Source organism: Prionailurus viverrinus, chromosome D2 (assembly GCF_022837055.1).
Source record: "Prionailurus viverrinus isolate Anna chromosome D2, UM_Priviv_1.0, whole genome shotgun sequence".
Classification (NCBI taxonomy): Eukaryota; Metazoa; Chordata; class Mammalia; order Carnivora; family Felidae; genus Prionailurus; species Prionailurus viverrinus.
Window position 1 is genome coordinate 87,056,042 of NC_062571.1, and position 140,189 is coordinate 87,196,230.

A 140,189-nucleotide genomic window follows, 5' to 3' on the forward strand; every position below is an offset into this window, starting at 1 on the left:
ACCCCAGATGTGACTCCTTTGGCTGCGTCTGAGCGCCCAAAGCCACGACCCGATGGACAGTCTCCAGGGCCCCAGGGAGACCAAAGGACGAACGTTTCCTCAGCCCGTCAGGACATGAAAATCTAACGGAACATGGTTTTCTGCGCACTTTATACACGTGTGCGCGGACACACAGCCTAACAAAGTTGCACGTGCATTTGCACCGTGCGGACTGTGTGTCGAGCCGGGGCTGTTCCCTTCCCGCTTTTCTGTTTGCTCTTGCCTGTGACTGCTTCTTCCTCCGCCCGCCTTGCTCTGCTCTCCACCTGCTTCCGGGAACTGAGTTATAAGAGTGTATACGAACGCATTAGTATTTTTCTCTCCACTCATACAGACATAAATGTACAGCCATTCAGGCAAAGATACATTTACAGGGGCTTCTGCATTGTTTTTTCTACAGAATCAAGAAAATGACGCATACGTTGCCCTGTTGGTATCCATTGGCTCCCCCTCCGCATCCGCGGCGTCCTCGGCCCTGGACACGCAAGGTGCTCCCGGGGCTTTGCCTCCGTGAACGAGGCTCCAATCTGTGTTCTGGGACACGAGCGCTGCTGGAGTCGTGGGTTTTCCTTGCATGAGGCAGACTCCCGGTGAAATTATCGGTTCACCCGGGACACGTGGCCCAGGCCCGAATGCAACTCGATCAACACGAATTCTCCGTGCCGGGAGGAGTGACAAAGTCAACCGTACTGACAGGTAACTGTCCCCTCCGTTATACAGAACCTGAGTACGTGTGTGAGCACCAGCCGAGCTGCCGGACAGCTTCCCCTTCCGGCTCCTGCCACGTGTCATTCCCTCCGCAGGGGGAGCCAGCCGTGCGGGTTCGACACCAGACTGGCTCTCCCAGCCTTGAGGGACAAACAGCCCCTGCTGGGAAGGCTCCATCTGGCCATCGTGAACCTGACCTCACCCACGATTACCACCTGATGGCTTCCAGAGTGGTGCCTGCAGCTGGGCTGGCCACCTTCCCCCAGGGGGACCCCGCACGGCACCACCTACTCGCATGACAGACACTCTGAGCCAGACCCTGGCCTTCAGGGGGGTCAGACACAGACACATCTGTCATGGACTTGGAGCTGGGAGGGGACAATGATGACCCCTGAAGGGAGGAGGAGGAACAGGCCGCCCGGGCTGGAGGCAGGCATCCCGACAGGGACAGACCATTCCTACAAAGTCTCCAGCTGGGAAAAACCAGCACATGGGGGGACTGAACCGAGGCAGCCCGGGGTAGCTGGGGCTCAGAAAGGAGAGGCCAGTGCCGAGAAGGGCCGGGCCAGACCCCAGCAGGACATGGGTATTCATCCAGAAGTGACAGGTTCCCCAAGGATGCCGGAATATTCCCAGCATAGCCAGTTGCCATCATGGAGCGCCCTGGCAGCGGGGAAAGGCCGAGGTTCCTCCCAGTGCAGCTGGCCGCCCAGGCCGGTGACCACAGTGCCTCCTCGGTCCCACCTCCCTGCAGACTCATTCCGATCAAGACCTCACGTGCCCACATCTAAGTGCTGCACTGACTTTTAAATCTGGCCACGTCAGCAGAGAGACGGTATGTTGGGACAGCGCAGAGGCTGAGAACAAAGGTCACAGCAGACACGGTGCCGGGGGCAACGTCGCCCCACCTCTGAGTCCTGCCCCTGATTCCTTATGGCTTCAAGTCCGAGAGCGGTTTTGGGTTATTTACAGCCACACGTAATCCTCCAAAACCCCCGGAGAAGCAGCTAAGCAACAAATGATAGAGAAATCTTCATGATTTAGGCCACTAGGGGAAAGCCTGGTCTTAATGCAGACCCCAGGTAATTGGGGCAGGACACTAACCAGCAGCCAATTCACAGCACTTATTAACAGGGCAGGCTAAGCTGCTCATTAGGGGCATGAATAGGAAATGCGAAATCCCACAGTCATGCATAAATTATTTTAAACCCTGCGCAATTTTGGTGGTGTCTAAACCGCAGAAGGGCCAGGCGAAGGCAGCGTCCGGAAGCCTCCTCCCAATCTGGCCGGGGGCCCGGGGCCTCCCCACTGCCTGTGCCCTGGTAAACAGCCCAGGGTGGCCGAGGGGAGCGGCCACATCACAGCCCGCACGGCAGGCGTGTGCCCCCGCCCCGTGACCCGCCCCGGGCTCCCCTCTGCCCACCTCTGGGCAGACACGCAGCCGCTAAAACAAGTCCCGCTAATCCCTTTCCCAAGACTAAGACGCGTGTTGCCTGGTTTTTTAAGGGTTTGCCTTCCGTCGAGTGTAAGGCATTACCTAATCCTGTCCGAAGAGGAGTTTCATTCACGTCTTCCAGGAGTTCTCTAGATGTTCGGGAGCATCATGAAAATACAGTGGTTCCAAACTGAAATCGAGAGTGTGAAGGCAGGGAAGCCGGTGCGAAATATTTATTCCCTCCAGGTCACCGGTTCCCCCGACGCAGGAAAACGCCAAAGGTGGCATTTAGTTTGAATTTGGGATCATGAGACAAAATAAATGGCTCTCCCTTATTTTGTAACCCATTTTATTCCCACCGCAACAAAGCCTACGTGGGGTAACATGGTGGGACTAAATAATTCATGCCCACACGTGATGCCAAAGCCGCCGGAGAAGATGCTGCGTCTTGAGATGGTGGGTGTGAGCATCAACCCAAATACATTTCAGCAGATCCGGGGACGGCCGGGCGACGGGGCCGGGAAAGCCCAGCTTCTATCTACCCCACCTCCCAGGCTCTCCCAGGGCAGCACCAACCTCTCCCCGAGATGTGCACGGAAGCAGGCGGAGAACGCAGGACGGGGAAGCCGGGAGAGGGCGGGGGCCCCCGACCCGAGAACCAGCTCTGCCCCAGCAGGACATGATCCGGCCGCCACCCCCTCTGCCCGTCGTCCAGGGCGGGGCCCGGGGACACTCCCGCGAGGCTTCCATAGGCCCCACAGCAGAAGCAGGGAGCCGAGCCCCCAAGCCCGCCTGACCCCATTAGGCCCCTCTCTCCCCCCTAAAACATTCCTAACACCAGCACCCCAAAACTGCCCGTGGACCTATGCTGAGCCCCACCCTCGTCCAAGGCCTCTCTCTCCCCAACTACCTGCTCCCTGAGATTTTCCAGGACGGAGACCTTGAGCCTCATCACTTAGAAGCCTGTGATTCCTTAGGTACAAAAGGACGTAAGTCATTTGCTTCCAAAGCACATTCTCAGAGGCCCCAGGGGCCAGTGAATTGTTCCTGCCACCCCTCCCCCCGCTTTGAGGAGTGGGGTGCACGCTGGCAACCGGGCTGTGGAGCTGACATCCGGCATCGGGCGCTGGGTGCTAACCGTGGGCAGAGGAAGTCTGTCTTGCTTCACGGAGACAGTGGGGCCCAGGCGGCGGGAGACAGGCCACCTTCCCTCAGCACTGAGGTTGGCACGGAGTCTCTGTGGCTGTCTCCAGCCGGCCTGTCTCTGGCAGGAGCACGTGGACCCCCGTCTAGGGCAGCCGGCACCTTCCTTCCCCGTCTGGTGCCCGAGAAGTGGCAGGTTCCCAGGGACGCTTTGGAAGGCAGGCCTATTTAAAGCAGGAGACACAAGCCCCAGCCTCAGAGGCATGTGCTACCCCCAAATGCACAAACCCACAGGGGAGGACGCTTGGCAACATGTCTGGCCCTGAGAAGACGGGGAGGGGGGCAGGTGTGGCTCTCGTCCCAGGGTGAGTGATGCAGGGACCGGGAGGAGGCAGGACGCCGAGCCCAGCCGTCACCCTGCCCGGGCCTGGAGGTGCTGTGGCTCCCCGTGGGGCCAGGCTGCAGGGTGCGGGGGGGGGGGGGGGGTAGGGCCCCAGAATTGGGCCTGCAGGCGGGTCTGAGGGAGCATGCAGAGCCAGGGGCTATTCCTGCCGTTTGCCTGACTCTCCCACAGTGACAGGAGAGGCCAGCTCAGACCAGCTCAAGTGCAAGGCCAAGGTCCGCTGGTCCGCTGGTGGGGACCACAGATCCAGAGCGGGGCGGTTCTGGAGGCAGGCGGCCTCGGGGACCCCACGGCAGGGGCCCAGGCGCCCTCGCTCCTCCCGAGAGCTGCCCACGTGCCTCACGGTCCCCGCCCCGCCTGCTCCAAGCTCTCGGTCTCATTTCCATCCAGAAATGGAAATTTCCTCCCAGAGCCCCCGGCTGAGTGACTGGTACTTCTATTTGTCTCCAACGGAAGCCACGAGATCTGGACGGTCTGGGTGACCAGCTGGTCTTCGGACACTGAGCCGGAGGCCTCTGGCCAGCCTGAGACTGACCCGCATCTGTGCCCGCGGGCCCGCGTGGCGGCCGTGCCCAGCAGAAGCTGGGGGGAGACGTCTTCCTTGGAAGTGAAGCGGGCCCACGGTTCCGTGAGCTCCCCAGTGAAAATGAACAGAGAGGAAATGGGGTTTTCGGCCTCATCAGACACTCGCGGTGCCTGGCGGTGCCTCCACCCTGGTGCTGCCCCAACGCAGGGGCTCATGGGAACCATCCAGGGAGGCCTCGGGGAGCCCACTCACCAGAGAACCACCCACTGAAGCCCCACGAGCAGCCCCAGCCAGCTCCCGAGAGCCCAGCTGCTGCCCCCAGACGCCCCTGAGGCCCCACGGAGTCTGGAACAGGATTTCGGGCCCTCCAGGCAGCTGGAGAGCAGGTCCCCAGTGAGTGGTCAGAGCAGGTTGTGGGTCTGAGACGGCCCGGAAAGGCCAGGCCACAGGGGAAAATAAACGCTCGTCGACACTCCACTTCTGTGAAAGAGGGGCTACCTTCCAAGAAAGCGTGAGCTCGGTCTTACCCCACGAAACAGAAGCAAACAGACCTCAGGAAGATGCGTGCTGCAGGCCAAACGCCCCGCGACAAGACCTTTATTCCGCCCACTGAGATGCTTTTGTGACACGGAGCACGTGGCCAGGACGCACCCCGCACGCGTGTGCTTGGGAGGCAGTGGCTGGCGGTCACGGAGCGCCCCCTGTCTGCTGACACTGTCCCGAGACGCCGAGTCCCGTGAGCGAGCACAGCGCTGACCGGGCCTCCCGGCCTGGCCCACCGTGGGCCCCGCCCCCAGCCCCCAGAGCCACCTTCTCTAAGGGACGTTCCCACACAGGCAGGGGCTGGGCCTCAGGCCCTCGGGCCCCACAGACACTTAGTGAAGTCCTGGCCACTCACCCCCATGAATATGGCCCATCTGGCTTTGCTTAGCTCAACCCACCTGCCCACAGAACGAAGGGCTCCACAGGGTCCCGCCAGGGTTTCCTAACCTCCTGCCACGACCCTCAACTAGTGTGTCCCCCAGTACGCAGGAACCCTACACCCACCGCAGCGAAACAAGCTACTTCCCAGAAGCCTGTGGAGAAAACGGGCCAGCCCCTGATAACAGCCTAACCCAAAGCAGGGGGACAGGAGGCCATCCCCAGGGTAGGGGTGCAGGAGGCCATCCCCAGGGCAAGGGGCAGGGAGACAGGAGGCTGTCCCCAGGGCAGGGGGACAGGAGGCCATCCCCAGGGCAGGGGGATAGGAGGTGATCCCCAGGGCAGGGGGCAGGGGGACAGGAGGCCGTCCCCAGGGCAGGAGGACAGGAGGCCATCCCCAGAAAGCGTTCGTGCATCTACCAGGACCATCCAACTTCTGAGACTTCATCTTGAAGCACTAAGGGGGGACTGAGACGCATCCGGTAAACAAAGGCACGACGGCCACCCTGTCCCAGAGCCCACTGAAACCCAGAGAGGTTGAGGAAAGCTGGACCCCATGTAAGGACAGAGGCTCATGAGGGGCCACCATGGGGAGACCCCCAGACGTCAGAACCGGAGCCCCAGTCCCCCACAAGTGGAGGCTCAGGTGACACTAAGGTGGTTTGGGCAGCCGCAGACCCCACAGACCTGCACAGCTGGGCCCGCGGAGGACGGGGCGCCCCGGGGACGTGCACAGACCCCGCACCCCGCACCCCGCACCCCGGAGGGGCTCAGCGGGCCTCGCACCCCGGGCAGGAGACCCCCGCAAGGGGCCAGCCACCCGCCTGCACCCCATCAGGGATCCCACCCGCCGGGCACCCGCCCGCACCCCCCCGGGGAGCCCACCACCAGCCGTACCGTTTCTGCTCTCTTGTCACTTCTGCCTCAGAAAATGCGGGACACCAGGAGACGCTTTTTAAAAACTATAATTTTTAACCACCTGATTTTGACAAGAAAAGATGTGGCATCTATGGAAAAGAACCAGGGTGCTATTTTTCCCATTTAGAGACCAAGAGAAGGCTTGAACGTGTAAACATGAGAGCCAGGGTGGTGGGGAAAGAGTCACCAGCAGGACGAAGAGACGAGACTGCAGAAGACAGAACAGAAATGATACATGAACTAGATCGGTTCAGGAAATCAAGTTTCTGGTTCCAGGAATTGGAAACAGAAAAAAAAAAAAAAAAAAAAAAAAGAGCTCTGGGGTGGCGCCGTCGGTTGAGCGTCCGACTTCCGCTCAGGTCACGATCTCGCGGTCCGTGGGTTCGAGCCCCGCGTCGGGCTCCGTGCCGACCGCTCGGAGCCCGGAGCCTGCTTGGGATCCTGTGTCTCCCTCTCTCTCTGCCCCTCCCCTGCTCATGCTCTGTCTCTCTCTCTCTCTCAACAATAAACAAATGTTAAAAAAATTTTTTTTAAGAAAATCTGGAAGGACATAGGATGGAGTAGGGTAAGAGGTGATCTCTGGGCTCAAACTCCAGGTGAATTTACCTCTTCCTTGATACTTTCCTACGTTCTCAGGTTTATTACAATTAAAATATAGGAATTGTACAACCAACAGCTATTTTGGAGACTGTGTTCCATGAACCTACTGGAGAAGGGTCCCCGAGGAAGGCCCCCCATGGGCTCCCTATGGCAGCTAACCCCCCGCACGGCCGGCGGGGGAGTTGGTCTGGTCCCCGGGCAGGTGACCAACGATAACTCAGAGCCTCGAGTTGCAAGCCTCTTCCCCGCTGAGGGCAGGTCAGAACCTGTCGCTCACAAGTGTCACCTCAGTCTTCCCCGAAGGTGGCCGGCAGCACGTTGCTCCCAAAGTGGCCCAGGACCCCACGGACCTCTCCCAAGAATGTTCTAGAAAAGAGTCCCACGCTGCCCAGGAGAGTCGTCTTCCCAGGAGGGCCCTGGTATCTCAGATCCTCGGTGCTCCTGGGCACTGGCTTTTTGGGAGCGGCAGGAGGGAGCAATGAAATTCTGGGGCACCAGAAAGTCCCTCCCGACCCCTCCCCACCGTCAGCCGCTGGCCAGTGTGGTCAGAGCCGGGCAGCCCGGCTCTTCTAACCCCGCCCTTTCTGGGGCATCACGACAGCACCGGGCATTTTCAGGGGTTCTCTCCCGAGGCACGAGGCGCCTGCGAACCTGCACGGCAGGTGCCACCAGCTCACTCCTTCCTGCCGCCGGGGGGTCCCCAGCGCGGACAGGCAGGTGGCCGGCTCACCCCTCCCAGCTGAAGGCGTCTGGGCTGTTTCCTGGTCTGGACGAGGGCAAATAAAGCCTCTACCATCGCGCGTGGGCCGGTTCCTAGGTGAACTACCTTCCTGTTTCCCAGGGGTGCCTCTCTAGGATGGGGTCACCGGGCTCTGTTGTACACAAACAGCACGTAATGGCACGTTTTCTCATTACAGGCTTGGATTTGTTTATATATCCCGAAGACAGGTCTTCACGGGAATGTGATTTGCCAAGACTCCCCCCACCCCCTTTGTGGCTTGGCCTTTCCTCTCCTCAACAGCGCCTTTCACAGAGGAGTGTTTCCTTTTGGTGCAATTCACTTCTTTTATGGTTTGTGATTTTGGTATCATACCTAAGAAACCTTCACCAAACTCAGCGTCACAAAGATTTCCTCCTGCTTTTGACCAGAAATTTTTTTTAATTATATTTTTTAAGTTTTTTTAATATTTCTTTATTTTTTTAGAGAGAGAAACAGACAGCATGAGCAGGGGAGGGGCAGAGAGAGAGGGAGACACAGAATCCGAAGCAGGTTCCAGGCTCTGAGCTGTCAGCACACAGCCCCATGAGGGGCTCAAACCCACGAACCATGAGATCATGACCTGAGCCAAAATCAGACGCTCAACCGACCGAGCCACCCAGGAACCCCTTTTAATTTTTCTTATGGGTATTTAAAATTAAATTGGAGGGACGCCGGGATGGCTCAGTCGGTTGAGCGTCCAACTCTTGATTTGGGCTCAGGTCATGATCCCAGGGTTGCGGGATCAAGCCCCACGTTGAGCTCTGTGCTGACAGTGCAGAGCCTGCTTGGGATTCTCTCTCTCCCTCTCTGTGTCTGTCCCCCCCCCACACACACACTTGTGCTCTCTCTCTCTCTCTCTAAAAAATAAAAAAAATACAATACAATAAAATAATAAAGCTAAATTGGAGAGCTTGTTGGGATGGAAGAAGATATGAAGGCAATAACCAGGGGAAAACCTGTATTAATTTCAGACACGAAACCATTGTTTCCGTGGCACATCAGCCTTTCGACTTAGGTAACGGATGTTCAGGGAGAACACCAGAGGACCCCCGCCCGGCTCTGATCCCCAGCTGCTGACAACTTAAAGCCACCGCCTGATCTGCGGGAACTCCTACCATCCACGTTGGGACACTGCCCTCTGCTGCCCACGGAGCGAACGGCGCTGCCGTCCCCACAACCCGCCCGCCTGCACGGCGGGCCCTCGGGAGCCCACTCCCACCTGCGTGAGGCAGGCCCGTGACCTTGGCGCCTTTTCCCAAACGGGCCCCGCCTCCCCCTCGTCTCCTGGCTCGGCTCCCACGCTGGCCTCCCCCAAAGGCAGGGGCCCATGGATGGTTCCCCGCAGGCCGCCGTGAGCGCAGAATGCACGAGCGAGTGAGTGCGTGGGCCAGCTGAGGGTGTGAAGCAAAGCCCCCCGTGCTGACCGCTCGGAGCCCGCTTCGGATTCTGTGTCTCCCTCTCGCTCTGCCCCTCCCCTGCTCGTTCTCTCTCTCTCTCTCTCTCTCTCTCAAAGAATAAACACTTAAAAAGTAAGAAGAAAATGATGACACAAAAGATTTTTAACTTCGGGGTAAGCAGGATACCAAGCTGTATCTACAATTTAATCAAAATATATGAAAACTACATGTGAAAACGAGCTGACCTGATTATTTCAGGGAGGTGGGACAGTGGAGCTTCCCTCGGGTCTCCCAGCCACCGTAGTAAGCTGTGAGCACAGACACGTAACGGGGCGAGAAATCGATACTCAAGACATGTGGCCCCAGGAAGGTCACAGCCTGGACCGAGCCTCTCGCTACAAGCCCGAACCTCACTCATCCCAGGGAGGGCGGAGGGACAGTCCTCAGTGTCCCCGAGAGACTGAGCTGCCCTGAGTCGTTGAAGGTGGCTGTCACCCAACACAACACACAGGACAGCCACGGTGACTCTTGTGTCCCACGGCTGAAAAGGACCGGGGGGCCACGCCCCAGCCCTGTGGATGGGGGTCAGGAAGGCACACGTAGTCAGATCTGGGCCACCGGCAGGACACCGGGGGAGCTCGAAGCTCCGCACGCTGCCTGGGACCCCGGGCGGGCAGGGAGGGGGTCGTGCCCCCCCAGCCCCCGCGCCCCAGGTCACCTGCCAGGTGCAACGACCCAGAGCAGGGGGAAGCCCTGGGCGGCAGGAGCCCCAGCCACGTCTGGAGGGACCCGCCTGCAAACGGGACCCACGCGGGGGGAAATGAGAAGGACGAGAATCAGTGTCGTCATCGGTCTCCCTGCAGCCACTAAAAACGTTGATGTGTCTTCTTCCTTGCTCAAGAGTTACCAGAAGTGGCTGACGGGATCCAGTCTTCTCAGAAACTAAACGGCCTGCTGGAAGCCGCTGAGAAAAGCGTTCTGAAGTCCGGGCAGCTAGTGCACCCCTTTCGCGGGGGCCGCCCTGGGCGGCGGCTCCAACGGCCACTCGAGGGGGCTCCCTTCACCCTCACTGTCCGGGAGGAAAAGGCTCTGGTTTTAATCCAGGTGGAAATAATTCCGCAGGCTTCTGGGCAGGGAGCCCCCAGCTGTGTTGTCGTGCGTCGGGCCCTCGGTCAGAGGTGTCCGTGACATTGGGGGGACCCCCACGTGGACGGCCAGGAGCAGCGTCCTGCGTTCAGGTCAGCTGCTCAGCAACGTAACTCCCCCTCCCCCCCCAGCCGAGGAAACTAACAGTCCCAGGCCCCGGGAATCGGGGTGGGGACCCTCTTTCCACCGCGCCCGGCGCCAGTCTCCAGCCTGGTTTGGGGGGGCAGGAACGGATGTGAGGCGCCCCCTGGGCGGGGCAGGATGTGGACCCAGAGAGGAGAGTAGTCAGAGGCCCCGAGGGGTCAGCGTCGGATCTCTTCTGGGCTGTGTAAACAGGACGCCCACCCGGTGGGCACGCCTGGCCCCCGGCCGGCACCGTTAGCGTTGGAAATGGTTCAGAGCGTACTGTGCACGAGGGAGGCAGCGGGCGCGGACGATCCCGGGCCCCGGGACCGGGGCGAGGGCCAGCCTGGCGTCCTGACGAGGTCGGCTCAGTGGCAGCACCCAGGGGAGGGGCTGCAGGTGCCGGCGGCCCCGTCCGGGTCTCGGACAAGGGCAGCCACTGTGCCCTGTGACTCATGCCTCAGTTAGCCACCGCCGCTCCGGGGACACGCGCCACAATCCATGCCGCGGCGAGGAAGGGCAGCCGGCCGTGCCCACCGCCTTGGCACCCGCAAACGGGAACGAGGATGGATGTTCCAAGCCTTCGATCATCCCCGGACGACGGACAGCCCAAGCACAGGGAGGAGAAAGCCATCTCTACTGACAAGACACCGTCCGTCGTGACGTAGGTCAACGGCGTGACGGGAGAAGTTGCTGAGCCCTGCTCCCCTCCCCCGAGACCGCCTAACTCCGAAGAATCAAGCAGAGGGCAGCTACAAAGCTCAGAGGGCTTTCCTGTGGCCGTGAGAGTCCCAGGAATAAGGGCCAGTCTCTGTGCGAATTTCTTACGAGGACGCTTCCGAAGTGGGTCCACGCCGTGCAACAAGCAGCCAGTGACCAGGGGAGGCCGCGGCTCTAATGGTGCGTCTAGCGCGTGCAGAACCGCCAGCGTCTCCGCGGGACCCCCGTGCTGCTCCAGGAGGGACGGGTGAGGGAGAAATCCCAGCTGCAGACGGAAAACACCGTGTGCTGGCTGACTGCGGGGCGGGGCGGGCTGGCAGCCGGGCGGGAGAGCGGAGCGGTGGGCACTAAACCTCCAGCTTCCTTCCGGCATCGAGACCCTGGCTGTGCTCCTCAGGACTCTCCAGAGAAACAGAACCGGAAGCAGGGCCACGGGGACGTGTATGGGCGTGTGCACGGATACCTGCAGAGGGAGAGAGATTTTAAGGGATCGACTCCTCAAGTACCGGAGGCCGCCACGTCCAAACTCCACGCAGCAGACGGCCGGGAAGGGTTGCTGTTGTGGCTTGAGCTCCAAGGCCCCCGGCTGGCAGAACTCCCCCTTCCAAAGAGGAGACCAGACTTTTTCTTCAGGCCTTCAACTGATGGGATGAGGCCCACCACATGGTGGAGGGGAATCTGCTTTACCCAAAGTCTACTCACGTAGATGTTCATCTCTTCCAAGAAACACCTCCACGGCGACATCCGGAATAACATCTGACCAAATGTGTGGGTGCCGTGGCCCAGACAAATTGACACGTGACAATAACCATGGCACAGGCCTTGAGAGACAGTGCCCCAGAGCAAAGAGCCACGTGAATGCCCAGGAGAGCAAACGTTTCCCCAGAACCTGAGAGGGACTGCTGAGTACGTTAGCCCCCACCCCCCACCCCCCCGGAAGGAGGATGAGACAGGGAGACTCGTCTCTGGGTGGAAAAGAACCTTCCGCAGACAGTGCGCACACAGAGCGGGACCTGAGTTGACAGGAGGCACCGTGATCCTCAGGGAACCAGCTCACGTTGCAAAACACATCAACACTTTCCACAAGAAGGTGTGAGCCTGGAGCCACGGGGGCCGGAATCCCAAAGAGATCTTGTGTCTTCTTTTCTGAAATAAGCAAAATGGTGTTTGAATTCGTATGGAGGATTCCTAACGTCGGTAAGTAGCCAAGAAGGTTTTTTAAGTGGCGAGACGGGGATCACGCCTACCGGATGGGAGAAGCCCCACGTCGCCGGGGGATCCTGACCGCGTAGCCCAGGCCCGGGAGGAAGGTCAAGGACCCGCGAGATGCCTGAAGCTGGTCGAGTCATCACGGCGGTGTAGACAGACCGACCGACGGCGGCAGTGACTTGGTTAGCGTGAGGCGTGGGCATTTTTGGCTCCGAAGGAAGAAATCCAGAATCCTGTGTCGTGCCGTGCGTGAAAATAAACCCCGTGTGGAATGTAGAGCCTGGGAATATTAGCAGGTAAGCAGCCTTTGGGGGAGAACTTCACCCATACAGTGAGGTGTCCAGAAGCCACAAAGCAATTGGGTCTGTCTCGCGAGCCACGAGACCTTTCTTGTCTATCACTGGTTCCTGGCACTCTTGCCACACTTGAAACGAAAAGTGAATGTCCCTTAAATCGGGAGGTTCCTACGCAGTGACGAAAACACACACCCACTCGGGGGTGTGAAGAGGCGTCCCCGGGAGAGACGTGAGCAGCCAGCAAAGGGAGACGGTCCTCGGCCCCCCGCAGGCTGGCGGCACCCGGGCGTGGAGGTGACCCAGCCAGCCAGCCCAGGTGACAGGGCGTTTTGGGGGCGGGGGTGCTGAGCAGAGAGGAGACCGGCCGTCAGAGTCGGGGGCCGCCGGACCAAAGGGATCCAGAAGCCGCAGACGCAGCCTTGGCCGTCACACCCCAGCACAGCAGACAGTGACGTTACCATCCCTGGGCTTTACCCGCTTCAGGGAACAGTCTGGTGACGAAGGAAAAGTGTCCTGGCCCACGAGGTCGTCACTGAAAGGGTCCTGGGGCCAGGAAGGGGGCCGTTCCTGGAACCCATTTCCCACACCAAGAAAAAAGAGAAATTTCCTCGAAACTCTGGGAACATGCCAGAGTGTTCGACAAGGAGCCCGAGCACGGACGGGGCTCGTCTGCAGCGATTCTGGACGGCAGACCGGGTCTGCCAGAGAAGTGTCAGCACGGCCGTCCTGAAGCTCCCTCCTTATGGTCCTCTCGGCCATCGAAGGGGAAAGCAGTTCTGACAGGAAGTTCCATCCCGAGAACCTGGCATTCTCCTGGTGCAAGGGGATTTTTTTTTTAAGCTAAACCAGAGGAGGGAGCCGGTCTCTGCACGTTGGGCCCAACAGCTCCCTCAGATGATCTGAGAGTCCTCTTTCCATCAGCTGATTTCTCTTGGCTCCGAATTCTCCAGGAAACTCCGGGCAGCACACGCTGCACCTTCCTTCAAAGCGAAGCCGCCTCGGGGTAATTATCAAACGGGCGTTGTTGTCAGAACCTTGACAAATGACACTTTACGTCATGACGCACTCGCGACTGCCCTAAAGAACAAAATACCATGGGGCCGAAGACGGTAAGACAAACACCGTGTTTGCACAGAGCAGTTCCTGAAGCGGCTTCCCTGCCAGTGCGCCCCGGCCTCCGGGGCTCACCTCCCACCAGCCACTCGTGGGCAGTTCTAGGGAAACAAAATGCAGCTGTCCGCAGGTGACCCCAACTTGGATCGGGTCGGCGTGTCCGGAATTCACCCCCACAAACAACACAAGCCCTGAGCATGCTTGAGTCTCTAAGACATCTTCTTCCCTGATTTAAGTCCCTTTCTTTTCTTTTTTTTTTTTAATTTTTTTTTTCAACGTTTATTTATTTTTGGGACAGAGAGAAACAGAGCATGAACGGGCGAGGGGCAGAGAGAGAGAGGGAGACACAGAAACGGAAACAGGCTCCAGGCTCTGAGCCATCAGCCCAGAGCCTGACGTGGGGCTCGAACTCCCGGACCGCGAGATCGTGACCTGGCTGAAGTCGGGCACTTAACCGACTACGCCACCCAGGCGCCCCAAAGTCCCTTTCTTTTCTTTGGAGAGAGAATTTTTTTTCCTCTTGATGTTTATTTCTTTATTTTGAGGGAGGGAAGGGGCAGAGAGAGAGGAAGAGAGAGAATCCCAAGCAGGCTCTGAGCTGCCAGCACAAAGCCCGACTCGGGGCTTGAACCCGCCAACCGTGAGATCACGACCTGGGCTGAAATCAAGGGTCGGACATGTAACCGGCTGAGCCTCCCAGGCGCCCCTGATTTAAGTCCCTTCTGTTGCCAAATTGAAAAGCATTCATGAGACCCTATTTGTTTAATGTTCAATCAACACATTTTCAAAAAAGCAACCTGTGAAAATACGATTTCAAGTCTTTCTTGTCCCAAAGTGTCACCCTGGCTTCACTCTGAGCAGCCGTGTGAGGCACCATTTCAATCTGGTCTCATTTCCCCTGAATCTGAAATAGGGCGACCCTCCTCCACACCATGACACTCTGCAGGGAAGGAGTCACAGGGGAGGCGAGTCAGAGCCTGGGCGGGGCACTGGCCAGAAGCAAGGGCCTTCCAGAAACGCTGTCACCGGCCGGCAGTAGGCCCTTCCAGCCTGGGCACACCGGGTGGTGCCTCCCGAGCTAGGGTGGGGGGTGTTCTAGGCAAGGGGCTGGAGCCCCACGGCTGGCCCGGCATCAGAACCCCCGGACCCAGGCAGCCGGAGAGGGGGATGCTGTGTGTAGGGGTCACCTCCAGCTTCCTGAGCTCCTGGCCCTCCGCCTGCCCTTCCGGGACCTTCCCGGCTGGTGTCTGCCCCCAGCTAAGAGCATGGACCTCCCTTGTGAACAGCTCGCGTCAGCAGATGCTTCCTGGCTGAGGTGACACTAGCACCCAGCCCTGAGCTGTGGTCATAGCTGGGAGCTCACACTGGACCTCAGGCCCGCCTACTGGGCTGTCACCTGAGGCTGAGGCTCTGACGAACAGACAACGTTGCTGTCCCCAGACCCCGAGTGGGGGACCCACGGCCAGCCCTGGCCTGAAAAGGACATGAAAACACAGCCCGGTGGACCCGACTGGTCCCCGGCAGGTGGCCCAGGGACACAGGGGCGGGGGGGAGCCCTGAGAAGAACCCACGGCTCTGCCCCCTCGCTCCAGGGGTGGCCACGCCGGACCCGGCCGCCGGCACGTCACGCTGGGGAGGGGCACCAGGGAGAGAGTGAGGACGCAGCGCTGAGCCGGACCCCCACGCCAGGCCCCGGTCCTGGGCACCTGCCCTGGGCATCGGGAAGGATCCACCAGAACACGTGGACAAGGACTTTGTAACCTGCCAAGAAGTAAATAAACGTTGGGGTTATCACATCACCCTCATCACATCACCCGTGTTCGTGACTGCAAAGCGCGTCTGAGCAGAGCACGTCAGGACACCAGAGCTCGTTAAACACGCCAAGTGATTCCACACCATTTTGCTGACCTTCGCATTAATTCTTGCCTTTTCTCTCCTCATTAAATCCTATTCCTGGAGCTGTTATTAGCTCCCCAGCCTCTCCCCTGATTAAATAATGACCCAGGATCACTCCCGTCAGTGTTTCCCATTTTCATTACACCAGCGGCCCGAGGCACCCCCACCTTGGAGGCGTCTGCGTTTGGTGCCGTTGCTGCTGATGAGCCGGGCCTCGCTCAGTCACCCCCATTAGTGCGCACGGAGTGTGCCTCTCACACCAATTACTGAAAGCTTGGGCTTTTCGGGGGAGGGGGGAAATTCACTTTTACAAATAATTAGGCGGGGATCTGATCTTCCCTGCAGAGAAAGGACAGTGATGGTTCCCACTCTATCTGCCAAATTCCTGTCTTGAAGTTTGAGGGAGAAGGAGCCATTCTTTCTGACAGCAGACAGGAGCCCCCCCCCCCCCCGGTGCCTTCTTTTGATCTGGGTGGAGGCCACCTCGTCGGCCTGTGGGCGAGCATCCAAAGGAGCCTCTGACACCAGCATCGGCCCCCACACAGCCCCCCGCCCACAGCGCCCCTCAAGGACTCACTGGCTCGTGCTGGGAACGCGGGACTTGATTCCTTGCGGGGCGAGTACTGCCTTGCAGGGCTTGGAAGTGGCTTTGGAGTTCCAGGTGGGTCAAGAGCAAAAAAATAAGCAAACCACCTCAAACAAAGGACTCAGACAGACGTCTCTCCCACGTTGACAGGCAAATGACCAATCAGCACATGAAAAGATGCCCAGTGTCACTGACCCTCAGGGAACCGGCAGATCAAAGCCACGCTGAGACCCAGCACGTTCCTTAGGTGGCCTATTATCTTTTTAAGTTTTGTTTATTTAAGTCATCTCTACACCCCAAACAGGGCTGGAACTCACAACCCAGGGATGAAGCGTTACCGGTTCCTCCGACTGAGCCGGGCGGGCGCCCCTAAGTTGACGATTATTAAAACAACGACAACCAGAAAACACGTGTTGGTGAGGATGTGGAGAGATTGGAACCTTGTGCACTGACGTGGGAACGTCAAACGGTGTAGCCATGTGGACAGCGGTGTGGCGGGTCCTCAAGATTAAACACAGAATCACCGCACCATCAGGCGATCCCACTTCCGGGAGCCCCCCCCCCGAACTGAAAGCGGGGTCTCAGACAGACACCCCCGTGTCCACGGCAGCAGATTCACAGGAGCCCGCAGGTGGAAGGGACCCGAGTGTCCACCGTGGACGAGCGGGTAAACGCAGCGGTCCGTCCACACGGCACGACGTCCCCCAGCCTCGCGGGAGGGAGACGCCTGCCACGCGCGTTGGAGCCCCGAGGTCGCGATGCCCGGTGACAGAAGCCGGACGCAAAAGGACAGGCCCGGTGTGACCCCACCCTCTCGAGGTCCCCGGAGCCGTCATGTTCACAGAGGGCAGACAGACAGAGGGGGCAGGGGAGGGGACGGGGACCTGGTGTCTGATGGGGACAGACCTTCCAGGATGGGAGAGTTCTGGGGATGGAGGGTGGGGGTGGCTGCCCGCGGGGCGATAACATGCAGATTTCACATTATGTATATTTTAAATAAAAATACGTATAATAAGCAAAAAGCAAAGTAAAAATAAAATGTACCAAAACAAAAAAGGTCAAGGCAGGTCCCTTGGTCAACCCTGGACAGAGCACAGCAGGACTAGTCAGATGAGGTAAATGTATGGGCTCAGGAACCAGGGGGGGCACCCGCCCCTGCCGCCCCCACCACGGCCCACACAGTCGGGGGAGAGGCAGCCTGGGGGCACCCGTCATGGCCATCTCTGCCCGAACCCTCTAAGCCCTGAAAGTACTTTATAAGCTGACTAGAGGCAAGAATGAATATTGCTTTACGTTCGAACAATAATAAACTAAAATTTTAAGTTGATTATATTGAACCTGCCCCATGTTTATGATCCCAAGACATTTTGAGATCGCAGCCAAACGGACTGACAGATTTTGGATCCCTTCGTGCTGCAGAGCAGACCCGGAGCCCCGAACCCCAGGCTGGGCCTGCTCTGCCCCTTTACACAAGAGGGGGTGCATGTTTCGTGGTCCCCTTCCTTCCGGGGAGGAGCTTCTGCACCCAGCCTGGGAACTAAGGGGGACCCCACTTGGACTCCTGAACTGAGAACGTTTATCACAAACAATGTAACGAATAGACTGAGGGGCGCCTGGGGGACTCAGTGGGTTAGGCCTCTGACTTCGGTCCAGGTCACGATCTCACAGTTCACGAGTTCGAGCCCCACATCAGGCTCTGTGTTGATAGCTCGGAGCCCGGAGCCTGCTTCGGATTCAGCGTCTGTGTGTCTCTCTTTCTGACCCTTCCCCACTCACACTCTGTCTCTCTCAAAAATAAATAAACATTAAACTTTTTCAAAAAAAAGAATAGACCGATACCAGCAAGTAGCCTTCTGGGCGGCCTTTGGGTTCTGAGTCCTGGCAGGCGGGTTGACTTCCCGGTACTTGGCCGCAGAGCAAAGCCACTGCCACAGTGAGGCGAGGGGGAGAAATGACTCAAGGTTTCTTGGGAAGCTGAGGACAAACGGGGATATCAGTCACACACATTCATATGATAATTGCACTGAGTTTTGTCCTAAACCTACATTCGTGGACATGAAAAGACTTAAGGGGAGCAGGGGAGGACATTGGAGAAAGGATGAACTTGCCAACAGGAAGGCAGTGGTCATGCTGTGGCCATCTGACCTCTGGCTGGCCCTTCAAGGTAGCCCAGTTCTCCCAGCATGCACAGCGATGGCCTGCCCCCACATCCTGGGACTCTCCAGCATGCACAGCAGTGACCTGTCCCCCACATCCCTGGACTCCCCCACCATGCACAGCGGTGGCCTGGCCCTCTCTTGGGACTCTCCCAGCATGCACAGCAGAGGCCTGTCCTCTCCATCCTGGGATTCTCCCAGCATGCACAGTGGTGACCTGTCCCCCTATCCTGGGATTCTCCCAGCATGCACAGCAGTGACCTGTGCCCCCACATCCTGGGACTCTCCCAGCATGCACAGCGATGGCCTGCCCCCACATCCTGGGACTCTCCCAGCAGGCACAGCAGAGGCTGTACCCTCCCTGGAGGTGGCTATACAGGCCAATTGCCACAGAGGCTCCTTACTTTTCTGCAAAGACGGGGAGAGCCGTAGGCCTGCTGACAGAGCGTGCCACACAAAACTATAGCCACGTGCAGATATGACATCGAAATTCAAATTGGTTCAGGTCAGATAAAACTTCAAATTCGGTTCTTCGGCCACACCAGCCACATTTCAAAGGTTTCATAGCACCATGCGGCTAATGGCCACCATATTGGAGACTGCAAACCTAGAACATTCCATCTTGGCGGGACGTTCTGTTCGCAGAGTCCCCTTAGGGGTAAAACTCCAATTCTGACCTCAGGGCTACGCCCCCCCAGTCTGGGTGGTGAGGCCACCCAGAGGATCAACTGTTTCACACCCAGTCAGTGGCCCTGAAGCAGCGAGCAAGTCCTGAAGCAGGAGGAGGAACTCAAGAGGACTCCCCTTCCTGCCACATGCCCGGTGGGTGTTTCTGGAATATCTGCCGAGGCCTAAGCAGCCGATGGAGCCACAGCCACGCTGGTGTCCCCGGAAAATGGAGGGCAGGTGGCTCAGGAGAGTGGCGTTGTGGCCCTGCCGGGGAGCACCTCAGAGCCACAAGTCCACGTTTACTAATTAAAGGCGCAGCATCACCCATTTAGGGCGTGGGGTCGACTTTACACCTCCTAAAGCCTCCTCACAGCTTTGGTTACTGTGCCAGAATGTGATCTCCGTTGAAATTTTTCTTTTTGCATTCTATTGAAAGTGTTAATAAGCTATATTTAAGACCCAACCGTGCAATTATGTCGAGCAGACTAAATAAATCAACACTGGCTCTGACTCTGTTCAAGGGAAGAAATTGAACTGCTACCAATTTAACAAATATTTTAAAAGTCAGAGCTGATGAACATTTGCCTTCTGTCCAAAATAAGCATATTTGATTTATGATGATAAACACGTGAGGCCACTACCTGCAAAGCCCTGTGCTGGGGGGTGAGGAAGGCAAGTGGGGGGTGCCATGCTAGACCTGGGGCGGACGTGGGGGCGCAGGAGGGCGAAGCAGGGCAAAAGAAAAGCATTTGAGGGGCCCAGGTTTCTCTGACACACGCAAGAGCTCACCTGAGAGCAGCATTTAAAACACGGCCCCCTGGGCGCCTGGGTGGCTCAGTCGGTTAAGCGTCCGACTTCGGCTCAGGTCACGATCTCACGGTCTGTGGGTTCGAGCCCCGTGTCGGGCTCTGTGCTGACGGCTCAGAGCCTGGAGCCTGCTTCAGATTCTGGGTCTCCCTCTCTCTCTGCCCCTCCCCTGTTCATGCACGTGTGCTCGCTCCCTCTCTCAAAAACAAACAGTAAAAAAAAATAAATTAATAAAGTTCAGAAATTCAAAGAAAGTTTTAAAAAATGTTGAGCACGAAACGAGCCCCAAATTCAAGAGAAATGAATCTTCAGGCCTAACAGTAGAATTTTCTGGGAAACCTATTTGAAATCCATGTATTTAGCGTATCAGATAATTGGGAGATGTTAGAGAAAGGTAGTGAAAATGAACGAATCGTCACTTCGTGGTCTCCCCAGGAGCCCCACCAATGGCACGGAGTGCTCTCGAGCCTCGCATGTCCGTGGCACCAGAGGTTCAGTCCTGCAGCCACAGGCTCACCACTCCTCACCTGCCACATGCAAACTAGGGAGCCGGGTGGGCTGGCCGGAGAGCAGGGAGCAGGGAGCAGGGTGCACGCAGGGACTGTTCCCGCCCGGCACAGCGTCCCGACACCTCCTGTGCGCCCTTAACCGGGGACACTTGGGGGCCCCAGGGTTCGCAGGCAGGGGCTTACTTAGGGGGTCTCCCACACTGACCACAGTGGAAGGGGGAAGCACGGACCCAGCCCGGCCCTCAGGTTGTTCACGGTCTGGAGGAAAACAAGACCGTAGTTGTCCAAACGTCTTCCCCGAAGCCCAGCGTCTCCACCTGGGGCCCCCTGACCCCCACCCTCAAGCTGACCCCTGGGGAGCCTCAGAGGCCGTGTCCCTCATCTGTGGACGTGAGCCCCCCAGGTCTTCTCCAGCCCTTCGTGCAGACTGCCGTGGCCCTGGCCGTGAGAAGCCCGGGGCCCGGTGGGTTTGGGGGAGCCCTGGCCCTGGCTTTCCCAGCCCACCGACCGTCAGCCATTCCATCAGGACACCCGGTGCCCTGATCAGCAGGTCCCCCAGCCAGACACCAGGCTCCCCGTCCCTCCACGACCCCTGATGCCCTCAGTCCTTCCTGCCTGGCCATGTAAATGGAGACCCCCCCAGTCCATCAGAGAGGCTCCCCGGTGCTTGGCCTCACGCGGGAAGGGGTCCAGAGCCTGACCCCTGTCCTCCCAAAAGGCTCCCAACCTTCATGCTCGGGTGGCTTTGCTGCCACGGGATCCGGGGAGGTGGCCTGCCCAGCCTGGCGGGGGGGGGGGGGGGGGGGGGGCGGGGAGGGACCTCCCACCTTGCTCCATTTATGTGACTTCAAGGGCAGGTTATGGGGCCCTTCCCAGAGTGTGGCACCAAATCTCATCAACCAGGAAGGAGGTGAACAGGCCACCAGTCCCTCATGCAGCTCACCGACAGGAAGCCCACTAGCCCACACAAAGGATTACACGGGTCCAGTCCCAGGAGCTTAGGTGGTGGGCCATCCCTACGGGGGACCTTTATCCTGAGCAAAGGATGGCCCAGGCGTGGCGGGACATGGTGACAGACAGCCCTAGCAACTGGTTGGAAAGCAGGGCTTGGCCCCTAGTGGTTCCAGTGATGCCCTCGGGCCTGGGCCCCTGGCTGCTCTGAGAAGAGGTCCTGAGGGCCTGTCCCAACCATAACCCCCTGCCCCTGACCCTTCCTGCCCCCCGCCCACCTCCCATCCCCCACTTCACCCCTGACCCCCTCCCCCTCCTGCTACCTGGACCACTCCCCCCCCCATCACTGACCATCCCTTCCAACTGCTCCTGGACCCCGTCTCTGTCCAGGAAGACCTGGGCCGAGGGTAAGAACAAGGAGCCCAAGGCTGGGCCCAGTTTGGCGGCAGCGAGGCTCTGACCCCCCCTCCAGGTGAAAGCAGAGCAGCACAAGGCCCGACCCCCCAACCACGTGTCTCCCCAGAAGGACATTCCTCACCGGCTACCCCTGCCTGTTCCTTCAGGGTCTCCTCTGTCCTGGAAAGGGGTTTCGTTCCCTCCAGGGCTGCAAATCTAACTGAAACTCCAACCGAATGCAATTTTTCCTAGAAAATGGTGTTTGGACGGTCCCCAGGACCACCCCGCCCAGAGCTCCTCGTTCACAGGGATGTGGCCGGGCCCCTGCGGCAATGCTGCAAACCTGGGGGCACAGCATGTTTTCTCTCTCTGGGGGGCAGCCCCAGCCTCGATGACAGATGTGAGGCTTTGTCTCTCATCCTGGGCTGTTGGCTTGACCCCGACCCCGGTCCTCCAGACCTGCACGGCCGCCTCCCACATCCGGCGGCTGCTTCGTCCTGCAGCACTGGGCCGTCTGGCCGTCTGCAGAGGTTCTGTGGCTGGTTCCACCTGGGCCCTCGGTTCATGGCACTGTCCCCTCCCCACCCAGCCCTAGGCTCAGTGACAGGTGATCCCCCCCCGCCCGGGGTGACTTTGCAGACTCAGGAAAGGAGGTGGCAAAACCTTCAGGGAGGGGTTGCTGTCCAGGAGCAGGGGTGCGGGGCCCCCTCGTGCCGGGCTCTGGGCTGGGGTCCTGGCCCCGCCCCTGAGGGTGGCGCTGAGGGAGCTAGAAGTGGGTCCCCTGCCTGTGGCAGGGAGGCCTGGTGCTCCCTGCTCCCCTCTTTCTTCTTTGTGGTCCCCGAGGCTAGAGAAGGAGGGGCCTGCAGACCCCGCCACATCCTGCCTCCCCACTGACCCGCCCTCCCCTGGAGGGGGGCGGGGTTCAGCCTGGAGTGGGGAAGGGGGCCAGCAGGTCTCATCAGCATCCCGTTTTCCCTGTGATGATGTTGGGAAAGACACTTCCTACCCCGCCTGGTGCCATCACTTCACCTATGAGTGGATCACAGGAGTCCTCCTAAAAAAGTGTGTTTGAAAGGATACACATGTGGCCCCAGATGTAGAACTCTAGAATGATCTAGACTAGGTATGTTTAATTTTTAACATTACGCTTGGTGGTTTTAGGTCACATGTGGTTTGATATGCAACCATTTATTTTGCTGAACTTGCATGTGTGGCTGCGTCCTTACTAAACAGCCTGGCCTTGATGTTATGCTGAGACCGAATCCTGGCCAGGACCCCCAGGCCACCACACTGGCTTCACGGGCCACTGGGCCTGGAGCTTGATTTCCAAGGAAGTCAACAACATGCCCCCCCAGGGCGTCCCTGCAGCGTGTCCCTTCCCCTCCTTCCCCGCTGCTTCGGGGACTCAAGGAGGGCAGAGGACTCTTCCCAGGGGAGGGGTCTCCAGTGCAGAGCTGGGCTCCGAGCGCACAGGCACTGAGCTGGTGTTTGAGCTCCGAATCCCACCATCGCTCGTTCGCAAGGGGGTCACAGAGCCCCCAGGGACGGCCCCACGTCTGTTCTGCCCAGTGGACCCCTCTGGGGCGAGGAGAAGCCTCGGCTGGAAGGACAGCCCACGAGGACATGGATGTGAGCAGCCCTGAGGGAGACAGAGGGGTGGCCGCAAGTGGGGCTGGCACTCCGCTGGGGAAACCGTCCAGGAAGCTGGAGGCCCTCCACTCCCGGCCACCTCGGAGGGTGGCAATGCCCCTCCCCGGTCCTCCACACCCTCCCACCATCCCAAGGCCCCCCCTGCTGAGGCCAGATGGAGGGTGTGAAATGTCACAAGCGGACACCACGCAGAGGTGCCCCCCCCATCCTCCCTGGAGACCAGCTCAGCACGGGGGGGTCAGCACCCTGGGCCCAGCCAGCCCTGCTTCCGTGCTTTGGCCCCGTGAGACGGTCAGCAACTCCTTTCCCGGCCCGCTGGCAGGGAGCCTTGCGCACGGACGGCGCTGGCCAGGGCACGCCTGCAGGCCAGCCACAGGGCTGGCGCTCGCCCCGTGACACTGCCTGTACACTTCTGGCCTCCAGAACTCTGAGAGATTCCATTTCTGTTGCTTTAAGCCTCCAAGTTTGCGTAATTAATTATCAGAGTAGCCACAGGACAGCAATGCACAAACCCATCTCCTTTTTCTGCCTCTTTGTATGTTTTTGGATGCAAGTCCCTTCTCAAATGTTTCTTTTGCATGTATTTTCTAGCAGTCTGTGACTTATCTTTTTCTTCTCCCAAGGCGCTTTTCACAGAGCACTGGTTTTTTAATTGTTATGAAATCCAACGTACACATTTTTTCTTCCCAGATTGTGCCTTTGGTGCTGCATCTAAAACCTCACCTGTGGGGGTACCTGGCTGGCCCAGTCAGTGGCGCATGTGACTCTTGGTGGGGTTGTGAGTTCAAGCCCCACATTGAGTATAAAAATAAAAAACTCCCCACCAACCCAAAGTCACCCACATTTTCTATGTCATTTTCTACAAGTTTTATAGTTTTGCATTTTACATTTAGTTCTGTGACCCACTTTCATTTCACTTTCGGGGAGGTGTAAGGTCTGGGTCTAGATTCGCTATTTTGCACGTGGACGCCCAGCGGTTCCAACACCATCTGTTGAAGACGCCATCTTTGCTCCGCTGCGTTACCTTCGCTCCTTTGTCGGATATCAGTCGACTGTACTTATGTGGGTCTTCCTCTGATCCACTGACCCATCTGTCTATGTTCCACCAACCCCATACCATCTTGATTACTGTGACTTTACCGTGAGTCTTCAGGGCGGGTAGTATCAGTCCTACAACCTTGTTCTCCTTCAGTGTTGTGTGGGCGATTCTGGGCCTTTGTCTCCTCTCCATATAAGCGTTAGCAGCAGGTTGTCGATATCCACAAAATAAATTGCTGGGATTTTGATTGGGATTCTGCTGAATGTCTTCATCAACTTGGGAAGAACCGCCATCCTGACGATATTGAGCCTTCCCATCCATGAACATGGGATTCCTCTCCATCCATTTAGTTCTTGTTTGAGTTGACTCATCAGTTTTGTTGTTTTCCTCATATAGATCTTGTACATATTTTGTTAGATTTGTACCTAAGTGCTTCTTTTCTTTTTTCTTTTCTTTTCTTTTCTTTTTTCTTTTCTTTCTTTCTTTCTTTCTTCCTTTCTTTTTTTTTTTTTGTGCTAATGTAAATAGTGTATGTCTTTAATCTCAAATACTACTTGTTCACTGAATGGACAACAATGGACTTTTGTACTTAACCTTGTATCCTGCAATGTTCCCAAAATGTCTGATTAGTTCCATGAGTTTTGTGTCAATTATTTTGGATTCTCTACATAGACAATCTTGCCATCTGTGAACAAAGACAATTGTGTTTCTTCCTTCCCAAACTGTATGCCTTTGTCTCCTTTTCTTGACTTACTGCAACCTCAAAGACTCCCAGTATCATGTCAAAAGGGGGTGGTGAGGGGGGACATCCTTGCTTCTTCCTGACCTGGGGAAAGCATCAAGTTTCTCACAATTGTTGTCACGCAGATGTCCTTTATCAAGCTGGGAAGTTCCACTTATTACACATTTACTGTTATACTAAAAGTCCTTGTCTTTTAAACTGATTTAAAAGTTATTTTCCAGAGTTAGTGGTGGAACAATCTTCAGCAAGCATCGCTCCCCAGTTCGTGCCCTGAAGATGCCCCCTTTCCTATCAATCTGCTCCAGACTTGCCTCACTCCAGGCAGGCCCCACAGCTCTGGCCTTAGAGGACCCCCCTAGGCCACTCCATCCACCCAGGTCCCTCGCCAATGCCGTGATCACTGCCCCCAAACCTCGGTGCTCCTCTACCCCCCCATCCCCCCTCACCCCTGCACCCGTGCACCCCCAGTGCCCCGACTCCAGTCCCCTCTGCCACTTGAGCCTTTCCTTTCATCTGGAAAAGTCACCAGGCCATTGAGGAAACAATTTGGATTTACTCAAACCAACTTTTATTTAAAGGAAAAACTGCCTTTTAAAAGTAGATTTTTTAAATAAGTTCTGTACTATCTGCTAGGCGTTGTAATACTTCACTAGGCTTATGCTATTTTGGGGGCCCCTTCAACTACAACTAAGGACCTGTGTCCGGCCAGGACTCAGGGCCAGCTCTGCCCTAAGGGAGCCCCACATCCACCAGGGGTCTCAGGAGGCAATGGAAGGTGGGCCTCCTGGCAGCCCCTGTAGCTCTTTGGGGTCCCCGGAACACCCCCATCCCAGATTCCCCTGACCTGCTTCCTTCCGGTGTGGCTGGCATTCATGTAGATGGCAGGTTGGCACCAGCCTATGTCTCTGGCAGGGGATCTGGGGTCCTCGGACACTTGGCCTCTGTCTTCATTGTTTTATGGCCTCCCCTCATATTTTCTCCACCCCAGATTTGGAGGAGTCCTTCTCCCTTTTACTGGGGACTATTATTTAGAAACCAAAATTCAGGCACAGAGATGCCATTCAGGAGTCTTTGCTTCCGGGTCATTCTGTGGACAGAGCCAGGGAATGTGTGTGTGTATGTGTGTGTGTGTAAGACCACAGGCTTAATGATATAATTTGATTTACAGGATTCCATTTAACTTCTTTGGTTTATATTTGTATCTCTCATATCAAAAACCTTCATTGTTATCATCACCCCCAAATGGCTCATTTGCTTTGTCCCGTGGGGAGGGGCTGAGTTCCCGCTGTTCTCCCTGCAGGGGGGTCAGGAGCAGGGCTGATGTCCCAGCCACATGGGAAGGGGCCAGCCAGCACTACTGGCTTCTGGGGGGTTGGGGCAGACCATCCCCAGTGGCCCTCCAGGAAGACATTCCCTGCCCGTGGTTTGCCCTGGTGGCCTGGGCCAGACCGGGTCTCTGGGCAGACAATGCCGCCTGTCTCAGAACTGGGCCTGGTTCAGTTCCAACCTTCTCAGCCTCAGCCCCAGGCTTCAGACCAGGCAAGACAGCTCGTGCCTTCTCCTCTTGGAGTCTAGGCTTGATTTTTAAAATTCAAGTAAGAATAAAGGGTGTCTTTCCTCTTAAAAGGCCTTTCCTTTGAGAATGTGGATCACATTTATCAAAACATCAAATGACAAACACTTTACCAGACATTGGCCACGGGGCCAGCCAGAGGTCTCTGAGCAGAGGCTGTATTTCAAGAGCCACACCCTTGAAACCAGTGGCCAGAGGACGAGCTATGTCTCCCAAAAGGCCAGCCACAAGCCCTGTCCACAGAGACCCATGACGAAGGAGGAGCTGATGGTGGGGGCACAGAGCAGCTCTCAGAGATGCACAGATGACCTGTCCTCACCTCCACCAGGGCCAAGGTCCAAGGATTCTAGAACAACTCTGGTTTGCACTCATCTGCTGGTCGTCTCTCCTCCAGCTCCGAGGCGGAGACAAAGGGCTCTGCGTTGGATGGTGCCCCACCATCGCCCCAAGGTTCCCGGGGGTCCCCATAAACACACACGTCCGCCCGGTGCTGGGAGCTCGGGGCATGAACTGCAAAGGGCTTCCCATTTCCAGAGTGACAACCACCTCCCTGGAGCCCCCCTGGCGGGTTCCCCGCAGCGCCCTCCTGCTTGTCCCAGCTTTGCCAGCAGAGGGCAGCAGCTGCGAGGGAACAGCGGCCCGGCCCCGGCTCGCCGGTGACAGCTACAGCCAGGACAGCTGGCCCCCCTGACACCCTAGCCCATCCTCCTTGGTCTTCCATTCAGACTCCCACCCTGACGGGGAGGGCTGGCCCAGAACGTGATTTCCCAGCTCTCCAAAGCTCAGTGATAAAAACAGGTCACATACATGTAGACACATGTGACAACACAGAGCTTTCGTCCCTCTACTGTCCTCCTAATCCCTGGTGGCAGGCAGAGCTGGGACGGTGGCTCCTATCTCAGGGATGAAGAGACAAACTCAGGCTGGGAACTGGGTGCGGTCCTGAGGCTGGGGGAGCAGAGGGGGGATTTGGAACCTTGTGACGGGGGTCTGAGTGCACCTGCTCGCACAGAGCCCTCTGGCCACCAAGCCCCCAAAACAGGAACCGCCTGGGGCACGCGTTCACCCCAACTATGTGACCCGAGGAGCTGCCATAACACATATGCCCCCCCGCCCCCACGTGCATGACCACACACTGGGACGTGTTTTTACAGCTCGGACCTGAACCCCCTCCCGTGAACTAGCAGGGGTCAGTCTTGGGTCGGGGGGACGGGCACCTTCTTGCATTTTGCGTTTGTGTTGACTCTGGAACACTCCACGTGTTTGACTTTTTCGACGTGAGACCCACAACACGCCCCTGCCATGATCTGCTCCGTTTGGCACGGTCCGGTGGCTTGTCTGCCACCGACCCTCCGTAGGCCCAGGGTGCTCACAACAAAGGGCTCGTCAGAACAGACCTGAGCTGACGACAGGACAAAGGACAAAGGCGCACGTTCTGAGCGAGGTTCTGGGGTGGGGGGCCCTTCCTTCCTGTCGCCGCAGCATCTAAAAGTCATCGGATCAATCAAGCTGACACCTCCTCCCACGGGAGGTAAGAGACTCACGCTGTCAAGGAGGCTTTGAAGCACAAAGATCTTTTTTCAATGTACAGAATCCCTAAGTTACTAAGATAAATGGGGGAAGATTTGACATTTATTGCGCATAATTTAAATTCAAATCGGCTCCCAGTAAAGGAAAATTACAAGATATTCTGAACAATGTGCCTTCAGTTCTGATCCTTTCGCTGACGTGAGAGTGCTAAACTGCTTTGGAGCTGCCTTAATTTTTATAATTTAGAGGAAAAAAACATATTGTGGAATATCATGAGACGAACGTTTTTATTTTTGAAATGCAGTTATACCCATCTGTGAATTATTTCTTAAAAAAAAAAACCAACTTAAATCGGGCAAGTATTTTCCCACTTTTAAATACCTGATTTAGGGGGCGACTGGGTGGCTCAGTGGGTTAAGCGTCCGACTTTGGCTCAGGTCATGATCTCGCGGTCCATGAGTTCAAGCCCCACGTTCGGCTCTGTACTGACAGCTGGGAGCCTGGACCCTGCTCTGGATTCTGTGTCTCCCTCTCTCTCTGCCCCTCCCCTGCTTGCTCTCTCTCTCAAAAAAAAAAAAAAATAATAAATAAGCATTTTAAAAAATATTTTGAACACCTGACTTAGAGGCACCTGGGTGGCTGAGTCAGTTGGGCACCTGACTCTTGATCTCAGCTCGGGTCTTGATCTCAGGGTCATGAGTTTCAGACCCACGTTGGGTCTCCATGTGGAGCCTACTTTAAAGGAAAAAAAAAAAAGAAAAGAGAGAAAGAAACTTCAAATGATCCAAAAAACCAAGAAATGCATAGGTGTGGGTGAATGTTGATTTAGAAAGGAAAGATCTTCCCCAAGGGTGTGTGTGGGTTTCCTCCAGGCACTGGCACAGAGATGTGGGGTCTGGTCACCTGGAGGCCCGCGCTGTCACTCTGTTGCCGCAAGAACGCAAAGGGCACAGAAGTCCGAGTGGTGGGAAGTCCCTCTGCCGCCTCTGAGCCTGGATGGAGGCATGGAGGGGCCACACGGGACCTGTGGGTAGCACCGGGTCGGGGGGGACCCCGCTCCCCGCTCACCTCCTCCCTCTCCCACATCAGAAATGAGGTGAGGTGGCCGCAGGAGCAGAAGTGAGTCCCTGGAGCCCAGGAGGACGTGCTGGGTGGCACCATGGCCGTGAGAGTCAGTGGCCCATCGCACGGCCTCACAGGGAGGTTGGTGGGTCGGGTACCTAGGACTAGAGATGAGCTGCTCAGATCCCCCCCAGGATTGCTCCCTAGGGCCCGGCAGACACACCCACCCTATTCCCATCATCTCTTCCCAAGGGCCACCTCTCAAGAATCTCCTGCACTTCAGCCCCAACTCAGGACCTTGGCCTTGGCTTCGCAGAGACCCTGACCTGCCCCCACCTCCCCTGTCTATAGCACTGTTGCTCACTATATTCAGGTCCAAAGGTGTCAGCCTGACAGCAAAAGGGGCGAGTGTAAGCAGCCCGGGCTGGCTCGGTGCAGCTGGGAAGGAGAAATGAGCCGGCTGCTCTCAGAGATCTGTGTCACAGAGCACGATATGGCAGAAAGAGGGACAGGGACATCCTAGGGAACCACCAGAAACATCTGTGCTCCGCTGTCAACCCTCACGGGAACACCAATCGGCCCCCAGTAGAGCTTAGGGCCTGGGTGGGGCCGCCGGGACTGGAGTGCCCTTCACAGTGACCACTGGCCCCAGTTTGGTCATAGGGACTGTGTGCCTGATGCTCTGTGTCATGGGCAGCCTGCGACCGGTCGGAGGCCGGGGACTTGGTGTGAGCCCTTGGGAGGGGCCTCTGGCCTCCCACAGCACCTCTGTGACGGGGCCAGTTTCCACCAGCAGTCCAAATCCCAAGGTGCTCGGGTCCGAGGTCTCTGAGGAGGACAGACCTCTGGGCGAGGCTCCGACACAGCTCAGAACAGGGCCCGGTGACACAGTGCGGTGGTCAAGCAGCCCTAATGTCAGCCGGGGGCCCCATTCCCTCGGGGGTCTTGTTACATTTGGCCCAGTCCCCAGTTCCAAGACTGGCAGCCGAGAGGCCCTGTGACTACAGAGTCAGGCCCTCCCGGGTGAGCTTGAGGGTGGGCCTTGAGGAGCCCGGGGCGCAGGGTCCCCTGGCACACCGTCCTCCCGCCACCCGCTGTCCCCATCCAGAAGGCCAGGCCAGTGTCATGCAGGAGACTCCAGCCTCATCCAGGCCCTGAGAGTCCCCTTCGCCTCCCCACACTTGTCACTGCCCCCAGAGACACAAACAGCATCCTTGGAGGGTACGTGGCACCAGCTGTTAGGGGAAGGTGCCACCGACTGACGACAACGCACGGCTCTCTCCAACGACTTTCTCAATCTAGGCTCCTAACATAGCGATTCTCAAGGTGGACAACCTCTCCACTGGACATGGCTGAAACTCGGGCAGGGTGAAGTCCCTTGTGCTCTGCAAACTTTCTAAATCATGTTGGGGGACCCGAGAGCTGCCCACAGAGAGTTCTAGAAGGTTCCCGGCCACTGGTACGAGGCCTGTGGCTGCTGTGACACACTGGGGCTGGCTGGGGTGGGGGCTCGTGGCCACAGCCCCGCACCCACCCGCCTGCTCCGATTGGAGCCTGAGCGCCGCACACGTGCCATCACCATCAGGGAGACCACAGACTCAGGGCGCAGGGGGCCGGGAGGAGGACGGGCGAGGGAAGGAAACAGGAAGCCTGAGCACCGGTCACTGCCCGCAGGCGCTTGCGATCGGGACACACTGGCAGCGCCGGAGACGGGAGATGGGTTCTGGCAGGTGCTGCCCGTGGGAGCGCGGTCGGTCCCCCCACCTCCCCGAGCGGTGGCTTCGAAAACACCTTCCGCACAGACAAGCCTGTCGTGTTGGCACGTGCTCACCTTTGTGTCACGATGATGTGACACAAATACAAGTGGCGGCGTCACAGGTGAGAATCGCTCACCCCTGCCACTCGCACGCGTCCGCGTGACCCAGCGTTTGAGCAAAATGCCTGGGCTCGCAGGCTCGAGGCACCGCAGGAGGGGCAGTGGGTGGTAGTTTTCTTTTGCGGCCACAACAAATTGCCACAAACCACCTGGTGGCTCCCACCTCTGGAGGCTGAGAGTCCCTCCCCCACACAAACCCCCTTCTCCCCACCCCCCCCCCCACCCCCGCAAAGCTGGAGGCTCTCCGAGGAATACAACTACTTCCAAGGCCTTTCGAGCAGCTGAAGTCAGTTCCCGGTGGTTGGTTGTAGGACGAAGGTCCCATTTTCTTGCGGGCTCCAAGCCGGGACTGGTCTTTGCTCCCACAGGCTGCTTGCATTCCTTCTAGCACTTTCCACGCGGCCCCTGCCAGCAAGGCAGGTCAAGTCCTCACACACTCGGAAGCCCTCTCTATTCCCTGCCTTATCGCTCTGCCTCCAGCTGGAGCCAAGCCCTCTGCTGTTTCTGCAGCGTTCATGTGATTGATCGGACCCACACGGGTAATCTCGGATGACCTTCCTGTGGCAAAGTCTGTAACATTAATTACATTCGCAAAGTCCCTTTTGCCCCATCATGTAACGTAGTCCTTTGTTTTTTTCCTTCCTTCCCTTCCGTCATCACCTGGAGAAAAATCCAGGGAAGAGTCAAGAAAAACGGTGGGATATAGCTCAATGCCTTGCCAAGCTGCTGTAGTGATGGGGGCGTCAGGTCATAGGGTCAGGGATGTGTCTAGCGGCTTTATTCATAATTTCCCAGACTTGGAAGCAAGTAAGCTATCTTTGGGTAGGTGAGTGGGCAAATACATTGCGGTCCCTCCGAACCATGGGCCACTATTAGCGATATAAAGAAGTTATTTATGAAGCCATGGAAACACATGGGGAACCTTAAATGCATGTTACCTAAGTGAAAAAAGCCAATCGTAAAACATTCTGGAAAAGGTAAACTATGGAGACAGTAAAAGGAACAGTGGTTGCAGGGATGGGGGCGGGGGAAAACCGGCAGAGCCCAGAGGATTTTTAGGGCAGTGAACCTACTCTGCACGATAGTGTCACGGTGGATATAGGTCGTTATACATCTGCCCAAGCCCAGGGACACACAACATGAAGAGTGAATGAACCCTTAAGGACTTTGGGTAATAATGACATGCCAGTGCAGGGTCATCGTTGGGAAAATACGCACCATTCCTTCCGATGCACGATGGTGACAGTGGGGGTGTCGTGCAGGTGCTGGGGCAGGGGACACATGGAAAGTCTCTGGACCTTCCTTTCAATCTTATTTGTAAACCCAAACAAACTGCCCTCCAAAATTAAATATCTTATTTTTATTTATTTACTTTTTATTTATTTTTTGAGAGAGAGAGAGAGAGAGAGAGAGAGAGAGAGAGAGAACGCAAGTGCTGGAGAGGAGCAGAGAGAGAATCTTAAGCAGGCTCCGTGCTCAGTTCAGCCCAACGAGGGGCTGGATCCCATGAGACCCTGAGATCATGACCTGAGTCGAAATCAAGAGTCAGACACTCGACTGACTGAGCCATCCGGGCGCCCCAAGTCTTTTAAAAAAAGAATCAGACATGCGATTCCAGCCACTGTGCTCGGACAACGACACAGCTGCGTGTGGCGCCTGGCATCGAATGGTAGGATGAACAGCCCCTGGGACACACACACACCTGGGGGCTTCCCATGGCCACTCCCTCCAGCCCGGCTGGCCGCCCTGAGCAGCCCAGGGAGACCAGAACACCCTGCACTTGAACAAGTCTCTAAATCTGATGCAATTTAGACCGGAAGACTGTGCTCCCTGCCAACAGGGCACGTCTGTGATAACTCTGAGCTAGCCACTAAAGCTGAACTTGAAAACGATCCACAGTCAATGTTGTAAATGGTATTTAGTCGCGGAAATCTAAATAAATCAAAGAAATTTAAAAAAAATAAATGTATTCGGGTAAGAACAGTTAACAGGTAACTTCCTCTGTGATTTCTTGCAAACTTTTGAGACATATAGTCTTCTTTAGACTTGGTGGAATATTAGATATATATTAAACTAGACTAAAGATCAATTTATTGGTGAATAACTCACGCAAAATAAACTGGACCCACTTGCAGTGCACAGTGGACACGGAGTTCCCGGGGCTCGCGCTGCGTCTGAGGACTGTGATCAGCAGTCCCGCGGGTAGGCGGGCGGGGAATAAGTGCGCAGGTGCGGTGCGCCCCAGGTGCAGCTCCCAGGTGCTCCGCCCACCGGCCGCAGAGCGCGACCTCCATTGGCTGCTCCGCCCGAGGACCGAACTCCCATTGGCCGAGGTGGATCCGACTCGCGCCGGGGGCGACGGCAGCTTGTGGCCCTTCGCATGACCCGGCGAGAGAGGAGTGAGGTTAGCGGCGGCCTAGCGGCTGGTCTTCAGGGACGCGCCGGCCCCGGCACCCGCCCCACCGCCCTGGAGCGCCCCGCTCCGATTCCGGGCGGGGCCCAGCCCCGGCCGGGGTGCGTGGTGGGCCCCGAGGCGGCTCGCGCAAGCGCAGTAGGCGCGCCCCATAGCCCCCGGCAGCCCTCGCGGCCGCAAGCCCCGCCCCGCCCCTCCCCAGCGGGGGAGCCTCCCGGCGGCCCCGCCCCCACCCGGGCCCGCGGAGGAGGCGGTGAAGGATGACGTCATCCAGCGGGGCGACGGGCATTGGGCGCCATTTTGAAAAGGGAAAAAAAAAAATCCCTCCCCGGCGGCCGCGGCGGCGGCGGCGGCGGCGGCGGCGGCGGCGGCCGGGCTGAGGTGCTCGGCAGGCAGCGGCGCGGCGGCCGCCTCCTTCGTGCGCCGCCGCCTCGGCGCCCGCCCGCCCGCCCGCCGGCAGGCCGGCCATGGCAGGTGAGGGGCGCGCGCGGGGCGGGGCGGGGCGGGCGCGGGGCTCCGGGCGGGGGTCCTGGGCGGGGGCGCGGGGCGGGAGCGGGCCCCTGACGCGCCCGGTGTGTCCGCAGGAGCCGGAGGCGGCGGCTGCCCCGCGGGCGGCAATGACTTGCAGTGGTGCTTCTCGCAGGTCAAGGGGGCCATCGACGAGGACGTGGCGGAAGGTAAGGCCGCGCACCTGGCGCGGGGGCGGGCGCGGCTCCTTGGGGGCAGCCGCGTCTCCGGCCCCGGGGACCCTGTTCTGGCGGCCGCGCCGGGCCGGGGGCGCCGAGGGCACCGCTCGGAGCGCGGAGGTCCGGCCACCGGACAGGGAGGCGGCCCCGAGGGGTTATGTAAGGAAGCCAAGGTCACAGAGCTTCGCGAGGACTCGGGTCTCCGGGGTGGCGTGTGGGTGCCTCCCGGCGCCGGGGGCTGCGGAGGTGCCTGCGGGAGCCGGGCCCGCGGGGTCGCGGCAGCGGCTGGGACGCGGCGCTGGGAGGGTCGGGAGGCCGCCGCTCGGGAGTCACCTGCGCGGGCACCACCTGGGCGAGCCGTGGTGCCTCGTTTTCTTCGTCTTGGAAACCGGTCGGCTGGGCTGCCTGATCCTTGCGGTCGTTCTGTAAGGTTCTAGCGTCGTGGGCTCGTCGCCGGTTCCTTTGCTCCGGCGGTGTCCTAAAGCCCCCTGCGTTCTGCGTGGTTGTTTCCTGCATCGAAGCCTGAGATGAGCCGGGGGGCACAGCGCTCGGGTGGCGGGCGGCGGGCGGCGGGCCGCCAGCGCTGCACGGCTCCCGCCCCCGCCCCCCACCACGCCGCCCGGGCTCTTCCAGTAGGGACGGCCGTTCTTTCCCGGACGTGATGTGTGGGGACTCGGAAACTGGACATCCCAGGTTTACAGGCTTCGTTTTAGGGGACGTCGTGAACCTTTCGTCTGGTGGGGTGGCAAGGCCTTGTCTTTGCCTGAAATACACCCCCCTTGCCCCAAGCGTGTGTGCGGTCGCGTGTGTGCTCGCGCGTGTGCTCACCTGTCCCGATCTTGGGCCCCTCCCACGACCCTCTGCTCCTTCTCCCCTCCCTGGTGGTGTGACACCGGGAGATGTGTGGCCCCGAGACTGACAGAGTCCAGACTGTTAGGCAAAACTGCACTCGAAGAAATTGGTGAAGATGTGTACGATTTGAGGATGGAAAGTTGGTGGTTTTATGGAACTTAAATAACTCACCGGTTGTGCCTTTTATATTCATTTAAGATATATTTTTATTTTACTTGGGCCAAGTGGGTGACAGTTAAACTTAAAATTTTTAGCAGGAGCAAAGCAAAACGTGTTTGTTTTTGGGGGGGGGAGCCTAATGCCTGTTTTAATTTCTGATTTTCCTTTTCTGAAGAAGTTCTGACAAACGGAATGAGTTTGTCAAATTCCGACTGAAATGGTGTCTTTTAAGTGTGACGTTACACTTTGAGAATGGTGGCCTTAAAAAACTTGGCAGAGGGGCGCCTGGGTGGCGCAGTCAGTTAAGCGTCCGACTTGGGCCAGGTCACGATCTCGCGGTCTGTGAGTTCGAGCCCCGCGTCAGGCTCTGGGCTGATGGCTCGGAGCCTGGAGCCTGTTTCCGATTCTGTGTCTCCCTCTCTCTCTGCTCCTCCCCCGTTCATGCTCTGTCTCTCTCTGTCCCAAAATAAATAAAAAACGTTGAAAAAAAATTTTTTTAATAAAAAAAAAAAAAAAAACTTCGCAGAGATAATTTTGCTGGTTGAACGGAATCGGGACTTTTTTGCAGTTTTAAATCCCTACTTTAAAATTTGGAACGTACCTGGAAGTTTTGCGTGGCACGTTATCTTTTTCTGGTGAGATTTCTTTGTGGTAATCACTCGGGCATTTTTCGGTCCGCGTAGGTGTTGGGAGCTTTTTCCTGTGACCCACACAAGCTTTGGCCGGGTAATCGGTCAGCACGAACACTCTTAGAAGTCTCCTTTCTGTCGCAGAGTGGGGACGGTGTCTGTCGAATTGTATTCCTTGCGCACAGTCCGTGGTGTAGGAAACGGCATCGCTTCCAGCTAGTGGTTGTGCAGCGCGAAGAACCGAGCTTGTCGTGTCCGGACTCAACCAGCACGAAGAAGGTGCCGAGAGGAGGTCACTGAGGACGGGTAATTTGCAGGAGGCCGTCGTGCGCGGAGGCTTGGGTTCGAGAACTCCAGGGCGGTAACCTTTATGCGTTGAGATTTGTGGCTCGCGCCGTTTGTCCTGGTCTGGGCTCTACCTGGAAGCGCCTCCGTGACCCTGCACTTGTGCGTCTTTGGTTGAGGTGGATGGAGGCCGGGGCCTCGCCTCACTTGCGTGAGAAGGTTCAGGGCTAAACACTCGAGTGAGTACGGGGGAGAGAGGCTTTTGCCTTCCATTTCGCTTTTTTTTTTTTTTCTTCAACGTTTATTTATTTTTGGGACAGAGAGAGACAGAGCATGAACGGGGGAGGGGCAGAGAGAGAGGGAGACACAGAATCGGAAACAGGCTCCGGGCCCCGAGCCATCAGCCCAGAGCCCGACGCGGGGCTCAAACTCGTGGACCGTGAGATCGTGACCTGGCTGAAGTCGGACGCTCAACCGACTGAGCCACCCAGGCGCCCCTTAACACTTTATTTTTTAATTTTTTCTTCAACGTTTATTTATTTTTGGGACAGAGAGAGACAGAGCATGAACGGGGGAGGGGCAGAGAGAGAGGGAGACACAGAATCGGACGCAGGCTCCAGGCCCCGAGCCATCAGCCCAGAGCCCGACGTGGGGCTCGAACTCACGGACCGCGAGATGGTGACCTGAGCTGAAGTCGGACGCTTTAACCGACTGAACCACCCAGGCTTTTTTTAAAGATTATCTTTAGGTAGTCTTCACACCCGCTGAGGGGCTTGAACTCCAAACCGCGAGATCAGGAGTAGCCTGCTGCGCCGAGTAAGCCAGCCGGGCGCCCGTCTTGGTTTTTCAAACTAGTCGTGTGTAGGACTCGAGTCACCACCCCTGAAGAAAGTATCGTACTGTGTACAATGCAGCGGCTTTTTCTTTTCAAAGCATGGGGTTCTGCTCACGCGCTCAGCTCCTGGGAGCAGGAGTAGAGCTGGGCTCGAAAGGAAATTGGCAGTTCTCCTGCTGGTGACAGGATGCGGGAGTGACAGTCACTGCTCCTTCCCCTGCAGCAAGCTGACGTCTTGCAGGGAAGCCGTCACCCCCTGCGGTGGAATTCTCGAACTTTAGGCCCAGATGAGCGGGAGTCAAAGAAGTAAAACCCAGGGGGAGTTGCCAGAGGAAGGGAGAAGAGACTGCAAAGCTTGATGCTCTAGGCAGTGGCTGCTGTGCGGAAGCTGTTGGGTATTTGTCACGTTTCCGCGTGTGGTGTTTGGTCACCATGGCCCAGTCCCTGGGCCCTACAGCCCCTCTTGCACGACCTCACTGGACGGATGCCTTTGGCAGATGTCACGCGACATCACGGTCATTGGCCGGCCCGTCTCCTCAAGCTCGAAGGCCGGCTGGCCCCACACACGCCCCTCGTGGAGGACCCGGTCTGCGGTGACGACAGCTACCAGACATCGAACGCCGGTCACGCACGTTCCTGAGACTGCGCCGAGCTCCCTGGGTCCGCGAGTCCAGTCTCCACACCGCCCTTGTTCTTCCCGGTTTCGGATGCAGAAGCCAAGGCATGGGGAGGAGGGGGGCACCGACCTTGGTCAGCAGCCACCGTGACCGCAGCCAGGGTTTGAAGCCAGGCCGACTGGCTCCAGAGCCCGCGCACGCAGGGCTGCTTCGGTGACCATTAGCGGCGGTGCCGATGCAGTCCTCGAGTGGGGTGTGGCTGCCAGCCTCGGGATTGCTCCTCCTAGAGCTCGGGGGAGAGCTCTCTGGCAGGAATTGTAGGGAATTGCTTCTGAAAGCAAATGAAAACGAGATGCCTTTAAAGGAGGCGCCTGTCAAAATGTCGGAAGCTTAGTAACCTTGGTTAGAAAACGGCCATTAAAGAATAGATGTCACAGAGATGGTACGCTGGTCAGTGACTGAAGCACCTGCGCACCCAGCCAACGATGTGGTCATTTTGCCTGCCAGGTCACCTCGACGGGATTGGAGCTGCCTTCTTGCAGGGAAGGTTTGGGTCTTGCTGCCTTTGCCTGTTGCTTTTCTAGACAGACGGGGGGAGGGCTGGAGGGGGGCTTTGTGATGAACTGTTATCTGGTGTTATGTGTAGCTTTTTTCATCATGGGTGATTTTACAGGTTTTCTTAACATTTATTTTTTGAGAGACAGCATGAGCAGGGGAGGGGCAGAGAGAGAGGGAGACACAGAATCTGAAGCAGGCTCCAGGCTCCGAGCCGTCAGCACAGAGCCCGACGCGGGGCTCGAACTCACGGACCGTGAGATCATGACCTGAGCCGAAGTCGGGCGCTTAACTCACTGAGCCACCCAGTGCCCCTCACGTGTCTTGCCTTTTTACTTGATGATTTTGTTTTAATCCATGATCTGGTCTGTGGTCTTGAATTGGACGTTAATCTTTTTCTGAAAAAATAATATTAAAAAATACTAAAAGATTTATCTTTAACTCAAGTCTGGGGAGTTACATAAATCTTGTGGGTATTTGGGTGGTGTGGTAGGGCCTTTCTAAAGGTGTTTATGTGGCCATATTGTGAGAGAAAGAAACCTTCAAGTTGGGGAAGGGAAACAAAATTAAGGGCACCAGAACATCAGTGTAAGATGTTAGTGTGTTTTGTTGAATATAAGATACATCTGATTTCAAAGATGGTAACTTGTGGTAAACTGCTCCCTGGAGTCAGTGAAATCCAGTATTTGTGAATGCACAACGTTTCAGTTATATTCATTATTTTTAGAGTATTGTGGGTTTTGTTTTTCCTATGTGCAGAAAATGAGCATTAAGTATATCTGTGTCATTGAGAAAGGCCTTCAGGAAAGCACCTTCTGGGGGAAAGCCATCAAACAAGAAAACGATCTAGTAGCATTCTTGCTGTTTAATTTAGTAGAGAGCTTCATGGGGAGATTCTGCTATTAGGAAATCAGATGTGTGTGGTTTTCTTAAAATTAAGGCATTTAATATGTTTATGAGTACAGCTACATTGTAATGCTTCTTAAATCAGGCTGCATGTTCAGGAAGCTGGACTGATCTTAGTTATAATCAGATAGATGTAAGTGCATAAGATTTACAGTAATATGAAATCATACGCCTCGATTTTTTTATTCCTTGATTTTAAAAGTCTTGTTTTGATGAGTTCTGGGTTTAGCTCACGTCTGCCATTTGTCAGGTGTGAAGGCACTTTCTGAACCTCAGCTCCCTTGTCTAGAAATTACAGGAGAAGGTTTTTGTCAAAGTCAAACGGTATGCAGTGCTTTTGTTACCTGTAAAGTGTTGCTTGAATGTTAAGTACGACTGTTAATTAACTCTCATTTATTTTAAGGTCTTTGGGTTGGTTGTAGCTAAATTTAGACATAAAATAATAACAGTTTCTTGTTTTTTCCTGACCTCTCCCCCATCTGTTCATCCACCCTGGATCCCTTCGGTTGGGTCTAACCTGGGTTTTTCCATTATTATTCAGTCCTCCTTTCTTGATCGTATTTTTTTTTTAAGTTTATTTATTTATTTTGAGACAGAGAGCACAGGCAGGGGAGGGGCAGAGAGAGGGGGATATAGGATCTGAAGCAGGCTCTGTGCTGACAGCAGAGAGCCTGACGTGGGGCTCGAAGTCACGAACCGCAAGATCATGATCTGAGACGAAGTCAGATGCTTAACCGACTGAGCCACCCAGGCATATTTCTTGTTTATGTTCTGTGTCCCTTGCTGAGGTTTCTTGCCCAGCTTAGGATATACTTTCTGTTTCCTGTCTACTTTCACACCCTACCAATCCTTACCACATTCCACTTTCTTTATGAATCACAGCTCAACCACTTTTTTTTTTGTAGAATTTATTTTTTATTTAGTGAGAGAGAACAAGCATGAGCAGGGGAGGGGCAGAGAGAGAGAATCCCAAGTTGGCTCTGCACTGTCAGTGCAGACCCCAACATGGGGCTCGAACTCACAAACTGCGAGAACATGACCTGAGCTGAAATCAAGAGTCAGACGCTTAAGTGACTGAGCCGTCCAGGTGCCCACCTGCTCAGCCACCCTAACACCTGGTATTGTGTCTTAGGATGTGACCTTTCTTTTTACTTAGCATGTAGTGGTGTTTGGCATTTAGCAGTGTTCTCTTGTTCTCCGGTTTTATCATGTGTTGGGCTTGTCTCTCCAACTTGTGACTCGGTGTGGAAAGGCATTGGTACAAATCCCTTTTCAGCCCTCCTACTAGCTTTGTGTTTACTTACCTTCTTTCTGGCTTTTCATCTGTAAAACAGAGGTGGTATACCCTGTGGCCATTAGAATTTGTCAGGAAGATTCCACATAAATGCGGGGAAAGCTCTGGCAAACAAGCACACAGTAACTAATAACTGTGGAAACGTTCTCTTACGAGACACTCCTGCAAAGGAGAGTAAGTTGCTCCATATTGCCCCAGGGAGCCCATGTAAGAAGGGTGTTGGAGGGCTGGCTTTGGGCTGTCTTCATCTGACACTTGACCAGTGCCCTGGAGGGCTGCTTCTGCTGCTGCATATTGGAGTAGAGAAACCCACTTCCTGCCTCGAGAAGCCCTGTGTTGAGACAGACTAGCCCTCACACCATCCCGAGAGCAGAGCCGGGACGGGGATGGGGACGTGCCGGAAGTGCCCAGTGGTCCTTGGGTGGGGAGTGACGGGGAAGAAGTCGGGGGGTGTTGGGGGGGGGGGGCGGGAGGGCGGTGGAGAGGAGATTGGAGAGAGCCTGGTGCCTTCTGGGAAACCTGAGCACTTGTCCAGGGGCAGAATGGGAGGGCCAAAGAGTGCTGGATAGCAGCCTCAAGCACCGTGCTGAGAACTTGGAATTGTATTTTGAAGTGATCGTGATCACAAGCCTTTAAGACTGTAAGCTGAAGAGTGACATCAGCTTTACCTTTTTTAGGAAGGTCACTCTGGCCTTGGGAGAATGGTTGGTGATGGGGTAAGAACAGAGGCCAGTAGGAAGTTGCTGCGATAATAAAGGCTGGAAACGCGGGCTTACTGTAAATCAGAGGTCTGCAAACTTGTTTTTTGCAAAGGGCCAAAAAGTAAATATTTTGGACTTTGCAGGCCCGTCTGCTCCTGCTGCAACCACTGAGCCCAGTCTGTCTGCCTGTGTAGCTGGAAAGTAACTGCAGACCCCACAGAACAAGGGGGTAAGGCGGTGGGCCAACATCTCTGTTGAAGCAGCGGAGGCTGGACTTCATGTGAACCTCAGGTTGTAGTTTGTCAGCCTCTGTGCTAACATCAGTGGTCCTCAGTCTTTGGTCCCAGGGAGATCAGAGAGCTTTTCTTTGTGTGGGTTTATGGGTCAGTACTTACCAAATTTGAATTAAAACAGAAGAACTTAAAATACTTAGTTCACTTTAAAATGGTAATGATCTATTACATGTGAGCATAACATTTTTAATGAAAAACAACTTTCTTAAAAGAAACAAGATTTAGTGAGAAGAGTGGCCTCTAAGCATAGGGGTTAAAACAGGACTGCTGGATTTTCAGATTCTCTGCTTCTGTGTTCAATCTGTTGAAATTGTTTTGTGGGAATACAGGAAGAAAATGTGGCCTCACACTTGAAATTAGAAAAGGAAAGAATGACTTAACAGCCTTTCCATGTAACTCTGGATATTCTCTAATACTGTGGCAGAACTGGACACGTGATGATTTCTTCAAGTTCAGTTGTGCTTTGGAACCTGAAACCGTATCATTGAACTTGTATTTCCTGTTACATTAAAATCCCTTTACTCCTACCTTGTACTTTGAGTGGCTCTCTCACTCCGTGTGTGATTTGGTAACATCATGTCTTGGCCGTTTGGACCAGTTACACCAAATACTGGTACACTGGGTTATTCAGACCTTCAAAACGTCAATACATTTCATTATAAAAGATCAAAGAAAATCACATTTCTTAATGTCACAACTGATCTCCTTAGAAAAGCCTTGAAGTGGGAAGCTGTCACAGTGATGTGAATATTAACATTGGCAGCAAATGCTGTCGGTTGTTCTCTGTGAAATGAGAGGCTCCCTTTGTTCATTTTCAGGAGACTTTCCTGAAAAACCGTAGTTGGTGAGTTGTTCTTTCAGATAAAAACGGCGTTCCGTCAAATAAGTGCCTAGTTCGGCCTGCAACAGTCAGCCATGCATGTGCTTCTTGAGACGGTCACTGTGCTTGGAGATGCAGCAGACGTGATTTTTGCGTAGTGCCCACTTCGCCACAGAGAATAGCGAAAGGACTCCTACCAGAGGGTTGGGATTGGGCAAAATTAGTTTGATCGAGGTTGTTCCCAACCTGTGGGACTAGCTTGCTGGCTCTCACGTGCGTGTGTGAGCCGAGCGGCTCTCTCCGTACGGCGTGGCTCCGCAGCCGCGATGCACATGGAGGCACCGACAGTTTCAATCACCGTGGCTTTGGTTCATCCACGCAGGTGTCGGCATGCTGTTACGAAACCAGTTCTGTGCTCGGGGACCCCTGGGATCCACAGACCACGCCTTGAGAACTGCTGCTTTAAAGTAAGGTGTTAGCAGCAGGAATGGCGGGGCACGTGTCGAGAACTGCCCTTGCTCATCTTCACTGGATTTTATTGTTTTTGGCTCAAAATGCAAAAGCAGAACGTTCATTTTTTAAAGAAAATCAAATGATACGGATGTGTAAAGAGTAAAAGTGAAGTTTCCTCCTACTCTGCACCGCTGTCCAGGAATCCTCCCCGGAGGTAACTACCCTTAACAGTGTGTGTGTTTTTAGACCATTTCCAATGCCTTTATCTATTATTTTCTACTTTAAAACTTAGTTTACGTATAGGCAGTTTTTTGTTTCGTTTTGTACAAAATGCGGATCCTGTCATAAATACTGTTTTGCAGTTTTTTGGCTGTCACTGGTGTGCAATTGAAGGTCTTACGCTGACCCAGCTCGTGCTGAGCCGTGTATGTGCTTGAGCTCATTTGACCCTTGCAGCAGCCCCTTGAGAGCTAAGTGCTACTGTTGCCTTTGTTTTATAAATGAGAACATTGACTCTCAGGGAAGTTGGTTCGCTTTGCCCCAGGTCCCAGAGCTAGTGGGTGCTAGAGTCAGGATTCAGAGCCCATACTCAGTATTTTTAACCATGCCGCCTCACGGTATAGCTCTGTTTGGTCCCTTCTGATGACTGCACACCATCTCGTCACACAGATTCTCTAGTTTATTGAACTAGTCTCATTGGTGGTCTCCGTGTTCGCTGTTTACTACTAAAGATGCGACAGCACATTGTCTGGGCCCCCACCAGCCTGGGCGAGCATTTCCGTGGCTGGATTCCTAGGAACGGGCACACTGGGGAAGGCTCCTTGTTTACGTTTTGAGGCCGCCAAAGCACTCTCCGAAAGATGCATCTTATACCTCCCCCCAGACTTCTCCTTCCTCCTTTCATGCTGAGAACATCAGTCTTTTTAATGTCAGCTATTTTTTAAAAACTGTGTTTTAGAGAGTGTGCGTATGCATATGTGAGCGGGAGAGAGGGAGACGGAGAAAGAGAAGCTCAGGCAGGCTCCGTGCCCGGTGCGAGCCCGAAGCTCGACCCAACCCCATAACCATGACATCGTGACCTGAGCCAAAATCAAGAGTCGGATACTGAACCAAATGAGCCACCCAGGCGTCCCTGATGTTAGCTATTTTAATGGCAAATCTAATTTGCATCTCCTTACCAGTTATGCAATTAAGATTTTTTTTTTAAATGTTTCATTTTTGAGAGCATGAGTTGGTGGGGGGGGGGGGGGCGGGGGGAGATCCAGAGAGGGCTCTGAGCTGACAATAGCGAGACTAGAACTTACGAACTGTGAGATGACCTGAGCCAAAGCCACCCAGGCAGTTGAGATTTAGGTTGGGTTTAGGGTTAGGGTTGCAGTTGAGATTTTTTTTACTGGTGATTTCTGTTTCTCCTGTGAGTCATTAGATCACATCATTCATCCATGTTTCTACTGAGGTCTTTGAAAATCAATTTTTTTTAAGTTTTTTTTTTTTTTTTAATGTTTATTTTTGAGAGAGACAGAGCATGAGCCGGGCAGGGGCAGAGAGGGAGGGAGACACAGAATCAGAAGCAGGTTCCAGGCTCTGAGCTGTCAGCACACAGCCCGACCCGGGGCTCGAACTCATGGACTGTGAGATCATAACCTGAGCCGAAGTCAGACGCCCAACTGACTGAGCCACCCAGGCTCCATGAAAATCAATTTTTAAAAGCTCTTTATACGTTATGAATATTAATCTCTAAATATTTATTGTAAACATTGATTTTTTTAATGTTTAAAATTTTGTTTATCCATTTTGAGAGAGAAAGTGCAATCAGGGGAGGAACAGAGAGAGAGGGGGAGAGAGAATCCCAAGCAGGCTCCATGCTGTCAGTGCAGAGCCAGACACAGGGCTCATACCCATGAACCGCGAGACGATCTGAGCTGAAACTAAGAGCTGGGTGCTTAACCAGTCAAGCCACCCAGATGCCCCAAACCTTGAATTTTAATTCTTCTGTCCCCCCAGTTCGTATACGTTCTACCTCGAGTTCATTTAAGGATGCTGACATTTGTCTTTTACAAGGGGGATTTTTTTTGCTTTTGGAAATTAAGGAAAGTCAGACCCGTGTGTGGGTCAGTCTCGGTTTAGGAGAGGAATGGTAAGTGGGACAGGAAGAGTGACTCATAAATTGAACTTGAATAGAAGCTGGAGTCCAGAGCCCAGCTGCAGGGACAACCTTGAAAACAGAAATCCCGATAAGGTTTTTGGACTTGCTCAGAGCGTGGGACAGAGTTTAGTCTATTTCATCTACACCTTCGTCGATCAGAAAACCACAACTAGGGGCGCCCGGGTGGCTCAGTCCGTTAAGCATCCAGCTCTTGATTTCTGCTTCAATCATAACCTCACGGTCCGCGGGATCAGGCCCAGCGTCCGGCTCTTCCTGGGTGTGGAGGTGCCTGAGATTCTCTTTCTCTCTGCCCCTCCCCTGTGCTCTCTCAAAATAAACATTTAAGAAATAAATAAAAGGAGTAAGGAAAAGAATTAAAGTAGTGATGAGGTTTTACTTTTGCTTTACATTTCTAGAAAGATTATCCCCACACTCATACTTTGGAGGGCAGTGTGGCACGTACATCTGTTAAAGCTGGGTTGCGACCCCCATGATTCTACTTGCGGGAGTCCCACAGGAGCGTGCCAGCACTGCGGGACCAGGTGTTTATAGAATTGTGCATCGCAGCGGTCAAACATCCGGGAAAACTGAAATGCCCCAAAGTAGTGAAGGGATTAAAAGCATCCTGGTACACCCATATTGTGGATTAAAGGGGTCTGTGCCCGTTGGAAAGCGGTCTGTGACCCAGGAGATTAAAAACAGCCACCGGCAGAACAGCGCTCCCCTATAAAAACGGAGTGTGGTTGTAAATAACCTGGGTGTGGACCTTGCCACCCCCACCGTTCAGAGTGGGTGCCTGCGGAGAGTGAGGGTTTGGATCGGCACTGAAGAAGGATGTCTGCTTTTATGCTGGACGCTTCTGTACGGTTGTGTTTCGCACCAAGGAAGGGTGCCTTGTGTTTTGTAACGATAGACCAGGAAAAGACTAGCTTTCTACGAACTGAACACAGGAGAGTTTCCCTTGCTGCTGCTTGTGATTGGGGCCGCCTCCGGCTGTTTGCAAGCTCCCTAAACATTGTTGCTAGCTTTTCATTTTCTCCCAGTATCTCCAACGACAAAACATAGCCATAAAAGTATACCGGTTAAAAAGCAGGAGTTTCCTTAATTAGATTTAAAACAAGGCAAAATGGTAACTCAGCGAATAATCATTGAAAGGGGGGGCTTCAGTGCATTTATAATCATACCTAACTTCATAAATTGTCAGGGGCTACATCCGGCTTTGTTTCTGTGGGGTAACTATGTACCTGCACGTTCTAAAGAAGTGTCACGATGTCATGATTTTTTTGGCACACCTTTCGTACAGGAGAAATATTTTAATTCTTCAGACTAAACTGTTTGCCACCTCACATTTTGATAAACTCTAAGTGGCTTTTAAACAAGATAATAATCTAGCTGTATGTTATTAACATGATACATTAACAATACTCATGTTTTCAATACTTGATCTTATTTGTTCCAGAGTTTTTTAAGAAGTAAAAGTTACAGTTCAAGTTGAAGTTCTTTTTTGTAACTCTCAGTTCCATTTCTTTTTTTTTTTTTTTAATTTTTTTTTAATGTTTATTTATTTTTGACAGAGAGAGAGGGAGACAGCATGAGTGGGGAAGGAGCCGTGAGAGAGAGGGAGGCACAGAATCCGATGCAGGCTCCAGGCTCTGAGCTGTCAGCGCAGAACCCGACACGGGGCTCGAACTCACGAACCGCGAGATCGTGATCTGAGCCGAAGTCGGATGCTCAGCCGACTGAGCCACCCAGGCGCCCCTCTCAGTTCCATTTCTTTTTTTTTAATTTTTTTTTTCAACGTTTATTTATTTTTGGAACAGAGAGAGACAGAGCATGAACGGGGGAGGGGCAGAGAGAGAGGGAGACACAGAATCGGAAACAGGCTCCAGGCTCTGAGCCATCAGCCCAGAGCCTGACGCGGGGCTCGAACTCACGGACCGCGAGATCGTGACCTGGCTGAAGTCGGACGCTTAACCGACTGCGCCACCCAGGCGCCCCTCTCAGTTCCATTTCTAACCCCTCCTCTCTGCTGCCTGGTGAACCAGGGAGACCCCAGCCCAGCCTGTCCCAGAGGAGTTGCCAAAGGTTCTCGGTCTTGTCCCGGAAGGAAGGAATTCAAGGACAGACTGAGCAGACGACACCAGCGGGAAAGTCGATGATGAAAAGGGGTGCACTGTCCCCGTGACAGGCAGCAGCTCCAGGGAGAGACGGGGGGCTCTGTGCCTTGGGGCTTGGGCTTCTAACTTTTATGCACAGTTGTTAACCAGGGGGAGAAATATTCATCATTGGGGGCTGTGGTTCCTTGGAAACAGGTTCATGCCTTTTCTTCCTTGGTTGGTCAGGGATCCGGTCATGGCACCCACCGTCTTGGGCCTGTCTGATTTGGTCCAGCTTCTTGTGGAACCTTCCAGGACAGGCCTCCCACCTTCCCGTTGCTGGGCTCCAGGTACGCTGTTAGAACCTAACTAACTGCCTAGTCTCCTGCCCTCACCAGTGGCAGCTTCTGCCGCGACACGACGTATAGACTGTCCCTGCTCACCTTCTTCAACTTCTCTTCAGGCAGATGAATGTGTCCGCTTTGCCCCAACTACTGGTGCTGTCTCTCTGCCTCTCACACCTTCATGATCTCAGGGAGTGTTTAGAAGTCACATCTCTTGGTTTTGACTTCATGGTACCAAAGGTCTGTCCCTTGCTGAAGTCATCGGAAAAGTCAGATAGTCTTGATAGGAGTCGTAGTTACCAGAAACGTTCTTACTCTGCTTTGCCAGAGCCCCGGTTAAGTTCAGGGATGTAGTCAATTTCAATAGGCAATTCAAGAGAACCAGGACATTCCCTTTCCCATCCTGTTCACTTCATGGTCACTGAGGAACCGTGGAGCTCGGTAGGATTGTGTGCTCTTTAAAGTGCCGTTGGGGGAAGGTGTGTGCACAGGTAAAATAGTCCTATAAATTGTCGCTTTAGGAATCCACCCACAGTTACCTTTGGGTTGCTGGCCATGAGGGCCGCCTGGAGAGGGTTCACACCACCGCCTCGAGAACTGGCTCTGAGTCGGGGGCGGGGGGGGGGGGGGGGAGTCTTTTCGATTCATTTGATCCTACAGAAAAATACAGAACATTTGGGCTAATGCGGATTTGGGCTTTTTTTGTTTTTGAGGTCTAGGCATTTTTTTTTTTTAATTGAAATCTGTATTAGATTCCTGTGTTCTGTCCTGTTGATGTTTCTTTAATCCCATCACCTGTTTGACCCGTCCCTCCTTGCGCCACCTCCCCTCTGGTAATCGTGAGTTCTCTATAGTTAAGAATCTGTTTCTTGGTTTGCCTCTCTCTATTTCTGGTTCTTAAACTCTGTCTGAGTGAGATTATATGATATTTGTCTTTCTGACTGACCTCACCTAGCATTATACTCTCTAGTTCTATGCAGGTTGTTGCACATGGCAAGATTTCATTTTTTTTTTATGCTGAATAATATTCCCTTGTGTACACACACCACATTATCCATTCATCTGTTGGTGGGTGCTTGGGCTGTTTCCATAATTTGGTTATTATAAATAATGCTGCAATAAACGTAGGGGTGCATATATCCCTTTGAATTAGTGTGGGGTTTTTTGTTTTATTTTGTTTTGTTTTTGCATTTTGGGTTTAAATATCCAGTGATGTGATTGCTGGATTGTAGGGTATTTCTATTTAAAAAAAAAATTTTTTTTTAAGTTTATTTATTTTGAGAGAGAGCAGGCAGGGGAGGGGCAAAGAGAGAGGAAGAAAGAGAACCCCAAGCAAGCTCCATGCTGTCAGCACAGAGCCCCACGCAGGGCTCAGTCCCACAAATTGTGAGATCATGACCTGGGCTGAAACCAAGAGTACGATGCTCAATGGACTGAACCACCCAGGTGCCCCCCCCCCCCCCTTTTATAATGTTCCCCATTTTTTAATTTAATTTAATTTAATTGTTTGTTTTTTGGGGTGTTGAGTTGTATAAGTTCTCTATTTTGGGTACAAACCCCTTATCAGATACATCGTCTGTAATTCTTTAAGTTTATTTTGAGAGACAGAGATAGCATGCACACACATATGATAAGGGCAGAGAGTGGGAATCCCAAGCAGGCTCTGCACAGGGCTCCTGGGTGGCTCAGACTCCTGATTTTGGCTCAGGCCACGATCTCACAGTTCATGAGATTGAGCCCAAAAACTTTTATTTTGATGTAATCCCAGTAGGGTTTTTTTTTTTTCCTTTGTTTTCCCTTGCCTCAGGAGACACATCTAGATAAATACCACTACTGATCATGTCACAGACATTACTGCCTGTACTGTCTTCTAGGATTTTTATGGTTTCAGTTTTTCACATTCAGGCCTTTAATCCATTTTGACTTTATTTTTGTATGGTGTAAGAAAGTGGTCCACTTTCGTTCTTTGCCATGTAGCTGCCTGTTTTCCCAACACCATTTGTTGAAGAGACTGTCTTTTTCCCACTGCGTATTCATTCCTCCTCTGTCGAGGATTAATTGACCATATAATTGTGGGTTTGTGTCTGGGTTTTCTGTTCTGTTCCATTGATCTATGTGTCTGTTTTTATGCCAGTTCCATACTGTTTCGATTACTGCCTCTTTGTAATTTAACTTGAAGTCTGGGATTGTGATCCCTCCGGTTTTGTCTTTCAAGGTCTCTTTGGCTATATTCAGGGTCTTCTGTGGTACACATTTTAGGGCTGTTTGTTCTAGCTCTGAAAAATGCTGTTGGTATTTTGGTAGGAATTGCATTGAACATGTAGATTGCTTTGGGTAGTGTAGACATTTTATCAATGTTTGATTTTCCAACCCATGAGCATGGAATGTCTTTCCATTTCTTTGTGCTGTCTTTGATTTCTTTCATCAGTGTTTTACAGTTTTCAGAGTACAGTCTTTCACCTTATTAGATTTATTCCTAGGTATCTTATTGTTTTTGATGCAATTGTAAATGGGATTGTTTTCTTAATTTCTCTTTCTGCTGCTTCATTATTAGTGTGTATGGGGCTGCAACAGATTCTGTACCTTGACTTTTGTAGCCTGTGACTTTACTGAATCCATTTATCAGTTGTAGTTTTTTGGTGGATTCTTTAGGCTTTTTTATATATAGTGTTATCCTGTCATCTGCAAATAGTGACAGTTTTACTTCATTCTTACTAGTTTGGATGCCTTTTATTTCTTTATGTTGTCCGATTGCTGTGCCTAGGACTTCAGTAAGTACCCTGTTGACTAAAAGTGGTGAGAGCGGACATTCTTGAGAAGCTGGATTTTTTTCTTCATTGTGGTAAGCTATACATAGTTGAATATTGATCGTTTTTACCGTTTGTAAGCATACAGTTCTGTGGCATCAATTACATCCACAGTGTGGTGTGACCATCACTGCCATCTATATCCAAAACTTTTTAATTGTCCCAAAGAAAAACTGTGTCCATATGAAATAACAGCTCCCCCCTTTCTCCTTCCCCCAGCCCCCAATAATCTCTACTCTGCTTTCTGTTTCTGTGAAAATTCATATGCCTGTTGTAGGGACCCCATGTAAGTGGAATTATACAACACTTGTTCGTCTGTATCTGGTTTATTTCACTATGCATAATGTTTTTAATTTGTTAAGGTCTATCTGCCTTGTAGCACTTATCAGAATTTTTTTTTTAAGTCTTTATTTTTTTTAGAGTGGTTTTAGGGTCACTGTAACATTAAGGGGAAGCCACAAAGATTTTCCATATAACCCCCTGCTCGCCCCGTCCCCCACACGCTCCCCCATTATCAACACCCCCCACCAGATGGTGCATTTGTTACAATGAAAGAACGAGAACACTGACACGTTATTGCCCCAAGTCCCATTATCAACCTGCTCTGCGTTACAGTTCTGTCTTGGTGTCACACGTTCCGTGGGTTTGGGCAAATATATAATGGTACACGTCCATCATTATGGTATCACACAGTCATTTCTCAGCCCAACAAATCTGTGTTCTGCCTGCTCATCTCTGCTCACCCCTGGCAACCACTGATCTTTTGACTGTCTCCATGGTTTTACCTTTTCCAGGATCTCGTATACTTAGGATCCCATAGTGTGCAGCCTTTTCATGCTGGCTCCTTGCACTTCATTACATGTATTTAAGGTTCTTTAATGCCTTTCAGGACTGGATGGTTCATTTCATTTTAGGACTGAACAATATTCCATGGTCTGCATGGACCAGTTTATCCGTTCAACGACTAAAGAACATCTTGGTTGTTTCCATGTGTTAAGAATGATGAATAAAGTTGCTGTAAACATTTATGTGCAGGTTTTTGTGTGGACGTAAGTTCTCACCTCCTTTGGGTAAGTACCACAGAGCACAACTGCTGAATCGTATGGGAAGAGAATGTTGGGTTTTCTAAGAAATGACCAGACTTTCACGCAAAGCGCCTGCACCATTGTGCATCCCCACGGCTGCAAAGGAGACTTCCTGTGACTCGCCGTCCTCGCCAGAATCTGGTGTCGTCCGCCATTTCCACTTTTGCCCCTCTAATAGGTGTGTATGTAGCAGGGTCCTGTTGTCATTTGCATTTCCCTGAGGAGGTGATGGGGAGCATCTTTTCCGGTGCTTCTTTGCCGTCTGAAGATCTTGTGTTAGGGTTTTTGCCCATTTTGTGATTGGGTTTTCTTACTGTCGGTTTGAAGAGTTCTTGTATTTTGGGTAGCAGTCCTTTATCCGCTGTGTCTTTTGCCAATATTTTCTACCGGTACGTGGCTGGTCTTCTCATTCTCTTGAATATATCAGAATTTTATTCCATTAAAAAAAATTTTTTTTAATGTTTATTTTTGACAGAGAGAGAGACAGAGCATGAGTGGGGGAGGGGCCGAAAGAGAGGGAGACCCAGAATCCAAAGCAGGCTCCAGGCTCTGAGCTGTCAGCACAGAGCCTGACGCGGGGCTCGAACTCACAGACCGCGAGACCATGACTGAGCTGAAGTCAGACACTCAGCCAAGCGGCTGAGCCACCCAGGTGCCCCAAATTTTATTCCATTTTATGGTAGAATTAAATGTGGATTTTTTGAAGCAGGAAATCATACATTTCTAATCTATCGTTTTAATCATTGAATGCACTCTTAAAATGTTTATTCTCAAAGAATAAATACATTCCTGAAAAGCTACTTAGAAATTGAATTTATATGCACTGAACGAACTTACTGGTCAAAAATAACTTACACTTTTTCTAAAATCACAAACTGGGGATGAGTAATTATTGTTTGCTTATTTAAACTGTGATAAAACTTTGACTTGTGGGGCTCCTGGGTGGCTCAGTCAGTTAAGCATCCGACTCTTGATTTTGGCTCAGGTCACGACCTCAGGGTTCATGGGGTCACCCTGTGTCGGGCTCAGTGCTGACGGTGCAGAGCCTGCTTGGGATTCTCTCTGCCCTTCCCCCGTATGCACATGCTCTCTTGCTCGCTCTCTCTCTCTCAAAATAAATAAGCTTAAAAAAAAAAAAAAAACAACTTTGACTTGTTTTATCAGTTACCTGGTAAACTCACTTATTTGATAATCTTGCCTATTTGGGGATTTCTCTGAGAAACACCTGTGAGTTTTTTCCACATGTATTTAAGTCTAACTGAACTGTTTATTTGGTATAAGGAACAGTCTCAAGGCTGTGTGTGTTCCTAACAGATAGTAATAAAAAATCACATATAAGAGGGTGCCTGGCTGCCTCTGTTGGTGGAGCACGTGACTCTTGATCTCAGGGTTGTGAGTTCAAGCCCCACGGGGCATAGAGCTTACTTTACGGGGGGAGAAAAGGTGGCATACAAGGAGAGAAATGATAGCAGCCTGTTTTTCTAATACGACAGACTAGATTAGGTCATTTCCCAAATTTAGAGAGAGAGTCTTCCCCTTTTGGGACCAATTTCTCAGATGAGTGGCCCCTTTTACATAGACGACAAAAATGCTCGTCTCTGTCCTCTTGCCAGTGTGAGTGTGAAATACCAAGGACCGGTTGTGCGGCCGCCTGTCTGGGCGTGCAGCAGGAGGGCAGTTTGGCTGATGCATAGCGAGTGACCAGGGTTAGCAGGTGAACTCTCAGCTCTTCCTTTTGCTTCTTGGTGCATCCATTCTGCAGGTGTGCACCCACGCTTCAGATGCGCCGTGAGCAGAAGCACTGCTCTGCGACCCACGTGGTCCTGAGACGTAGCAAGGAAGTTGTCAAAGTGCTTCCCTGGGCAATGGAACCTTGGGCTGTGGTGTGAAGGACAGATAGATGACAGGGTTGGGGGGGGGGTGGGAGGAGCTGTCCTGGCAGAGTAGAGAGCCTGGAGGAGGGCTTGAAACAGCAAGAATTATAACCAGTTTGAGAAACTAAGGCCTCGGTCATCAGACCATAGAAGGCAAAGGGGAGAACAGAGCGAGGATTGTGATCTTTATCGTAAGGGCAGTGAGAATCATCGTAAGGGCAAGATGTTCAGTTGGAGAGTGCGTAGCTTTAATTTTCTTCTAAACAGTCTAGTGCGTGCTTTGATGATTGTGCCAGGGTGCTGTTACTGGTCTTGGCTCAGACTTCTGCTGTGGCAGAACTTAATTACCAGCACTTAATTACTCAGAGTCACTAGGTAGGCGATACAGCATAGAGCGTCCCTGGAAATTGTTCAGGTGACTTAACATGTCTGCAGAAAAGGGTAATGTATGCTGTCAGATAGCCTTTGGGATAAAAACTTGTCATTTTTTAGGATGGGGTGGAGGAGGTAGCATGGAATACTCCGTATGAGTCAGATTCTCCTTGAAGAGTTTGGTTAAATCTCTGCTGGGCTTTAACGACAGAAGTGAAACATGGTTTCCTAAGTCTTGAAGTCTACCGGAATTGATCTGACAAGACTTTTGATTGGGGAATGATGTGCACACACTGAATTTCCTGATCTCCTGCTGCCTTCACCTAACGTACATGCTTGTGAGAAGTAGCCAAAAAGAAACAGAGGCTCCTTCAGTTTAAATGAAATGGGATTAGGGGCGCCTGGGTGGCTCAGTCAGTTGAGTGTCCAGCTTCAGCTCAGGTCATGATCTCACAGTCTGTGAGTTCGAGCCCCGCGTCAGGCTCTGTGCTGACAGCTCAGAGCCTGGAGTCTGCTTTGGATTCTGTGTCTCCTCTCTCTCTGCCCCTTACCCCCCTTCAAAAATAAGCATTAAAAAGTTAAGAAATAATAATAGACTTACTGAGATACAATTCACTTGACATAAAACTCATACTTTCAAAGACTATAGTTGGGTATTTTTTAGTATGTTCACTGACTTGTGCAGCCGTCACCACTGTCTAATTCTAGAACATTTTCATCACCCCCTGAAGAAACCCATCAGCAAGTACTGTTCATCCCTTCCTCCCCTACCTCCTGGCAACCACTAGCCTACTTTCTGTTTCTGTGGATTTCCCTATTCTGGACGTTGCATATAACTGAAATCATATAATAGGTCTGGCTTTGTGTCTGGCTTTTTCCGTGTAGTGTAATGTTTTCAAGTTTCATCCATCTAGCAGGTGTCAGTATTTCATTCTTTGTTTGGCTGAATGATACTCCATTGGGTGAATATGGACCACATTTTGTTTTTGAGCTCATTTCATGAATAGTTTGGATTATTTCCAGTATTTGGCTGAATTTAAATAATGTTGCTATGAATATTCTTGAAAAAGTTTTAACGTAGACCTGTGTTTCCAGTTTTGTCAGCCGTGATACCTAAGAGTTGGATCGACAGTCGTGTGCTAACTTTACGTTGACCTTTTTGAGGAGATGCCAAACCGTTTTGCGAAGTGGTTGCATCATGTTACAGTCCCACTAGCAGTGTTATGAGGGTTTCGGTTTGTCTGCATCCTCCCCAACAGTTCTTGTTTTTGTTTTTACCTGAGCCATCCTTCTGTATGGGTGCAGTGCTGTCCCATTGTGCTTCCGTTTCCCTAGCGACAGGTGATATGGAGCATCTTTTCCTGTGCTTATTCCACATTTGTGTATTCTCTTTGGGAAAAAAAATGTCTGTTCAAGCCCTTTGCCCATTTTTTAGTTGGTTTTGTTTTTTGGTTTTTGGTTTTTATCTATTGGGTTATTTATATATTCCAGAGACTAGAGTCTTACCTGATACATGATTTGCAAATATTTCCTCTCATTCTGTGCATTGTCTTTTCACTGTCAGTGCCCTTAGATGCACAAGAATTCTTAATTTAGATGATGTCCAATTTATCTGGGTTTTTTTTTCTTTTGTCTGCAGTGCTTTTGGTATCTTCTAAGAAACCATTGCCTAATCGAGATCATGAAAATGTGCTCCTGTGTTCTGAGAGTTTTATAGATTTAGTTCTTATATTCAGGTCTTTGGCCCATTTTGCATTAATTTGGTATATGGTGTTAGATATGGGTCCAGTGTCTTAATTTTGCATGTGGATATTGAGTTGTCTCCATACAGAAAATACTGGGTTTTTTCCCACCTTGAGTTGTCTTGGCACCTGTGTTGAAAATGAATTGGCCATAGATGTGAGGGTATCTTTCTAGACTCTGAATTCTATTCCCTTGGTCTGTATGTCCGTCTTTACGCCAGTACCGCACTGTCTTAATTATTGTACTTTTGCAGTGCGTTTTGAGATCAAGAAGTGTGAGCCCTTCAGCTTTGTTCTTTTTAAAAATCGTTTTGGCTCTTCTGGGAGCCTTGCAGTGCCATATGCATTTTAAGAGTTAGCTTGTCAGTTTCCGCTGGGGGCGGGGGCATGGGGGAGACTGCTGGGAGTTTATAGGGGTGTTGCCTGGGTTCTGTAGATCCATCTGAAGAATACTGCCGTCTTCTCGCTCAGTCTTCTAATCCATGAATGAAATCTTAACAGTTTTTAGGTTTTCTTTAATTTCTTGGAACAGTATTTTGCAGCTTGTAGCTTGTAAATCTTGCAATTCTTTAAGTTTATTCCTAAGTACCTTATTACTTTTGATGATACTATAAAGTGAATCATTTCCTTACGTCATTTTTTGACTGTTCATTGCTAGAGTAGAGAAGTACAGTCGATCTTTGTTTTTGTATCCCCTACCCTTGCTGCACTGATACTTATTTATCAGCTGATTTATTTACCCATTTATCAGCTCTGATAGTTTTGTGTAGATTCCTTAGTACTTTCTATGGACAAGATAATGTCTCCTGGGAGCAGAGGAAGCTTGACTTTATTCCTCGTTAATCTGGATGCCTTTTGTTTTCCTTGCCTAATTACCCTGGCTGGAGACTTCAGGAGAAAGCTTACTGGAAAGGTCAGCGCGAACACCTTTTCTTGTTCCTGCTCTTATGGGGGGAAGCATCCACATTTTCACCATTGAGTATGATGTTAGCTGTGGATTTTTTTTTTTTTTTTTGTAGGTGCTCTTTATCAAGTTGAAGAAGGTCCCTTCTATTCTTAGTGTATTGAGTGCTTTTATTATGATCAGGTCTTGGATTATCCTTGTCAAATGCTTTGCGCAGGAGATAAGCATGCAGTTTTTGTTAGAATAGTTAATTCTATTAAAATGGTGTATCCATGTTGGTTCATTTTCATAAGGTAGATCATCCTCGTGTTCCTAAGATACGGTTTACTTTTCCTGTTATTAAAATAGTATTTATTGTAGGAGTAGAGAAATTGAATTTCAGTTGTCCCTTCTGACTTTTCCAGTTTAGATAACTTGCCACAAACTTTTTTAGCGATTGACTAGAAGATGATATTCAGATTTTTCTGTTTTGTCACATTTTATCCAGTCTACTCATAATTGGGAGAAACCTAATTTGGGGTGCTCTTAAGATTATAGTGTCTCGGGCGCCTGGGTGGCGCAGTCGGTTAAGCGTCCGACTTCAGCCAGGTCACGATCTCGCGGTCCGTGAGTTGGAGCCCCGCGTCGGGCTCTGGGCTGATGGCTCAGAGCCTGGAGCCTGTTTCCGATTCTGTGTCTCCCTCTCTCTCTGCCCCTCCCCCGTTCATGCTCTGTCTCTCTCTGTCCCAAAAATAAATAAATGTTGAAAAAAAAAATTAAAAAAAAAAAAGATTATAGTGTCTCTAGTTTAGAACCTTACTATATCTCTTACAGGGGGGTTTCCATTTTTTATATTCACTGCCAGTTCGTGTCTGCTTTCTGAAAGAAAACTTTTGCCTTTGGTGACTGGTTTAAAAAGACATAGCTAGAAATGTAACATATGTACACACATGCACATTCATTCGTGTCTGCCCGTAAGAGATTTTCCATTCTTTAGTATAAACACGGAAGGTTTCAGAGTGCTCTTTGTCTTTGGAGAGTAGATGGTACTCCTCAATCTGAATATACAGTAAAGTGTTCTTCAGGATTTTTGAGTGTGATTTTCAAAAGGCCTCTTTGTCATAGGGGTTAACGTTCTTACTGTCGGAGTTCCTACAGTGTGAATGCACACCACCCACTCAGACCAGTGCTCCAGAGGGCGGGAGCTAAACGATGTGGCCAGTGCCCCAGATACCCCTCTTCTGAGTTCATAGATGGGGCAGAGAATGGGTTTGGTAATGGTGACAAAGGACCTGGTGAGTTGAAACAGGTGAACTTGCTGAGTGGTGGAAGCACACACTCCTCAGAGTGAGCTCCAGAGAGAATCAGGAGAGGCAGTGAGGACAGAGCACTGTCCAGCTTTGCTTTAAGGGGACAGAAATTGCAGCAGTGGCCGGTGTGGAATGTGGAGGTCAGCTTTTTTTTTTTTTTTTTTTAAATATGATAGACTGCAGCATTTCTGTTTGAAATTAGGACTAATCTGTTAGAGGAGAGAAAACTGATGGGGCTCCAGAGAGCGGGAATATTGTCGTCGGAGCAGAGTCCTCGAGGAGACTAGGTGGGACGGACCCTCTCTTGGTGGTGGAACAATCTGCTCTGGGCACTTGTGGGTTTTATTTATTTATTTTTTTATGTTTATTTTTGAGAGAGAGAGAGAGAGACAAAGTGTGAGTGGGGAAGGGGCAGAGAGAGAGGGAGACACAGAATCCGAAGCAGGCTCCAGGGTCTGAGCTGTCAGCCCAGAGCCCAACATGGGGCTCGAACCCACGGACCGCGAGATCATGACCTGAGCCAAAGTTAGCCGTTCATCCCACTGGGCCACCCAGTTGTCCCTGGACACTTGGGTTTCTAAGAGGAATAAGCAGAATCCTCAGCAGAGAGGGAGGCGGGTGACTGGCAAGCCAGAAGCTGGGGCATGGGACCAGGTGTGGAGAGGTGGTCGCCAGGTGGTCGGGGGCCTGTGGAGGTCTGTCCATGTGAGTGGCACGCGGGGGCCTGCCAGCACTGGACCCACGGATGAGGATCCGGGAGAAGGTGGACACCTGTAACCGGGACGCAGGGGAGACACGGTGCAGTTGGCTGCCTGCAGGGTCCCAGGCGCCAGGGAGCGCAGCCCGCTCAGGAGAGCACTTTGCGGGTACCTCGGGCGCTCCTACCCCTGGAGGGACTTAACGTCATGGATTAGATTCACCTGGCTTTGAACTTGATATAAATAGGATCCAACAGTAAGTACTCCTTAGTATTTTCTTCCTGAGACTAATCCACTTTGCTAGGTGTAGCTGTAATCCGTGCGCTCTCATTGCCACGGGAGGCACCGCGGGAGCGCTCCGCCGTGGAGGCATCTTCCTACGTTACTGGATGTCTGAATTGTCTGTTCTGTGAAGGTGCCGCTGGTAAGGCCGTGGTAACACCACAGCTGTGTGGTGCCGGCGGCCGTGTGCCTGGAGCGGGGTCTCTGGGTCGCGGGACGGCGGCTGCCTGGCTTTGGTGGACAGCGCCCAGCAGTCTTCCAAGGGCTTGTGCGCTTTGTGTCCCGCACGCGGCCCGTGAGAGTTCCTGTCGTTCCCGTCTTTGTGACTCTTGGAGCAGCGATTTGGGTGTGTGTGTAATGGTTTTCACCCGTCTTCCTGATGGGCGAAGGGGACGAACACCGCTTGAGATGCTTCCCGGCCCAGGACCAGCTTTGATGACATCTTAAGGAAAGCAGATGCTTGTCTTTAATGGTGACCACTTCCCGGGACTGTGTTTCACACGGTCCTGCTCACAAGGGGGTATCAGGGCGGGGACAGTGGTCTCTGGAGGAGCGTGCACAACTCTGGGTCTCCCCTGCATCCTGCTCGCTGGCCGGGAGGTGGTGGTGAAATAATCCTCTGCGTCTTTAACCACCGGGAGAGAGGAGAGAAAAAACCGAACCGCTGCAAACCGTACCTCCCTTCTAATTGCTGTGGTTTCGGTTTCTGTGGCAGTGACTCAGCAGTTTTAGGTGGTGAGTTCTGAGTAAGTGCTGCTTAATTTGGTGAGCACACAAGCCGTGATAGTTGGGTGTTGATAGGGTTTGAGGCACGGTGGTGATGTTATTCGTGCCTTTGGGAAGACTCTCCGTCCGCTCTGTGGACACAACTCTGAGCAGCGGAGGCAGGGAGCGGGCCACTGGGGGGGCCGTCTCAGTCGTTCAGCCTGAGACGACAGACTAGGGCAGCGGCAGGAAAGGTTGACAGAAGGAGAGGAGATGACGTGTTCATCCTTGTTGGTGTTTTGAAAAACTTAAAAGTTCCGGAAAGTGCAAGAATCGTCTAGCAAACCCCTGTATACTCGCGCGCACCCCCGAACCCACCGCTAGAGCCGTCTTTCCCGACCCGTCTGCTGGACCCCGGGGCCTGACGCCGTGTCACCCCTTGCTCACTCTTAGCCCCCTCGTCTCTCGCAGCCCCCGTTCTCACTCCTGCCGGAACCCAGACCTGGTCTAACCCTCTGCCTGCGCCGCGTGGCTGCGGAAGCGCCACTGGGTGGGCTTGTTCAGAGTCCCTTCCTCCACTCAGATGTCAGGGGCAGGGACACTGCCTGTGCTGTGTCCCCAGGGCAGTGCATGGCTTACGGTAGTCACTCGCTAGGCTTGCTGGTTTTTAAAAACAAGCTGCTGACCTCAGATCTCACGTGGGCACTGGCACAGAGACCATCCCGCGTTCTGTAGTGTGGCCTCACGCCCGAGAACGCTTCCTTCACACGCCCCGCACCTCGCCCGCACCCCCTCCCTTCCGCTCTCAGCAGATGAATCTTCTCTCATACCTCGTGGAAAAAAGCTGTGGTCTGACGAGACCGCCTCCAGAGCCCAGCTCCGCCCTGCCTCCTGTGCCACGCGCTCCCTGACCCCGCCCGTCTGCTCACCCTGCTCCCCTGGGCCCGGGCTCCCCCTGTGCTGCGCCAGGCGCCGGGGCACACGAACGTGGCTTCGCTTCCCCGTCTTCTAAAACTTCGTCGCATGCTCTCCCTCTGGGCCCCTCTCCCCGCTCCGCATTTCTTGTTCCTGCTTCCTCCTTGTGTCACCATAATGTGCAGCGCCTCTTCCCTCGACACCTGCCGGGAAGTATCCTTAGCAGCCCCTGAATAACGTCTTCACTGCTGACTTTTGACTTCCTGGCTTTGAAGAGGGAGTCCTGACTTCCCGACGGTACCTGATGAGCGTGCTTTTTCACCAGCATCGCCTTCCACCCACGTGCACTCCCCCACCTTCCCTGGGGAAGGAAAAAAGGAGAGAGCCGAGGGAATTCTCTTGCACGTTTTGGTTCCCTCAGAGTCAGGCGAATCCTGCTCGTTGCTGAATTAAAGTACATACGCGTTTTCTCTTTCGTACCGATTTATTTTTTCCTAGAGCTAACGATCGCCTAATTTTTTCACATGCTTGCTTCTTTGTCTTCAGTGCAGTTTAAGCAGACATGGTCAGACACACAGCAGTGACGTTCCCAGACACGGCACGGGTGACCGCTAGCCCTTCTCTTCCCAGGACGTCTCCTGGCCAGCCTCCTCCGGCCGGGACTGCTGCTCTCCGGGGTCCTTGACTCCTACCTCGGCACTGTCCTCACCATTGTGGGCATGTCAGTTCCCCCCATCTTCTTTGCCCTTGGTTTATTCCCATTTTGCCAAACATCTTCCAGTAGTTTTCGGAGAAAGGCGTTTTTGCTCTTTGCGTGTTTGAAAACATCTTTACTCCTCCCTGAAACCCGATTGAACATTTGACTGGGTGTAGAATTATGGGTTGAAAGTTACGTTTTCTCAGAATTTGGAGGGTGGTTGGTATTCCATCCACCATTTTCCTGTCTGGTTCCTTTTGTCTGTGATCTGTTTTCTCTGGGGAATTTTAGCATTTCCCTTTTATCCTGGGTGTTTTAGTTTTCGGGGTGAGGCACCTTGGGCTAGGGGTTTTTTCAGGCTTGGCGCTCACCAGACCTTGTCAGGAGACTCTTGACTTCGTCCTTTGATTTTTTTTTTTTTTTCTTTCACTCCCTTCTCTCTGTCGTCTTTCTGGAGCTTAACTGGCTAATGAGCCACCTAACCTGATCCTGTGATGGTGATTGTCCTTTTCTTTGTCTTCGTGCTCCAGGCTTTGGAAGAGGTGTTGAGCTTTAAAATTGTTATTCGCGTTTGAATTTCAAAACACACTTGCTGGTTCTCCTTTCTCGAGGTAGCACGCAGCTCATCCTCTAACCTCTAACCCCCATTCTCTAACCTCTAACCTCATCCTCTAGGGACCCTGCTGGACGTAGGGCCACCCTGCTGCCCCCCGATTAGTGGCTGGGGCTGCCAGTGTGGGTGAGCTGCATACAGCATCCAGCGCCCACTTCTCTCCATCACGGGGCTGATGGGAGCCCCGCTTCATAGGTGTGGGAGGTTCACTGGCTAAATGCAGGGCTGTGCTCAGTTAGAATACCACCTGGCACCTCGCAGGCACTCAGCTGACATTGGTGATGTCACTCCTGTTAGCAGGCATTAACTGTTAACTCCCCGAGGACGTAAAGTGTCGTTTCCTTGAGGTTTTGTTGGTTTTGTTGAAGCGCTGTCCCCCTTTCCCCCAGCCCCCTTGTTTTGGCCACTTTCTCCCCCGTCTGCAGGTCCTGAGCCGTCGGTTCATGTTTAATCTGGAGCCGCTTGCAGAGCCAGCAGCTAGTCCTGTGCGAGGTGGGCTTTCCAGCCGGAGGGCTTCCTGGGGCTGATCTTTCTCTTGAGCCCTGTGGGCGTTTGAAGCTTCAGGACTTTGTCCCTTGATTTGTCACTTTGGAGAGGAGGCCCAGGGAGGGTGGGGACTTTACTCCTGGCAGCTAGCGTTTGGAGATCAGGAAGGGGGCGGGAGTCGCCACCTGACGGGATGGGCACAAGCTTGGGGACCCAGCGGTTCAGTACAAGACCTTCTGCCATCTCTGTGCCCAGGGTCCGGTGTGGAGCCTGGCTGAGGCTCTCAGCACATTGGGACCTTGGCCTCCTGTGCACACTTAGACCGTCCCCACCAAAGTGTAAGAGACTCGTCAATACAGAGAACAAACTGAGCGTTGCTAGAAAGGTGTTGGGTGGGTGGAGGATGGGCTAAATGGGCGATGGGCATTGAGGAGTGCACTTGTTGGGATGAGCACTGGGCGCCATATGTAAGTGATGAATCACTAAATTCTACTGAGACCATTATTACACTACGTGTTCACTAACTTGGATCTAAAAAAAAAAAAAAAAAAAAAGACTGTCGGGGCGCCTGGGCGGCTCAGTCAGTTAAGCGTCCCACTTCGGCTCGGGTCGTGATCTCACGGCTCATGAGTTGGAGCCCCGCGGCAGGCTCTGTGCTGACAGCTTGGAGTCTAGAGCCTGCTTCCGATCCTGTGTCTCCCTTTCTCTCTGCCTCTCCCCCTGCTTGCGCTCTGTCTCTCTCCCTCTCTGGAAAAAAAAGGAAAAGAAAAAAAAAAAGACTGTCACCACCACGCCTGCCACCCCTCGCCATCATCTGTCTGTCAGAGCCTGCTCACCACCATTGCCTTGTGGACGGACGCCTTTCCAGTTCCTCTCTGGCCCCTTAGTGGCAGCGGGAGAGATGTAAGCGTGTTGCAGACAGAGAGTCCGAGGTGGGCTCTTCGGGGCTGCGAAGCATGTGTCATAGTTTCCGAGTTTGATCTGAACATTTACTAAGTAAGTTCTGCATCGGCCAGATGACCCCCTCCTGGCAAAGTGCCTCCGTGCGGACTGTGCCAGTGCGCGGGGTCCTTGCTGCGGCCGTGTGGAGCCGCGGCGCCACAGAGGTGGCCAGCAGGTGCTAGCGTTGCCCGTATGACACTGAGCCATCGTGCGGGGCATGACAGGTTTAAGGGCGCCGCTCGGTGCCCTTAGTGCCGTGTTTATGCTTTTAGCATCACACCAGTTCTGTAAAGTAACAGCCATCACATTAGATTCATGTTGGTAGTTTAAATGTTATTGGTTTTGTAATCTTCTTGGTGTTTAGTTTGTATATTTATATACGTTTTGATTTTAGAGCTCTTCTAAACTCTGCAGACAGCATTTTCTAAATTTAGATTCATGCATATTTACGTAGCTTAATGAAAGTCATTTCTCACCAGTGGCAGTCATGGGAGTTTCTCTTTTAAAAGATTCAGTCCATTTTAATTAAGTTTAAAAATCACTGACAGAACTAGAATACCATTAATTATATAATATTGTACACCCCCTGGGTATGAATGACAGAGATTTAGTTCCATTTAGTCCAATACAGAATATTTTAATTTCACTTAAGCAAATTGGGTTATTTTGAGTAATTTAATTTAAAAAGTGGCACTTCTAACAAGCCTAATTCTTTTCCAGATCTAACTGGTTTTGTTTTTGTTTTTGTTTTGTTTTTGTTTTTGTTTTTTTAAAGGAAAGCAAGAAATCCCAGGCAGAAAATTCAGTGTGTGTTTAAAAGTCAGCGCACAGGGGTTCTGGGTGGTTCAATGGGTTGAGCTTGATCTCAGCTCAGGTCTTGATCTTGGGGTCTTGAGTTTGAGCCCCACATTGGGCTCCTGGGGTGGAGCCTCTTTAGAAACAGTAGAGTGAGAGCTCGTTTCCCAGGAAGTCCTATAATAACTACTATCTAACTAAAATGTTTGCTCACACCTTTAAGATTTGTATTGCATTATGACAACCTCAGGGGGAGGGTCTGTTTTTTTTTTTTTATTGTTTTATTTTGTACTTTTTAAAGTTTACATCCAAATTAGTTAGCATGTAGTGCAACAATGATTTCAGGAGTAGATTCCTTAGCTCCCCGTACCCATTTAGCCCATTCCCCCTCCCACAGCCCCTCCAGTAACCCTCTGTTTGTTCTCCATATTTAAGAGTCTCTTATGTTTTGTCCCCCTCCCTGTTATTATATTATTTTTGCTTCCCTTCCCTTATGTTCATCTGTTTTGTCTCTTAAAGTCCTCATATGAGTGAAGTTGTATGATTTTTGTCTTTCTCTAACTTCACTTAGCATAATACCCTCCAGTTCCATCCACATAGTTGCAAATGGCAAGATTTCATTATTTTTTGATTGTTGCGTAATACTCCATTGTATGTGTATACCACATCTTCTTTATCCATTTATCCATCGATGGACATTTGGGCTCTTTCCATATTTTGGCTATTGTTGATAGCGCTGCTATAAACATGGGGGTGCCTGTGTCCCTTCGAAACGGCACACCTGTATCCCGTGGATAAATGCCTAGTAGTGCAATTGCTGGGTCAAAGGGTAGTTCTATTTTTAGTTTTTTGAAGAATCCATAATGTTTTCCAGAGTGGCTGCACCAGCTTGCACTGCCACCAACAGTGCAAAAGAGGTCCTCTTTCTCCGCGTCTTCACCAACATCTGTTGTTGCCTGAGTTGTTAATGTTAGCCATTCTGACAGGTGTGAGGTGGTATCTCATTGTGGTTTTGATTTGCATTTCCCTGATGATGAGTGATGTTGAGCTTTTTTTCATGTGTTGGTTGGCCATCTGGATGTCTTCCTTGGAGAAGTGTCTGTTCATGTCTTTTGCCCATGTCTTCACTGGATTATTTGTTTTTTGGGTGTGAGTTTAATAAGTTCTTTATAGACTTTGGTTGTGCAGCAGTATTTGGGTTTAAGCCCCTTGGCCTCGGCGGAGCTGTAGCCCCGCAGGTGGAGAGCACACACTCATCTGCCAGGCACACAGGCCTTTCGTGTTGGTGCCCCAGCAGCGGGGGGAGGTTCTGATCCAGCCCTTCCAGCCCTTCCACGGAGCCTCTGGAGAGGAGATTGTCTGGGGCAGGTGAAGAGTCCCGGTGGTAGAGGAGCAGGCTGACAGTGGCCTGTGCAGGACCAAAGCCGTCTTTGTCCTGATTCAGTCTGCACTCAGCACCCCTGGGCTGAAGACAACCAGGTTTTCTATTTTTTTGCTCCAGGAGTCCATTTCATGAGTTGAGATCTGTTGTTTCTAGGCCTTAGCCTTAGGTACCTAAGGACTTTCCCAGCACTTGGCTTTGTTCTTTGTACCCTTTGCCTGTAGTGAGCTGATGACCAAGATCCTTGTCAGAAATTCCGTACCCAACCGGCAGTGTCTGACTAGATAATGATGGCGTCATTCTTGTCATTATCGATGCTAGTGACTGTATCCAGTCGGTGAAATAGAGTTTGTGCTGTTTGTAGGGATATTGTGTACAGAAGGCAGCAAAAGTTACTGCAAAGAATATTAAAAACATTCTGTCAATATCATGTAAGAATCAGATTTATTTTAAAAGTTCATATTAGGCATGCATTATAAAATTAGAGCCAGTCTTCTAGGACCAGTTCTTTTCTGTTTTTCTTTTCAAAATTAATTTTCTAAATTTTTACTCTATATCCTTCTCTCAAGACATCACAGTCTAGATAAATCCTGGTGCCCTAGGGACCAGGTGTTCAATCCGTTGAGCAAAACCCATAAGCCCATATGTGTTCTTGGGCTCTGGGCACCAGAATCAGAATTGGCTGCTTGGTAATTACAAGTTTCCCATGAAAATTTTGCTTTATCCAATAGGGAGAAAGTTGTATATGTTTTTATTTTTCTTTTGAACCTTTACTGATTTTTGGTATTGATTATGCCTCCTTTCAAAATCATAATCTGATAAATTGCTTCTGTATTTTATTGACAGCTGACATCATCTCAACTGTTGAATTTAATTACTCTGGAGATCTGCTTGCAACGGGAGACAAGGGCGGCAGAGTCGTTATTTTTCAGCGGGAACAAGAGGTCAGTAATTCACTGTACACAAACCAAATGAATTGCAGCCTTTCTCACGTCACTGGGAAGGAAGGAAAGCAGCACAGCACGTTCTCAGTCTCTAAGTTCACTTGGATTCGGTTACATCACATTAACCATATAGAATCTTCTTATCTCAGGGCTGAGCAAGATCTGTGTTTCAGCTCACTGACGTCCACCCTCTGAGCTCCGATTAAGTCCCCTGTGCCCTTACGTTCGGGGAGGAGAGTCCTCGCCCTACCCACAGGCTGTCGTGAGGACCAGATGAAGGATTGGGTGGTGGGGTTCTGCATTCGTTTGCTTTTATCCTGTAATTAATTCAAGTGACTGTCGGTGAAAACCACTTCACGAGCCAGTGGAGGTGGCGGCTCCCAGCCGTGCTGTCCAGCAGTAAGTATGCTCTGAACGGCTCCTGCGGCACTAGCCGCGGGGAAGGTTCTGTGTGTGTTGGGGGGCCGTGAATTCTGTGTCCCTCCTCAGAGGTGAGCAGCAGTCTTGCACCCCCCGAGGCCCCACCATCAGTGCTGGGAGGAAGGAGTCCTCACTGGGGCCTGAAGGACCCCACAGGTGAATCTCAATCACAAGCACTGCCTTTTCGGTCACTCCCGCTTTGCGGGGGGAAAGGGCAGAGAAACCCATGTTTTTCAGTTATGAGTAAGAGGAGAATGGGAGGCAGAACCAGGCCTTGCAGCCCCCCCCCCCCTTTTATTTCTGGGGAGCCTCGTCAGAGCTCATGATGAGTTCTGATGAAGGAAGCAAGATGGCCTGGTGCCCTGCTCGTCTGCTGTGCACACGGTCCGGGGCAGAACCACCGGGAAGCCAGGCTTGGGTTTGTGGAAAGCCATCTGTCTTTTCTCTTGACAGAGTCACACACAGGCCCTCGTCTGTGTCCAGGCAGGTCAGTGTGCGGTTACTTTCTCATCTGCAGATTCTGGTGTCTACGTTTTTGTGGCAAAACTGGTGTGGCAGCTAGTGGGCCCTGGAGTCTAGCAGATCTGTGCGGCAGTGAATGCTGGCCCTGCCACCAGAGAGGAGGCACGTAGGGGCATCTGTAGGAGAGGGAGCCCTGGGTGCCCCAGTCAGTGGAGGATGGCTTCTATAAGTGAGGCGAGGTGTGCCCGCATCTCATTGGAATATACATGTTGCAGCTCTAATTTTGCTATGTCTGTAGAGATTACAAAATTTTTTGTCATATTTTTTAAATGTTTATTTATTGTTGAGAGAGAGACAGAGCGTGAGCAGGGGAAGAGCAGGGGTGGGGGTGGGGACACAGAATCCGAAGCAAGCTCCAGGCTCCGAGCTGTCAGCACAGAGCCCAACGTGGGGATCGAACTCACAGACCGTGAGATCATGACCTGAGCAGATGTCAGACGCTTACCCAACTGAGCCAGGTGCCCCTAAAAAATATTTTTTTAATGTTTATTTTTGAGAGCGAGTGTGAGTGGGGGAGGGGCAGAGAGAAAGGGAGACTCAGAATCAGAATCAGGCTCCAGGCTCTAAACTGTCTGCACAGAGCCCCACGTGGGGCTCAAACTCATGAACCGTGAGATCATGACCTGAGCCAAAGTTGGACGCTTACCCGACTGAGCCACCCCATGTGTCCCAATTAAAAAATTTTTTTTAATCTTATTTTTTCTGATTTGGAATGGTGAGAATTCTTGTGAATAATATTTACTGTCATTAGTCTTTGAAAATCTTCACAGATGATTCGGCAAGTTCATAGTCTTGCATTCTTTCCCCAGAGGTAGATTAGGACATGGCACTCCTTAAGTAGAACTGTGTACCTGATCCTTTTCGGCAGAAGTAAAAGTAGTTGGTGGTGTTTATTACTTTTAGCAGAAGGATTATTTTTAGTGGATTGCTGAGCCATAGCTGTCCTAAATGTAAGAATTGACTTCAGCTCCTTAAGGTTTGCCATTTTAATGATATCCTTATAGAAAACTTTCCTCATTTTTGTGGGTCATCATTGAAATCTAAAAACTGTCTACTTCAACTGTGAAATAGATTGTGGTAAAACTCAAGCATCTTGTTACAAAATATGTTAACGCTTTTGAGAACCTGTAGTATAAAGTGTTTAGTTAAGATGGATTAAATCATTATTAATAAAGTGCAGCAGCAGATTTATACAGCAAACAGGTGGTCAGAGTTGTTTAAGTTTGATAAACCCAACCACCTGCAACTCACTAATCCCTGGGCGATGTGTTTCCCCATCCTTTTCTCGATACTTTGGTTAGCATAAAAAGAGCTTTCATGTTCCATCTGCTTTTAAAATATTTTAGTGGTTGCTGTATGTAACCCTCACTGTAGACTTGGATTTTTCCAGCGCTGTCCGTTAAACGGCCCAGCCGTTTCTGCAGAGCCGCGGAGCCCGGGGTCTGCGGGGACACAGCAGGGCCCTGCCCGATGGCGGGGGGGGGGGGGGGCGCGGGGGGGGCGGGGGGGGCGGTGCGGCATGAGTGTCAGGCTGAGCGATCGGGGAGATAGGGAGCCCTCCAGACATCCGGGGGTAGGGAGCACGGTTCGAAGTATTGATCTTAGAGCTTTTTCCCCTCTCAGCAGCAGAGCCCTGTTTCGGGAAGCCCGGTGTGGCAGTCTCCAGGGAGCAGAGCTTGGGGACGTGGCTGTGCAGCCCTCGTCCTCAGAGCACAGCTTTGCACCTGACCGCGCGAACTGCTGTGTTTGCGTCGAGTCCGCTGACGCCGGCGCTCGGCACGTCTGCCAACAAGATAGGCCTCCCGCCGCCTGCGGATCACAGCTCCCAGCGGCTCGGGCCGTCGGCCTGGGCTCTGGCTCTGCCCCCTCCTCCAGGCCCTCGCTCTCTCCTCTGTTCTGCCTCTCCTAGGACAGGACGGGGCGTGGAGACCGCTCACTGCCCCTCGGGGTCTCAGCCTGTTGCGGGGGCGGGCGGGGGGGGGTGGGTCTGGTCGGGCAGTTACAGCAGGAAGACGGCCCAGCAGTGTCAGGAGCATCCATTCTGGTTCTTGCACACGGTGGCCGGGGAAGGAGAGCAGCGCTTCGGTGCGGGCGCCTCATAGATTGGTTCAGATTCTGCTGTTTCTCGAAGTGGATTATGGTCCTGAGCCCTGGGACTGAGGACTCTACAGATTTTTCTTTCCTAAATCGTCCCATTTCATTTTTCTCGCCAGCAAGTTAGAAGCATCTGCTGGCAAATGCTGCTTTTCTCGTGGACGTTAGCCCACCGAGCACAGCGCACGCGTGGAGGCCACGTGCTAGATCCCAGGGTCCGTGTGTGGCTTCTGGGAGTGTGCAGCAGTGGAGAGATCAAGACAGCTTTGGGGGTGTTTCCTCATAATGCTTGATCTTAGCTCAGATATAAAGAAATCGAGACAGGGGCGCCTGGGTGGCGCAGTCGGTTAAGCGTCCGACTTCAGCCAGGTCACGATCTCACGGTCCGTGAGTTCGAGCCCCGCGTCAGGCTCTGGGCTGATGGCTCAGAGCCTGGAGCCTGCTTCCGATTCTGTGTCTCCCTCTCTCTCTTCCCCTCCCCCGTTCATGCTGTCTCTCTGTGTCCCAAAAATAAATAAACGTTGAAAAAAAAAATTAAAAAAAAAAAAAAGAAATCTAGACATAAAGCTCCCTCTGTTTCATTCAGTTTCTCTGACACACTTCCTAAAGTGTTAAAAAATGTAAGACTAAAGATGCTGATTAAATAGCAAGAATTAAACAAAATTTTAAAATTAAAAAAAATTAAAACAATTATATTAATTACGTATTCTTACTGTTTTATAGAAAATGTCATTTGAGACATACAGAAGAGTTTAGGTATTAATATAAGTATATTATGAACCCACCACCCAGGTTTTACTCTTTCGTAAAAGAAAACCAAGCCCTTGGCAGGTGGGTGAGGCTCCCGTGTACCCTCCCCGTGCCGTCTTCCAGCTTCATCCCCAAGTCTTACCTTACTCTCCCTCGGCCTTCCCAGAGTTGGTTATGACTTTGAAGACGGCCTGTATTTTTCCGAGCGTGTGTTTATACTTCTACTGCAACATGTAGAATTGTTTTATGTGTGTTAAGAATCCACATAACAGCTATCCTCTACCGGTGGTGGTCACCGCATAAGTGCCATTCGATGGCCCTCTTCCCGGTGGGCACGAGTGCGGTCTGGGCCGGCTGCCCCAGGGCCCAGGGGATGCACTCACCCGCTGTGGGCCCTCGGCCTCTCTCCAGAAGTGCATGCACGGCAGGGCCTGCTCACGTTTGCGGAACCCTGGCTCACGTGCACCTGGAGCGCGTGCCTAGGACAGAGACGGAAGGTCTGGGAAATCTCTGTTACTTGTTTTTTCCACGTAAATTAATTTGGAGTGTCATCTGTTTAATAATTTTTGACCCGGGATTTTGTTTAACTTTTTAAAAATGTGTGTGGTCATTTTATAGTCATATTGGTAGTACGGAGTTTCTCTTTGCACTGTGCTTTGTTCATTAAAACAGCCTCCTGTTTCCTTGCAGAATAAAAGCCGCCCTCACTCTAGGGGAGAATATAATGTTTACAGTACCTTTCAAAGTCATGAACCAGAGTTTGACTATTTGAAAAGTCTAGAAATTGAGGAAAAAATCAATAAAATTAGGTGGTTACCACAACAGAATGCTGCTCATTTTCTACTCTCTACAAATGGTAAGAGCTTTTTTGTTTTTGTAACTGGTTATTTGATGTAGGATTTTATTTTTAATTTTCTGGGTATAGGTTCCTTTTTTACTTTAATCCATTCTAGAAAATGTTTCTGTTTAAACTTTGGGGAGAGGGTCAGTTATTAGCTAGGCAGCAGGTGGTAGGCTGAGGACTTAAAGAACACAGAGGTGAGCACGCACACGCTCCCCATATGGCGCTGCCCTGCGGCACACACCCCCCTTCTTTACTTACTGTGCCGACAGAGCAGGTTTATCCGTAACCGGAAGCTAAGGTTCAGAGGCTCGTAGCTTAGAAATCCACATAGAACCACACGGTTTTCTGATGTAATACTCGACTAACAGTGGTGCGTGCTAAGGTTTTTCTTTTAATACGGAGGCTAAGATTTTTATTTTCAGATAAAACTATTAAATTATGGAAAATAAGCGAGCGGGACAAAAGAGCAGAAGGTTACAACTTGAAAGATGAAGACGGACGGCTTCGAGACCCATTCCGAATTACGGCGCTGAGGGTATGCGCTGCGTCTCCTCACACTACTCGGTTCTCTTGCTAGTTAATCGGGGACAGTGCGTGCATCTGCATAGAGGAGAGCGCTGAGTGGGGCCCCTGTGGGGTCCGCCTTTTCCGGCCCGTGGAGGCTATCTGCGATCACAGTCACCGCCATTTGTATGTGTTACGGTCGGGTTTCCTTGTGCGTCACGTAAGCAGGAAGTCACACGGCGTCTTCAGAAAGCACGATGACACTAAAGAGACTCAGATCTAACTCCACAACAAATCTCTCTAAGCGTGTCGACCCCCTTCACTGCAAAGGTCCTGAGTGGCGCGTGGGTCGTGGTGACGTCCACGTGGGATTCGGAACGTTGCCCTGGGTGGAGCTGCGTGGGCCGCAGACGCTGGCTTTCACGGAGTTCCCTGGGTTAGCTGGGGCATGTTCTCAGGTTTCCGAATCATCACTTCTTTTTCTAACTGTGAAATTAAAAAAATTCTTCCCTCCCTTTTTTGCTGACCCTGAGCCCAGTATGAAGTGACCGTCACTTCTGGTACCTAGATTTTTTTTTTTACTTTTTAACGTCTATGACGTTGAGTAAAACTAACTGAACAGGCTCTCAGGGTCTTGTAATTGGCCCCCCGGTGCGCGCCCTGGCCGGCGCGTACAGCGAGATGGGATGTGGCGAAGGCGGTGGGGCGTTAGTTCGGAGGCCTGTCCTAAAACCGCTGCCTGGTACACGGGAAAATTGTCGGCTGGCTGGTTTCTTTTCTAATGAGGTTTAAAAACTTTGCTGAATACTGTTCACCAAGTGAAGACCTAGTTAGTGCATACGTTCCAGGTTAGTAGGAAGGTGTGACAGGGAAGGACACCGTCCCGCAGAGACCCTTCCCCGCACCACAACCCACCGCAGTGACGCTGGGCGCGCACAGCATGCTGGGATGGCGGGCACACGGGTCAGAGCCACAGCCCGGCAGCGGAGGCGGCGCTCCCCGTGGTTCAGGAAACAGCAGCGTGCGGCTGAGTAGCATTGCCCAGGAGGAGAGCGGGCTGGGTCAGCTTCTTCCAAGGCTCTCGGGTCCCAAGTGTTGCCGTGTGTCCAGGGGCTGATTCCGAGAAGCGACGTAATATACTCGGGTGGAGTTTATAAAACTGATTTGAACCGAAATGTGTCATCTGAACATTGGTGATTTCTGCTGCCCCGGTTACCGCTTTCACATCCACGTGGCAGCGAGAAACCACTCGGAGTGACGGTGGCACTGGTGTCAGCTGCCAACACCTGAAGCGCCTCTAAGTGGGATGGGCTGGAGAAGGCATTGGGCGCCCTGCTCTGGCCTCCTGTCGGTCCCCGGCCGCCCTCACGGCCTCCCGCCCGCCCGCCGGCTGGCACACTCTCCCCGCTGCTGGAAACCTGCTTCCCCCTGAGCGCACCGCACGCTCACGTGCCTCTACCGTAAAAACCATGGGTCTTATTTGGGTAAATAAAAACCAGTGCTGGTTTTATTCAGAGGCTCTTTTATGTGTTCAGCCCAAATAAAATTGGTCTAATTGGTGGCCAGAGTGCGATTTCCTCAGAAACTGCTTTTGTTAATCCCAGTGGGGTTTAAGACATCACGGGCTGTAAATAGACTGGTCTTTGTGAGTTTAAGCCCATATTTGATTTCTTAACTGCCTCTCTAATAGCTAAAAATAGAGTATTTGTCTAAACTTAGCTGAGTGGGAGTCAAATACTGCTTTTTTTTTTTTTTAACGTTTATTCATTTTTGATAGAGCATGAGTGGGGGAAGGGGGGAGTACACAGAATTGAAAGCAGGCTCCAGGCTCTGAGCTGTCATCACAGAGCCCGACGCGGGGCTCGAACTCATGGGCTGTGAGATCATGACCTGAGCTGAAGTTGGATGCTTAACTGACTGAGCCACCCAGGCACCCCAAATACTGCTCTATTTAAATTTTGTTTTCCTCTTAAATTATTTTAGCGCCAAAAAAGGAATTTAATTAGGAGGAAGAGGCTTTCAGGCCTGGCATTAAAGTTGCCACGTGTCTTGATCAGTTAAAAGACTGGTTGAGGGCTGTGGCCACCCTCCCTGTGCCCCGCAGGGCAGAGAGGCCAGCGTGTGGTCGGTACCTGTCTGACTGAGGTGCAGGAAGCAGTGTTGATGAATGTTTCTCCAGGCAGTTTGCAGACTTTTGGTCAGAGAAGACGAAACGAGAGGTGCTCCCTTTGGCTTTTAATCAGAAAAATAACGAGTTACTACTGTTCATTTTTTATTGTGATTTTAAAGCTTCTGCCTTCTTTTCCATTGGATGTCAGTGATGTTGGGACTTTGTTCTTTTTCTCACACGTGGACACGATGACGCACGATGGCGCCCCTGCCGCTCGTGTGGGCATGTGTGTGTTTGGGCCGGCCCCGTCCCTCCCGCTTTGCCTGGCTGACTCCACGTCTCCATGGTGGCATAGGTGTCCTGTCCCCTGACCACAGCGCACAGCACAGAGATGGGGTTTTTGTGCCCCCTTTTTAAAAGTTTCTTGTTGAAGCATAATCTGTGTACCAAAAACTGCCTCTGCCGTATGAGTGAACGGCTCCATGGGTATTTCCAGGCTGACTTGCCCGCGGAGCCAGCAGCAGATCAGGCGTGGTACCTCAGCTCCCTGGGGGGCCCCCGTGCGCTCTCCTGTCCCCGCACCCCCTCCGAGGTGCGTGGCATCTGCACCGAGCAGACCAGCTGTGTAGTGTCCCTTTTAAAGGCAGTGGCTGCAAGGGAGAGAAAGGGATGGGGGTTCTTGACGGAGTCTCCCATGGAGACTTTGCTGTCCTTGTGGCTGCGGGGACACACGGGAAGGAGAAGCCAAGCATTAGGCATCGGTGCGCTGGAAGCACTTTGTCAGGTGCCAGTTCAGTGTGCCCTTCGACGAACGTGACCGGCCCTGGCGGTGGCCGCAGGGAGGGACAGGACCCCATTTGTAGCCTGTTTTCATAGCTCTGGTAAGTGCTCATTTGGGGTATTGTCTGTATGAAACCGTTAGCTCACTGTGAACTCGGATTTGTTCCTTTTTGTTTTCTGCTGTCTTGAAGTGTTGTAATTTTATGCTGCGGTGATCTTTGTTTTGAATTCCTGTCTCCTTCCGTTTCTAGGTTCCAATATTGAAGCCCATGGATCTTATGGTAGAAGCAAGTCCACGACGAATTTTTGCCAATGCTCATACATACCATATAAATTCCATTTCAGTAAATAGTGATCATGAAACGTATCTTTCTGCAGATGACCTGAGAATTAATCTATGGCATTTAGAAATCACAGATAGGAGCTTCAGTATCCTTCGTCCGATGGCGGTCTCGGCATTTTTTCACGTTTGTCCTTCAGAGACGTGGCTCTCCGTGCGCGTCTCTTCCTGCGTCTGAGTCTCCTCTACTATGCGCTCGCTGCCCGGTAGCCCGTGGTGGAGGTTCCCTGGGATTCGGAGCATCCCTAAAAATGGAAACTACTTTCTGCCTTTGGGGAGGGTTCTCTATGTAATGAGAATGACCAAGTCTGTTGCCCCCGGGTTAATGAGAGGCTGTTTCAAATAGCGTCTGTTGGCGGCTCCGTTGTTGCCTGCCCGCCCCCCCCCCCCCCGCCCCCAAATCTGCTAGTAGATGACAGACTGGAAAACACTGGCTGTGGTTCGAGTGATGTTTAATCATCCAACCCAAGAAGTGACACGTAAGAATTGTGTCTTAAAAGATTTGTTTAAGGAGTATTCAAAAGAGTGGTGCAGTGGCACTGTTACGAAGGTGAAAGTCTGCCAATTATTGGTTAGGCAAGTTCTTGATTTCTCCAGAAATGAGAGTCCTGTCACATGTGCACGTCAGGGGGCTTCAGTCAGGATTTCCCATGTTCTAGAGCGATGTCGGGCCGGCCGGAGCCGGACGGGCGTCCGCAGGGTCGCCTGGGCTACGTGTGACGCCTCCACTCAGGACAGTCCACGAAATCAAGCGTATATACCTTTCAGATTCGAGCATGTCACACGTGATTTTTATTATCTGTTGTCCTTTTACTTGATTCGGTTATTTCCTGACCGTGGTAACTCGTTTTCTGAAGAGCGTGCGGGCCTGGCCGCGGGAGGAGGCCTGAGCGAGGGGCCGCTGTGGCCGCCGCACTTTCTGTGTCTCTTCCTCTGCAACCTTGCAAAACGTCCCAGCTTAGTAGGTTCATGCCCGTGGTCCCTGCCTTCTCTTTATTCTCCCTAAATTGTTCTCTTTTAAATCAGTGTTTCTCCCATTAGTACATGACTGTTTGGAACAAACTTCCAATAAGCAGAGAAGTTCTTCCCCCTCCGTCGTTCCAGACAGCCATGGTAGGTGGCGGTGTGCACGCCTGCAGCCTTTTCCCGGCAGCGCACGGATGCGTGTGTTCCGAAGCGCTGGGCTCATCCTCTGCTTGGTGGTAGTGACGTGACGTTCCAAGCGCTCGGGAATGTCAGCAGCCGAGTTCAGCTCTGGGACCTTAATTAGCATCGAGTCCCTCAGGTCGTCCAGGCCTTTCTCCTCCTCCGGAAACCTGCACTCCTGGGGGGCCGCCTGGGGCTTTGCAAAACCCCAAAGCCAGTGGGCACGGAGCCGCGTGCATGGGGCCTGGTGCACAACAGTGAGCCTCTGCCGTCAGCCTCGTTTTTTCCACCGCGTCCTGACCGCCTTTTTCGTATCCGTGAGACTCCAGGTGTGTAACTGCAGGGTTTGGAGCTCTTGAGGGTTTGCGGCTCCGCGCCGTGCTCGGTGTGCCCCTCAAGCCCGAGGACTGGCGCTGGGGCGCAGGCCGTGTGTGGTACCACTTCCGTGCGGGCTTTGGGACGGGCGCCCCCGCCCCCTCGGCGTGCTTGTTTTCAGCAGAGCATTGGATCTTCTGAAAAATAACTTTTCACGTTAGTGAAACCAAACAGACCATTTTTAATTTCCTCGATTATAGGTGAGTTAAAGTATTTGCTGTTGATTTACCGTCCATTAGTGTGAAGTTTTTTTGGTGTCCCTTGTCATTTTTCTCCTGTCGGAAGCTCCTGTTTTTCCTTCATGATTGGCGAGCGCTCTCAATTCATAAACGATTTGTGTACGCACTCACAGTTTTCGTCGCCTTTATAAAATTTTGTCTCCCCATCGTGTTCCGAACGCCCTTCCTTGTGACCTAGATTTTGAGACACATACGCTTTGACATACTTTTTTGCATCTGTTAACACTATCTTATTTTTCCTAACACGATTACTTTAAAAATACCTTTGATTCATTCACACGAGACCTCCGGCAGCGAATTGTGCTCTTTCTGGACACTCAGCCCCCGCCCTGTGCCCTTGGACCTCTGCGCCCGTCCGCTCGCCGACGGCCGGCCCTCCTCTCACCCTGGTCAACGTTGCGGATCACGCCCTGCGCGTGAGGGGAGCGCGGCTCGCTCTGTTCGGGTGCCTCCCCACCTGCCTGGGCGGTTTCCTCACGGGCTGGCACGGACTCCAGCTCCTTGAACTTAACCGGGAACTCCGCCCTGGCGCTTGGCGCCGGGGTGCCCTGTGAGCTTCCCTGGACTCCCAGCAGCCCCTGGGCGTGGCCCAGGTCTCCACCCTACGTAGCAGTGCACAGGGTCGGCTGCAGGGCTGCAGTCCCTCCAGGATCGCTGCCCACACTGGGTGCTGTCCAGTGACACGCTGTGGTGTCACCTAGTTGTCAGTGGAAGGGTTCATCTGGCCCCCGTCGTTCCATCCCGGCCCGTAGCCAGATTCCACTCTCCTCTTGTGTTTTTCAGTTAAGTGATTTCCGTATTTGGCGAGCTCTGCTGTTCTAACTACTTAGAACGAGCTCTTGATGGCAGATGAAAAGATTCCTAGAAAAGCAGAATCTTGGAATTTGGCAGGTCTCGTGTGTGTGTGTGTGTGTGACGTATGGATAGAATGGGATTTTCGCATGGGTCTCACACCATCAAGCACCTATGATCTTGCCCTGAACGTCTTGTGGAACGTTAGTGGCAGCAGTGGTCCGGGCCTGCTGAGCCGCGGCCCTGTGGTCTGAGCGGCGCTTAGGTGACACAGGCCCTCTTCCCGGCGTGTTCCCCGGCACGCCGTCTGTGTGGTCACCTCCTTTACATGGCCACTCTTAACGCTCACGGTGGGTTTTTCCCGCCTGCCGTTCGCGTGGACGTGGTCGAAGCTGCCGAGCACCTGCCTTAACCGTGTGCCTCCAGACATCGTGGACATCAAGCCCGTAAACATGGAGGAGCTGACGGAGGTGATCACCGCGGCCGAGTTCCACCCGCACCAGTGCAACGTGTTCGTCTACAGCAGCAGCAAAGGGACCATCAGGCTGTGCGACATGCGCTCCTCAGCCCTGTGCGACAGACACTCTAAGTGTAAGTGCCTGGAGGGCTCAGCTTGCCTCGTCTAAATCTGCCTGTTCTCCAGGCGCAAGACCGTCTCCAGAGACTTAGGGTTCCTTCCGTTCCGCTCCCACCCGCGCAGGCTTAGGACCTGCTGTCGATCACCAGTCCCGGGGGGCTCTCGCGTGGGCCGTTGCTGGCGCCACGTGGACGCTGAGGGCAGGGTCCCGTAGACTTTCCGTTAGATGTGACTCGGAGGGGCGGCCCGTAGTGGTACTCCCGTCACAGTCTCAGGGCTGCGTCTGAGGGCTCCCGGGCCGGGGCCGGCCGAGAACCGTGTGTTGCCTCCACCTCCGTGCGCTAGGACCTCGTGTGGCTGCTAGAGCACATTTCGCTCGTGGTCGTTCTCGGCTGTCACGATGGGCTCTGTTCACAAGTGAGCTTTGCTGCCCTGGAAGGCACTTCCCTCAGGTGACGCTCTAGCACTTTAATCCGCTGAGCCTTGAAGTTTCTTCTAGGTGAGGAGAGTTTTATCTTGTTTTCAGTTTTAGCCATAAAGAGTAGGCCCGGCTTTATAGAAGAGCAGAAGCGTGTGTGTGTCCTCCCTTGTGTCCCATGGTGGGGACTGGACTGCACAGCAAGCTTTGCCGGCGCGTCCCCAGAGCCCGCGAGGGTGCCTCGATTCCCGTGTCCTGGGACGCGCTCTCCTTCGGGGGAGTCAGTCCATTGACCATTCTGTTTGCGGTGGCTCCCCTGCCGAGCACGGCCACACAGCAGCGCCTCACGTCAGATGTGCTTGCCGACTGGTTCACGGGAACCTTTTTGCCTTATTCTCGTTTTTCTGAGGCTAAAGTGTGTTTTCAAGAATTCTGTCCTCTTTATAGGAGTCCTGCAGTGAAGAGTCAGCTTCGTATGATGTTGACCTGTGTCTCTCAAGATTAATGGTCTTTTTTTCTTTTTTTAGTTTATTTAAGTGATCTCTAGACCTAATGTGGGACTTGAACTCATAACCCCAAGATCAAGAGTCGCACACTGTTACCGACTGAGCCAGCCAGGCGCCCCTCACCATGACATTCTTGAAGAGACCATTTTGCAAAGATGCCAGGAGTAGTTCTTGTCGGCAGTTTCTCTGAGGAAGCACTCGGCATTGCCAGTAGCTAGCTTGCTTAAAATTCATTCCACGTGCAGAGCCAAGAAACATACAGGTTCCCGTGTTTAAAAAGAAACAAAAGGCTAAAGCGGCTTAAAGTGAAGTGCAGAGACCCTCACTCGAAGCTTCCTGAGCCGAGGGTGTGATGGCACCCTGGGGGACTGGGGGGCTCACGGAGCCTCTGGGGCCGCTGTGGCCGCGCAGGTAGGGGGCTGTTGAGTTTCTGCTGAAACCGCAAAACCTGTAGGAGAAAGGAATGTCTGCCGAGGAAGCATCTGGAATCTTTCTGAAAGTAATTGGGTCTTGTTAATGGAACTTGGCTCCCAGACAGCAGAGACTGACACGGGCTTTGGCGGGTGGGACCATCCGGAGGTTACAGTCTGGACCCAGGGTGCCCAGGCGGCGCCACCTCTGTCTCCCTGTGACACGGGACAGGGCTGCTTGGGCACCCGGGTGTGTGTGGTCGCGACCTGTGGTTAGCATGGCGGTTCTTGACCGCAGTCCACGCCGGCATGTCGGGGGCGGATTCCCCAGGCCGCAGCCCTGGGCCTCAGCCGTGGGCGTGCTGCTCCCGGGTCTGGGCGGGATCGGGGGGTTTCTGATGCTGTCCCCTGTCAGTGACTGGCCCCGGGCCACCTCCTCGAAGTCTCTGAAGCACAGAAGGTGAAGGCCAGAAAACTCACAGACTGGAAAGGTCAGGAGCTTGAGTGGCGTGCGGGCTGTGCCCCCCTCTGGGGTCCCCGGGAAGGGCCCGGAGCCCGGAGCATGGTTCGTCCTCCGGCTTTTAAACAGAAGCCGAACACGTTGTGTTTTCCAGTTTTTGAAGAACCCGAAGATCCCAGCAGCAGGTCCTTCTTCTCCGAAATCATCTCCTCCATCTCCGACGTGAGGTTCAGTCACAGCGGCCGGTACATGATGACCCGAGACTACCTGTCGGTGAAGGTGTGGGACCTCAACATGGAGAGCCGGCCCGTCGAGACCCACCAGGTGAGGCCGCCGCACCGGGACGGCGCCGCGTCTGCCCGCGGCGCCGTCTAACCTTCCTGTGGTTTCGTTAAGGTGCACGAGTACCTGCGCAGCAAGCTGTGCTCTCTGTACGAGAACGACTGCATCTTCGACAAGTTCGAGTGCTGCTGGGGCGGCTCAGACAGGTGAGGCCGCGGGCAGGCCCGCACGGGAGGCAGGGGGCTTCGGGGGTGCCGAGCCGTGCTTTGAGGGCTGGTTTTCAGGCTCCCGACGGTTTGTTTTTATTTACTTAATGTTTTGTTCTGAGAGCGAGCGAGCGAGCACGAGCATGCGCACACACGGGGGAGGGGCAGAGAGAGAGTCCCAGGCAGCCTCCGCACTGTCAGCACGGAGCCCGACGTGGGGCTCGATCCCACAAACCCTGAGATCGTGATCTGAACCGAAAGCCGGAGTCGGATGCTTAATGGACCGAGCCACCCAGGTGCCTCCCCCCTCCAACCCCAGCCCGCTGCCCCCACCAGACGGTTTCCGTGGAGAGAAGGTGCTCAGGAGCAAGTTCTCCCCATGCTTGTGGTGCTTACAGTACCTGTGGTACTAAGGTTCTCTGGGGCTGTTTTTTAAATGCTTTTAAAGTAACGTGTCATGTCCTGCTGCCGAGAGGACTGTGACGGAAGGGACTGGGGCGGTGGTTTCCCCCTCAGCGTGTGACCGTCCGCATTCCAGTGGCCTTTCCTGCGGGAGAGGAGCGGGGAGCGCCCTCCCGGCTCACTGCTGGCGGCGCTCCGGCGGCAGGGCCTGGTGGCCTCTGCAGTGTGGTAGTTCTGGTGCCTCGGGAATGTGTCTTGTGCCCGTTCTTCAGAGAGGACGACGCCAGTAGCGCCGAGGATCGTGTCATTGCCGTCAAACGACACGTTGCGTTTGTGGCGCTGGGAAGGGGCGGTCCCACGCGACCGAAGGAAACTGCACAGCAGCCAGGATGAAGCGGGGGTTGGAAGTAGAAGGTCAAGGGAGCCCTGGGTGCCGGGCTGGCCCGCGGGCATCCGGTCCCAGGACCCAGGTCTTCACAGCTGAGGTCTGGTGCAGTTACAGCCTGGGGCCCACGCACTGCACAGTGATGGGAGACCCTCGAGGGTTCTGGAAGAGGCACCACCCATCTACATTCAGAGTCCCAAGGGACATCTGTCTGAGACTTTGAGCATAAGAGTCCCCTGAGATTTGTAACCATCAGCCTGTCCCCCCTCACGGGATGTGGAGTATGTGTACTGGCGGCCTGATCTGGAAAAGCTACTGCGGGCCTGGGTGCTACGTAGCAGGCCGGGCTCTGGGCATCAGGAGGAACAGACCTTTTCGGGCCTAGGCTTTTACCTGATTTACGTGCCGACCCTCCACCTCTTGGTGTTTTGTGGATGCTGCTGGAGACACGAGTCCCCCAGGGCAGACTCCGGGCTCCAGACCCCTGGCCTTGCAGGGTAGCATGAGCTCCGTGCGGGCACCGGTTTTCCAAGGCTCCCGCGCCGCACACGAGTGACACAAGGGGCCCAGGCCGGGCCGCACAAGCAGCGGGGTTGGTGTCACATCCAGCGTGACTGGGCTTCTCAGAAAATGGTGAGCCCGCCTGCCCGTGGACGCTGCGGAGCCCAGACTCGGGGCCCAGGGCGAGAGCACTCGAGAATCACATTCTTGGCACGGCCACGAAGACGCGGAGGGGCACCCCGCACCCATGGTGGATTGCCTCTCCTGGTACACCCAGGGCTCGAGATTTCCCCAGATGTATAGGTAAAAACTACCAAGTACGTGAAGGAAAGCTACTGTGAACAAGTCCGAAACAGCAGCAAAACTGAACCTCTGCGGATTCAGATACTGGAACTATAAGCTGCAGAGTATAAGGTAAGAGGGCTGAAAATGTTTCCAGACTGAAGGAAGGAGCCAAAACCTGAGCAGGGAACCATGAGCAAAACCACTAGAAATGACCCGAGAGATTTATAAACGGAGCAAACAGAACTTCTGGAAAGGAACTACTCAGTGGTTGAAAATGACCATGGGTTCAGTAGGAGATCCCAGGCAGTTAGAGAACAGGAGAAGCCGTTGTCTGGGGCCCAGCGCGGAGCCCCAGGGGTAGGATCTGCAGAAGGGCACGAGCATGGAGGCTGGGGGAGGGGCACCCGGTGAAACACGTGTTAGAGGCGTGCCCAGGAGTAGAGAACTATGGAGAAGTGATGTCCGATGCGATGACGGCCAGGAACTTCCTGTAACAGACGAAGACTTGAGGAACAGGTTCAGGAAGCACAGAATTCCATGTCTGTGTCCTATGAAATCCCAGGGCACCGCAGGCAGAGAGAGGTTAAAAGCAGCCATGGGGAAAAAAGACGCGCTACCTGGAGAAGGGACAGTCAGGCTGGGAGCGGCCTTCTCAGCACAGCAGGTACACGGGATGGTGTGACGCAGCGTGTTGTCCTTCCTTGTGACCGCAGTCACTGCCCGCCGAGATAAATGATCGGTCGCTCAGAACAGTGTGCAGTAAAGCGCATTCAGGTGGGGGACGGTTCACCCTGACCAGAAGCTTACAGGATAGATCTCAGGGGTGTACTTCCAGGAAAGGACCTGACCCCAGAAGGCGGCTCTGAGAGCTCAGGCAGGCGCACGGCCACCGCCAGCCCTGGCCCTGTGAGCAGAGCTGAGGAATATTGACTCTGAGCTCTGCTGATGTAAGCTGGTTGCCTGTGGGGACAGGTTACAGCTGTCCCTCAGCCATCTAGTGCACGAGCTGGGCGTGACTGAGAGACGGGGCCAGAGCCGTGAAGGAGCAGCACCCACATGGAAGAGACCGAAGGACTTCTGGTACAAGCCCCAGCCCCAGACAGTGAAGAAAAACTTAGGGAACTTCACCCACTTTAACGTTGTGAACTTGTTTTGTATCAAAATGCGACAGTGAAAACCCATGAAAGCAGATATGACTAGCCAAGAGCGGAGTGTCCAGAATCAGTGAAAGAATCGGAGAGTGAGAGCTCACAAGCGGGAACTAACAGAAACGGAAAGAAGACGAGAGCGCTGGGTGTCAGTAGTCGGCACGTTAAAGGGACAAGGACACCTTCTCACAGCCTTTACAACGGTGGGCTGAGGGCGGAGCCCGATGGCCTTGACCCTGGCCCTCCTTTTGAGACTGGCAGCGGCCCACATGGGTCAGGCACCTGGTGCGTGTGCAGGCAAGAAACATGCCGAGAAACCGGAGCTAGCAAACCCCTGAGGGGCCCCTGAGTTCGCCATCAGGTGAGCGGACAGGAACACTGTTGTCTGTCTGTGACGTTTGCCACTAAAAACGAGTGAAAACCGATGAATTAAAACTACACATATCACATGGGTGATGTCACAAGGATAGTAAGCAAAGAAAGCATACTGTGGAAGAATACGTATGATTTGATGATTTCCGTGTTCTCTAGAACACGCAAGAAGGTATTGATTTTAAGAATACATAACTACTCCAAACGGAAACACTTACAGGAATGCTACTCCTCTTCTGTAATGGTTCCCAGCAGGGGCTCCGGGTGGGAGATCTGTCTGTCTAGAGAGGTACACAGTGGGATTTGACCATGTTAGCAGTGGCTTATGGGTAGGAGGATAGTCGTGTTTTTCTTTATGCCTTTTGGTATATCGGGAATACTGAAAACTGCCTTCAAATTACCGGTTCCCAGGAATATTCAGGGGCTTCCCAGTAAGGTTTCCCTGTTCTCCCGCCCTTGCAGCGCTCCCCCACCTTCTTGCAGGAAGCGTCTCCCGTGGGATGGTGTGACGTGGGGGGGGCACCCACACCCTGCCCGAGACCATGCTGTCCCATGACACCTCTTGGCTGTGCTCAGGTTGTCTGGCAAAAATGGACATAGCCACTTACCCCTGAGTCCACTCGGCCACCTGGGGAACAGGAGGACATCTGTCCAGGTGCTCAGGAGGGTTGTCACTCACGTGGTCTGGGTAGTGGGCACACCCACCTCCCCTGCAGGCTTGTGGGTCAGACATTTTAAAGAAATACCGAATCTGTATCAGAGTTGGTCTGCTTTCATTTCTGCCGCACGCCAGTTCTCATCAGTGTCGAGGACAAAACCGCATCCTCCTGAAGAGCTCTTCCTGGTCTCCGTTCCAAGGAATCGCGGCAGACACGCTTGACTTTGAGCAGCGTGGACGGAAGGGCCGCGTCGGCACACTCCCGGCCCAGCCTTCCTTGGACGTGGTCTTGGACACGAGGCTGACCTGGGGAGCGCCCTGGTCTGAGCGGCGCTGGGCCTCTCCCGAGCGCCGCGTGCTCCTGGGCTTAGACCGCGCAGGCTGAGTACGGGTAATGGAAGGAGCCCTTCTCTGGCCGTCCTGTTTTCCGGGTGCGGCTTTAGATGAGGTGAGGCAGACACTGAGGGATTTGCCTGTGTCGGGGTCAGCCGCTAGCCGTGCCCGAGCCGGGAGACCGCGGGGTCCTCGGAAGAGACTGGGGAGCCACGGGGACCGGGCCGGGTCTGCGGGATCCGCGGGGCGAGGTCTGAACACCCTCCTCATCTGGAGCAGGGCTCGTTCTAAAGCCACGGGCGAAATCCTGGCCACGCTTGTCAGCCATTTTTCTCAGTTTTGTTAAAAAACGGACCAGCAGTTTCTACCAGTATAGCAGGAACATTTTTGACTTCAGAGACCACGGAGGCCTTAGGTATTAATCCCGGAGAGAGAAGAATGTGGGCAGAGCCGCAGCATCTGAGATTCACCCCGAGGTCTTCCCCTTTGTACGCCTGTCGCTTCACGTGAACGAGCTTCTTGGCATTAAATGAATTAAAAAGTATTCTTTGATGAGGTGTGTGTGCAGGGACACTGACAGGTCTAGTGTCTACTGAACACAAGTCAGTTTTGTATCACTGACAAAGTGCAGATGTTTGAGACTTGAAAATACCCCGTTGTCCGTGGCTGGGACAGGTGGCCGTGTCGGGTTTTTTTTCCTTTTCTCTTAAAAACGCAGTAACGTGGGGTGTTGGCTGGCTCGGTCGGAGGAGCGTGAGACTCTTGATATGAGAGTCGTGAATTCAAACCCCACTCCGGGTGAGGAGCTCACTTCAAACAGAACACATCAATGTAATCAAGTGTGGCTGTTTCTTTTCTATTCTGTAACATTTCTTTTCGCGGACGTGATTACGTACGTGAAGTTCAGTAGGCGATTTTCACTGTTTTTCTCTGCCAACCGTTATTTTCACGTCTTGCTTCTGAAACGATCTTGTCAGGTAGGGGAGGGGTGAGGGCAGGTGACCCTCGCCGGGCGTCCAGGGCGCTGGGCCCCCACGTGTGGTAAGGTATCCGTGCCTCGTGCCTGACCAGCACTGCTCTCTCTCGTTGTGCACAGCGCCATCATGACCGGTTCCTACAACAACTTCTTCCGAATGTTCGATCGAAATACACGGAGGGATGTCACGCTGGAAGCTTCCAGGGAGAACAGCAAGCCCCGAGCCAGCTTAAAGCCTCGGAAAGTGTGTACAGGCGGGAAGAGAAAGAAGGACGAGATCAGTGTGGACAGTCTGGACTTCAACAAGAAGATTCTGCACACGGCCTGGCACCCAGCGGAGAACATCATCGCCGTGGCCGCTACCAACAACCTGTACATCTTCCAGGACAAGGTCAACTAGGGAGGCCGGCGCGGGGACTGAGCCTGGCCATTGCCCCAGAGGAGGGACGCCGTCGTCCTCTCTGCGAGGAGCAGTGTGGGCCCCGCTCCCCTCGCGGGCTGGAGGGGCTGCCCGCCTGCGGGGCAAGCCGTGGGCGCCGCTCACGCCCGAAACCTGCCCGGCGCCGCATCGGCGGGCCGTGCTCGATAAAGGCCATTACTCACAATAAATGTATTTATTTAAGTCTGAGCCTTCCTTTCCAGTTTATAGACCAAAAAGTTAACACCGGGAGAAAAGTCTCTCCACGAGCCCCCCCTCCCCCGCCCCCCTCCCTTCACTCTTGGGGACCGCTCCCCACCCGCAGTCCCCTGAGGCCTGGTGGCCCGGCCACGGGCTGGATTCGGCGAGCAGGCTCTGGCCGCTCTCCTCACCCACGCACCTGTGTCTGCCGCCACACCTTCCGGTGTGGCCAGTGAATAAAAGTGACACATTCTGAGAAGTGTTTTTAAGTCTAAGACAAGTATCGGCTTTTTATTTGCTTTCATTGCATATAACGGAATTACGCTTTGGAACGGTTTCGAACCCTCGTCCTTCACTGGCAGGAGGGTGGCACGTGCAGTACCTCAAACTCGGACCCTGCCCGGCCCCGAACTTGCGTTCATTTTCTTTCGTTTCTGTAGAAGTCGGCCAGGTGACGCGCCAGGTAAGGCTGGGGGAGCCCCTCAGAAAGCATTCGAGGGTAGACCGGTGCTGCCGTGCCCACGACACCGGTGTCCAGTGAGCCGCCCCGCCCACGCCGGGGAATGTGACGAGTCCCGGGGGTGGTCCCTTTAGAAGGCGCCGAAACCCTATGCATGCGGAGTCTCATGGTGCGTTTCGAGCCAGCAGAACGAACAGTTTTAATTCCCACGTGCTGCCACCGCTGCCTGGCTGTATTTTGAAAGTAGGATCTTTGATGCCAGAAATCAGGATTTCCCAGGACAGAAACTATAGAGGGGGGATTGGAACTTACTGGGATTTCACACACGGGCCCAAACCGCAGCATCCTCTGTGCGCCGGGGCGCCGGGTGCACGCGCCGCTGTTGAGGGCGTGAGAGCGAATGTTTTGTTAATGAACGTTCTGTTCGTTACCCTGATTTAACGTAACAGCTCCGCTTTAGTTCCCATTCAGTTAGAAGCGGAGAGTTTAAAACAATTCTTACCTGTACATGCGTCGTGGCACAAGTTCCAGACCTGAGACCCAGAGCAGAGTTCTCCAAGTGTTCGTCCGCCGCGGTCCTTCGCAAAAAAAAAGCAGTTCTAACAGAATTGTATATATTTGTTCAACTATTTTGACCAAAAAGTCTAATAAATTTTAAATGGTTAACTGGATTTGCATTGTGTGTTCAGACGGCTTTTCCCGCTGAGTAGAAATTGAGCCTCTGCGTCGCGGGGGACCCAGCAGAGGGGAAACCCCGGTGGCGCCCTCTCCGACTCCGGGGTTCCCCGCTTGCTCTCAGGAGCTGGGACCTGTGCGGGATGCACGCTCGAGAGGCGGGCATGTCTCCCCTGCACTGCTTCGTCCTCGACGTGCATTTCCAGGTGAGCCTTTTGTCCCCCCGACGAGGGAAAATCCCTAGTTTTCAGACTTCATTTATTTCGCTCATTTATGTCCTTCATGAAATACGTATTTTCTAAAACGTTCCCCTTTTCTCGTTTACAAATCCAGAAATTGTCTCTGTTCCTCAAAGTCAGTTGTGTGAATTGTTTTCATTCTTAGGGTCCCGTGCTGCTGTTTTCCTAGAAGTTTTCGTGCTCTACGCAGGCCAGTGACCTGGGTCGGGATGGATAATCTTTATTCATGAGAAATGGAGCTCCTGAAAGTCAGTGTGAGACTCGGCCTGGTTGTCCTGTGTCTGCAGATCACTGGCACTGGTGACGGGACAGCAAGACAAATGCCACGTTTCCACCTGCTGTCCTGAGGAGCTGAGCGGCCCCACTTCTCCGAACCAGAGGCCCATCCCCAGAGCATCCCTGGTCAGCGCGAGTGGACCGCTCTGACCAGGCTGAGCCGGGCTCTGTTGCTACGTTGCTTTAAGGAGGAAATGTCTGCAAGTCTTGCTCAAGGGGGTCGAGCAGTTTTTTTCTTCCAAACGTGTGCCGTGTCCATAGACCAGCAGCCATTGGCCTCTCCGGGGGAGTGTCCGGGACAGGGTCAGAGCAGTGGGAGCCCCGAGTGAGCAGCTCCCTGGCTCTGCAGGAGAAGGGACAGCAGGTGTCTGTTGTCCGGAGGACGCTGCTCTGCACGGAACCCAGGTCTGAGGCGGGGCCTGGCCCTGGGATCGTGTCGGGGATGTTGAGCGGGGATGGAACGCGCACTTCCATTAGGACAGGGCTCGGGTGCTCTGCCGGGAGAGTGGAGGGCTTCTGGGAAAGTCTCGTATGAGCCGGTGGGATACCTGACCGGGACCCCGGTCCTTCGGTGTCCGGCGCAGAGAGGGCAGTACTTGTGCCCCGTGGGGGGTCTCCACGCGGCAAGTGCTCGGGGCCAAGTACGGGTGGGGCAGCCCCTGCCCCCACACGCACACCCAGGGCTGTCTCAGGGAGGAGTGGGGTATGGCGCATGGGCGCTCACCCTGATGGTGGCGGCCCCTTCTTTCTAGGTGCTTGCTGCACACGGGCCCTGCGAACTGGCGGCAGGGGACAGGTGGCCGCCCTGTGGCACGCGGTCACAGGTGGCGGGCTCAGGCGTGTGCGCACTGCCCCTGGGCCCACCCCGCACCCCCGCAGGGCTGGTGACGGCGGGTGAGCGCAGCACACAGGGAACTTTCACACCCGAGCGTGGCCTTGACCTAGGAGCTGTGGCCCTGAGAGAAGGGACTCCCCGGCAGGAGAACGTGCGGAGGGGTCATCTGGGCCCGGGGCTTGTTGGAGTCGTCGGCACCTCATCTGACAGTGCATCCCTCCACTTGGGGTGTGCGCGAAGGTGGGGTCCCACCATTCAGTGTCTAGGGCGGGCAGCGGCCCCAGCGGGTGGGAGGCTGGGTGGCCGCCATCCAGGATCACCTGGCCTGTCCTTCCTGTCCTGCTTCATGCAGCACGGTCCCCGGAACACGGGCCTGCCAGCCGCCAGGATGCCAGCGCTGGGCTAGGACAGCTGCTGTCGACCTCGACCCCCGCGCAGTTGAGGACGTCGTGAGCAACAAACCTGGGATTCCTCTGATAACCAGAGTGTCCGGTAAGTCACTGGAGACCAGTCCGTTCAGAGTGGGCTTTGCAGGTGTGCTCGGTGGGGACAGACCTTCCCAGGCTGCGGATGAACCTCTTAGGCTCTGCAGCCTTTTACCGACACCCTCGGGGCACCACTGACGCTTCTCGCGGGCTCCGCTCCTGGGCCCAGACGTCGCCCGGAGACTGGGAGCCTCGCACACGTGCAGGGGGTGACGTTGAGCATCTCGCGTGCCCGGATGTCTTCTTCGGAGAAATAACCCGTCGTGTTTTCTATCTAACCCGACTGGTGTTACTTAGAGTGTCGGTTCCGCGTCACAGATCTTGGCGCCCGTGTGCTTGGTTTCTGCTCCGTGTTGGCGGCTCCCGTCGGTGTGCACAAGGTTTTTAGTGCAGCCCCACTGGTTTATTTTTGCTTCTGTTGCTTTTGCGAATGGTGTCAAATCCAAAAACCTGTCGCCAAGACCAATGTCAGGGAGCTCACGGCCTGTTTTTGTCTGGCTTCTGGTTTCTGGTCCTAAATCCATTGTTGAGATTTAAGATCTTATTTTTAAATCATCTCTACACCCGGCATGGGGCTCGAACTAACAACCGTGAGACAGTCAGGCCCCCTGCGTCACGTTGTCCGCGGCGGCCCGGGGCGAGTCCTGCCGGCGCTGTCTGCTGGACACGCGGCCCTTTCTCCGGGGTGCGCTGGGCGGCCGACCTCGCAGGCGGACGGCCCGTGTGGGGGTTCACCCCGGCTGCAAGGCGTCTTCACGACGCCTTGGTCTCTGCGACCACCGTGGGGGGGGGGGGGGGGGGTAGTGGGGCTGTCCCCCACGCCCACTCTGCGGCGTCCGTGGGTCCCGTGTGTGCCTGACCGGGACCCGCAACTCGCAGACCCGTATTTTCCTCCCACCTGTTTGCTGCCGGCGTGGACGAGGGCGCCTGCCCGTCACCGCGCCACCATGCTTGTTTCTTGTCCCGCTTTGGGCCACTGGCACTTCCTTCACCTTGTCTCCCGTGTCCTTTGCCTGTGCCGGCTTCTGAGCCCACTCTCCGGTGTGTGTGTGTTCCGGACCCCACTGCCCCAGAGCCCACTTCTCCCTCGAGCCGTGCTTCACCCCCGTGGCCATTTCAGTTCAGCTCGGGTCATGACCTCACGGCCTCACTTTACCTGTGGCCTGAGGGACCGGATCCGGACCCACCAGCTCGGACCCGCCAGCTGGCAGTGCTCACCGGAGGCCCCGAGCTCGGCTGGAGCTGGGAGACCCCTCCCCCGCATCTATTAGACCTTGAGTTCCATTCACTCTCCGGCCCGCCCTCTTCCTCCGGATCCGTGTCCTCCTCGTTCGCAGCTCCGAACACCTGCCCCACCGCCAGCGTGGCCTCAGGAATCGTCCCATTTCCTTGTTTGCATTCGATTTTGAATCATCTCGGAAACGTTTCCGATGATTGATTTTGGCTTCGCGAGGCACCATGGAGGTGCTGAGTCCGTCCCAGAAAAGGCCTGCACCTTCCTTCCCCTCCACACCCCCCCCCATACCTGCTGCCCCCACCTGCTCCTCTGGTGTGGTCACGGGTTTCTTCATAAGGAGCAGGGGCCTCCTTGGCTCATTTTTGCACGAATGATAGCACACCATCGGTTACGCTCTTTTTTCAAATACGTCTTTATTTTGTTCATCAGCCTGCAGTTTGGGCCGTAGTGGGTCCAGCTCTGAACAGGGTCGCCTGGGGCAGCTCGCCCGATGCCCGAGGGCCCGTGTGGTGTCCAAGCCGATCGCCCACACGGCTGGCGCACCCTCTGCGGGGGGGCCTCTCCCGAGACGCGCTGCTAGAAACGGACTTTTACAGGGTGATCCTCAGGGAGGATTCCTAGAACGGGTCGTAGGTCACAGCAACGCGCAGGTGGTTGTCAAGGTGCTGATGGGTTTCCTCCCCGCCCCGCCCCCAAGTGCCCCACCCAGTCTGCAGGTGTCTGGACCAGAAAACTCAGTTAAAAGTGGCAACTGCAGGCTTCTCTCTTTAGACCCAAGACTGTTGGCAGCACGTTAAGTCACCCAGACGCGTAAACTCACTCTTCAGCGAGTAAAGTGAACAGTAACAAGGGCTATTAGCAAAAGCTGTTACTGTGTGCTGCTATCACGCCAGAAAGGGAGGACAAAAGAGAGACACCTGCCAATACACACACTCTGGGGAGGGGCCTCCAGAAAGCCCGGTCTCATTCCCGGCGTCACTCAGGGGAAAGCACTTTCCTGACCGCCCTCGGGGGCTTCCAGCCAGATTTGCCCAGGGCTCAGCTAGTGCCACCAGGAGCGGGGCAAAAGTGATGACCCAGAGGGCGACAGGGGAGTCAGCCGTGCTCAAGGGGCACCAACCCTGGAGACGCAGGACCCCGCTCAGCCACGCTGAGTGCAGCCCCCTGGATCAGGCCATTGGCCGCTCGGGACAGAAGCCGCAGAGGGACCAGCCCGTTTCTCCTGACAGACGGGCACCCCCTGCTGTCTGTCACGGGAGTTCGCTCGGCCGGAGCATTTCCACGTGACCGAACCTATCTTCCAGAAGTCGAGCGCCGGGAAGGTTTCCGACCCCGTTCAAGCAGCAGCAATTTCTGCAAATGAGATGGCTGTGAGCTGCTGTACCTGAGGTAATCGTTTAAATATCAACGGAAATTTTAAAAACTCGAAATGTTATTTATTTTTAACACAACAGAACGTAGTGTACGGGTGCAGAACAGATACAGGAGGATCTGTACGGTGCGTCCGAGAGGCCGCCGCCGCCGCCATGCCGTAGGAAAGGTAAAGGGGACAAGGGGACGTACGCCTGGTTCACCCACAAAGCTTTTAGAACACTTTTAAACCACGTGACTACAGTCATCTCGAGGATTTGGCAAAGATTTATTTTTTCTCTATTTCCAGTCTTTTGAAGTAGACACAGGTTTGCTTAGGATGGAGCAGATTCTAAGACACACGAAACCCCAACACCACGGGGAGGAGCAGATCCAGCAATCCAGAGTGAGTGGAGAGGAGGACACGGACAGGGGCCCTGGGCAGGAGGCGAGCGTCCAAGGTGGCCACCCAGACGGAAGTCCCCCCCCACCCCCGCAGGGACGCACGGCTTCGTGTCCCAACAGTACAGCGGAACCTGCATTTGTTCCGGGATTCTATGGCGTGATAAAGAACTCTGCGTTAAGAGAGTTAAATGTCTTTAGGAGACAACCTGCATCCACTTGAACGTAGTCTTTCCTATAATAGTGCGAATATAAGGCCACAATATTTACTCGGGATAAACCCCTCATGTAGTCATTTTAATAAACGTTCATTCTTTGCAAATATAAAGTATTTTAACTGAATAACTGGTTACAGATAATCTGCCAGAATACTACATACATCGTATCTAGCATGTTAAAATTATTTACTTACTTATAATATCCAAAGAGAATTTACTACCGAATTATTACAGCAGATGTTAACCAACACGACATGCGCACTAACTGATCCCACGGATACGATTACGGGTTAGCCTGGTTCTTCTGTCTTTTCTTTCATCTCACTAAAGGCGGAAACGCAGCGTTTACAGAACCAAGTGGTGCAGCTTCCTGGGGTCGGGACAGGCCTCCGTCGGTGCTGCCGCGGCCCCCACGGCGATCCGGCCGCGGGGAAAAGCCGGGCTCTGATTCTTCATCAGAAGGTGCTGGTGGAGGTGGTCAGACGCCTTCCGATGTAGATCCTTCACAGAGAGCAACGAGCAGTTAGGCGGGCGCACCGCTCACGGCCTGGCAGGGGCAGCGGATGCAAGGGGACAGCCTATTTGCCACCCAGTCCTAAGAACTTTGTGAGGAGCATCTGCAACCTTATCAAACGCGTAGTGATTTGTCATAGTATTTTGTAATCGCGTTTAGAGATCCAGCTGTGTTCTAAGTACAGAGGAGGCCACAAAGCAAGCAGAGATGCTCTCACGACACAACGGCCGTGGCGCTTCTTTCGAAGCGGACCCGGCGGCTTCGCCGTGGGTTCGCGTCCGCCAGCCTCACCAGGGTGGTCCCCGAGCAACAAAGCGCTGCCCTCAGGCGGTCCAGGCCGGGGGCGAGAGCGGGGCCCGGACAGCAGCACGCGGGTCAGGCTCGGACTGACCAAGAGGGGGGCAGAAATAAAGGGGCCGGCGGGCCCAGCAGAAGAGCTCAGGCGCGAGCCCACCCATCCTCAGGGGAGCCGCCTCGGGGGGACCAGAGACGGACTTAGTCCCGAGGGCCAGCAAGCTCTGCCCGTTGGGCGCCAGCTGCAGACATCAGCCCTGAAATGGAGGCCCAGACCAGGCGTTTAAGCAGCGGCCATCTGACTCGCTAGCTGTGGAGAACAGTCCAGAGCTGGACTCGGGGGAAGCTCTGGCCAGAACACAGCCATGCCGGAGACCGAGCCCCGGGCAGCGAGGGGGACGGGGTCCGGCCCCTGGGGAAGCCACTTCCCAGGCGGAAGTAGGGTCTGAGCCTCGGAAGGGAGGGCGGGGCGGGCAGCTCTGCCCCCCCCCCCCAACCTCCACGGCTGCTGGGCCGGCCAGAAAGCTCCCACCTGCCCCCAAACTTGGAAGGGCCCGAGGCTCGGGTTCCCCGTCCACGGGGCTCAGGAAGCCGAGGGTGCTGTGCGTCAGCGGCTCGGTCATCCTGGCTTCCTCTCCCCGGACCCGAGCCCTCCGGCCAGGGGGTGCCGGCCTCAATCAGAAGCCCATCTTGACCACGCGGACCGTCCCACAAGCTACAACCGCAGCGGGACGAGGCGCGCCCAGGCTCGTGAGACCACCACCCACCCGCACAGAGGCTGGGACCACACCGGGCAAGCGGCACCAGACGACAGGGGGCGCCGAAGGCCCGTTTCCCTGGCTCTGCCAAGCCAGGCCGCCACACGCCTGCGCGTGGGAGGCATGGCCCGGGACGACACAGGACACGGGGCCATCCGTGCTGACGAGCCAGATGCCACGAAAGCACCGGACGGGACGAGCCTCTGCTGTCAGGGCTCAGTCGGGGGGCCATCCCCGCGGTGGGGCCGGGAGGTGAGGCAGGGGCACCTCCAGGGTCTCAGGCCAGGGTCCGAGTCCCGTGCCTGGCCACACGCAGGTCGCGTAAGCTGACTGGGACCCGGTTCCCCGGGGGCAGCCTCGCGCGGCCTCACTCACCCCAGCCCGATGGCCAGCAGGTGCGAGAGCAGCAGGGATGGGAGAAAGACCTTCAGGAACTCCGCCGAGAAGATGCCCCCCTTCTTCATCACGCTCGTGTTCCTCATGCTGAGCGTGGCCGTGCGCTTCGGGTGCTTGAAGAGGAGCTCCCTGGGGGGACACACGCGAGTTGAGCGGCCGCGCTCCGGGTCCACCGAGACCCCCGCGACACCGAGGACACTCACTTGGGGGGGATGTTCTCCGGCCGACTGGACCAGTCCCATATCCAGTCGGAGTTTTTCTTCAAGATGCTCTCGACTTCTTTCCTCCTCTCGATATAATCTTCCTCGGACTGCGACAGAGTCGACGTGAACAGTGTGTCAGCCCCTCACGGCCCCGCCACGGAATGCTGCCGTCCACCCACGCGCCGTCACGCAGGCCGGGCTTGGAGGCCCACGGCCGGGTGGTGGGTGGACGGCAGGTTGGGGGGCTCGCTTCTGGGACAGATGCCGAGGCTGCAAACACTGTCCCAAGGAAGCCACGTGAAGTGAGGACAGAGGACAAAGGGGCCGCACAGAGATGCCGACCACGGGGCTGGTTGTGAGACAAGCAAATAAAAACCATCTAAAACCCAAAACAAGCTCTGAAGGGCACAGCGCCCCTTGATCAAGTTTAAAAGAACGATTTTGTGTTCAGTGGGAGTGAAAAACCCAAAAACATACCTGCACCTGTGATTTCAAGCTACATCTTAAAATCCGTAAGACAAGACACTGATCACAGGGGACTAGAGAGCAGGACCACAGAGAGTTTTCTTTTTTGCATTTCAGAAGCTCTACTTGGGGCACCTGGGGGGGCTCAGTTGGCTAAGCGTAAAGCTCTTGATTTTGGCTCAGGTCATGATCTCACGGTTCGGTTCGTGAATTTGAGCCCTGAGTCGGACTCCCTGCTGACAGTGTGGAGCCTGTTTGGGATTCTCTCTCTCTCTCTCTCTCTCTCTCTCAGCCCCTCCCTGGCATGCTCCCTCTCATCAAAATAAATAAAACTTAAAAAAAATAAAAACAAAACCTCTGTCTATACCTTAGTATATCCTGTAATTCCTCCTTTAAAATCTGAAAAACCACTAAAAACTTTGGAAATACTGTAGAATGCATCAGCAAAACAAACCAGCTGCCTGGGGGCACCATCAGGATTCCCCGGGGGACCAGGGACAGTCCTGGAAGAGCCTAGGTGGGAGGGAGGCCCTGAGGGGAGACCCCACAGGATCAAGTGACTCAGTGGTACTTCCAAGACCTTGCTTCCTAAGAGACTTTGAAATAAATATGGGAAAGGAAGTCAATTGTTCGTGTTTTGTAATTACCGAGAACACCCAAAGAAAACACTTCCTGGAGGGGCGCCTGGGTGGCTCCGTCGGTTATGCATCCGACTGCGGCTCAGGTCATGATCTCGTGGTTCGAGAATTCAAGTCCTGTGTCAGGCTCTGTGCTGTCAGCTCGGAGCCTGGAGCCCGCTTTGGATTCTGCGTCTCCCTCTCTCTGCCCCCTCCCTGCTCATGCTGTCTCTCCCTCTCTCAAAAAGAAGATAAAACGTTAAAAAAAAACAAAACACTTTCTGCGCATTCCAACATACGCAGGTGCAGCAGGGAGAGGGAGTGGGGGGTTGGGGGGGACTGGAGAAGCCCCACAGCACGAGGGCCTGACGCTCTCAGACTGGAGCCCCCACGACACAACCGAAGCACCTGGCGAGTAAGACCCATTAACTACTTGAGCAAATGTTAAAAAAGTGAGCTCAGACGGAAGTAACTGGCCTGTGTGCTCCTCCCATGAATTATGCCAACAGTCAGCACGGCCTAAGGCATCGTTTCTGGAAGGGTCTACAGCATCCATTGAGGAAGGGGTGTCAGCGTCACGATGGTAGGGGGCCACAAAAGGCTCTGTGGATAACGCCGGGCTCTCCCAAAGAGTGGACCCTGGCACACGCGCTCACCATCCGACAACAGCCAAGGCCACCCGCTCCCCGGCTCCCAGCCACCCTTCCAACTGGCCACACAGGCCCCTGTCCAGGCTGCAGGCCCAGGACAACCCACCTCCCTCCCGCGTGTCCTCAGGACGGCACGGGAGGGCAGCAGAGGCCCCCTACCTGACCTGAGCCGCACTTCTCTGGCCCGCTCGAGCGGTGGCTGTCGCTGCCCCCACCCCTGGCTTTACAAAAAGGCAAGAGACCCCCTAAGAACACCAGAGCCTCCCCTCCTCAGCTCCACTGGACAGGCTTACCATACAAACGTCAAAACGGCACCCGGCGCGCAGCCCGCTCCGGCCTACCTGAGAGCTGTTCTTTTCTCCCACGCTGTGGGCGTCTATCTCCGAAGCTCGGTTTGTATCTTGCGGAGTCTGTGAGCGAGGCGGGCTTGGTAGTGACGCACGCGAGAATGGGGAAAGAGCGAGGCGGGCACGTTATTCCCGTCCCGACAAACGAAGCACCCGGCGGCCCGGGGCCACCTCCCGAGACAGGAAGCACTGGCACCAGGCCAGCGCCAGACCGTGCGGCCTCCTCGTCAGTGGAGCGGCGCAGGCAGCGGGGAGCCAGGCCCGGGGGTGGACCCGACGCGGCCCGCAGGCTCGCTCTGCGTGGCTTGGTGCTCTGCTACAGGCCTGCGAGCACCTGAGCTTTGGTTTCTGACCAGGCTACGCTGCCCCAACTCACCGGCAGTGCTGACGCCCAGCAGCTCGTGGTGACCCAGATGACAAAGCCGGGACCCACGGGGAGCAGAGGCCGGGGGACCAGGTGTGGGATCTGCCCCCCACCCTCACCCCCCCCTTTACTGTGGTCCCTCCACGGACCAGGCCCCATCCCTCCTGCCAGAGGGCGAGGGTCCCTCTAAGGAGGGACGGAGAGGGGGAGGGCCGCTCCTGAACGTGCGCCGAGCTCAGGTTCAAGCAGCACTTACCACCGTGACCGCTCGAGCACTGGGCCGTCAGCACCGGATGCGCGTGCGTACTTACACCCACCTGTCACAGTGAGAACTCTTGGAGCTACTCCGTCCAGATTCGTGCTGGGCGTCCAGCAGGATTTTTTCCAGGTCGCCGTTATAAATGGAAGCAGAGGCTGGAATGCTGCTCCCATTCCCATTATTGCTGAAATGCAATTCCACCCAGGAGCCTGCCGGAGACAAAAAAGGACACAGCTTGGATTTTCTACCTACGGTGGAGGCAGCCACCCTCCCAGCCCTGACTCTTGGGACACGCAGCCATCTCCTTGAAGCTACAAATACCCGCCCGGTGGCACCTGCACAGGTGTCCGGTGACCTGCTGGGCCAGCAGGGACCACCGACCGGGATGCTTTCAACTCAGTTTTCAGAAAAGGGTATCAACAGCATCTGAAGAGATTTCAATTGTTTTGAAGGTTTAAACTCTCTCGCGTGCTTATTTCCACACCAGCTGCACATTCTGGCCCTGACGCCTCCCGACACTGGCTCCTGACCGCTGCTCTATGCTCCCGTCTGTCAGAAGCCAGATGAACGTGTCTAGGACGAAGGTAATTTCTCACTAAACGTGATTAACCAGAGCAAAGCATCCCATGGATTCAAGCTACCCAAGCTGTTACCAGAAGGAAGTCTACATCCTTAAACTTACTAAAAATTGACATCCGTTACATACATCCCAAGCTGCTTCTAGCCAGATTTTGTGGCTTCAGAGAGCTGTCTCAGCACCGGACCCTCCGCACCGAATACCCCCGGCAGCCACAGCCTGCAGGGCAAGAAGGCACTACCTTCTGCCAGGCTTGCTCTCCCACGGGCCCACCGGCTGAGTTCCTGGGATAAACTCAGTCCAATCTAAACCCCTGCACGGGCTGTGGGCAAAGGACCAGATGGAGCCCCCACCCCCAGAGGGAGCCTGCCTGTCGGAAGAGGCGTCTCCACGGACACGGCGTCCACCCTGCAGCCTCGTGCTGGGCAGGGACAGGCTGGGGCGGGGCTGTGGGTGGTGCACGTGCACGTCTGGGGAAATCAAGCAGGCGGGAGAGCTCGAGAACAGTCCCGGCCCGTCCCACAACGGGGGACGTGACCCCCAGTCGTCCTGAGCGCACCGCAAGCAGCGGGCTCGGCGCAGGCTGGGGGGGGGCGCGCCAGGCCAGGGCCCAATGGCACCACCTGGGGGCTGGACGCGGGGGCCACTAAGTGCTGGTGGACACGTGCACGTGCTTGGGCCCGCCGCTGCGGCTGCGCCACAGGCTGGGGGTTCTGTTGGATCCGTGGCCCGTTCGGGTGGGGGACGGCAGCCATCGGTGCTTCCGGAACTGCCCATCGCTCACGGAGTCCCCGCTCTCGCGTCCATCGGATGCAGACCTACGAGCGGACGGCTGGCGAGGAGCGCGTGCGCCATCAGGGTTATCGGGAGACACCTGCCCCGACACACAGCTGCGCCAACACGCAGTCCTCCCGAGAAAGCAGAGCATCTGCTGCTGCCCGCTTGGCGCAGCCAGTCTTCCCAGGTGGCCCTTCTGTGATGGCGTCATCTCACGTGGTTTTACATTTCTCGGATTTCTTTTTTTTTAACATTTATTTTTGAGAGACAGAGACAGGGCATGAGCAGGGGAGGGGCAGAGAGAGGGAGACACAGAATCCGAAGCGGGCTCTCTGAGCTGTCAGCACAGAGCCCGACACCGGGCTCGAACTCACAGACCGTGAGATGGTGACCTCAGCTGAAGTCGGACACTCAACTGACTGAGCCACCCAGGTGCCCCCGCTTTTTTTTTTTTAAGTGTTTATTCTGAGAGAGCACGAGCACGCGCAGGGGAGAAGCAGAGAGGAGGAGACAGAGAATCCCCAGCAGGCTCCACGCTATAGGCACAGAGGCCAACGTGGGGCTGGAACTCACGAATCGTGAGATCATGACCTGAGCCAAAATCAAGCGTCAGCTGATGTTCAACCGACAGAGCCACCCAGGAGCCCATGTTTCTCTCATCTCTAACGAAATTGGCCGGATTTTCACGTTCGCTGGCCACCTGGATGACATCCTTTTACATCAGCTGTTCAAAAATCTCTTCCTCTGCCTGTAAGAGTTCAATATTCAAGATACAAGCCTTTCTTATCGGAACGTGTGACAAGGAACTTCCCTGTGGCTTGCCTTCTTGCGCTAACGTCTTGTTCTGACGAATACAAGTTTTTTATCTTAATTCAGCCAAATAGTCAATCTCTTCCTACTCTGAGGTCCTGAAGATCTGTGTCCTGGGGACTGTCGTGCAGACGTGGGTTTCCTGAGCCTGGCTGGAATCTGTACACACGCTCAGTCTGGTGCAGACATTCAGCTGCCCGGCCTCCCCACTGCCGGGCTGCCTCCTGTCAGAGATCAAGCTGGCAATGTGCACAGGTCTGTTTCCGAGCCCGACAGGCTTTCTATTCTGTGTCACGGGTCCGTGTATCTCAGGCGCCAGCTACTTGTCAAGGCTGCGCCGGCAGCACGCGGAGGACGGGGGCTGGGACAGGGTGGAGGCAGGCTGCAAAAGACAACGTGCGGGTACCAGAAAGACACCGGGGGCCGTGTCATACCTCCTCTAACTGCACTACGAGGACCATCGCCCCACATGGCCCACACCGTGCAGTCGGGGGGACGGTGGACCGGAGGCACCAGCAGACGGCCAGCCGTCCGGCCAGCTGGCATCTCTGAGTCCTAGCCTACCCTCAGTAAGCTGCTTGTACCACAGGTCACATTCATCAGAAAAAAGCAAATCAAAGACGCTGCCACAAAGCTCACAGCCTCCCAGTCTGCTAACACGATCGTCACACACGTTTCCCAGTGACTGTCTCCAGCTGCAGGAGCGCATCATGAATGCACAAGCCAGCGTCCGGCTAGGAGCCCAGGCCACGGGCCACCACGTGTCAGCAGAAGCTACAGTGACTTCAGAGCATCCTACACACCTCCCATCCCAAGACCGCACATCTGACGTTTCCATCTGGGCTGCCGACTGGGTTTCCAAGAGCTCTGGTGCCTGAGTCTAAGGGGTGTGGGGTCTCTTCATGATGTCACTTCCAACTTGGAATGTGTTTGGGGGGGGGGGGTCTCCAATTGGCTGTCCGATGACTCATTTCCAGCGTGACCCCCTGGAGCCAGCGAGGCCCCACACGGTCCGCCTCACAAGACTGCCTGCAGCTGACAGCGGCTGCAAACGGGGCATCCAGGCTGCTTGCGCTTCTGCCCGCAGACGACAAATGCAGGGGCTCCTACAAGACCTGCCCCGGGTCCAGTCCTTCCCTAGAACTCACAGGACCCAGGAAAACACCTTACTTACCCGCTTATTACAAAGGACACAACTCAGGGACAGCCAAGTACATATACACACACACACACACACACACACACACACACACACACACACACACAGGACAGGGTACGAGGACCAGGGGCGGGGGGGCGGGGGGAGCTCCTGCACCTCAGCATGTGCGCCAGTGAAACTCCCTGAAGCTCGTCGTATGAAGGTTTCCTAACCAACCTCCAGCCGCTCCTGTCCCCGGAAGGGGGCAGGCGCTGAGAGCCCGCCCTCTAGTCTCAGGTTTGTCTGTCCCCTCACTCCCCCATGCAAAGGCCACTTAGGTCCCTGCTAAGTCACCTCATTAGCAGACTCCGTGTGTCCCAACAGGGCTCCTCAATACACTACTGTCACTCAAGAAATCCCAAGGGCTTTTGGAGCTCAGTGCCAAGATGCAAGGAAAAAGACCCCAAACATATGCTTTCTTAAACAGATATTACTGGGCTGCCTGGCTGGCTCAGCCTGAAGAGCGTGTGGCTTGATCTTGGGGTCACAAGTTCAAACCCCATGTTGGGTACAGAGATTACTTACAAATAAAATCTTAAAAAATAATAAAAATAAAAAATAAACGGAGACAAAACTGACATGTAACACTATTAAATGTAAGTGTATATCTATTTTTTTGTTACATTACAAGGATCAACTCAAGACCCAATGAGACCAGCCCATGCTTTTTAAAATCATGTCATAAAAAAATCCTAAGCATCCCGAGGGAAAAAAAAAAAAATCCCATTCTGGATTCTCTACAGCAAAAGCTTTGGGTCCAAAAGCTGTTTTCCAAGAATGATTTACTAGGAAGAGAGTTTTATTATTAACCTGCGCAACTGGGCAGGAAGCACACTTCCTGGCAAGGGAAAACCGGGCTTGCTATCCGCCCACCCACGTCACGCACCCGCTAAGGTCCCTCATCTTTTCCAGCAGGAAAGATGGGGATAACGTGTCTTCACCACCTCAGAAAGCTTCCTCAATCACAAACAACAAACCAAGTCACCAGCCACAGTTAGCCCTCACGAGGAAACAGGCGGGGGTGCTGCTGGTCCAAGGCAGGCCCCCCGCTCCCCGCCACATATGCTCCACACTAACGGGGACACAGCCCAGCTCACACCTCGGAACAAGCCAGAGATGAAGCACCAGCCACACCTCCTGCCTCCACTGTGCCATGTGACAGCCCACAGGGAACCCCCAGCACATCCCGTTTCCCTCCGGCCCTGATCTGGGCAGCAGGTCTCAGCCCTAGAGACGGAGAGGCCGTGTTCTCTCCCGCTCTCCAGAAGCCTCGCTGGCGCTCTGCAAACTCCGAGCTGGAATGCGGAGGCAGAACCCCAGCATGGATGTATTTTGGAAAAGCTGTAACAGGATTTGGGCAGCCAGGGTTGAAAAGGACTGGTCAGGGGGGTGGCAGGCGTCCTAATAACCTGTGAGACGGCAGGACAGACAGAAAACAGAACCAAGGACGTTTGAGAAGGCGCACCTCCCAGAGGGAGAGCGGCCACTAAGCCTCGAGGAACTCGCTCCCTCCTCAGAGGGCTTCCTCCCTGGGAAAACTGCACGTTCTAAAAACTTCTGTAAGCACAGCCATTTTTGTGAGTAAACAGAACAGTAAATAAATAAATGCATGCACGCCTCTCAAGTTAGGTGGGCAGAATGAGAGACTTGATTTGACCTAGGACTGAAAACTCGGGATCCTGTCTGCACTGTCCCCCCGGGCTCCCAGCAGCCCCCGGGTCACTTCACCGGGAGCCTGACTCTTCCTATACTTGTGCTCACCTGCCTGATTTTCTGCCCCGCCTCGGGCCTCTCAGTGACCATCTGTGAGTTGGGAGAGAACCTACACGTCTGAAACCTGCACTCTCAAACCTGCACAATTCCGGGGAGCCTGGGTGGCTCAGTCGGTTGAGCGTCCGACTTCGGCCCAGGTCATGATCTCGCCGTCCGTGGGTTCGAGCCCCGCATCAGGCTCTGTGCTGACAGCTCGGAGCCTGGAGCCTGTTTCAGATTCTGTGTCTCCCTCTCTCTCTGACCCTCCCCTGTTCATGCTCTGTCTGTCTCAAAACCAAATAAACGTTAAAAAAAATTTTTTTTTTTTAAATTAAAAAAAACTGCACAATTCTACTAGAATTTCCATGCCAAAGAAACCCCATTTTTCTCTTCGGACACCTCTGCCCAGAGCGGGCTGGCTGTGACAGCAGCGTCATCTGACTGGCTGCAGGAAGCAAGTGGGGGGGAGCATCTCAGAGCAAACTGGTGAGCACCTTACTAAACCCATGCACTCGTCAACAGTCGGCCTGGAATTCAGGGGTCCTCGTGGGAAGTCAGCCATGCCACCGCCTCCCATCCTACTACCCACCGCCCTCCTGCACGGTAGCACTTGCACATCTAAGTGGGGACAAGAAAGGCAGATCGGGATCTTGCTGAAACTAGAATGGACCAGGGGGCACCAGGGAACAACCAATCAGCTCTCAAGGAAAGCGCTGCCGCTGTCTGTAGGGCGGGCTGAAGGAGGCTGGCTCCGCTCGCTCGGGCTCAGAGAGAAACAAGAGGTCATCAGCCCAGAACCGAGAGGGGCACGCGCCGCCTCAGACGGGAGCCGTGCCCGGATTCACATTTCCCAGGGCAGCCGGGCAGCACCACGTGATGTGACGCAAGTAACCCCACCCACACCCAGCAGATAGTGAGCGAGTGCCCAGCAGCACGTACACGCAAGAGAACCGCCCAAAGAGTCCTAAACGTGAATTTCCACTCAGTGTGTAAACATCTTTTTATAGAATAAGCAAAACAGAAAAACAAAGCTTTTAACTCAGAAGCTGGCAATTTTGCACTGCCAATGACTCAGCACTTTGGGGTCAGTCGACGGAGGGCCATCTGAGCCCCCTTGGAACACTCAGAACAAGGCCCATAAGAAAGACACACGATGTTGCAAAGTAAGTAGCTTGACAATGAGAAAAAGGATGATCCCAAGGCAGAGAATTTATAACTTACAGGAGAAAAGACAGAGAACCTTTAAACCCTTAATCCCTTTGTCGATTTCAAAGAACTAGTCAATGTCGAATTTTAAAGAGATTACAGGATTTTAAAAATGGCTTGCAGTTTTTAAGTGCACGTTACACGTGGTATTAGACTCAGTCTCGCCTACTCAGATCCTGTTGTAAGGGACAAGAATTAGCTCACCAGATTTCTCTGAACGTGAGGATTTCGACAATCTTAACGAAGCTTAAACATTCATTCTCCAAGGTTTGAACAGCCCTCCCCAAAGCTTATTTACAGGCTCACTCAGATTAGTGAACTTTCGCTTCAGAGAACACAAAGGTCAGGGCCACCAGGTTTCTCCTGGGCCCCCAGGGGCCCAGAGAACAAGGGCTGCACCGCAGCTCTACTGAGGCAAGACCCAGGAGGCGGCTCTCGAGGCTGCCTTTCACTTAGCTGTGTGGGTGGGCAATGCCCAGCAACCCTGGGAGCCCTGGCTCCCCAAAATGCAAAAGGACAGTCCGTGGAGACCCAGAAACAACAGGCACACCAGCAAGGCTGGAGGCACGTGTCTGCCCGGGAGCACTGCCTGGTCTGGAACCGCGTGCTGGCCGGGAACAGTGATTTTTTTTGTCCCACAAATCAATCCTGAGCTTTGGTTTGCAATGAACCTTCTAGTACAAATGGAACCCCAACTTAAAAAGCAAAAAACACTTACATGCTTATACCATTTATTAAGCTGTTTATCTTACACTAAGAAGAGTGGCCGGTGGACCTGAGCCCTGTATCAACAGTAACCCCTTCGTCCTCTCCTGCCTCCCGAGTAAGTCCCAACAGTCACCACGGGCAGAACTAGTAATGCCTTAAATCTAAAGCCCACAATCCAACTAGAACCACCTTGGGCATCTGCTCGCTAAAATCAACGCCGGAGTAGGGAATACGTGATAAAACGTGCCTTTACCAAGCTATGCGGACTCAGGGAGCTGTGACTTCAGGGCGGGATTCCCAGTCGCCTGAGCGGTGTTTAGGCTTGTTAGGGGTATCCAATCTGTCCCCTGTCCCGCCAGTGCCCCGCCAGCCCCCCGTCCTGGCCCCGCCAGTCCCGAGCCGCCCCCAGCCCCTGCCCCGCCAATCCCCGGCCCCGCCAGCCTCCGGCCGTCCTCTGCCCCGCCAGTCCCCCGCCACCCCTGGCCTCGTCCCCGGCCCCGCCAGCCCCCGGCCGCCCTCTGCCCGCCAGTCCTCCGCCAGCTCCCTGTCCCGGCCCCGCCAGTCCCCGGCCGCCGCCGGCCTCTGCCCCACCAATCCCCCGCCAGCCCCCTGTCCCGGCCCCGCCAGTCCCCGGCCGCCGCCGGCCTCTGCCCCACCAATCCCCCGCCAGCCCCCTGTCCCGGCCCCGCCAGTCCCCGGCCGCCGCCGGCCTCTGCCCCACCAATCCCCCGCCAGCCCCCTGTCCCGGCCCCGCCAGTCCCCGGCCGCCGCCGGCCTCTGCCCCACCAATCCCCCGCCAGCCCCCTGTCCCGGCCCCGCCAGTCCCCGGCCGCCCCCGGCCGCTGCCCCACCAATCCCCCGCCAGCCCCCTGTCCCGGCCCCGCCAGTCCCCGGCCCCGCCAGTCCCCGGCCCCGCCAGCCCCCGGCCGTCCTCTGCCCCGCCAGCCCCCCGCCACCCCCGGCTCCTTCCCCGCCAGTCCCCGGCCCCGCCAGCCCCCCGCCACCCCCGGCCCCTTCCCCGCCAGGCCCCACCACCCCCGGCCCCTGCCCCGCCAGCCCCCCGCCACCCCCGGCCCCTTCCCCGCCAGTCCCCTGCCGCCCGTCCCCCGCCGCCCTCTGTCCTGGCCCCGCCAGTCCCCCGCCCCAGCCCCGCCAGCCCCCGGTCGCCCCCTGAACTACCCCAACCCGCGCCCGGCCCTGCCAGCCCCGCACCCACCAGTCCCCGGCGCGGGTCGTGCCCGGCTCCCACGGCCTCACCCTGCAAGTTCTCCTCCTGCAGTCCGGGAGTCCCGCTCTGAGACATGGCGCCTAAGCGACGGCGCTGCGACCGCGAGTCGGGGTCGGGGCCGGGTGGGCGCCGGACGCTCCGAGGAGAGCGGGCAGGAGACCGATACTCGTGTGCGAGGCCCAGCAGAGCGCGTAGCCTCAACCCCGGACCCCGACCAACTGACGCGCGCCGGCCGACGCACAACAGATAAGCGCCGGATAAGCCGCGGCGACGCCAATTGGCCGCGGGGAGGGGCCTGCGCGTGCGCGAGAACGCGGGACGCGTGCGGCGCGTGCGACGCGTGCGCGGGGCGGGTTGCGGCCGCGCCTAAGCAGCTCAGCGCGCGTGCGCGGAACGGGTACTGAAGGGCGGGGCGCGCGCGCGTGAGGCGGGGGTTCCGAGGCCCGGGACACGCGTGCGCAGGCGCGGCGAGGGACGGGACTGACGCTGCGTGGTGGTCGCGGGCGGGGCGCCGGCTGGGAAACCGCGATCCCCTCTGCTAAGACCCGCCACCGAGGGATCTGCGGGAAGGCAGATGCGCTGGTCACCACCGTCGGGGCGGAGCTGGCCCGCCCTCACCTGAACGACCACCCACACCGAGACCCTCACCTGCAGAGACCCTCACCTGCAGAGACCCCCACATCCGACCCTCCCCCGAGCCGTCAGTCAGAAAGCCAGGCTGCCACAAGTGACACTTCTAGGAAGTCGAACCAGTAACTGTAGCAACTGGTCCAGGAGGCCGCACAGCAACCCCTGTAACGATGACCCGGAAGGGCCAGCACCTGATCAGTCACCGAGGGCCTCCCCACTTCCTGTCCCTGCCTCCGACTCAGGACTCACCAGGGCAAGCCCGAGTGCTCCCCAGCCATCGACGGCGACCCCGGCCCTGGTTCTCCACGTCTGCGCCCCACAGGGCACACCAGAGCCACCCCATCCACGGTGAGGCCTGTCACTCCCTTCCGCACCTTTGGGGCTCTGCCACACGTGCGTGCCTGGGAGCTACAGCGCCCTCGGGGGACCCAGCCCTCTGCTCCCATCCCTGCGACTTCATTCCGTTCTAGAGAAGGGTGCTCCCGCGAGGAGCGCAAGTCCTTCTGGCTTCCCCTTCAGTCTAGCTATTCTCATTTATCCAACAGGCATTTCCCACGCGCGGTCCCTGTCCCAGCGGCGCCAGTGCGGGACAGCGTCCCCGCGGAGACACAAATGGCAAAGCCCCTCACACCGTGTTCGCGCCCCACACCGGTGGTGCTGCGGCCCCCGCTCCGGCCCCCACCCAGCGGGCCTCGCCCTCGCTCGCTCGGCGCTCCCTGCTCTCTCCTGGCGACGGGGTGTAGCTTCCGGACTGCAGGGCTCGCACATCTTGTTGGATCCCTAAATAGTCGTGCGTTTAATGTTACTATCATTGCCATCGAATTTCATCTGACTGCTTATTACTAGAATAGAAATAGAACTATATGGGGACGCCTGGGTGGCTCAGTCAGTTCCGACTCGTGATTTCGGATCAGGTCATGGTCTCACCGGTCGTGGTTTCGAGCCCTTCATTGGGCTCTGTGGGGACAGTGTGGAGCCTGCTTGGGACTCTCTCCCCCTCTGTCTCTCTGCCCCTCCCCCATTCTCGCTCTTTTTCCTCTCTCTCCTCCCCCTCCCCCCACTCTCTCTCTGTCTCAAAATAAACATAACAAAAAAGAAAGGGGGTCGGTTAGGCATCCGACTTCGCCTGAGGTCATGATCTCAGGGTTCGTGGGTTCAGGCCCGGTCCGCTCTGTGCTGACAGCTGGGAACCTGGAGCCTGCTTGGGATTCTGTCTCCCTCTCTCTCCGCCCCTCCCCCACTCGTGGTCTGTCCCTCTTGCCCTCCAAAATAAATATAAATAAATAAATTAATATAAATAAAAATAAAATAAATAACTTTTTAAGAAAGAAATGATATAACAGTGTTTGTGTGTGGGCACATCGTGCGATGTCACCCACACACACAGATTTTATGAGCCTTCTGAACTCTCTCCAGGCGATTACAACCCGGTGTTCCCTGTCCGTGCGGGACCTTCCACAGAGGGCAAGGGCCACACTTGGAGGACCCCTTTCCGCCCCCACGTGTGAGCAGCCTGAGGCCGACCTGTAAACTGTCCCTGCGAAGGTCCTAGCAGACATGGGGGCGGCCTGCCCGGGGAGCCTGAGGAGCCCCGAAGCAGAGAAGCAGGGCAGGGGTCCAAGGACAGCCCAGCGGGAAAGGGAAAGGGACTCAGCGACTCGAAGATCTGCGGCCCGAGCCCTGCTCTCCCCCTCCCTGCACAGACAGCAGGGCTGTTTTTCAGGCAGTGGTCATCAAACTTCTATGCTCCCATTTCCCCTGTAAGAACTTTGACAAATTCAGGGCGCCTGGGGGCTCAGTGGGCGAAGTGTCTGACTCTCGATTTCGGCTCAGGTCACGATCTCACAGTTCTGAGGTGGCCTAGGGCCCTGTGCGGACAGCGTGGAGCCTGTCTGGGATCCTCTCTCTCTCTCTCTCTGTCCCTCCCCCCTGCCTCTCAAAATAAAAGAAACTTAAAAAAATAATAAAGAATTTTGAAAAATTCACCTTCCACACGCCACATAGACGTTTAAGTTCTGCATCATAAATGTACACAGTTGCCAAGGATATTGTTTCTGACATACCGTGATCATTCTTGTTTTAATCAAAGTTTTCCTAACATTTCTATATTTCTTAAGTTCCTTTAATGTTTATATTATTTTAGAGAGCGCGCACACGAGCAAGGGAGGGGCAGAGAGAGAGAGAGAGAGAATAAAGCAGGCTCCGTGGTGCCAGCACAGAGCCCGACGCGGGGCTCGGTCCCAGGAACCGTGAGATCACGACCTGAGCCACAGTCGGCCGCTCAATTGACCGAGCCACCCAGGCGCCCCTCATAATGCTTCTAAATGTATACGCGAAAGTCAAAGTTGTTTTACCAACGAGAAATGGGTTTATTTGGGAATAACAAAATTGGGATTGGGGACATATCCAATAGGCGAAACCACAGGCAATTCCAGCAAACAAAAGAGAGGAATGCTTTTTAACGGAGAAGAAGGAGAGGCTGGGAGGGTTGTTGTGAAGGAAAGCCCACAGGAGGAAAGGGGAGGTCAGGGTGATGAGGGTCTCGGCGGGGGTGGCCCATCTCTGGCAGGAGGCGCATGGTGCGGGGCTCTGACACTTGTTCCTGTGACGGCCGCTGAGCGGGGTCTCCCCTCACTGCCCCCCTTCTAGCCTCCCAGTCCGCTTCAGTGAGGCCCCCGCATTGATTTTCCCATGTGCACTGGCGGCTGAGTACCAAAGCCCTTGGAGAGTCTCGCGTCCAGTTAAAATGCACGTTAATAGTTTTCCTTCTTTAATGGGAAATTTTGCATCTTTCATTTTTTCTTCTTGAACCTATATTTCAATGTCGTTTTCTTCTTGTACATTTCTCCTAATGTAATACCTTTTCATTTTCAAGGATTTGTATTGATTACCTTATCATGTCTCTCAAATGGCTATAGGTGCACATTTAAAGGATTAAAAAATATTTCCTGAGGTCCTAAGCTCTTTAAAAATGTCTCCTCAGGGGCGCCTGGACAGCTCAGTTGGTTAAGTGTCCAACTCTCGATTTCAGCTCAGGTCATGATCTCAGGGTTCGTGAGTTCGAGCCCTGAGTCGGGCTCTGTGCTGACAGTGCGGAGCCTGCTTGGGATTCTCTCTCTCTGCCCCTCTCCTGCTCTCTCTCTCTCTCTCTCTCTCTCTCTCTCAAAAATAAAAAACTTTAAAAGAAATGTCTTATCACTGTTTTTTTTAAAGATTATTTTTAATGGTTATTTATTTTTGAGAGAGAGAGAGAGAGAGTGCAAGCAGGGGAGGGACAAAGAGAGAGAGAGAGAGAGAGAGAGAGAGAGGATCCCAAGCAGGCTCCATGCCTACAGCAGAGCCCAACGCAGGGCTCCAACACACAAACTGTGAGATCATGACCTGAGCCGGAGCCAAGAGTCAGACACTTAACCTACTGAGACACCCAGGCGCCCCACCCAGCTCGATTTTATAATCTTAAAGTTACCAGAAACCTGTACTCAGATTTTTCTTTCATGAGTCTCCCTGGAGATGAAGCACGTTTACAGGACGCTCTAACAGACGAAGCATCTGAGTAAAAGTGTGACCGTCCGTCATTGATGGAAGGCTTTGAAACAGCCGTGGTGACAGAGCCGATTGGAGCACATGACGATGCAATTAAGGACATTTGGTTATTTCTGTGCCATACAACACATCAAGATGATCACCTTCCGGGACATCGGATTTCTGGAGCTCTTGTACAATTCTTGGAACACTTGTTTTAATAATGTACCTGCATAACTAAGGTCTCAGAGGGTCTAACATCACCTGTCTGCTAATGCCTCCGTGTGTTTTCACATACCTAATACGCTTTATTACTTTAATTTCTCAAAGAACCCTTGAAATGTTCCAGGAGGTCTCTGGGAGATTTCAGTTCGCTTGGGGTCAAAATACTTCATTTTATTTTATCTTTAAACTGTAGTGAGTTGTAACTTCGCTTATTTATCTCTATTAAGTAAGCTCTCTGCCCAACGTGGGGCTCAGACTCACAACCCTGAGATGAAGAATCCCACGCACCTCAGGCTGGACCAGCCAGGAGCCCCCAAAAGGCTTTATTTTAGAATTTGAGTTTAGGAAGTATTTCCCAGAAAACAATACAGAAAGTTTCAAACACTTGATTCAACAGGATCCCAGGTCACCATGAACCCATGTCAGGTGCTCATCACATCACAGTGACAAATAAAATGTCAAAGCCAAATGCAAGATGTGTACCTTGTTGTGAGCAAAACGTAGCTCTTTTAAATATTGACTCCGTTTTGGCAGAACAGAATCTTTAGTGTGGGGGAAGGGGGATAACTTTAAAGGTAAAGAAAAACCTCCCTTTATAATTTTTCATCAACAGCAGAACGATAGCTCAAGAAAACTTTGGGGTTTCTTGTTTTTTGTGCGAAGACAATGTTGCACCAGTGTTAATTCTGACACTGAAGCTCATTTACTTACTTAAACTTCCCTTCAGTTGAGGAGCCCCTGGGGGGCTCAGTCAGTTAAGCACCCACTTTGGCTCAGGTCACGATCTTGCGGTTCTCAAGTTCGAGCCCCGTGTCGGGCTCTCTGCTGTCAGCTCAGAGACTGGAGCCTGCTTCGGATTCTGTGCGCCCCTCTCTCTGCACTGCTCCCCCTCAAAATTAAATACACATTAAAAAAAAGTTGTCTTCGTTTGAGCCACTTACCGACCCCGCGTGAACTCCTCTCCAAAGATGCAGTTTTTCCACAAACTTTTCACAACCTCACTATTTACGTGCAGATACTGTCTTAAAAGTTTTTCCCCCCAAACAACCAGCTTCACTTAGGGCACAACCACGTTCTTCTCCCTAAACAACAAACACGTTCCCACTCCTCCTACCTTTTTTTTCTTTCTTCCTGACAAATTTTTCAAGAAAGAACGGGTACTTGTTTGACTTCTGGCCAACACAAGCAGGAGAAAAGTCTTCTATCTAGTGCTGATAGTTCTAAAGACGTGTCTGTTTCAATGAAACTAACAGTCCTAAATTAGCTTTAGGACCAAGTAGTTCCCAGATCAGGTGAACTTGGAAAGCTGTGTTAGTTTCTGTCTGAGCTTTGGGCGGGGGGGGCAGTTTTCAAATACCTCCTTTTATTTGTTTGCCCTGAGGATCTGTTCAAGCTTTCTATTTCCTCCTGATTGAGTTTTGGAAGAGTGTGGGTGTTCAGGAATTTGTCCATTTCTTCCAGATTGTCCAATTTGTTGGCATATAATTTTTCATAGTATTCCCTGATAGTTGTTTGTATCTCTGAGGGATTGGTTGTAATAATTCCATTTTCATTCATGATTTTATCTATTTGGGTCATCTCCCTTTTCTTTTTGAGAAGCCTGGCTAGAGGTTTGTCAATTTTGTTTATTTTTTCAAAAAACCAGCGAAGAAATTGAATCAGTTATCAAAAATCTCCCAACAAATGAGAGTCCAGGAGCAGATGGCTTCCCAGGGGAGTTCTACCAGACGTTTAAAGCAGAGATAATACCTATCCTTCTCAAGCTATTCCAAGAAATAGGAAGGGAAGGAAAACTTCCAGACTCATTCTATGAAGCCAGCATTACTTTGATTCCCAAACCAGACAGAGACCCAGTAAAAAAAGAGAACTATAGGCCAATATCCCTGATGAAAATGGATGCAAAAATTCTCAATAAGATACTAGCAAATCGAATTCAACAGCATATAAAAAGAATTATTCACCATGATCAAGTGGGATTCATTCCCGGGATGCAGGGCTGGTTCAACATTTGCAAATCAATCAATGTGATACATCACATTAATAAAAGAAAAGATAAGAACCATATGATCCTGTCAATCGATGCAGAAAAGGCCTTTGACAAAATTCAGCACCCTTTCTTAACAAAAACCCTTCAGAAAGTCAGGATAGAAGGAACATACTTAAACATAATAAAAGCCATTTATGAAAAGCCCACAGCTAACATCATCCTCAATGGGGAAAAACAGAGCTTTTTCCCTGAGATCAGGAACACGACAGGGATGCCCACTCTCACCGCTGTTGTTTAACATAGTGCTGGAAGTTCTAGCATCAGCAATCAGACAACAAAAGGAAATCAAAGGCATCCAAATTGGCAAAGATGAAGTCAAGCTTTCGCTTTTTGCAGATGACATGATAGTATACATGGAAAATCCGATAGACTCCACCAAAAGTCTACTAGAAATGATACATGAATTCAGCAAAGTCGCGGGATACAAAATCAATGTACAGAAATCAGTTGCATTCTTATACACTAACAATGAAGCAACAGAAAGACAAATAAAGAAACTGATCCCATTCACAATTGCACCAAGAAGCATAAAATACCTAGGAATAAGTCTAACCAAAGATGTCAAAGATCTGTATGCTGAAAACTATAGAAAGCTTATGAAGGTAATTGAAGAAGATATAAAGAAATGGAAAGACAGTCCCTGCTCATGGATTGGAAGAATAAATACTGTCAAAATGTCAATACTACCCAAAGCTATCTACACACTCAATGCAATCCCAATCAAAATTGTTTGCCCTGAGGAGACACTGTTCCCTAGGTTTGCGCATTTCTTTTCTTTCTTTCTTTCTTTCTTTCTTTCTTTCTTTCTTTCTTTTTCTTTCTTTCTTTCTTTCTTTCTTTCTTTCTTTCTTTCTTCTTTTATCTTCTTAACCATTTAAAAAAATATATAACTTATCGTCAAGTTGGCTAACACACAGCGTGTACAATGTGCTCTTGGTTTTGGGGGTAGATTCCCGCGGTTCATCGCTTACCTAGGACACCCTTACCTAGGAAGGACACCTAGGCACCTTCTCCCAACAAGGTGCCCTCCTCCATGCCCATCCCCCATTTTCCCCTCTCTCCCATCCCCCCATCCCCCCTCAGTTTTTTCTCTGCATTTAAGAGTCTCTTGGGTCTGCCTTCCTCTCTGTTTTGCTCCCCCTTCCCTTCTCCCACCGAGGTTTGCATTTCAGAGAATGGCTCTCGGTCAGGGAGGAGCCAGAGGCAGGACGTTTGTGTCACAAAGCAGACAGAGCATCTTAGGGGGAGGCCAGGTGCATCTCTGTTCCCCGGGGCCTTTCAGCAGATGGCTGTTTAAAAAGGCCTCGTCCTTTCTTCCTTCAGTCTCAGGTGATTCTGGTCTGTGTTCACATCTTAAACGTTTATAATTTTAAGGGACAGAGAAAGAATGTAAAAACATTTTTTTCCCTAGAGTTGTAGAGTAATTGCTATTTAAAATGTCGGGGTACCTGGGTGGCTCAGTCGGTTAAGCGTCCGACTGAGTCGGTTAAGCGTTCGAGCCTCGCGTTGGGCTCTGTGCTGACAGCTCAGAGCCTGGAGCCGCTTCGGATTCTGTGTCTCCCTCCCTGTCTGCCCCTCCCCCGCTCAAGCTCTTTCTCTCTCTCTAAATAAACATCTCTTTAAATAAACATTTAAAACAATTTTTTAAGGGGCGCCTGGGTGGCGCAGTCGGTTAAGCGTCCGACTTCAGCCAGGTCACGATCTCGCGGTCCGGGAGTTCGAGCCCCGCGTCAGGCTCTGGGCTGATGGCTCGGAGCCTGGAGCCTGTGTCTCCCTCTCTCTCTGCTCCTCCCCCGCTTGTGCACTCTCTTTCTAAAAACCAAACAAACATTAAAAAGCAAAAAAAAGGGGCACCTGGGTGGCTTAGTTGGTTAAGTGTCCGACTTCAGCTCAGGTCACGATCTCGCGGTCCGTGAGTTCGAGCCCCGCGTCGGGCTCTGGGCTGATGGCTCAGAGCCCGGAGCCCGCTTCCGATTCTGTGTCTCCCTCTCTCTCTGCCCCTCCCCCGTTCATGCTCTGTCTCTCTCTGTCCCAAAAATAAATAAACGTTGAAAAAAAAAAATTAAAAAAAACAACAACAATTTTTTAAAAAGCAAGAATAACTCAGTGAAGCATATGTGACTTAAAACACACACGCTCGCCAAAAACAAACTTAGTAGGTAGAAAGGGGCAAAGTCCTTGGTTTATGAGCAGTATGTGGAACACCTTTCTTCATTTTCCTCGGCTGCTCACCCCTGAATCCCAGCCCCTTGTCTGGAGAAATGTGGGATCGGAGCCTCCTGGCCTGCCAGGGCGGTGGGACAGGGGTGTCGCCTCTTGTGGCGTTCCCTTCCTGCACCGCCGAGCAGGGTGGCTCGTAGCTGCCCGGTTCCTGCGTGTTTTCAAGGTCGGTGCTCCGGCCTTTCCAGCAATTCCACGCACCCTCCAAGTTCCTTCCGGAATTCCCCTTTCCACTTGCGTCAGCCAGGGCTGGCTTCTGCTGGCTGCAACTGAGAGCCTTCCAGGTAGAGGAAGTTCTCCAGAAACCCACAGGAAATCCCGCTCTTCTCTGTGAAATACTAGCGCGTCCCCTTATGTCGCCGACGAGACCGCCATCAGCCCCACTCTCGAGATGGGAGAAAAATCACAGGCAAGGACAAAGGAAAACCGTTAAATGCCAAAAAGGAAGCCACAAAACTGTCACGACGGATCCCCCCTCGTGGGCACCCCAGGAAAGTCCCGTGGGGGCGGGACTTTTTGCCTTTTCGGCTCATGACGGGTGTTGAACCAGGGCTCGCATTTGGTGGGTGTTAGGTTCGACTTTGCTAATTAAATCAATGGATTAACCAAGAATAACAAAATTCAAGACAATGCACGGAGAAAGTCCGAACAAATAAGAATTCAGTAAAATACGTGCTGTAGGGTAAGCTTAGGAAAATCGGTGTTTCTGGGGGCGGCTCCTGGGGGACTCAGTGGGTTGAGCATCAGACTCTTGGTTTCGGCTCAACTCACATTTCACAGTTCTTAGGTTCAAGCCCTGAGCGGAGCGTGCTTGGGATTCTCTCTCTCCCTCTCTCTCTGTCCCTCGCCTGCTCTCTCTCTCTCTCTCTCTCTCTCTCCAAATAAATAAACTTAGGGGCACCTGGGTGGCTCAGTTAGCTAAGCGTCCAACTCTTGGTTTCTGCTCAGGTCATGACCTGATCTCACGGTTGGGGCTCACGTCGGGCTCCGCTCTGAGTGTGGCACCTGCTTGGGGTTCTCTCTCTCTCTGTCCCTCCCCCACTCGCGCTCTCTCTGTCTCTCTCAAAATAAATAAATAAACGTTAAAAATAATCGGTGTGTTTGTTAAATATTAGCAGTAGCCAGTTTGGAAATGGAAAACTTCTCACTCATAGGAGCAGCAAGGACAAAATACCTAAGAATAAATTTCATAAGAATTGCTCACGACACAGAGAAACGTTTACCGTTTAGCAGGGAGATGCAAGAAGACGTGACTCATCCCGTAAGGGCGACACTGATGGGGGCTTCTGGTCTGCAGAGTCGGTGGCCTCGTCTCGGCCCCTGACCAACCCTCGCGGCGACCCGGGCACGTGGACAGCACTGACGACCTTCTGTTTTACCGGACAGGGAACATGTTACCGAACTTTGCTTGGAACGACTCACACAGGAGGAAGGTACCAGCGTTCTGGACGCAGGCAGGGGACCAACATTCGGAACAGTAAGTGGTCCCAGTAAAGCTCGAGGACACAAACATCCCAGTGGTAAGTGGACCAAGCCGTGCCTCCAAGAGACGGAGCTCAAATGGCGCCTGAACCAAGAAGAGGCTTCAGGGAATCGAGTTGAAGTGAGCGCCCCTCCCCCAGTGCGGTGACTGTGCCCCACCGGCTCCCCCCGTTCCAGCAGCCCCTCGTGGCACCCCCACTGCCCCTCCTTTCCTTGGCCACCGATCACTGCCCGCATGAGCCCCCCTATCCTCAGCCCGTCTCCCTGCAGGGTCCCCACCTGAGCGGCCGCTGGGCCCCGTCCACGCAGTTGGGAGGGAGTGCCCGAGAGCTTTTGTTGCAAGCTCACGTCCCCTCCCCGCTGCAGGTGGACGTGGGGCCTGGGAGCCCGCCTCCCACCCGGCCCCACGCCCAGGGCGTCCTTCCCCATCACAGCCCTCAGAGCTGGGCACTGCTGCGGGCCGGGCTCCAGGGAAAGAGGCTGAGCCGGACAGGGACGGGCAGGCCATCCTACCAGGCCGCTGGAGCTCTGGGGGACAGAGATGGGTCACCCGGGAAAGGCAGGCGGGAGGCCGGAGGCCTCTGAGTCAGCAACACAGCACAGGGGACCCCACGAGAGACGCTCGGCGTTTCCCAGAGCTTCCAGAAACCCCAAAGGAGCATCTGGAGGGGGCAGTCCGATAGGAGGGCCTCCCCCCAGGCAGTGCGCACACGGCTTTCCTGGGCCACGGCTGCGTTGGAGGAGGGCCATGCTGGGCACAATATCCCGAAGGCCAAGGCGGGTGTGTCTGTAGGATCTGGGGGTGACCAGGAAAGCCCTGGGCTTGGTTCCCCCGGGGCAGGAAAAGTTGTCCTGGGGAAAAGATTAATACGAGGCATCTGTTTCCCCAGCGGCCTGGGGGCAGCCCGTGACCTCTGGTTATCTCAGGGCCGCTGAGGGACAGAGGGCTGACCTGACCTGACCGGTCTGTTTCCTCCCTCCTCCAGCAGAACACAGACTCTTCCGAGAGTTCCCGGGAGAGTCCGTGCCGTGCGGGCTATTTTTGGGAGTCGGCGTGACGAAAGCTTAGAACTGTAAACAGTGTGCAGTCGTCACTCTCTGTCCCCAGTCTGCACTTGCTCCACGTCCCTGGCGGTCTAGGAGCAGAGGCTCCTTCCAAAGGAAAGGGCGTTATTTGGTAAGAGCCCGGCTGGCACCTGCCTGGCAACGTCCAAAACAGGAAGGAGTTCCTGGAGCAGAGACACCCTCCCGCCAAGGGCGGCCTCCGGAGGGCTGGGCGGGCTCTGTTTGTTTGCTCCCGGACGGTGAGGCGACAGTTCAGCTGTTCCTTCGGGGAGAGACGGCCGAGCGCCAACTGTGCAGCAGCCAGCGAGGGGCGCGGGAGCCACGCGCGGGGCAAACACGGTCACGCGGCCCCGGCACGTGGTGGCCACGGGGGAGGCCGGAGGGGCGCACGCGTGGGGCGGCAGCCGCGCTGAGAGGCTCAGGCTTCAGGCCCGGGAGCTCAGAACTTGAACGTGCCCGTGACCCAGGGCCGCCCTCGGCCCAGCTTCTCTGTGAGGGGCACCCCCGGGTCCGGCGGCCGCTCGGGCGGGCAGTGCCGGGCGCTGCACTGGTGGGACAGGCCGCAGGGCCCCCGGGCAGCGGGGGGACGTGGAAGTCTCCCCCATCGGAGGCACCCCCATTTTACAAGGAGACACGCAGGTGCCGTGACGAGCTGGCTCTCGGCGAATGTCGGCTCCCCAAGAAGACAGGGCCAGTGACGAGCCCGGGGGGTGGGGGGGGCCAGTGGTAACTAAGGCGGTGCCGGTGGCTTTGTCCCTCCACGGAAGCCCCCCAACCACACACACACAGCCACAACCAGAGTGGCAGAGTTCTGAGCCCTTAGCCCTGAGACATGGCCCCCAGAGCCTGGGCCCTGTCCCCGCATCCAGGAGAACAGGGGGGAGCTTTCTGGGATAGCCCGGGGGGGGGGGGCCAAGGCTGGGCTTGGCAGGGAAGGCCGTGACCTGCCCGACAGAGGGAGAGGGACCAGCCAAAGCTGTGGGGATGCGCTGGCTCAGGTGGCTACAGATGGGGAGGTCACGCTCTCTGCCAAGTGTGGGACGGAGAAGAGGACCCGCTGAGCGGGTGTCTGTGGGATGACGGCAGGTGCAGCTGGGCGCAGACCTGGGGACCACAGCGGCTGGTCCGGGACTGACCACCAGGGAGCGGCCTGCCGGGGAAGGGTGCGAGGACGGGAGCCCGCGGGCCCGGGATGGAACGGGGCTGCACATGGTGGGGGGGGGCACCCAGGATGCCTGCAAGGGCCACCTTCTTGAGCTCAAGGCTGGGCACAGCCCCTTAGAAGGATAATGATTAGCCGCCAGTGGTTTACATCTTTGTCCAGACGCTTTCCCGGGACTGGGATGGGTGGAGCTGGTCGGAAAAGATGCCGCCTGCCCTCGGGAGCCAGGGCCACCTGCGCGGGAGCACTGACGGCGTCACTCCAGACACAAATGAACGCTGGACTCAGACAATCTCGGAAGTTTCTCCCGAGCCCGCCTCGGGCTCTCCGCCTCACCCGGGACACCCCGGTGCCCCGCGCCTGCTGGGGGTCAACGACCCGGGGTCCTTCTCTCCTGCTCCCTCCTGCTGGCTCGGGAGGTGACCAGCTGGTGACGGACGTGCACGTGTCCGTGTTGGCTGTGCCCTTCCTTCCGTGTCCACCTCCCCGGTCAAGAGTTTTATGTTTCCTTCTTTAGTTTTCCCTTCGTGCCTCCAACCACTTCAAGCCCACTGCCGGGCAGCCCAGAGTCTAGGAATTAAATCGAGCGCCCAGCCCCCACTCAAGGCTGTGAGAGCACCGTCCACACCGGCCCGTCCACGGCCACACCGGCCACACTGTCCCGTCCACGGCCACACCATCCATCCCGTCCCGTCCACAGACACACCGGCCACGGCCACGCTGGCCACACTGGCCATGGCCACGCCGTCCACGGACGCCCCCTTGGCACCGCCCTCACTGCCCCACCTGTGCCCAGCTGGAGCCAGCGTGCCCCTTGGGTGCCGTCCCTCCTCGTCCGGCGTCATTTTTGCTCCTTAACCTTATCCCTCAAAAGAAAGAAAAGGAGAGCCGCCGGTGAGGGCTTCCCATCCTGTGCACACACACCACTCAGAGTTTCTGTCCTTTCTTCCCGACGGCCTGCCTCCTCCGGACGTCCCTGGACCGGTCTCTGCATGTTCCCAACGCCCGCCATCCCGCCAGGTGCGTGGCCCCATCACTCTCGTCCACAGCACCCGGATCTCCTCCCGAGCCCCCCGAGCATCAGCGGCTGGAGAGAAGGTGACCCCGGTCCTCCGGGGAATCCCTCCTGGGTGTGTCGGTCTGTGCTCCTCCTCGGGGAGGGAGCCGGCCGCTGGCCCACGGAGCTTGCTGGCCGACATCCTCTGTCCCCGCCACCCAGGGGCCCTCCGTGTCCCCCGGGACCCTGTTGTGGTGCCTTGCAGGAAATGCGGCCGGCCACACAGGCTGCCGGGCGGCCCGCCTGCCTGGAGGCAGCACGCAGTCGGTGGCCCCGGGGGGAAGCTGGCTGGAGGACTGCCCCTCATGGGACGGCTCCAGGGGCTGGACACCCACCTGAAGGCGATGAAGGGAAACAGACAGACGAGGGCATCCCTCGGCCAGCCCACTCTTTCCCCCATCAGCTGCAGGTGGTGGTAATCCCGTTACGCCCCCAGAGCTCTGGGACCGGACCCTCGCTGGGAACCGGGGACACGACGCGCGCTGGTGAGGAGGGAGGGCGGGGCCGGGGCCGTCCGGAGCGCTTGGGCTGCTAAGGGCCAGCCCGTCCCACGGGACGGATCCTGCCTTGGGGGGTCGGGCACTGGCTTTTTAAAGAGGTGCGTGGGCGCCACCTTCCCCGCGTGGCCTCCTGGACGAGGTGCGGGGATCCTGACCGGCCTCCCCCTGGCTCAGGCCTCCCGTGAGGCATCCCATTAGCCGGAGATGGTCTTGCGCAGCCTCTTTTGTGTTTCAAATATCTAAGAGACCAAGTCAAGGTGTCTGGGACGCTGTCACTGTCGTGACTCCCGAGGGCCGCGGTGCGGGCGGTCACAGGGGACATACCTGCCCGTGTCACCTGCATCCACGTGACGTCCGTGGGAAGGTGCCCGCTGGAGTCTCCTGGCAGCACAGGTGAGGCGGGAGGAGCCCTCCCGCACGCGGGTAACCCGCTCACTGATCACTAAGATGTGTCCTTCTGACCCCGGCACGGATGTGTCGTATGACGACTGTCTTCCTACAATCGGTCTGGAGGTGGAGCGAAGACAAGCGTGGACAGGCCGTGGACAGGCCGTGGACAGGCTCGTCCCTGCTGAGCGCGCCTGCCTGCCCGTCCCCTGGCTCTCGGCCTCCCCCAGCTGCCCAGGACGCAGGAAACTGAGTGCGCCCCAAGGGGAAGCCGTGGGCCGGAAGGTGGGGGGCAGATTGGAATCTGGGAGGCGGGGGGACCAGCATATGACACAAGGACGTCGGCGGTCTGTGGGTGCAAACTCCCGGTACCCACAGCCGTTGGGACGCCTCACGCAGTGTCCACTACACGAGCTCCCGGGTGAAAGAGGCCAGGACCGCGGCCGTGCGGTCCTGGGGCAGGGCCGGCCGGGGACGCTCCGGGGAGGTGGTCGCGTTTTGTGTCCTGATGGGGTCTACGTCACACGGATGGACCCCACGGGCAGAACTCACCAGCCCGGTCTGGAGGTGAAGTCTGGCCAGACGCGCCCTCCGGGGCGACCTCTGCAGGATCTCAACCCCCCCCCCCCCCGGGCACCCAGGTCCCGGCGGAGCTGCCCCAGGCCGGCCTCGTGACCCCGGCCCGGACTCCGTCGCCTCCGGACTTTTGCCGCCTCCGGACTTGTTTGCCGCCGTGCCGTGCCGGAGCCCCTGCGCGCAAGCCCCTCGGCGAGCGTTAGCCCCTCGGGTGAACCCCTCCCCGGGTTTGCTGTTCGGGGAGACGCGGCTTTGGGCAGGATCCCGCGGTCTCGTCACTTGCTGCAAACAAAACCCTTCCTCCTCCCGTTCTCTGGCCTGGTTGTGTCTTTTGTGTCCTCGACGCCCCAAGAGGGACCCCGGTCTCGGTGACAGCCGTGGCCTCGTGGGGGTGGGTCGCCCTTGAGTGGAGCGCACACAGCGTTTACGTGCAGCGTGGGAAGTGCACACGGCGCGCGCGGGTGGGTGCGGGGCGCCACGAGCTGGCCCGGAGAGGGGTCCAGAGCTGGCTGAGCAGGCGTTCGGGGGCTCAGGGCCCGGGGTGCCTCCTCGGTGGACGTGCGTGCACGCGTACGGGCGTGGCAGGTGGCAGGTGGCAGGTGCTCCCTGGTGATTGCAGACTGAACCGAGTGAAAGGCACACACCTGCGCACGACCACAGAAGGGAGGCGTCTCGGTCAGCCCGGGCACCGTAACAAATCATCGCAGACCAGGCGGGGTCCGAACAACTTGCTTCCCGGAGCTCTGGAGGCTGGAAGTCCAGTCGGGTCCTGGCGGGAGCCCCCTGCTGGCTGCAGAGGGCTGACTTCTCCCGGAGTCCGGAGTCGGGAGTCCCGAGCACTGGAGAGACGGGATGCTTATGCGGGGGGAGGGGGGGGGGAGACTCTAATCCCATCATGGGCCCCACCCTCGTGACCTCATCTACCTCTAATGACCTCCCCAAAGCCCCACCCCCTAATGCCATCACCAGGGGAGGTATGGTTTCAATATACGAATTCGGGACGGTGGTGACGCGAGCTTCCTTCCGAAACAAGATGCTGGAAGGGTAGGCTTGGCCTTGTAACAACGGGACAACACACACAGCGTGCGTGCGGCTGCCTTTCCGTGAGACGGTTGAGCTCCAGTCTGTGGGTGAGGAATCTGTCGCGCTAGGGAGGTGAACGTCTCAGTGACCAAGAGGGAACAGCAGAGCAGGAGTTTGAACCTCGGTCACGTGCTCCCGAGCTTACGCTTGTAACCATCAAGCCAGTGTGGCAGCGCCTGCCCGATAGGACCCAGGGACCGTGGAGGGGACGGTCAGCAGTGACCTCAGAGAGGATACTGGCAGGGGCAAGGTTGTGACAAGCATGTCTGGGCTACTGAGCCAGGCTCAGCTGGTTGGCTGGAAGCCCAGTCACCTCTGTGGACTCTACTGGTTACCCGACTTCCATCCAGAGTGTGCGTGTCTTCCCAAGAAACCTGATCCAGAAGCAATGCCCACATTTATGAGAAACTGAATGCAATTAAGCGTGGCTTCATTCATTCATTCATTCATCTGCCCATCCGTCTTTCTATTCCTTCCTCCTTCCTCCCATCCCTCCATCCTTCCATCCTCCATTGATCTATCTATCCATCCACCCTTCCGTGTCTCCAACCTTCCGAAGTTCCTTGAGGAAGTAACATGAAGTTGAGTCAGAAACAGGAGAAAACGTGTTTCTCTCAACACATTCAATGGTCCCGAGGCACAGAAGGCAGGAGGATTTGAGGAAAAGAAACCTGTTCGTCATGAAGCAGAATAAGCAAACAGAAGAGGGGCTGAAGACAAGTCGGGAGAAAGAGGAAGAAGGCAGGTTGTGGAGGGTCTCGTGGCCACATGAAGCATTTTGGACCCGACCTGAGGATGATGAGATGCTTTCGATGCTGGCTGAAGACTTACAGCAGGGGATGGGCAGGATCAGATTGGTGTTTTTGGAAGGTCTTACCCATGGATTAAGGTGGTGTCCAGTGGGAATGGAGAAAAAGGAGGCAGGCTTTCGTCATGGTCCTTGCGTGCGCCTGTACGCTTGCGGTCACCTTTCCATGCTGCGGTCACCTATCCGCTCGTGGGCACCTACGGAGCCCACCATGCGACAGGCACGGCTCTGGGCTCTGGGGAGATGACACCAGGCAGAGCAAGGAGTATGGTCTGTACCCTTGCGAATTCTACGTTCTGGTGGGAGAGATACACAAAACAGGCACCCGAAAGAGCACGCCATCTCAGAGGTCAGTTCGTATGATGGAGAAGAAGTGTAGCAATGACGCAGACTGGGCGCAGACTGGGGAAAGGGTGCTGCCGTCCCGCCTGGGCCATGTAAGGAAGGCTGCTGGGGTGACATCTTCACAGAGTCTTGAAGGGAGTGAGGGAGGAGCATCCTGGAAGGGGAACAGGCAACGCAGCGGCCCAGGGCACTGGGCAACCAGCAGGGATCCCATGTGACGGGGGCGCAGAGACGGGCGGAGGGGGGCAGGAGACCGGGCCAGGGAGCCCGGCCAGCTGGAGGCCACCGGGTGGGGCTCCGGCAGCGGCTGGAGTGAACCGCCCACGTTTTAGGGCATCTCTCTGGCTGCTGTTGGGGCGAGGCCGGGAGCAGGTGTAGCACTTGGGGGACGGCAAGGATCCGGGATGCTGGCCCGGTCCCGGGTGGGGCGGGGGTGGGGGTGCCGAAACGGTGGAACTTTCCGTCTGAAGGTATAGTCGCGTTGAGACAGAGTGGCAGCTGTCGTTGCTGGATTCGGCACGGAGTGAGAAGAGAAAGGATCCGGAAGACGGTGCACCCGTGGTCCCCACAGAGGACCGAATGTGCCGTGCCCAGAAAGACCGCAGAAGAAACAGGCTGGGAGGAGCCGCGTGGCATCAGCGTTGGCGGGGGGAGTTTGAGACCCACTCCTTCCAGGGCAGGGGGGATGGGAGGGGGTGAGGAGGTTTGATTAGGGACGGGCAGGGTCTGACTGAGAAGGACTCGGGGCACGTGGGTGCCCAGAAGGGAGCCCGCAGTCCATCGTGGCCGTGTTACTCACTTTGTCTTTGCCTTGGTGGGCGTCCGGGAGGTATGGCCATTGAGCTCACCCTCCAACCCTTTCCACCGTGTGGCTCCGTTATGCCAGTAAGTGCCGGATGGGGTGATTGTAACCTCATCACACCGACAGCATGTCCTCATGCAGGGCCTCCGCGTTTGCTGTTCTCTGCTCGGAATGCTCCCTCTCCAGATACCTGCATGGCTCCCTCTCTCCAATTGACCTTATTAGGTCATCTGACCTCCTTATATGTTATAGAAAGCTTCTCTCCCTGCTGCTGTTGCTGGAATATTCTAACCTCTTTTACCCTGCATTTATTTTCTCCAAAACAGTTATACCTGACATCTTAAAAAGGTCTCACCGTCTCTCCCCATGAAATAGTTCTGTGAGGACAGAGGCTAGAACAACGTCCGGGGTCCAGCGGCCCCTGCACCATGAATGCTGGACTGGGCAGATGTCTAGGTTTTTCACCCAGAACGGGGACTCATGGCGATGTGGGGGTGGGGCCGCCAGGACCGTCAAAGTGAGTGATTCTTTTCACTGTCATCTGTGGGGTATTTTTTGAGATTTAAAATTTTTTTTTTTATTTTTTTATTTCAAACTTTATATTATTTTTTTAATTTTATTTTTTATTTTTAAAATTTTACCTCCAAATTAGTTAGCATAGAGTGCAGCAATGGTTTCCAGAGCAGATTCCTTAGTGCCCCTCCCCCATGTAGCCCATCCCCCGTCCCACAACCCCTCCCATAACCCTCAGTTTGTTCTCCATATTTATGAGTCTCTTACGTTTGTCCCCCTCCCTGTTTTTATATTATTTTTATTTCCCTTCCCTTATGTTCATTTGTTTTGTCTCTTAAAGTCCTCATATGAGTGAAGTCATAATGATTTTTATCTTTCTCTGACTAATTTCACTTAGCATAATACCCTCCCGTTCCATCCACGTAGTTGCAAATGACAAGATTTCATTCTTTTTGATTGCCGAGTAATACTCCATTGTATATATAAACCACATCTTCTTTATCCATCCATCCACAGATGGACGTTTGGGCTCTTTCCATATTTTGGTTATTGTCAATGGTGCTGCTATAGACATGGGGTGCCTGTGTCCCTTCGAAACAGCACACCTGTATCCGGTGGATAAATGCCTAGTTGTGCAATTGCTGGGTCATAGGGCGGTTCTATTTTTAGTTTTTTGAGGAGCCTCCATCCTGTTTTCCAGAATGCCTGCACCAGCTTGCATTCCCATAAAAATGTTTATTTTTAAGTGAACTCTATACCCAATGTGGGGCTCGAACTCACAACCTCGAGATCAAGAGTCCCGCGCTCCCTCGGCTGAGCCAGCCCGGTGCCCCCCATCTCTGTTAATTACGGTGAAAGACACCGAAGAGTGGGTCATCCAGGGCCGCCGAGATGTGGTCTTGGAATGGGCCCAAGAACGCGTGCGCGGCTCTTCTGTCACGCCGGCCGCCACGTGGACAGCGGTAGTCGTGGCCTGCCCAGCGCTCTCCCCCGCTCTGGTTTTCCTCGGGAAACGCCGTCTGCTCTTGGCCCGAGGGGCCCAGGTGTGCTTCTGGGTGCTGTCCCGGGACCGTGGGAAAGAGGAGTGGTTCTCGGGGTTGATTTGCTCCTGTATTTCTAGGGCCATGATGCGTCTTTTTGCATCTTTTTCTTCTTTTTTTTTAAATTATTTTTTTAATGTTTACCTATTTTTGAGAGAGAGAGAGAGGGAGCATGAGCAGGGGAGGGGCAGAGAGAAAGGGAGACACAGAATCCAAAGCAGGCTCCAGGCTCTGAGCTCTCGGCGCGGAGCCCGGCGCAGGGCTCGAACTCACAGAGCTTTGAGATCGTGACCTGAGCCAAAGTCAGACGCTCAACTGACTGAGCCACCCAGGCACCCCAGCGTCTTTTTCTTCTAACGTAAGCATTTCAAGCTGTACATTTCCCCTCAGGAGTGTTTTAGTCACATGCACAAATTTTGTTTTCTAGTGTTTTCATTATCACTCAGATTACAATAGTTTCTAACTTCATTGTGATTTTTTTTTTTTAATTTTTTTTTAACGTTTTTTATTTTTGAGACAGAGACAGAGCATGAACGGGGGAGGGGCAGAGAGAGAAGGAGACACAGAATCGGAAGCAGGCTCCAGCCTCTGAGCCATCAGCCCAGAGCCCGACGTGGGGCTCGAACTCACGGACCGCAAGATCGTGACCTGGCTGAAGTCGGACGCTTAACCGACTGCGCCACCCAGGCGCCCCTGTGATTTCTTTTTTGATCCACACATTATTTAGAAGTGTGTTGTTAATATTTTTTTAATGTTTATTTATTTTTGAGAGAGACAGAGACAGAATGCGAGTGGGTTGGGGCAGAGAGAGGGGGAGACACAGAAACAGAAGCGGGCTCCAGGCTCCGAGCTGTTAGCACAGAGCCCGACGCGGGGCTCGAACCCACGGACCGCGAGATCGTTACTTGAGCTGAAGTCAGATGCTTAACCGACCGAGCTCCCCAGGTTCCCCTTGATCTTACTTTTTACCGAGTCTCACAATCTCTTTCAGCCGGAGTAGGCAGTGCATTTACAATTATTTTACTCCTGACGTGCTTGGACTCCACCGTCTCCGAACTGGGTTTTTCTTCATTTGCTCTTGGTTCCTTCGTTCCTCTTTCTTTCTTTCCTACCTGCTCTTTGTGCAGAACTCCAGAAGTTGGATCTAGAGAATAGGATATACCTTTCAGTGATCAACACCGTATCAAAGATGGCATATTATTTCAGAAAGAAAAGGGTAAGCAGCTTAGCACTGTATTCTGTCCCTTGCCAGGTCCCCATCTCTTGTGCTCTCCTGTCACAGACTATGATTCAGCTAAGCTCCCCACAGACGTGAGGTCTTTTAGATTTCCTCCATATGCAGCTACACCATCCACAAATAATCCGGGTTTTCCCTTCACCTTCCAATTCATATACATTCTGGTTGTTGTTTGCGTCACATCATGATGATGTCTGGGACCCCAAGTGCGGCGTAGGATGGAAATTATGATTGTGGGCCTCTATGACCTCTTCCTGGTCTTAGGGAAAATTCTATCAATTACGATGACCTATCCTTCCACCAGGAGGATCTATTTTCCTTTTTTTAGAAGATACCCTTCACCAGGTTTAAGAAGTTCCTCTCAGTTCCAGGTTTGCTTAGATTATTTTTAAGGTTTATTTATTTATTTTTATTTTTGAGAGAGACAGAGCATGAGCAGGGGAGGGGCAGAGAGAGGGGGAGACACAGAATCCGAAGCAGGCTCCGGGCTCCGAGCTGTCAGCACACGGCCCAATGCGGGGCTCAAAGCCACAAACCAGGAGATCATGACCTGAGCCGAAGTCGACGCTCAACCGACTGAGCCACCCAACCGACTGAGCCCCCCAACCGACTGAGCCCCCAGGTTTGCTCAGATTTAAAAAAAAAATTATGAATCAACGTTGAATTTTATCTGCTTATTTTTCCTGCGTTTATTTCCCCATCCACGTTTACTAATGTTAAGATTGATGAGGTTTTTTTCCTCATTCTTATCAGGTTTTGCTCTTCTCATGAAACAAGTTGGGGACTGTTACCCCTTTTTCTATTATCCGGAGGAGTTTGTATAACATTTTTCTTCTGTTCCCTGCGCATGTGGTGAAAACTGCCAATAAAGCCATCTGTGCTTAGAGTTCTGTTTGGGGGGGATTTTTTCACGACGGATTCAATGTCTTTAAAAATCACTTTTTTTCTGAGTTAGTTTTGCTACATTTCTAGGAATTGGTGCATTTCATTTCAAATTTATTGGCACAGGATTGACATACTCATATGATTTTAATTTCTGAAGGATTTCATAAATTTGTCAGAGGCTTATGAATTGTGCGGGTATTTTCAGAGAAGTCCTCGTGGCTAGTTTGCGTCTCTGCGGTATGTTTTCCTCATTTCCTCACGCTCTGCCTCGTATTTATTCGCTTCTCTGTTTATTTCATTGGGGTCTGGTTTGCCACTTCCCTGGGTTCCGGACGCTCAGCTCCTTCTTGTCAGCTGTTTTCCCTGCTGTGTACGCTCAGGCATGAAAACACTAAGTACACTTCAGTCCATTCCACGAGCCTGATATTTAGCTTTTTCACCATTGCTTCTTGAAAAGCGTTTTCTAGGGGCGCCTGGGTGGCGCAGTCGGTTAAGCGTCCGACTTCAGCCAGGTCACGATCTCGCGGTCCGTGAGTTCCAGCCCCGCGTCGGGCTCTGGGCTGATGGCTCGGAGCCTGGAGCCTGTTTCCGATTCTGTGTCTCCCTCTCTCTCTGCCCCTCCCCCGTTCATGCTCTGTCTCTCTCTGTCCCAAAAATAAATACACGTTGAAAAAAAAAAAAAAAAAAAGCGTTTTCTAATTGTTATCATGGTTTGTCCCTTGACCAAAATGAGTTATTTAGCAATGCGTTTATTAATTTCCAAACATATGGCCATTTTCTAGTTATCTTTTGTTATTGATTTCCAGATTTAATGGCATTATGGTCAGAGAATCTGCTGTGTATGATTTTAATGCCCGAAAAAATGTTTTTTTTAATCTATCCAAGTTTTTTTCTTTTTTAATTTATTTAAATTCAAGTTCATTAACATACCGTGTAGTATTGGCTTCAGGAGTAGAGCCCAGTGATTCATCTCTTACATATGACACCCAGGGCTCATCCCAACAAGTGTCCTCCTTAATGCCCATCACCCATCTAGCCCATCCCCCCGCCACTTCCCCTCCAGCAACCCTCAGTTTGTTCTCTGTGTTTAAGAGTCTCTTATGGTTTGCCTCCCTCTCTGTTTTTCTCTTATTTTTTCCTTCTCTTCCCCTATGTTCACCTGTTTTGTCTCTCAAATTCCACATGTGAGTGAAATCATGTATTTGTCTTTCTCTGACTGACTGATTTCGCTTAGCATAATACACTCTAGTTCCATCCACATTGTTGCAAATGGCAAGATTTCATTCTTTTTGATTGCTCAGCAGTATTCCATTGTGTGTGTGTGTGTGTGCGCACATACATACCACATCTTCTTTTTCCATTCATTTGTTGATGGACATTTGGACTCTTTCCATACTTTGGCTATGGTTGATAGTGCTGCTATAAACATTGGGATGTATGTGCCCCTTCAAATCAGCATTTTTGTATCCTTTGGGTAAATACCTAACAATGCAATTGCTGGGTCACAGGGTCAAAAAATTTTTAATTTTTTGAGGAACCTCCATACTGTTTTCCAGAATGGCTGCACCAGCTTGCATTCCAACTAGCAGTGCAGAAAGATTCTCCTTTCTTCACACCCTTGCCAACATCTGGTGTTGCCTGGCTTGTTAACCTTAGCCATTCTGATAGGTGTGAGGTGGTATCTCATTGTGATTTTGATTTGTATTTCCCTGAGGATGAGTGATGTTGAGCATTTTTTCATGTGTCTGTTAGCCATCTGGATGTCATCTTTGGAAAAGTGTCTGTGTCTTTTGCCCATTTCTTCACTGGATTATTCATTTTTTGAGTGTTGAGTTGGTAAGTTCTTTATAGATTTTGGACACTAACCCTTTATACGATATGTCATTTGCAAATGTCTTCTCCCATTCCGTAGGCTGTCTTTTAGTTTTGTTTATTGTTTCCTTTACTGTGCAGAAGCTTTTTATCCTGATCAAGTCCCAATAGTTCATTTTTGCTTTTGTTTCCTTCGCTTCCGGAGACATGTTGAGTAAGAAGCTGCTACGGCCAAGGTCAAAGAGGTTTTGCCTGCTTTCTCCTCGAGGATTTTGATGGCTTCCTGTCTTACATCGAGGTCTTTCATCCATTTTGAATTTATTTTTGTGTCTGGTGTAAGAAAGTGGTCCAGGTTGATTCGTCTGCATGTCGCTGTCCAGTTTTCCCAGCACCACTTGCTGAAGAGACTGTCTTTTTTCCACTGGATATTCATTCCTGCTTTGTCGAAGATTCGTTGGCCATACGTCCGTGGGCCCATTTCTGGGTTCTCTGTTCTGTTCCATCAATCTATGTGTCTGTTTTTGTGCCAGTACCATACTGTCTTGATGATTACAACTTTGTAGTATAGCTTGAAGTCTGGGATTGTGACGCCTCCTGCTTTGGTTTTCTTTTTCAAGAATGCTCTGGCTATTTGGGGTCTTTTCTGGTTCCATACAAATTTTAGAATTGTTTGTATTAGTCTGTGAAACATGCTGGTGTTATTTTGACAGGGATTGCATTGAACGTGTAGATTGCTTTAGGCAGTATAGACATTTTAACAATATTTATTCTTCCGATCCACGAGCATGGAATGTTTTCCCATTTCTTTGTATCTTCTTCAATTTCTTTCATAAGCTTTCTACAGCTTTTAGCGCACATATCTTTTACCTCTTTGGTTAGGTGTATTCCTAGGTATTTTATGGCTTTTGGTGCAATTATAAATGGGACCAACTCCTTGATTTCTCTTTCTGCTGCTTCATTATTGGTGTGTGGAAATGCCACAGGTTTCTGTACGTTGATTTTATATCTGACAACTGTACTGAATTCATGTATTAGTTCTAGCAGGTTTTTGTGTGGAGTCTTTTGGGTTTTCCACATAGAGTATCATGTCATGTATGAAGAGTGAAATTTTGACTTCTTCTTTGCCAATTTGGATGTCCTGTATTTCATCTTGTTGTCTGGTTGCTGAGGCTAGGACTTCCGACACTATGTGGAACCACAGTGGTGAGTGTGGGCCTCCCCGTCTTGTTCCTGACCTCAGGGGGAAAACTCTCCGTTTTTCCCCATTGAGGATGATATTAGCTGTGGGTCTTTCGTATATGGCCTTTATGATGTTGAGGTGTGTTCCTTCTATCCCTACTTTCTTGAGGGTTTTTATCAAGAAAAGAGGTTGTATTTTGTCAATGTGCTTGGAAACTTTTTGAGACTTGAGCAGAACTACTTGGGCTTGAAAATATTGCACGTTGTTAAATATAGTCTTGTATATATGCCTGTTAGATCCAGTTGGTGATGAGGTTCAATTTTTTTGTATACTTATGGCTTAGCTTTCTGTTTAGTAATTATTGAGACGGAATCTTTTCTTCCACTCTGGCTGTGTATTTTTCTATTTCTCCTTATACTTCTGTCAAGTTTTGTTTTATATACTTTAAACCCAAGTTATTATATGGCTACACATTTACAATTCATATATCTTCCTGATGAATTGAACACCTTATTATAAGCAAACATCTTTATTTCTAGTAATTCACTTTGCCATAAAGTCTATTGTATCAGATATTAATATGGCGACACCAGTGTTGGGGTTGGTATTGGGGTTGGTGTTGGGGGTGGTGTTGGGGTGGTGTTGTGGGTGGTGTTGGGGTTGATGTTGGTGTTGGTGTTGGGGTTGTGTTGGGGGTGGTGTTGTGGGTGGTGTTGGGGTTGGTGTTGTGGGTGGTGTTGGGGTTGGTGTTGGGGGTGGTGTTAGGGGTGGTGTTGGGGTTGTGTTGGGAGTAGTGTTTGGGGTGGTGTTGGGGGTGGTGTTGGGGCAGTGTTGGGGTAGTGTTGGGGATGGTGTTGGGGTTGGTGTTGGGGTTGGTGTTGGGGCAGTGTTGGGGTTGGTGTTGGGGGTGGTGTTGGGGTTGGTGTTAGGGTTGTGTTGGGGGTGGTGTGTGGGTGGTGTGTGGGTGGTGTTGGGGTTGGTGTTGGGGTGGTGTTGTGGGTGGTGTTGTGGGTGGTGTTGGGGTGGTGTTGTGGGTGGTGTTGGGGGTGGTGTTGGGGCGGTGTTGGGGGTGGTGGTAGGGGTGGTGGTGGGGTTGGTGTTAGGGTTGTGTTGGGGGTGGTGTGTGGGTGGTGTGTGGGTGGTGTTGGGGTTGGTGTTGGGGTGGTGTTGGGGGTGGTGTTGGGGGTGGTGTTGGGGTGGTGTTGTGGGTGGTTTTGGGGGTGGTGTTGGGGTTGGTGTTGGGGGTGGTGTTGGGGTTGGTGTTGGGTGTGGTGTTGGGGTTGTGTTGGGGGTAGTGTTTGGGGTGGTGTTGGGGATGGTGTTGGGGTTGGTGTTGGGGTTGGTGTTGGGGCAGTGTTGTGTTGGGGGGTGGTGTTGGGGTTGGTGTTGGGTGTGGTGTTGGGGTTGTGTTGGGGGTAGTGTTTGGGGTGGTGTTGGGGATGGTGTTGGGGGTGGTGTTGGGGTTGGTGTAGGGTTGTGTTGGGGGTGGTGTGTGGGTGGTGTGTGGGTGGGGTCGGGGTTGGTGTTGGGGTGGTGTTGTGGGTGGTGTTGGGGGTGGTGTTGGGGTGGTGTTGTGGGTGGTGTTGGGGGTGGTGTTGGGGCGGTGTTGGGGTTGGTGTTAGGGTTTTGTTGGGGGTGGTGTTAGGGTGGTATGTGGGTGGTGTTGGGGTTGGTGTTGGGGTGGTGTTGGGGGTGGTGTTGGGGGTGGAGTTGGGGTGGTGTCTGGGTGGTGTTGGGGGTGGTGTTGGGGTTGGTGTTGGGGGTGGTGTTGGGGGTGGTGTTGGGTGTGGTGTTGGGGTTGTGTTGGGGGTAGTGTTTGGGGTGGTGTTGGGGCGGTGTTGGGGCGGTGTTGGCGATGGTGTTGGTGGTGGTGTTGGGGTTGGTGTTGGGTGTGGTGTTGGGGTTGTGTTGGGGGTAGTGTTTGGGGTGGTGTTGGGGCAGTTTTGGGGGTGGTGTTGGGGATGTTGTTGGGGGTGGTGTTGGGGTGGTTTAGGGTTGGTGTTGGGGTTGGTGTTAGGGTTGTGTTGGGGGTGGTGTTGGGGGTGGTGTTGGGGGTGGTGTTGGGGTGTTGTGTGGGTGGTGTTGGGGTTGTGTTGGGGGTGGTGTTTGGATGGTGTTGAGGTTGTGTTGGGGGTAGTGTTTGGGGTGGTGTTGGGGGTGGTGTTGGGGTGGTGTTTGGGGTGGTGTTGACAGGGTGTGCTTTTTCCTCATCCATTCACTTTCAAGTCACCTCTGTTTTTACATTTTTGGATGTGTCTTTGTTCCCAAATAACTTCCCACATTCTAAGTTCAGTTGATTGCTTCCTTCTGATGCCTCTCATCTACAGAAAGTCTGCTGTCTACAAATTCCGGTATTTTTCCTTCATCTGAGACTATTTTATTTCACTTTCTGTCTTAGTCCATTCAGGCTACGGTAATAAAGTAGCACAGACTGGGGGGCTCGTAAACAACAGAAAATCACGTCTCACAGTTCTGCAGGCTGCAAGTCCAAGAGCGAGGTGCCAGCAGAGTCAGTGTCCCCTGAGGGCCCACTCCCTGCTCCACGGATGGTGACCTTGCTGTGTCCTTCCAGGGTGGAGGGGCAAGGAGGGCCTGTGCTGTGTCTTTTACTAGGGCGCTAATTCCACCACCAGGGCTCTGCCTCGTGACCTAATCCCCTTCGAAAGTCCCCACCTCCAACCACCATCACACTGGGCGGGGGGGGGGTAAGATTTCAGCATATGGACTTGGGGGGCACACACATATTCAGTCCACAGCAGTTTCATTCTTGAAGGATATTCTCTGTGCACATAGAATTCTGACAGGCTTTGTTCCCAGCATTTAACAATGCTGTTCCACATCCTCTATCCTCCATGTTTTCTGCAGTAATTCATATTATTTCCTTGTACACGATGTATCATTTTTCCTGGGCTGCTTTCAGGATTGTTTTCTTTGTCTTGGTTACCATATTGGGCAAGTTTTCAGCCATTATTTCTTCAAATATTTTTTTCTTTTTTTTTTAATTTATTAAACAATTTTTTTAATGTTTTTATTAATTTTTGAGACAGAGAGAGACAGGGCATGAGCAGGGGAGGGGCAGAGAGAGAATGAGACACAGAATCCAAAGCAGGCTCCAGGCTCTGAGCTGTCCGCACAGAGCCCAACATGGGGTTCGAACTCACGGACCATGAGACCGTGACCTGAGCCGAAGTCGGACGCTTAACCTACTGAGCCACCCAGGCGCCCCTTCAAATATTTTTTTCTTAACCACACCTTCCTATTTTTCTAGGAGTTTGAGAACACAAATGTGAGACGTTTCAATATCGTGCCACAGGTCCCTGAGTCTCTGTTCATTTGTTTTTGAACCCCTTTTTCCTCTCTGTAATACAAAGTGGGTCATTTCTATTGCTCTGTCTTCAAGTTCACTTCCTCTTTCCTCTGCCATCCTCGTTCCACCACCGAGTCTCTCTAGTGGGCTTTTTGTTTTGGTTATTATATGTTTTACTTCTAAAATTTCCATATCATTCTTCTTTATATTTTCTATTTCTTGGCTTTCCACTTTCTCAAGAGTGTTTACTCTTACTGGCCAGAGCATTCCTGTAATACTTGCTTTGTCACCGAATCCCAATGTCTGTTTTTTCGGCACTGGTGACTGTCATCTCTTCACATTCCTGTTGACATGTTCATGGTTCTTTGTTCGCCAGGCAATTCTGGATTGTATCTTGTACGTATTGAATATTATGTTATGAGACTCTGGTACTTGTTCAATTATGGAGAATGTTGATAAGTGTCATTGTACGAGGCATGTAACACAGTTGAATTCATGTTGAATGTTCCATCTGACCTGCGCAGTACTGTGTGGGTCTGTCCCTTGGGTGCACCACCCAGTGGGACCAGGGCAGCAGCCTGGCCCTTTGTGCACTCTCACAGTCTATGGTTGGCTGCTCAGGTTCGGATGTGTGCCTTTGCAGCCCAGGGGTGTTTCCAGGAGATCACACACAACTTTCTTCTATCACTTTTCTTAGTAACCCCCTTTCTGCGGTCTCCTCATAGTTATCAACTTCCTGGAGCATCTCTTTTTGGGCATTTTCCCAGAAAGCTTTGTTATATACTTCTGATTACTGCACCTGCATCTTGGGCCACATGGAGGAAGAGGAGGAGGACAGAAAGCAACAGTGATTTGCCCAGCCTTTTGGGAGCAGAGTCCCCCAGTTAGAGAGGAAGATGCTCCCCTCCCGCCAAGGTGTTAGGCCCCTGCAGCCCCTGGAGTTGCTGCCACCATCATTGGGTTTTGTGGGGTTGGCGCACGAGGGAATGAAGAAAGGAAAAAATTAGAGGGAGGATGTACTCCCCCCTCGGTAAGCATTAGGGAAACCCTTTCCTATTTCTTCTTCTTCTTTTTTTATTAGCTTATAACTGCATATTTATTACCCTAGAAAATAGTTTTCAAAATTTCATTTAAGTCCTAGTTAGTTAACATATGGTGGAATAATGGTTTCAGGAGGATTCAGTGATTCATCACTCACATATAATACCCAGTGTTCATCCTAATAAGTGCCCTCCTTAATGCCCATCACCCATCTAGCCCATCCCCCCTCCCACCTCCCCTCCAGCAACTCTCAGTTTGTTCCATTTAAGAATCTCTTATGGTTTGCCTCCTCTCTGTTTTTCTCTTATTTTTCCTTCCTTTCTCCTATGTTCATCTGCTGTGTTTCTCAAATTCCACATATGAGTGAAATCATATGTTACCTGTCTTTCTCTGCTGACTTATTTCACTTAGCATAATACTTTCTAGTTCCATCCACATTGTTGTAAATGGCAAGATTTCATTCTTTTTGATTGCCGAGTAATATTCCATTGTATATATAAACCACATCTTCTTTATCCATTCTTTTTTTTTAAACATTTATTTATTTTTGAGACAGAGAGAGACAAAGCATGAACAGGGGAGGGTCAGAGAGAGAGGGAGACGCAGAATCGGAAACAGGCTCCAGGCTCTGAGCTGTCAGCACAGAGCCCGACGCGGGGCTCGAACTCACAGACCGCAAGATTGTGACCTGAGCTGAAGTCGGCCGCTTTATCGACTGAGCCACCCAGGTGCCCCTTCTTTATCCATTCTTGAGTTGATGGATATTTGCACTCTTTCCATAATTTGGCTATTGTCAATAGTGCCATTACAAACATCTGAAGGGGCATTTTTCGAATCAGCTTTGAATCAATTTCGAATCAGCATTTTGTATCCTTTGGATAAATACCTAGTAGTGCAATTGCTGGGTTGTAGGGTAGTTCTATTTTTAAGTTTTTGAGGAAACTCCATACTGTTTTCAAGAGTGGCTGCACCAGTTTGCATTCCAACTAGCAGTGCATAAAGATTCTCCTTTCTTCACACCCTTGCCAACATCTGTTGTTTCCTGAGTTATTTTCACCATTATGACAGGTGTGAGGTGGTATCTCATCGTGATTTTGATTTGTATTTCCCTGAGGATGAGTAATGTTGAGCATCTTTTAATGTTTCTGTTAGCCATCTGGATGTCTTCTTTGGAAAAGTGTCTGTTCATGTCTTTTGCCCATTTCTTCACTGGATTATTCATTTTTTGGGTGTTGAGTTTGATAACTTCTTTATAGATTTTGGATACTAACCCTTTATCCGATATTCTTTGCATATATCTTCTCCCATTGCATCAGTTGCCTTTTAGTTTTGCCCTTAACTATTTCTTGAACTAGAATTGGAAGGCGTCTCTCAGAATGCTCTCTGTTGAGCCCATGCCCACTTCCAGGTTGGGGCTGGATTTAATCCAGGCTGGGAAGTAACAGAAACTCACAGCCGGGTGATGGTGCTCCAAATTCTGGTCTCTCCCCCCAATCTACCTGCTACCATTTACCTTCCAGAATTCTTAAATAGCTACTCCATGGTTTCTGTTCAGATTTTATGGCTGCATTTAGGACAGAAATGGGGGGGGGCAGTGTGCTCACTCCATTTTATCTAGAACCAGAACTCTCTGTTCATGAGTGTTTTTCCAACCCTATCTGAGTTTCCAATTTTTATTTTGAGACAGAGAGAGAAAGAGTGAGACACACACACACACACACACAGAATCTCAAGCAGGCCCCATGCTCATTGTGGCTCAATGCAGGGCTCCTGATTGACCCTGGGATCATTACCTGAGCTGAGATCAAGAGTCGGATGCTTAACCGACTGAGCCACCCAGGCACTCCTATGTTTTGTTCTGTTTTTAATTTGCTGCTAGAGACACTGAACTGGCACAATATTCTTTTTAAGTTTATTTATTTATTTTTGAGAGAGAGAACAGGGGAGGGGCAGAGAGAGAGGAAGAGAGAATCCCAAGCAGGCTCCACGCTGTCAGTGCAGAGCCGACGTGGGGCTTGATGTCACAAACTACGAGATCATGACCTGAGTCAAAACCAAGAGTTGGATGCTTAACCAATGAGCCACCCAGCTGCCTCTGAACTGGCACGATTTGATGATGTAAACGGTTGTTATGCTTTATACAATCTTCATATCCATGCTTACCTTTTGTTTTGAAAAACATTCAAATATATAGAGAAGTTGTGATCATAGTGACTGTACTCATGCTGTTCCCTTGTCCAGGACTGCTCATTTCATGGTGGCGCCACTACCAGTGGTGGGAAAGGCCACTCCAAGGCTTCCCCCGGATTCAGGCGCCAGCCCTGACAATGTCTGCCTTAATGCCTCGGGGAGGGGAGAGCCTTTATGCCATGCTGGGGGAAACAGCAGGTGTGTGGGAGGGATGCGCATGATAAATCCCCTCCATCTTGCCTGTCTCCCTCAGCCTTTAGATGAGAAGCCCCCTAAGGGCCTATTCGACCCATCTGACCAAAACAGCAAACTCTAAATTTAGTGAGCAGAAGCAGACTTGAGTCACTATCCTAGAAGTCACCGCCCTCACACGACGGTCAGACCTGAATCAGTTCACAGACACCACATCCTTTTAATTAAGGACAGGTTGGGTGTCCCTGGGGAAGGATCCTGTGCTAACACCGTGAGTATTCGCGGAGTTTCCTCCCGGCCTTTCAGAAAAGGACCTGTAGCCACACTCCCCAGATCGTGCACAAGGGAAAGGAAAACACTAGACCTTTAGGGGATCATTGCACACTGAGCCTGAACCCGCACTCATCAGGACAGAGGCCTCACCAGAAACCAGCCCCTGCCAGCACCCAGATCTTGGACTTCCAGCTCCAGAACAACAAGAGAATACACGTGTTGTTAAAGCCCCCCAGTCTGTAGGATTTTGTTGTGGCCGCCTGAGCAGGCTGAGACGAGATTGTAACATGTAAATAGGCTGCCTGAGCAGGTGGCTGACCCCCTCACCTTCCCTCCACGAATCTTTAGATTTATGACCAGCTCCCTAAAACCCACTGACTGATGGCTGTGAAACGGAGCCTGCTGTGCACATGATTCTGTGTGCGGTGACGCTCTTGGCTGGGGCACTGCTGGAACGGGCCCCAATTGGGGGTGGGGGTGGTGACGGTGGGGGGAGCCCACCCAGCGGGTGACTGCAAGCAGCATGTTTGGTTTTCCACTTTCCTTGGAAGGAGAGTGAGCTGACATATTCCCCTACGCTGATGATCAGGGACCGAGAAGGAACCACTCCGGAGGATGGGGTCAAGGGGGTCTGGATGGACCTTTTGGAGCGGGCTCAGGTGTGGGAATATCCGTGTTCCACACGCATGCCCGGCAGATGGGGAGACACCTGTTCCGCAGGTGGCAGCCAGCCGCTTCCCGTCGGCACACACGCTCGCGGAAGGAGCCCCAGTCGCAGCGTGATGGCGATTCCACACGGGCTTGACCACCTCGCTCATCCCCAGCCCAGGCTACTGCCGCGCCTCCCGCTCAGTCTGAGACCAGCAGCTGAGACCAACCCAGAGCCACGCCACGCGCGCCCGTGATCCGCCAGCCCCCGTGGGACCTCATTGGAGTAAAGGCTCATCCTGGGGTAGTTTTTCCTTCCCTGCTCGCCAGGTCTCCACCAGGAGCGCCATCCGGAGACTTACAGAGCGCGTTCTCTTTAACACTGAGCCACTCACCAAGGAAGGGCAGCCGGGGGCTGCCACGGTGGGACTTCCAAGTCGTACTCCGTGTCCATCATCCGGATGGCAGGGAATGTTGGAATGGGCCAGTTGAAGGTGCCCCAGGGTGTCCGGTGGTGGGAGAACAACTCTTCACGTGAGCTTCTGTGCTAGCAAACGTGTTCTTAGCCAACAATCCCCGGACGGTTCTGGGTTTCCTGCGGCCAAAGTGCCTGGGTCTGGGAGGAAAGGAGGAGGGGCATATGCACCTGTGAGGGTCACCGGGAATCACCCGCTTGCAAACACATTTGCTCTCACGCGCCGAACTTCGGGGTCTGCTGATTTCCAAGTCTGGGTGTGGGAGAAGGAATGTCCTTCCCAGGGGCCATCGTGCCCCGCGAGTCGGTTTTCAAACAATCCTTACCCTGCCCTGCCACACCTATCAGCCCAGGGAGCCCCTCCGGCAACTCTAAGAGGCGGGCACTTTTCCGGGGGGGCCCCCCCAGGCCCGGAGCCTGAAGAAGCGGGGGTGCTGGGACCCTGAGGCCAGCAGCCCCAGAGCCCGCGGCTTAACGATGGAATTGTGGGTCTGGTTCCGGAGCACGGAGAGGATTGTTCCACGCACGGCTCCAAAGAGCATTTCTCTCTCATCCGGGGCGTGGAAGGCAGCGTTTGGAGACGGAAGCCGGGAGTTAACGGCTAAAACACGCACGTGCAAGTCTTCCGGGCTGCGGGCTGCGCGGCGGCGGGGAGTGTGGGTGAGTGGCTCTGAGCGCGGACGCCCCCGGCAGCACGGGGTGGGTGGCGGTCAGTGCGGGCGCGGCCGAGGCGGGCCTCGCCCGCCCCCCCTCCGCCCTGCGCAGCACCCGGGTTATTTTCGGCAGCATCGTCGCCGGCTTTCCGTAGACGCAAACCCGCTCCCCGCCAGCCTGAGATGGCAGAGGAGGAAAAGAGGTGGGGTTGGGGTGTCGCGGGGCCGCGCCCGGCGGCGGCAGCGGGGAGTGTCGGGGGAGGGCCCTGGGTTTGGGGCGCCCGCCCGCCCGCCCGCCCGCGGTGACGCGCGCCCCCCGCCCGCCGCGGCGCCTCCGCAATGGCCGAGCCGGGCCGTCGGACGCCGCCCGGAGCCCGCCGCCCGCGGGGAGCCTCGGTGAGCAGCGGCCGGCCGCCCCCAGCCCCCCCCCCCCGCCCGCCTGCCGCCCGCCGCCCCGCGGGGCCTCTGCGCTGCGCCGGCGCCTGGCACCGTGCGTCCCGGGGCCCCTGCGCCCTTCGCTGCGGGGTAGCGGTGGCCCCGCGCGCTCGTCCTGCCCCCCGCCCCGGGGGCGGCCGGCGGGTGGCCCGGGGTGGGGTCCGGAGATGGCGGGGGGGGGGGGGGTTAAGGTGGGGGGGGGCCGGGGGAGGTTCGGGGTTGGCGGGGGGAGGGGGCAGAGTGACGTTCTGTTGGTCGGGGGGCCCGCGGCCGGGACGCCCCTGTCTGGAGCCAGGCTCCTCTCGGCTTCTCCAGGCGACCCCGCGGGCCACCTGTCTCAATCGCGCCCATTTCGCGGGAGCTCCCGGGAGCCGGCGGCAGGTGCACAGGCCTCTGTGCTGGCAGGGACGCCGGCCCGGGTGGGCGGCGCGCAGGTGCTCTCGTCCGGGTCCGCGCCACTTGGGCGTTTCCGCACCGCAGACTGAGCTGCCCCCACCCCCCTCGGCGTCTAGTGTTTTGCTTTCACGTGTTCCTGTTTCCGGGGGTGGCGGCAGGGCGGTCGGAGGCTCACGGTATCCGAAGCCTCGGAAGCCGCAGCGCGAAGGGCTCGACTGGGGTCAGGAGTCGGAGGGGAGGCTCGGGCTCCACACCTTTCCTAGAAAACCCCTCCGGCCTGTCGCTTTGACCTTGTCTCTTGGAGAAGCAGGATTGTGGGCAGCGACTTCCTGCCGCACCTGAGGTTTTGGTTCAGCTTCACTTCCTGCAGAGGAGGGAGTGCGTGTTGTCTGCAAACACGGGGACCAGGGTGACCACTGGCAGGGCAGCCGGAAATCAGGCGCACCCTCTCTGCCTTGGGTGCCACCGAGGGAGCGGGGAGCTGGTGGGCACTTCGGGGGGTGCAGAGGGCTCTCCCCACCTTAGGGTGGGTGGAGGGGAGAAGGCACCAGGCGGTGTGTCTGCTGGGGTTTAGGATTAGAAGGAGGGACGCTCCCCGCCCCTTTCCTGCCTTTCTGAAAGCCGATCTGCATCCCTGAGTTAAGACTTGCTTTGGCCGCTGTCTGCAGTGTCCCCCTCCCCCTCCCCCCACGTTAACGGCTCACAGACCTGTTTACCTTCTTGTAAACTTCGGTAACAAGGAGTATTATGCCCCCTTTCGAAGCGTTTCCGGGACAGGTCAGCAGAACACTGACGTGCTTTCAGAAGCGAGAACCCTGGCCCAGCCCAGTCGATCTCGGGCTCCACTGGGGACCTGCTGTGGCGCTCACGCCCCATCCAGGGGCCGCCTGGGCAGCGGCTGCTCTGTGGGGTACAGAACAGCACCACCAACTGGCCGCAGCGGGTTGGGGTCCCGGCACTAATGGGGAAGGGAGTACGCAGTCCTTACCACACCTGCTTTTTCCCAAAAAGACTATAGTTGGAAAGAAGGAGCTTTTATAGCGGTGCCTGTCAGTTGGGGGCTGATGAAGTTATGATTTCAAGTCCAAATAGGATTTTCAAGCAGGCTGATGCATCGTACATGCTGTTGTTTCGGAACTTCATGCGTGCTGAAAATATTTACACAGACGTGACTGGCATTTATTATCAGTACTGATGGTGGCCGCTGAGAACCGGGCCCACGGGGGGAGGGTGAAGGGATGGACTGGTAGCAGGGGGTCAGTGCAGATGCCCGGGACCACTGCGTGTTCCTGCAGCCACCCTGTCCCATGTGCCTGAAGCCCCAGGAACCAGTGCGCGGTGTCTGCCTTTCCCAGGGGCGGCTGGTGACATCATGACCAACGTGTTCCAGGATCTGGGCTTTCAGCACGAGCAGTTTGCTTTCATGATACAAGATCTAAGAGGTTGTGAACGATGGCATAGCAACAAAAAACTGTTATAAAAAAGAGGAAATAGTGAGGATAAAAAAACCCTCACCTGTTACACAGCCTGCTCTATGCCAGGCTCTGTTCTGATTTCTGTGTGTTAAGGTATGTGGGCATGACTTTGAGAGAAGGGATGGGCGGCAGGAGGCCTGGGAGAGGCTGGAGGATGCTGGTGACCCACCTTGAGGAGGGTGGAGGGAACCAGGCTGGGGCCACATCCTCAAGGAACCTGCAAAGGACAAAATGACAGTATCGCAAAGAATCATCGAG

General features: G+C 53.8%; 4 protein-coding genes across 17 annotated transcripts in view; 3 read left to right on the plus strand and 1 right to left on the minus strand.

Annotated features, from left to right (window-relative positions):
- The first annotated feature begins 33,670 nt into the window (after window positions 1-33,670).
- On the plus strand, window positions 33,671-85,243 carry PPP2R2D (protein phosphatase 2 regulatory subunit Bdelta). The gene is made up of 10 exons (XM_047826470.1): window positions 33,671-33,786; window positions 33,897-33,989; window positions 65,417-65,514; window positions 69,991-70,156; window positions 70,567-70,679; window positions 73,790-73,967; window positions 76,857-77,021; window positions 78,956-79,125; window positions 79,198-79,289; window positions 84,470-85,243. The coding sequence occupies exons 1-10, from the start codon at window positions 33,780-33,782 to the stop codon at window positions 84,747-84,749; spliced, it is 1,362 nt and encodes a 453-aa protein (XP_047682426.1). The 5' UTR covers window positions 33,671-33,779; the 3' UTR covers window positions 84,750-85,243.
- Window positions 85,244-86,246: 1,003 nt separating this feature from the next.
- Window positions 86,247-91,150, plus strand: LOC125147633 (uncharacterized). The gene is made up of 6 exons (XM_047824691.1): window positions 86,247-86,309; window positions 86,880-87,023; window positions 87,371-87,693; window positions 87,806-87,945; window positions 90,630-90,715; window positions 90,836-91,150. Exons 1-6 carry the CDS (start codon window positions 86,247-86,249, stop codon window positions 91,148-91,150), a joined length of 1,071 nt encoding a protein of 356 aa, XP_047680647.1.
- Window positions 90,796-104,550, minus strand: BNIP3 (BCL2 interacting protein 3). The gene is made up of 6 exons (XM_047826471.1): window positions 104,298-104,550; window positions 96,071-96,221; window positions 95,384-95,468; window positions 93,311-93,417; window positions 93,087-93,236; window positions 90,796-91,646 (listed from the first exon to the last, which is right to left on the minus strand). Exons 1-6 carry the CDS (start codon window positions 104,341-104,343, stop codon window positions 91,601-91,603), a joined length of 585 nt encoding a protein of 194 aa, XP_047682427.1. The 5' UTR covers window positions 104,344-104,550; the 3' UTR covers window positions 90,796-91,600.
- A 32,934-nt stretch (window positions 104,551-137,484) lies between these two features.
- JAKMIP3 (Janus kinase and microtubule interacting protein 3) overlaps window positions 137,485-140,189 on the plus strand; it is a 115,360-nt gene continuing 112,655 nt past the window's right edge. For 4 of the 14 annotated variants that reach the window (XM_047825127.1, XM_047825125.1, XM_047825132.1 and 1 more), the window contains exon 1: window positions 137,488-137,828. The gene's annotated coding sequence lies outside the window, so the exon portion shown is untranslated. Of the gene's footprint in view, window positions 137,829-140,189 lie in introns of all 14 variants that reach the window. The other 10 variants (XM_047825131.1, XM_047825134.1, XM_047825137.1 and 7 more) reach the window with 5 other exon arrangements.

Coding starts and splice junctions, on each gene's coding strand:
- PPP2R2D (XM_047826470.1), top strand. Junction 73,968..76,856: donor AATCACAGATAGGAGCTTCA/GTATCCTTCGTC, acceptor GTGTGCCTCCAG/ACATCGTGGACATCAAGCCC. Junction 79,126..79,197: donor GGCCCGTCGAGACCCACCAG/GTGAGGCCGCCG, acceptor GGTTTCGTTAAG/GTGCACGAGTACCTGCGCAG.
- LOC125147633 (XM_047824691.1), top strand. CDS start 86,247: ATGCACGCTCGAGAGGCGGGCATGTCTCCCCTGCACTGCTTCGTCCTC. Junction 87,024..87,370: donor CTGCTCTGCACGGAACCCAG/GTCTGAGGCGGG, acceptor CCTTCTTTCTAG/GTGCTTGCTGCACACGGGCC. Junction 87,694..87,805: donor CACTTGGGGTGTGCGCGAAG/GTGGGGTCCCAC, acceptor TGCTTCATGCAG/CACGGTCCCCGGAACACGGG.
- BNIP3 (XM_047826471.1), bottom strand. CDS start 104,343: ATGTCTCAGAGCGGGACTCCCGGACTGCAGGAGGAGAACTTGCAGG. Junction 95,469..96,070: donor AAGAGTTCTCACTGTGACAG/GTGGGTGTAAGT, acceptor GTCACTACCAAG/CCCGCCTCGCTCACAGACTC. Junction 93,418..95,383: donor GAGAAAAGAACAGCTCTCAG/GTAGGCCGGAGC, acceptor ACTCTGTCGCAG/TCCGAGGAAGATTATATCGA.